Source organism: Tenrec ecaudatus, chromosome X (assembly GCF_050624435.1).
Source record: "Tenrec ecaudatus isolate mTenEca1 chromosome X, mTenEca1.hap1, whole genome shotgun sequence".
Classification (NCBI taxonomy): Eukaryota; Metazoa; Chordata; class Mammalia; order Afrosoricida; family Tenrecidae; genus Tenrec; species Tenrec ecaudatus.
In genome coordinates, this window is record NC_134548.1 from 130,883,359 (window position 1) to 131,027,537 (window position 144,179).

The 144,179-nt window shown below is 45.3% G+C and overlaps 2 long non-coding RNA genes, 2 other non-coding genes and 1 pseudogene across 24 annotated transcripts; 4 read left to right on the plus strand and 1 right to left on the minus strand.

The window, feature by feature from the left end:
- The first annotated feature begins 15,025 nt into the window (after positions 1 to 15,025).
- On the plus strand, positions 15,026 to 62,948 carry LOC142434066 (uncharacterized). 13 transcript variants are annotated; one of them, XR_012781113.1, is made up of 8 exons: positions 15,026 to 15,525; positions 24,384 to 24,554; positions 25,829 to 25,999; positions 31,617 to 31,789; positions 44,814 to 44,985; positions 48,008 to 48,149; positions 60,555 to 61,662; positions 62,453 to 62,948. It is a non-coding gene; the product is annotated as an uncharacterized LOC142434066 (long non-coding RNA). The 13 variants fall into 13 exon arrangements; XR_012781116.1 differs by lacking the exon at positions 62,453 to 62,948 and adding an exon at positions 61,816 to 62,386; XR_012781115.1 differs by lacking the exon at positions 62,453 to 62,948 and adding an exon at positions 61,819 to 62,386.
- Positions 52,070 to 52,225, plus strand: LOC142435123 (U1 spliceosomal RNA). The gene has a single exon (XR_012781262.1). It is a non-coding gene; the product is annotated as a U1 spliceosomal RNA (small nuclear RNA).
- On the plus strand, positions 60,659 to 60,788 carry LOC142435443 (small Cajal body-specific RNA 24). The gene has a single exon (XR_012781498.1).
- A 3,676-nt stretch (positions 62,949 to 66,624) lies between the features above and the next one.
- On the minus strand, positions 66,625 to 103,897 carry LOC142434068 (uncharacterized). 9 transcript variants are annotated; one of them, XR_012781125.1, is made up of 9 exons: positions 103,413 to 103,897; positions 93,764 to 93,934; positions 92,321 to 92,491; positions 86,362 to 86,534; positions 84,433 to 84,561; positions 75,254 to 75,421; positions 74,486 to 74,652; positions 72,291 to 72,429; positions 66,625 to 68,888 (listed from the first exon to the last, which is right to left on the minus strand). It is a non-coding gene; the product is annotated as an uncharacterized LOC142434068 (long non-coding RNA). The 9 variants fall into 9 exon arrangements; XR_012781124.1 differs by having other exon boundaries at positions 74,486 to 75,421; XR_012781130.1 differs by lacking the exons at positions 74,486 to 74,652; positions 75,254 to 75,421 and adding an exon at positions 92,736 to 93,264.
- LOC142434065 (mitochondrial glutathione transporter SLC25A39 pseudogene) lies at positions 69,455 to 73,802 on the plus strand (annotated as a pseudogene).
- Positions 103,898 to 144,179: the final 40,282 nt, after the last annotated feature.

Genomic DNA, 144,179 nt, shown 5'->3' on the forward strand with positions numbered 1-144,179 from the left:
AAAACAATACACAATTATATATTGGGAAATATTTATTTCTAATTACAAATAAAGGAAATTTTCAGTTGAAGCATGGCATAGCATGGGTAACAGGCTTGGTGCTGGATACTGATATGTGGACTTATCTGCGTGTGGACAGACACGCCTGGAGACAAATGGTGAGGCAGTTTCTCAGTTCCTAAGACCATTGGAAATATGTATTTTCCGTTGGTCTTGGGCGACCCCTGTGAAAGGGTCGTTCGACTCCCAAAAGTGAGGCAACCCAGAGGTTGGGAATCGCTGCCCGAGACTATGGCTCCTAGTCAGCATTCATGTCTAGAACTTAACTTTTACCTGTGGTAGAATAATCAACCATTTAAGGACAAAAGGACAGCATTCACCCAAATACAGAAGTTTAGAGAGTTAGGGAAGAGACACAAAGGGAAACAGAAACCACAGGAAGAAGGCAGATGAAGTGATGGCATGCTGAGGGCAGGGCAATGGTCAGGTTGAAGAAAATTGGTCATGGATGGTTGAATATAAGACTAATGATCTACTCGATCAACTCACGTAATTCAAATTCAAAGTTGAATGAAAAATATGTAAGAGGTCTGCCACGTTTGGGAATCATTGCCGCACAGGATGCGTATCTTCTGCAACAAATACTGTGTGTTATTGATTGGATTCTGTGCCCCAAAGCATTCTACCTTAACAATCTCTCCAATCATTCTGAAAGTTTTCTCAAAAATGGCTTCATTGTGTAATATAGTGTGTCACAAAACATTCAGGGTACATTCAGAAATCATGACTGGATCTCTTCTACATATAGAAATGATGTTTATCTTATTGCCTTGGTAAAGTAAATTTGTAGAGCTAATTAACTCAAACTCTGAAAGAACCACGAAAATCTGCACGTGGTCACACTCTCTTCCCGCCTGCCATGACAACGTTGTATTGTGAAAGACACCAGTCAGTGTCTACCTTCCACGTAACTTCCTTACCTGAGTCGTGGCGTGGTGCTGGTCTTCTCCACGAAATGCTTGCATTTTTTCGTCCTTTTCTTCCATGTAGGCTTGAGCTCTTCACTGGAGGGTGCATCATTTTTTGAACTAAGGTGAATAATAATGTACAATTACTTGTATGGCCTCAGGGCAGTTTTCACTGGCATTCGGATATGAAATGAGCACAATTTGGCTCATTGCGTCCTGACACTCTGACAGGCAGAGTTCTTGGTTCTTAGCAGCACAGCTAATATTTCTCTTAATCAGTGCGGAAGTTTACACCTCACTGCCATCAAACCGGTTCTGAGTCATAGTGACTCTATAGGTAAGACCCAACTGGCTCTATGTGTTCCTGAGAATGTCTTTATATAGATTTCCAAGGCCTTGTCTTTTCCCAGGGAATGCCTGGTGGTTTTGAACTGCTGAACTTGTGGCTAGCAGCCCACCATGTAACCCACTACACCATCAAGGATGGGGATTCTTTGTTATAGGAGGTGTAGATAATAGTTTAGAAATCAGCTTTGAAATTGGCATATTCATGGTGAATGGAAATGAGAAGAGACCAAGATTATTAATCAGATAGAGACGGGAGGGTCCCCTAGACCATGCATCTTAGTCACAATTCATGTCTAGAAGCCAGCAGAATAAGAGATGACATACTGGGGGCGTGGCAATGGACGGGTTGAGGGAAAATGGGCATGAATGGTTGAATGTAAGACTCATGATCTATTCTATAAACTCTCACCTAATTCAAATACAAAGTTAAATGGAAAATATTTAAGAAGTCTGCCGTGTTTGGGGAATCATTGCCTTGAGTGAAGCTTATCTTCTCAAACAAATACTGTGATTATTATTGACTAGATTGTGTGGCCCCAAACATACTGTGAAGTCATAACCCAGTACCTATGGCTGTGAATTATTCAGACATGGAGCCTTTGATAATGCTATCAATTAGGTTAACATAAGGTCAGTCTGGAATAGGATGAGTCTGATTCCCATATGACTGAGATCCTTGTAACAGGAAAGATACAAAAGCCTGTGGAGAGAAGGGAAGGGCAGCTATGTGATAGAGACAGTTGCCAGCCAAGGCGTGTCACTGCCCCCTATCAGTTGCCATAATCTATGCAAAAAGCATGGAAGAGTCTGTGTGTCCATGTTCCAAAACCTTCTGAAGGAGCCAACAAGGCCACTACTATGATTTGGACTCTACTTTGCACCACGATGACCTGCAATTCTTATTCTTCAAAGTCACCCACGTGTTGCTTTTCTGTTAAGGCAGCCCTAGGGAACCAACATGGTGGGCCTAATCTTTGCAATCACTCGGAAACGTTCTCCAACAATGGTTTTCATTGTGCAATTCGGTGTGTCTCAAAACTTTCAAGGTACATTCAGAAAATAGCTGGGTTTCCTGAGGTTTATTGTCTCGGTAAATACAGATGACGTTTATTACCTCAGGAAAGCAAATTAGCAGAGCTAATGAAACGAAAACCTGAAGGAATCTGGAAAATCTGCTTGTGGTGACATTGTCTTTCAAGCTGCCAAGGCGTCTGTCTACTGTGGGACCCATTGAATGCAAAAGTCAGTGTGTATCCACAAAGTTATCTCGTTACCTGGGTTGAGGGGTGCTGGTGTTCTCCTCTAAATGCTTACGTTTTTCCTTCCTTTTTCTGCATGTAGGCTTGAGCTCATCGCTGGACTCTGCTTTAGTCTCTGACTGCCGTGAATTACAATAAACATGTATTTACTAATATGGTCAGGAGAGCATTCAATAACATTCGGATATAAAGGAAGCATCATTTTGCTTATTGAATTCCCAGACCTAGATAAGCAAACTTCTTGATGATTGCCATGAAAACTAAGAAACCAGGTGGGGACGGAACTAAGAAATGTGCGCTCATTCAGGGACACATAAGCCGAAGTCACTTTCTAAAAAGACAAATGAACACAGGAGATGTGAGTGTCGATGGAACTGTTAACTTGACTGTGACTACGGCTTCGTATGCACACACACACACATATGTCAATATATCAATGTAGGGACAGCTAGATCTGCAAAAAACAACAACATTGATGGCTGGAACAGACCAACTAATGGCAAGGGTGGCAAGGACAAAAGAGCCAGATCTCAATCAGTCCTGGCCGGGAAGACAAAGTATTGTGATTTTGAGCATACACAAAAAAATATTGGTAGTTTTGCAATGATCCAATATGACTTGATATGGGAGATAAAGAATCACACGCCAATGCAATTTTTAAAAGTCATGGAGCCCCCTTATACCAGGTGTTCTAAAGAGATTTTGCCATAAATAGCCTCGAAGATCCTATGTGTTCAGATTTTATTACTAGTGTTTGCTAATAAAATTTTCCGATGAACTGGCTTTGCAGAAAGTTCCTTGACCATAAACCACTAAGAACCACCACTTCAGTTGTCTCTACGACCTCTCAAGTGGAGGACAGTGAACCTTGGAAAAGTTACATGACTTGTTCAAACATGACGCTGGTAAGCAGATGGCATTATAGTTGTTTGTATTGGCGGCTTCCCTCTGTGAGCTGACCACTTGTGTCTCCCTGCCCCAAAAATCTTTATTCCCTTGACACACTTATGAGTCCGCAGGAACAGTGTCTATTGAACACGGAACCAGCTAACACAACAGGACGGTGTGTGCGCCAACGAACATTATCTAAGTGAGTGCCAATATTTGGGAATGGTCTCTTAGGATTTTTTCACCATAACATGACATAAATGCCTGAGCTTATTAGTCCCAACCCATTTATTGTTCTATCTCATGATTCACAAAATGAAAAGGATAGAAACAACCTAGGTGCCCATTAGGGGAAGAAAGGATAAATGAGCTTTGGTACATACACACAATGGAATACTCCATAGTTAAGGAATAACGATGAAATTGTGAAGCACCGTATGTCGTGGATGGGCACAGACGATCTTATGATGGGTCCAGTTAGATGAAAAAGAAGGAGAAATCTTGTATCCGACTGTTATTTGAAAAGAATCAAGAGATTTTCATTAAAGAAAAAGAAACAAGATAGGGAGTGGAAGCAAAGGCTAAGGGGTAGAGAAGTGTTAACTATGGTTCAGGCAAAGATAATATTTTAGAAGAGGGAGATGGGGGGGTGGGCAGAAAGAGCAAGCCATTGGGTAACTTGATAGATTGATTAAAATATTGAATGGCCGCACAGTTATCTGACATGTAAACCTCCATTTAATTGTCTTTTAACATAATTGCAAAGAAAATGTACGGAGCATGAGTTCATACTTGATCTTTCCCAAGAATTACCTCAATTAAATTATACCTGTTGAGTTGCTAGCTGCAAGGACAGCAATTCAGAACCAACAGCAGCTCCTTAAGGGAAAGATGGGGCTTTCGACTTCTGCAAAGAGTTAGTCTCAGAAGCCTACGGGCACAGTTGTACTCTAGCTTATGGGTGGCTATTAGTCCAAATGGACTCCAAGGCAGTGAATTTACATTTTCATGTTTTAGCTCTAGGGTCACATACAAAAACAAAACAAAGTCCCAACGTGATAGGTAAGTTTATTGTGCCAAACAGGCCAATACGAAGATGTGGGATTAATAGGGTCTCTGTTTGATTGGAGGGCAAAGAGGTAAATGTCTCCTTGAGCCCCACCTTCCTCTCTCTCCTTGCTCTCTGGTGATCGGACCAGTGTATGGCTTCCTTATCTAGTTTCCTGCTTCAACTTTTCAGCTACACCACCTATGGGACACCCAACCCATAGATCGTGTTGCTAGAGCTAGACGTTCTTTCAAGTCCTGCTTCGCCACGCTGCTGGTGAACACCTATCTTGAGATTGCCACTGTTATATCCTGGCATCTGGCTGACTGTTGATGACCCGCCCTGCTGTTGCTGACTCTGGCCAAACTCCCTTCATTGCTCTACGGAGGCTCAGCAGTCTGCTTCCTTGACCTGGGTTTGAGCAGCCCTCGTGAGCTGAAGGACTTCCAGGATATTAACTGTCCAAGGAAGTGAGCTGAAATGAGCCCTCTGTACCGCTGTGTGGACAAATTAACTGTTATATTCCTTCATGCTATATGTTTGTGTGTGTATATATATATAATGATTATATAAATATATGTAATCATAAGTGTCCTGGTTTTGTTTCTCTAGAGAAATTTATCTTTTAGGAAAATAAAATAATAAAAGCACATAAAATGATATCAAATGCAGGAAAATCACAGGCCCGTGGGTGCAAAATCTTATGGATACAGTGACAGTTAGAAACGCCTCAATGCTGCCAGGGTCTCCGGGGGGCTCCTCCAGTTCCCAGGGCACGGGGACTTTCTGCATATGCCATGTGTCTTGTCAGTAGAGTGTCTCTCAGGAAGTGAGTCCTGAGTCTTTTCAGTAGAGAGAATCCAAGGGAGAGAGCAGAGAGAAAGAGTGAGTGTATGTCTCCCGCCTCCAAGGAGGAAAAACAGGAATACCCAGAATCCTCAGGGGAAAGCCATGCCCACACAGAGGACTGAATGGCTATACTCCAATTGATAGACTAGCCTCCACCCCTCCACTCTTAATCCTCTCAAGTCCCAAATTGACACCAGATAATGTAACTAACACACCCAACAACATCTGCCAAGGACTCAAATCCAACTCCTAGCGACCCAGTACAGGATTTCTGAGACTACAGAAGTCTTTGCAGGTGAGCCCACAAAATTTAAAAAACAACAAAAAAACCCTCACTGCCAGCAAGGCATTGCCGATTCACTGTGATGCAATGGATGAGGTACACGTTCCTCGGTGAGTTTCCATGTGTCTAACTCTTTGTGGGAATATAGAGTTCCATTGTTCACACACAGAGCATCCAGTGGTTTTCAACTGATGAGTTTATGTTAGCTGCCCAATTTGTAAACACTATACCATCAAGACCCCTTACATGAATGCATAGCAGAGTATCATTGCTAAGTGAGGTTCCATATCATCCTTCAGAGATGTTTCTAGAAAGTATAACCAACTAGCAGTGTAGGAGTAGAGAAGGTCATTTTACAAGCAGTCGGTGGAGGTCAGTTTCTCTCATAGCTCTAAGGTCTATGAAAATATAATCTGATCTCCTTTATCGGTCCTGTATTTTTGAAAGAGGTTGGTAGCAGTTGTTTGGTTTGAGTATTAAGAACATAGCGGTAATGGTAGCTGAAATTTAATGATTTCTGCAAAACCTACAAGGCACTAGTACACGATAGACTAAGCTTTCAGAAAGTCGAGGCATTCAGCTTTATAAGGAGATGTTCTTTGATGGAGCTTTTGTTCAAACCGGGTTCAGGGGTGGTGAAACTAAGCAGATAGGAAAACGTTTCCAGTTACACTGCAGAACCTTCATGATCATCCTAATTCAAAAACCACACCTAGTATTTAGCGTAGGAGACATTATCTTAGCTGATGTTACCAGAGGAAGTTCTGCGGGTAACCTGTCCAAAAAATGAGCCTTTCAGAGAGAGACAATCCTAACGGAAAGGAAAGTGCTGTCACGTTCCTCTCAGACAGGTGAATCCAATGTCTAACCTTCTCTGCGTTTGATGTCTCGGCACACATGACGGCAGTGCTGCGCGGGCTACAAATGACGCTCATCGATCTTCTTCCAGAAACCTCAAAAGAAAATATTGTTGAACCCCTTTGCCACGGATACAAGCCAAGTCTAAAAAGAAAGACGGGAACAGGATAAAAGAAGCCTTATCCTTTTCTATCTGTGTAAAAGGCCAACACAGACACAGAAACCCCTGTAGGGAGCCTTAGGCTAAGTTGCAAGGGACTTCCTACCGCAGTGGTTCTCAACCTGTGGGTCACGACCCCTTTGCGGGTTGAAGGACCATTTCACAGGCGTCACCCCTTTCATAAGTGTAGCAAAATAATCTTTTGTTTCAGTGCAAATATTTGTATGGTCGGGGGGTCACCACAGCATGAAGAACTGTATTAAAGGGTCGCAGCATTACGGAGGTTGAGAATCACTGTTCTAGAAGGAAAGCATCTTGACGTCATCAACTGTGACACCTGCATGATGCCATGCCTCAGTTTCCTGGGAGGTGGGCTTGTGGTTTAAGAAAAATAAACAGGTATTCCCGTTTACCAAACTGACAGGCCCTCAAGCAATGAAATATCTCCACATTAATGGAAACAGCAACGTACTCAAAACTGAAGAGTTCTCAACAGGAAAAGCATCCTGGCATGAACTGGCAGACGAGAACTTTGAGTTTGTTCGGCAACTTGATTCCAAGTAGCATAAAGAGCTTACACATCTGGACTGAGATATCTTTGTACGTAATAGAAATGGGAACTATTTCCTAAAACTACATAAAAATATCCAGGTTGAATATCCCTGACTGCCCTAAACATGCGTTTTGAATTAAATGTTGCTCTTACTAGGATAAAAACAACTGTCCTACATCTCGATAGTGGAAACCATTTTATTGCAGCAGTTTTAATGACATATAATTCACACATTATACAGTTCCATAGTTTAAATTATTAAAAGAGTTGGGTCACTGTTATTATAATTGCATTTTAGAATATTTTCTTCCTTCTTATCCTCATTCTTGGCTCCCCCTTTTCCCCCGACCTCTCCTGCAGTAACTCCAAGGCGCACTGATCCAGGTACCATCGCTATGGGTGTATATATCCTGGATTTCATGTAGAGAAAAATATACAAAAGTAGAAAGCAAAAAATATGTATCACAAAATAATTTAGTTGACGCACAACTCACACGGTTGTTTGTTTTAAGACAAGCGTTTAACCGCCCCAGGTGCTATTGTGTCTGCTAGCTAGGAACCATCTGATTTCTTCACCGCATTTTGCTATAGCACCTATATCTTTCATCGGGGCAAATATCGCATAGGGCCATATTATAAGAACTAAATGTTCTTGGATTAGGCCTACCACTGAGTGTGAGCTCAAATTGCATTCATGTCTTTTTCCACTTTAGAGACATTATTGTCCCCTTCCAGGGGAACAACATAAATCATTGCCACAGGGCACATGGAAATTCTACGGATAGTATTAATGTAGCCAATGGTATAGAATTAAAAAGGCTGATTAGGATAGTAAAGTATACATGTATAGGACAGCATTGGGGACCAAAATATATGAGTTGTTGGCCTGCACTGATGAAAAATTCATGTACAGGACACTGTTTCCACTATGAGGGTTAGAAATAGGAAAAATATTCAATAATGCTAACTCACAAAGGCAGAACCATGCCTGTGAGATTAAGACATGTCTTTTCAAAATGTAAAGCGAGCATGAAAACAGAAAATGCATGCTAGTCCTGGGCCGCTATTCACTGAGTGGGCTCAAAACAAGAGGTCTGAACCAAAGTTCAATGTTTTTTTGGGACAGCGGTCATCTGGTTCTGCTCACACTAAGGTGGTTCAACTGTAGAGCCAAGGGAGTATTTCAGTTCCTTCACTCTGCCACAGGTGAGTGTTGAAACATCTCTCCATCCTCTTTTCATCTGTAAGAGTCCCTCCTTCACTTGCTTTGACACTCCTTTAGTAAACTCACTGACTACCCTCCACTCAGTTCTGTGTCGTGGCCACCCTCTAGAGTTACACGTGATGCATCAGTTATGCTGTTCAATTATACACATTCTTGTTTTCACTCTGTGTACTTGGGACTAAAACTGTTTCTTTATAGTCAGTATTTCCTACAGTTATTTCTAGGGACTTGCTCAGAATTAGGTTTAATTATGTGGAGAATATTTCCCTGTTGGTGCTGGGCATTGCCACTACATTCTATCAGACACAAGGGGACATTGGTTGGTACAACTTTACTGATGTAAAGGCCAATCAGTGCCTTGCCCATAATAGCACCTGGATCCAGCTACATTACAAAATTTCCCAACAATCTTTTACCTAAATTTTTTAGAAAACATATTCTGGTTTACTTTTCAGTTTTCATACTGACATACCATGAGTTATCAAATTTAAAAGTTCACTTCTATTTTATTGATTAATTTTTAGTACATTGATCAATTTTATAGCCACCAACAGAATTCAATTTAGAACACTTTCATTACCCCCAAATAAGTCTTGTACCTATGAGCATCACTTTCCCATTTCTGCACCACGACCTAGTCCCTGGTATCCACGAATCCACGTTCTTTCTCTAGGGATTTATTTATTCTGGGCATTGCATACAAATGGATCAGATAACCTTTTGCGTCTGGTTAATCAGAAAATGCCTTAAAATGTTTTAGGAACCCAAATAAGAACTGTAATTCAAGGAGAACATTCATTAAATCTTAAAGAGTACAAGGCCAAAAAGACATCATCCGAATGAGGAAGACCACTGGCATGAGGACATAATGGGGCCTAACGTCTTCCAGAGATTCAGCGATTTTCAAAGGACATGAGAGGGCAAAGAAAACTGTCACAAAAGCATAACTGGAAGCAGATCAATACATCACAGTTACAGATGGGACTGTAGAAATGGAGTGGGGGGAGATATGGGAAGGAGACCATGATTGGGAAACGTACATTATGTTACACAAAAGAGCTGACAAGATTGGTCCAGGGCTTTTCAACCACGTCAATCAAGGCGTGACTCTTGGCCATGACTCCTGCTTATGGGACCTCAGTATGGTAGTTTACATCACAGACACACGCAGTTGAACCCTGAAGACTGGGCGACTAGGGGAAGTGCAGGCAATGTGCTTTCCAAAGAACTTTCCCAATGGATGGACTGCTTGCATCTCTGGATAATGCTCATAAAGAACTCAGTGGAGACTTAATCCACGTTCTCTGTAATTGGACTTTGGACTTTCTTTCTCTTTGTACTCATGCTGTTATTAGGTGCTTTGGAGTCATTTCCAACACACGGCACAGGACCGAACAAAACACTGCCCGGTTCTTTGCCATCTTCAAAATTGTTCTCGTTTGAGCCTACTCTTGCAGCCACTGTATAAATTCCTCTTGTGGAGGATGTAGCTCTTTTCCATTGTCCCTCCACTCTACAAGCTAATGTCCTTCTGCAGGGACTGTTCTCTCCTAATAACATGTCCTGATACATGAGACAAAGTCTCACCATCCAGGCTTCTAAGGAGCATTCTGGCTGTGTTTCTCTTAAGACACATTTTTATGTACTTTTGGCACGCTGTGGTAATTTCAACATACTCCTCCAGCACCATAATTCAAACACATCAGTTCTTCTTCGGTCTTCCTAATTCAGTGTCCAACTTTCACAGGCATAGCCATAGCCTTATGCAAACCCAGGGCTCAGAATTTAAGCTTCAATACAGATGGTTATCCAAATGTAGAAATGTGACATCCCTGACTGCTTTTACGGTCAACGGAGAATATGGCTATGATACATGTGACCTATCCAGGGCACGGTTGATATCCATTGGGCCCATTTATCCTTTTTGTTTTGGGGGATAATGTAGTTATAACATTCCCATACAATTTTTAGTGTGAGCATACATATAGAGCTTAATTACATTAGGGTATTCGACAAAGGTTCAGTTGTTTGTCTATGTTTTGCATTTTTCTGGAACTGCTTTCCCTAGTAATCAATGAAGTTTCTGATTTCTTCACACTTATGAAAGTTTACCTGACTTTGTGATCATAGACATGGTAGTGATATGGAACATACGGTATCTCACTGTGGACTTCAGTGGCATTTCCCTGAAGTCTAAGGTAGTGGGCATCCTTTCCCATGTACTGTATATACGCAAGTACACGTCGACGCAAATATCAGCCTATCAGCCGAGGCACCTAATTTTACCACAAAAATTGCATTTTAAATGTGCTGGAAAATTGGGTTTATACACGATTATGTACGTATATTAGTCATTTTCATGGGGCAACCAAAGGGGCACCAATCTGTGATCCCTGAGTCTGTGATTCCATCCTGGGCCAACTGCTTCACCTTGGCAAAGCCTTTATCACGAGTACATCCTCATTGTGTCTGTCCAGGGAATACAGAGAGGTAAGAAAAACCGGAAGGGCCACAACCTCCGTGAAGTGGATTAGGAGAAGAACACGGAGGCATTCTGCTGGGGTAGCTGAGGAACAGAGAAAGGGGCTTTACTATGGAAGCCCCCCTGGAGGGGGACCTAACCTCACTCGACTGTCCATAAGGTGGGAGAGACATGGCAGATGATGTACCCATCAGCGGCCAGCAGCTGAAGGACAATAGATTTTGTGAGATTTCCCATAGTGCAGCGAAATTCGAAGCAACAAAAAGCCCCTGCTACGACCATGGGGTTAAGGCAACCCCCCCCCTCCCGGGCCCCAACCCCGACTGCGGGCCACCTAGAGATTCCTACCCACCTTGAACTAACAAAGGGCCGTCCTTAACGGCAGATTTTTAGCGCATATGAGGTTTAAAGTCCTCGCGTTGAGTTCCCACGTTGATGTCCACATGCGCCCACGTGCTGTCACTCTGCGCATGCCCAGCTTTCGCTTGTCCCCATAGGTGTCTCTTGTGTGCCGGATTCCTTTCAAATCCCTTTATTGTGCTTGGATCGCTAATTTTCATTTAGAGTAGGCATTCGGTGGAGACAACCGCCCTTATCCCTAATTTTCCTTCTGTCGTACGGACACCAGGATGAAACCTTTCCCTGTCCTCGGTCATCCCCACAATTGTTAGCTTTGAGGCTGTGGTGGCAGCTACGGTGTCAATCCATGTTGACGAGGACCTTCCTCGTTTTCACTGCCCCGCCACTGTAGCACACAGGGTGTCACTGTCCAGAGACTAGTCTCTCCTGAGACCTGTCCAAAGTGAAGCTCTTAGGAAGCTTAAGCTTCATGAAACGTATGGAACCCCGTATTTCAAGGCTTCGGCTGGCCAGGAAGCTTAGGGGGAGAGGGTTGTCTACTCATAATACCGGCGCTCCTGTGAAAGGAAATCAGGCACACGTTAGGAGCCTCTGCGAGGAGACGCGTGCAAGGAAAGACCCAAGGCCAGGACCCAACGCTTGCACATGCGCACATTCACCTTGTCTGCGCTTGCGCACTAGAACCCCAGAACACTTCCTCATACACACTGCAGCGCACCCACTGAAAGTCTGCGGAGACCCTCAACCATGCGCTCCCAATGGTTCCTGGTGGTGGTTGGGCCGGGCGGGCAGGGCGCAGGGAGAATGAGGAGGTTTGCCAGCCGGGAAGGGATAAACCAGGAAGCTGGGACTCAGTGCTTCCTTTTCAATTTCAATGACCCTCCTTTCCAGGCATCTTCACGTGGCTCTCCACCTGGCACTCCACGTGGATCCATGCTCACTGGAAGCATCGATTTTCTTGGCCACTGCCACGTGGGAGTCTCCCTGTGCTCCCCTGCAAGCTCTCCAGAGATGGTGTGTAGTGTCTGAACCTCCACTATCCAAAACTTCCTTTTCGCTCCTTAGAGTTTACTTGGACTTACAATTGTGCGCGCGTCATTTAAATTCTGTCAGACAAGTGAGAACGGGGAGAATCTGTCCCCAAACCGAACACTAATATACGCGGAAGATTGTGACGCGAGTGCCCCCAGCTCTGTGAAGGGTGGTCGCACGGAGGCGTGAGTGAAGGTCAGTTCCCGGGCTGTCGTCCACAGAACTAATCAGCTCCCAACCTGTGTGGTTGTTTGGGTCCAGAGATAAGCTGAGCTCACACACACTTACACAGCAGCAGACAGGTAAGCCACCACTGTATAAAAGCATGGAGTCATTCCAGAAGACTCTCACAGTTGGGGTAAAGCGGGGCCCATCTCAGGAGTGTAGATGAGGATACTCTCAGGAAATGATTCTGGTTTTTATACAGCACTTTAAAGGGCGGGTGGTTCTGCTCTGCTGAGGGTCAAGCAACTCTCTAATTAGTTACTCAGTTGGTCCTTGGGTTTTAGTTTTTTCTGAGCTGCTGCTTTGGATCAGTATATCTCAGAATTACCTACACGTACAGTCCTGTGTTACTGGGGCCTGACCTTTGTTCCTCTCTTGTTTCAGATGGTCCTTTGTGTGTCCTTTTATCAGACAAGGGAACAGTATAAGCTGAGGTCCCTTATTATCACCTGGGAAACCAGAAAAACTTATTGACTGAGTATAAGCCTAGGGTTGGAAATGCAGGATGTGAATTCGCACAGAGACCAGAGGCCAGAGACAGAGCACAACCACAGACACATCCTTACCAGTTCAGCTGCCGACGTAAGTGAATCACTACGGATGCTTCTGCGAAATCGAGCCATCAAAGCCCTGCAGTGGCTTCAGGGCTTTGAACAGCAATCACCCGCGAGATGTTACACCTCGATGTGGGTACCACTGACCCGTGTATAAGCCGAACCCTAGTTTTTCAGCATGGCTTATATAGGAGTATCCACGGTAGTTCTTGAGTGGACTGACTCATGGCAACCCCTGGCCCCTCAGAGCAGAACTGTTTTTGTTCCATAGGGTTGTCAATTACTGTTTTTGTTTGATTTTCAAAAGAAAATCTCAGAAGGTTGGTCTGCTGACTAACTGCAAGGTTAGCAGTTCAAAATCACCAGCTTCAATTGGAATAGTGTCGTACAGGCTTATATTGAAACTAACAGCCATGTAAGTGAGGCGGTCACAAAATAGACATGGAAGAAGCACACCACTCTGGGTGATTCAAACATGAAAAAGACCAAAGTCCAAATATGTTGGAAGGAAGGGTATTAGAGCTCAAATTGTGAACACCCAATTTTTAGAAGGCTATGGGGGCGGGGGTAGTGGGGCCCCAGAAAGGCACCTGCAGAGTGCCTATTTGGACTACGCCTGTGGCAGATGCCCTCTGACAACAGTTGAGGAAGGAGAACAGCCCTGCTATCATATAGTTTATTATAAATGATGGATGGAACGATAGTAAAAATGAAGGCTGGTCAACTGACCTCCATTTTGACCCAACCTGATTTTGCTCTAGGTTTCAATATTTCTCAGTTGTTCCTGGACAGAAAGTTTCTCTTTGTCATATTTGAATGTTGGTGGTGGTCTTATCTTCCTTCCTTCTTTTCTGTTTGGTTGTGCTTTTGCTTTGTGGTGTTTCTGTTATGCCTTCCAGTTGGCACCAAAGGAGGGGATGCATGGAGACAATCACTGATGTAATAGCTTATGAAGGAGGGAACGTTAAGGAGGAATTGGGGAGCAAATAAGATGTGGGGGCGTGCTTTAGTACTTACTGTGATGATGTATATATAGTTCTTTTTTAAAATCGACAACTGCGGAAGTGAATGATATGTGAATTTTATATCAATCCATCTACTGGGAAAACAAAACATAAACCGCCAGCCTTTCTACTTCCGTAAAGATTTAGTCTCTGAAACGCACAGGAGTGGTTCTACTGTCCGATATAGGGCTAGTAAGAGTCAGAATCACTTGAGGAAAGTGAATTTGGAGTTGGCAGATGTCAAGGTCTTCCTCCTTGGAGGTGCCTTAGAGTGGGTGGGAGGGAACCTAACCCCACCCCACAAGCATTCCTCAAGCCCCTCCCGCCAACCACCTCATAGGTACTTGGTAGCTCACCAACCATTGGCTCACCCCTGGTACCGCCCAGTTCCCATGGCTCCTCTGCTGGTAGGTGGCACATTGAGGTCTGGTCCTTAATTCCAGGTGCCTCCTACCTGAGAATCTAGGAAGATCTTGGGACTGAGCAGAGGTGGCCGGGCACTCAGGACTGCGGGCTCCTGGGATCCGGCTTCGCCCCAGGAAGGGACCATTCTAAGCGCTCCTTATGTGAATGTCAGAAGCGTACCAACCACTCCAAAGTAGGCTCCTTTTGCCCCAGTCACTGCTTGCAGTCTCTCCAGTTCCAGGGGCCAGATTAAGTCTCTGAGGACTAGAGGAGAGAGGAAGTGGTCCATCCCCCTCTCCCAAGTTTCCTAGACCCCTCCTCCAGGATCCCAGAGCTTGGGCCCAGCTTAGACCTGCTCCCTCCCACTTCGCTGTCCTGGCGCCACACCCCCCGTCTGCTCCTGGATCCCCAGAAGGCTTTCTGGGCTGTCGTGCATGCGCGGGACAGGGGTCTCCCAGGAGAACATCTGGGCGCACTAGGACCCCGAGGGGCGGCGCAGCGTTTCTGGGCGTGGCCACAGCACGTGGTTCCCAGGCTCCCCTTCCCTTTCCTGAAAGCGGGGATCAGGCCCTTCCGGCTGCCGGCCAGCCAGGCCTCCAAGGGCGGCGGCCCAGGGCGCGGGCGTCCTGGCTTCCCAGGGGCGGGAGGGCGCGCGGGTGGCACCCCGCCGCCATTGGGGGCCGGCGGCTCTGCGGCGTGGTGGAGGCCGTGCTCCAGGCCGCCACCACCTGCGAAGCGGGCCTCAGAGCCCGCGCGCGCCTGGAAAGGCGCTGCCATCCACAGGCCCTGCAGGAGAGGTGAGCCCCGGGGCGCGCTTGCACTGAACGCCCTTCTCGAAGTTGCTGGAAAGCTGCAGGCAGCGCAGTCAGTGCCCAGGAGCAGCCGGAGCAGGCTTCACTCTGCGCATTCCCTCCGAGTATTTCCATGCAACCCTGGGAGTCAGTGTGGTGCTGGGCGTTCCTGTCCATGGGCGGATGGAGCCTGCCTGCCTGGGGCCAGCTGTCTTCCTCCGCTCGTGCTCCTGGTGAGTGGACACTTAGCGCCGAGGGTGAGGCCTCTACTTCATTATTGTTATTTTAAATACTTTTATTGGGGCCTCTTACATCTCTCTTCACAATCCAGACAATCATCCATTGTGTCAAGCACATTTGTACATATGCTGCCATCTTCATTTTCAAAGCATTTTCTTTCTACTTGAACACTTGATATGAAATCCTCATTTCTCTCCCTCATTTTCCAGCCCTACGTCCCTCATGAACCCTTGATAAGTTATACATTATTATTTTCATATCTTACATACTCCTCTGCTGCCCTCCAGCACATTTCTGTTCTGCGAGTGGGTTATATGCTGAACCTTGCGATCTACTCTCCTGTCCTCCCCACCACCACCACCTTCCCCTCATCCTCCTGGTATCTCTACTGTCATTGTTGGTCCTGAGGGGTTTATATGTCTTGGATTCCCTGTGTTGCGGGCTTTTATCTGTAGCGGTGTGCATGCTCTGGTCTAATCCTATTTGTGAGGTAGAATTGAGGTCCTGATAGTGGGGGGAAGGAACCACTAAGGAACTAGAGGAAAGTTGTGTGTCTCATAGGTGCTAGACCACATCCTGACTGGCTCATCTCTTCTTTGTGACCCTGCTGTGATGGAAGTTCAGTCTACAGATGGGCTTTGGGTCTCCACGATCCCCCTTCCCATTCACATTGTGTATGATTTTGATCTTGGTTTTAGATGCCGGATACCTGATCCCATCGACACCTCATGATCACAGAGTGGTGTGCTTCCTCCATGTAGGCTTCATTGTTTCTCTGCTAGATGACTGCTTGTTTATCTTCAAGGCTTTAAGGCCTCAGCGCTGTATCTTTCGATAGCCGGGCACTATCAACTTTCTTCACCATATTTGCTTATGTACCCATATTGTTTTCAGTGATCTTGTCGGGACGGCGAGCATCACAGGATGCCAGATTGTTAGAACAAGGTATGCTTGTTTTGACGGACTACTTGAGTCAAGGCCCAATCTCTATCTGCAACCTTAATTCTTAACATGTTAAGTTACATAGATCCATTCCCCCATGGTTATATATAAATATATTTACATATGCACATGCCTCTATTTAGACCTGCATAAATGTCCTTTGCCTCCCGGATCTTTCCTCTGTATCCTTTTACTTTCCTCTTGTCCCACCATCCTGTTCGGCCTTCTTTCGGGCTTAGTTATTCCGCAGTGCCATATTGCCTTTGATGAACCCCCACTAGGTATCCTACGCCCTACCCTCCATTGATGTTAATTCACTAATTTCATGTCCCTGGGTTGGTCGCCCCCACCTTCCTTTCTCCCACCTCCCGTTCTCCCATATGCCCCTGGAACCTCGAGTCTTCTTATGGACTCCCAATCATTTTTCCTGCCTATCTTATCTCGATAGACATGCAGAGACATTAATAAACACAAAATCCCGGCAAAGCCTAATAAAACAATGAAGGAAGTCAAAACCAACAAAACAAAGAAAACTACAACAACAAGCTATAAAACAAAATAACAACAACTAAAAGGAAGTCACTGACAACCATTGAAACATCTATAATCCAGCGTTTCTCTACCTGTGGGTCACCACCTCCACAGTAGCAAAACTATAGTTAGGAAGTAGCAATGGAAATAATTTTATGGTTGGGGGTCTCCACCAGTCATGAGGAACTGAATTAAAGGGACTTGGCATTAGGAAGCTTGAGAATCACTGCTATAAATAGTTCAAGGTCTGTTTGTTGGCTTTTAGGAGTGCTTTCCAGTCGAGTCTGATGGGGTGTCACACCCTGTCTCCAAAGTCTATTTTTGGCATTCCCTAGGGATTTCATCCCTTTACTCCCCTTGCTGCTCTGTTGTGTTCCCTTAGTGTTTTGCCACGGTGCGATGGGGTCACATTGGGCACAGTTCCCACTGTGTCTGAACCATAGCCCAGTGGTTCAGTCAGTGAGTGGTTCATTCAGTCTTTGGTGGGAGCGAGACGTATTGGCCTTTCTGTGCATTGCCTGCTCTGAGCAAGCATATCGTCCTCGGGACTTGGTGGGCCAGGATGTGTTCCCCTCCCTCTTCATTTCTCTTGTGTGTTCTAATCAGACATGCCCCTCTCCCCCTTCACTGTTGTCCTCTGAAGTGCATTTTTCTGGGGGTGTTTAGGGGGGCACAGTCCTCACCTAAGGAGCATTGTGGCCAAACCTCCAATAGGACAGTTTTGTTCAAAAATTCTGTCCTTGAGTCTCTATTCTTTCACCAAGGTCATATTGTCCAAAGACCCATCCTTCCTCTTTAATTTCACCTTTTGCATACTTGATTGTTTGATCAATTTCATACTGAAGAAATTGGTAGCACCCTTTACTATTGTCAACACTGCCTTCAGTGGTTGGTATGTACTTTTTAGTAATGGACTAATTACTGATCTTTTTAGCGAAATAGATATCATCTTGTCACAGACCAATATCTCCAAATGTGCTGTTTGATGATGAATTCATGTGACTCCGTTCCACTTCAATTTGTCATCCCTGGTGTAGCAAACCACACGATTGCCCAATTAAAATTGGTCAACACCCATCTCTGTCATTTCACTGAAGCGTACCGTATCAGTCTTAGTGTGTTCTATTTCATTTGTCTTGACTTTCCTAGGGTCATATTGTGTACATTTTGTGTTCCAATGCTCATTGCCTGTCTGTAGCTGTTTCTCACTTTGAGCTGTCCCTCCTCAGTGCCTGAAGGTCCGGAAAGCGTTGCTTCATCCAAACGTCGACTCCACTTTGGGGAGGCAGCTCTTCTGCAGCCGTCCGTCCCTTGAGTGTCTTCCAGCCTGAGGGGCTCATCTTCACAAGACCAGACTGTGTTCTGCTGCTAGGTGCTCAGTGGCTAACCTTGCAGGAGTGGCCCGTCTCTACATGCGCCTGCTCTTAGTCTGGAAGCGCTGCTGAAACACATCTACCATGGGTACCCCTGCTGGTATTTGACATTTGAAAAGCCGGTGTCATTGTGTCTAGCGTTGCATGCTACTGTGTAAACGTCAAAATTAGAATTGTGCAGTGGGGGATCTCTATATTTTTAGAAGGCAATATACCTTGTCCTCTCAACTCCTATTGCCCCCAAATGTTAGGACGCCGGTCAGTCCCGCCCTGACCCCCACTGCCATTTGTATTCATTTCACTTGCAGGGTTAGTGTGAGTGAGTAAATAAGGTCAGAAACAGTGAGGTGATGCCCTTGCCCCCTCAGGGCTCCTAGGTAAGTATTCCCCTTTATAGCACCTGAATGGAGGGCTGTGTGTCCGAAGGAGACACAGTGGCTTTACACAGGCTGCCAACCTCTGAAATGTCTATTTATTTCACTGTCCCTTCGGTAAAGCTCGACCTGAAGTTGCGACTGCATCCTGCACCCACAGCCTCTTATATTCTCTCTCTCTCTCTCTCTCTCTCTCTCTCTCTCTCTCTTTCTCTCTCTCTCTCCCTCTCCCTCTCCCTCTCCCTCTCCCTCTCCCTCTCCCTCTCCCTCTCCCTCTCCTCTCTCTCTCTTTCCTGTCTCCTCTCTCTCTCTTTCTCTCACTTTCACCCACTACGTTTGTGTTTAACTCCCATGAAGGTTCCTCTGTGGATTGAGACTCATCACATTCAAAGTAAACTCCCATTAGTGTTTTACTAGCCGACCCTTGACCTGCTCCTCTCCCTCCTGTCCCTCCTCTCAACCCTCCTATATTATGAGAGCCAGACTGCATTTTTCTCTGGGAACGCTTGCAGACTATTGCAAATGAGAGCAAACACAGACTTCGGTTCCATTTCTCCTTTCTGTGACTCCAAAAGGCAGCCAGAGCAATGTGTTCCGCGTTTTGCGGCATTCCCTAAGTAAGGAGCCTGGCCTCTGCACACCTCTGCAGAGAAAAGGTATGGTTGCATGTTGACCTGTTCTTTGTGATCACTGCTCAGTATTCCCCCGTGTGGGGTGAGCTGGGCATAAGTTCTTTATCCTGGGCATCTCCTTTACTTCCAGGTTTCAGATGCCCTTGCTTCCTACCATCCTTCCCTCTGGTCCTCTCATTTGTGTTCTCTCTCTCTTTCTCTCTCACTCTCTCTCTCTCCCTCCACCCACCTCCGGCTCCATCTCCGTCTTTCTCTCAATCACTTTCCACCTCTATCTCTTTCCACCATAGTTTCAGTTTGTGTATTACCTCATTCAAGGTGTCTGTGCAGATACATTTTATGATACAGGTCAACCTAGAAATTTGATAGTTGATAAAAGACAATGGGGTTGGTATCCTTGGGACCAAAAAAGAAGAGCCCCAGTTTTCTTTTTTTTAATCATTTTATTGGGGGCCCATACAACTCTTATCACTATCCATACAAATATCAATTGTGTCAAGCACATTTGTACATTCACTTCCCTCATCATTCTAAAAAAATTTGTTCTTTGCTTAAGCCCTTGGTATCGCCTCCTCCATTTCCCCTTCCCCGCTCCCTTCTCCCTCATGAAACCTTGATAATTTATAAATTATTATTTTGTCATGTCCTACACTGTCTAATGTCTCCCTTCACCCACTTTTCTGTTTTCTGTCCCCAAGGGAGGAGGTTATATGTAGATCCTTATAGTCGGTTCCTCCTTTCTACCCTACTTTCCCTCCACCCTCACGTATCGCCATTCTCACCAATGGTCCTGAAGGGATCATCTGCCCTGGATTCTCTGTGTTTCCGGTTCCTCTCTGAGCCAGTATACATCCTCTAGTCTAGTCTGATTTGTGTGGTAGAATTGGAATCATGATAGTGGTGGTGAGGAAGCATTTAAGAACTAGAGAAAAATTGTGTGTTTCATCATTGCTACACTGCACACTGACTGGTTCCTATCCGTGACTCTTCTTAAGGGGGTGTCTCTTTACCTACAGATGGGCTTTGGGTTCCCACTCTGTACTCCTCCTCATTTACAATGATATAATTTTTGTTCGTTGATGCCTGATACCTGATCCCTTCAACACCTCGTGGTCACACAGGCTGGTGTGCTTCCTCCATTTGGGCTTTGTTACTTCTGAGCTACATGGCTGCTTGTTCACCTTCAAGCATTTAAGACCCCAAATGCTGTATCATTTGATGCCCGGGCACCATCAGCTTTCGTCACCACATTTGCTTATGCACACATTTGTCTTCAGCGACCTTGTCGGGAAGGTGAGCATCATGGAATGCCAGTTTAATAGAACAAAGTGTTCTTGCATTGAGGAAGTACTTGATAGGGTTAGGGGTAGTGGGGGGGGGAGGAAGTACTTGAGTGGAGTTCCAATGTCCATCTCTTGCCTTAATTCTAAACCTATAAATATATGCACATAGATCTATTTCCCCATCACCCTATATAAATATACTTATGTATGCACATGCCTATATTTAGATCTCTATAAATGCCCTGTGCCTTCTAGTTCTTTCCTCTATTTCCTTTGACTTTCCTCTTGTCCCACTATCATGCTCAGTTTTCATTTGGGTTTCAGTAATTCATCTTGGTTACATTACCCTTGATCAAGCCGTACCAGACCTCTCACAACTACTTTGCCACTGATTTTGGATCACTCGTTGTTCCCTTGTCACTGGGTTGGTCAATACCACCTCCTTTTCCCCGCCTACCCTCTCCCATGTCCCCCGGCACCATCAATCACAGTGTTTTCTCTTCCAGACAGTTCATCCAGCCTATGTTTTCTAGATAGACCTGCAGAGATAATTATATACACAAAACAAAGGTGAACACAATAATGACGACAAAGAAAACCAATGACCAAATAAATAAGAAAAAACTATAAATAGTTCAAGGTCTGTTGGTTGACCTCTAGGAGTGTTCTCCAATCGAGTCCGATGAGGTGTTATGCTCTGGCCACAAGGTCTATCCTTTGCACTCCCTGGGGCCACCGTGCTCTGCTCCCCCAATGCTCTGCCCCATGCCTTTCATGTTTTGCCTCAGTGTGGTGGAGTCAGACCACAGTGTGCTGGGGTCAGACCAGGACAATGCAACACTCAGTCTTGAGTGTGTTCCCCCATAGGGCCGTGAGTCACCAAGGGAAGTCGTGTCTCATAGTGGACCCAGCCATGTGGTCCACTCTGTGCGTTGGCTGTTCTGATTGGGGATATTGTCCTCCAGACTTGGTGGGCCAGAATGTGCTCCGCTCTTCCTCCCCCTTCATTTGCTCCCGTGTGTTCTGATCAGACACGCCCCTCTCCTGCAGCTGCAGCTTCATTGCGGTCCTCTAAAGTTGATTTTCTGGAGGAAGGGGCAGTTGTTTATGTAGCTGGCATTGGGGCCAGGCCCCCAGACTCTTCCAGTGGCGTCCCTCTCCATGCTAGCACGCTGCATTCGCATCCAGGAGCACCATGTTGAAGCCTGGTCCCTCTTACCCTGTGGAGATAAAAACAATACTCTCCCCTTGGGTGGTTTAGCGCCCAGTTCCCCTACCACCCATTTCTTTTTATTCCCCCTTTTCTTTTATCCCCCTTATTGTTAGTTGACTACCATCCACATCCCTGGATTTGGTCTGGAGCCTGCCATACTACTTGGACCTCACCCCAGGAATGTTCATACACAGTAACTTTTTCCATGTGCCCCTTGTGCATTTTTTAACTTACTTCAGGGGACTCATGTTGTACATGTCCTTTGGAGATTGGCTTACTTAGCTTGATTCCTCCAGTTCTGCCCGTGTGGTAATATGCTTCATGCATCCATCGCTGCTTTTAGGCGATGCATAGTACTACATTGTATGTGTGTACACGTTTTTTAATCCTTTGGTTTGTTGGTGGAAATTTGGGTTGCAATTGTGAACTGTGCCGTGGTGAAGACTGGAGCACAGAAGTCTGGCTGTGGTTTCTTTCTTGGCTCTTTGCGATGTAAGCTCGGTAGCGCGGTTGCTGGATTGTATGGTAGTCCAATTTCAATCTGCTTTAGAGATCGCCACATCAATTTCCATAGTGGCTGTACATACCTACAGGTCCACCAGCAGTGGATGAGAGTTTCTATCTCTCCACTTGCCCCCCAACACTTGCTACTCTCTGGTTTCTTGAATTGGGCTAACTTTGAGGAGGTTAGGTGGAATCTCCTAGTTGTTTTAATTTGCATTTCCCTTATGGCTAATGATCGGGAACATTGTCTCATGTTTACTCGTCATTCAGATTTCTGCTCCTGTGAAACTTCTGTTTAGGTCTTTTGCCCACCTCCACAGTGGGAAGTTACTTAGTTTCTTAGTTAAGCTTCAAAATTATTGTAGATTTTAGTAATAAGGCCTTTGTCTGGTGTGTCATTGCTAAAGATGTTTTACCAGGCTGTGGGCTCTCTTCTTGCTCTGTTGGTGAATTCTTTCGATGTACACAGGTGATTTATCTTCAGTATATCCCAGTTCTCAATCTGTGCCTCCTCTGTGTTTGTGTCCTTCCCCCTTTCTGATAGCCTATTCCAAGGTTCTCCGGCTTGTCCAAATTCCCTCCTTAATGGCCCTAATTGTTTGGGGTTTTACCTCCAGGTCTGTGATCCACCTGGAGTTTATTCTTGTGCATGGGCTGAGTGAAGGGTCTTGCTTCATTTTTCTGCAGGTAGGTAATCCATTGTTTCCACGAACGTTTATTCAAGCAGGAGTCTGCTTCCCACTTGGTATGTTGGGGGCCCTTATCAAAGAGGAGTTGCCTGGATGCTAATGGTTTCATTTCTGTGTCTTCAGCTCTTTTCCATTGGTGTGAATATCTGTCGTTATATCAGTACCACGCTGTTTGGGCTACTGTGGCCCTATAGTACGTGCAAAAGTCAGGTAGAGCAAGCCCTGCCGCTTTGTCCTTTTACTCGAGGAGTTCTCTGCTAGTTTTGGGTTTCTTCCCCTCACCATATGAAGTAGGTAGTCAGTTTTTCCAGATCTCTGAGGAAGCATGGTCGTATTCATACCGGGATAGCATTGAACTCATGTAGTGGCTTGGGCAGAACTTAAATCTTTGGTATGTTGAGTCTTGCAATCCACGAGCATTGGATGTTCTTCTGTTTGTTGAGTCCATTCTTGGTTTCTGGTCATTGTGTTCTATAATTTTCCTCATGCAGATCTTTCGTTTTGTCAGTCAGGTGTATCCCTAGATGTTTACATTTTGCTTGGCTGTTGTAAAGGGTACTACCTCTTTACTTGTCTCTTCTGTGATCTTGTCCGGTGTGTATAGCAGACTGATGGACTTGTGTTTGTTGATCTTGTATCCTGCCATTCTGCCATATTCCTCTATTGCTTCCTACGCTCCACTTGTGGGTTTCCGGGATTTTGGATGTACAGAATCATATGGTCTGTGAATAATGATAGTTCTGCCTCTTCCTTTCCTAGATGAATACCTTTGATGCCTTTGTCTTATGTTGTTAGCTAGGCCCTCCAATATGATGTTGCTTAGCACTGGTGACAAGGGGCATCCTTGTCTGGTCCCCTTTTTCAGAGGAATTGTTCTCATCTTTTCTCCATTGACTACCTTGTTGGCTGTTGGTTCTTCAGAGAGCCCTGGTTTTCATTGATCAGTGAGTCCCAGGAGTGATCCATCCCGTCCCAAGTCTGGTATTCCATTGGGAGTAGATGAAACCAGTCTGGGAATATACTCACATTAGTCCCAGTATATTTGCAGATGCCCAGAGATAGGAAGCAATGATTTTGAACTATAAAGGTCATGGTGAACATTGTACATGACACACGAAAAGTAGTTTTGCGATCTGTACCTACAGATTTCATAGGCCCTGGTTTGGTGGGAGCCAGATTATTGCAACACCTTTGCAACAGCGGAGCAGAGTTGAGATTCATGGCACGAAGTATGTTGAAGTTAGTATTCTTTGAGTTGATGTAGTAACATTGAGGAGCAATAACAGTAACACAGTGAATCTCTCTTTCAGCGGAGTGAATGATAGCTTCGTCAATTGGCTTGGGTGTACGTGGCCACCTGTCACCCTCACTCTGGCAAAGAAAATGGAATCCTGGGGCTGCCCGCCACTCTGTACTGAGGAAACTAGGCTGCAAAGACACACAGAGAGGATCCGGCTTCTCTCCAGGCCTTCGAGTTAAAGGTGCGTGCTTTCGTTCTGTGCATTCCCCTTTCAGAAGCAGGTTTCACGGGACTGGTCATTTTGCTCCAGATTGACAGTTCTTTCTGGTGCTAGATCAAAACGCAGGGAAGCCTCTGTGCCTGCTGCACACAGCGAGGATGGGAGGCTTCCCAAAAGGTTCTCTTGCGCGATAGACGGCGATCTTGAGAGACGCCTTGTTTCCTAATGCGGCATTAGACACGTATGGAGGAGCATGCGTACTCTGTCCACCTTGGGGTGGGGTGCAGGGAATGAGGAGGGGTCAGCGGCCTGGAGTGCATGAGTAACTGATTACACTTGCGTCTCTTTTGCTGGGTCAGGCTCTCGTCCAGGTGAGTCAGGAAGTGTTACAAGCTCTCCCAAATAGTTGGGCTCTCAGCCAAGATGTCTGGCTTCTCCAGGAGGCAGGTCTTCCAGATGATGATGAAACTATTAGATCACTAGTGTCAGACGATCCCTGCGAAAATGTGTCATTTTTCAGCAAGAACCTTGGGATCTGTCCCTGATCACCTCACAGAGAACACAAGGAGATCACTTGCTAGAAAAATGAGAAAGTAGGAAAACATGAAGGACTGAAGGCCACACTGAAATCCAGGGACATGGAAATTGAGTAAGGTCAGCTGTGTTTTCCCTAGGGTTTACAAGGTGGTGGTCCCTAACGTAGATTATGCGTCTGGACTCTACTTCTCACAGCGCCTCCTTCTCTGCGGCGTGTAAAGTGCTCACGGGGGCTCAGGAGGGTGGTAGGAAGAAAGGTGGGCCCAGGATATGGAAGCCTCCCTTGGCTGCCGGAAGCCCTGAAATCAGACTGTGCTGTGCACCTCGGCCTGGTTCACGGACATTGACAGCTTTGAAGGCTGCACCCAAGACTTGCCTCCAGACTGCTCAGGGATGAGACGTAAAGCTGTCTAGCCTGTCCCTGGACGGACCGGGGAGGACAGGGAGTGCACCGCAGAGTCCAGAAGTCAGGGTCCATCGCCTGCAAGAGCCCGCGTTGCTCCAAGTCACAAGGTACTCCTTCCCCTGAAAACAAACAACAGATTTTCAAAACCACATTGCAGGAAGTAGAAAATGACGTAGCAGAACTGCCACAGTTTGGGGGTTTCATCTTTCGTCCTGTTCTTCTTTTCGAACCCTTTTCGTTATTGGAAATGCGGGTTTCCTATGAAAGCACGTTGCATGAAATAAACGTGTTCTTGGTAGAATGAAGGAAATTGATTATAAAAGTTTGCTCCCTTTCATGTTTCCTTATGGAGCCCTGGTGGTGTCGTGGGTTACACGTGGGACTGCTAACAGCAAGGTCAGCAAGGGGAAACGGGCTGCGGTTCCAAGGGAGACAGAGGAGCTGAGTGCGTGCCAACAACCGCCTTCAAGTTCATAGCTGCGAACAAAGTATTTCTGCCACCAAGAGGAGATACAGCACACAGGTACACACGCACAGGCACGCACGTACGTATTACTGTGAGTGTATGGATACGTGCATATGTATTTATATGACTGCATAGATAAGACTTCTCTGTCAGAATTCCGTGTTAACAGATACCCCAATTTTTCTTCATGTAGCAGATAATATTGGTCTTAGGAGTTTAGCCTTCACAAGAAATTTACCCTTGGTTTCAGTAGAGATGTGTAACTTGATTTCCTGTATCATTGTCTTCTTTGCTTTTCGAACTTGGAGGCCAACTCATGCCATATATTGACTCAGGAACCCAGCCCCAGAGCGAGTAGGCCTTGGTGGCAGTGGCAGGAATCCTCCTCAGTGGCCATGGCACTTCTGAAGACAGTAAGAGCCCCTTTCAGGATCCTACTTAGTGCCCCATATTTGAGGTCCATTTTGGTAAATGGCATCTGGCTGTATCTCACCTCCTCCTCTCTCATCCCCATTGCCGCGAGAGAGGAGTGTGACACCCCGCCCCCTAGCTCCATCCTTCTTTGCCCTATTCTGACACCAGCTGTTCTTCCCAGGACACATGTGTCTGTGGTGACTGTGATCATTGGTTGCCTTGGGCACCCAGCACTCAGACAAGACTCACAGTCGGGGTTTTTAGGGAAGTTCATAGGTTGCCACACGTCATGATCAGCAAACAGTAAGGAGATAATCAGTGGTCCACAGCAACACCTCTCCTCATCCAGCAACTGAGTCTCTCTGGTGCTCAGCCTGCCAGCCCCGTGGTCCCTCGGTATCTGTGTTGTGGGCCAGGAATCTAGACCTCCTGTACTCTGTCTCACAGTTTCACAGTCTTGGACCAGATGGGGAAAGGTACTCCATAGTCTTGGCGCTGCTCCTCGGCGCCCCTGTGCCGTAGATTCTCTTGCATCTGGTCTCCGTGGCTGCCTCCACTTCACATCCATCTTGAATGTGATCTTCCAAATGGTCCTGAGATTTTCCTGTGTCCCAGATGGCTCTTACATATGTTGGGAGGCATGGCTTTGATGGAGATGTGGCCATCTTTTAGCAGACCCTACCCCTGGGGAAAAATATGGCGGTATCTTTAGTTAGGGACTCGAGTAAAGTAGATTTTCAAGCTGCCTCTAAGGGAAGACATGGTTCATCCCCTCTATTAAGGTCAGCAGACCATGGAGGCATAGTGGTTGCGAGTTGGGCTGTATTCTGTTAGGTTAGCCGCAGCAGAGAGAGGATTCATCCTGCCGAACATTACATTAGTCACCAAGTACGTGCCCAGAAACTATTGGTAAGTATAAGAGGGGGCTTGGGCCACATGGAAGAAGCACACCGGCCAGTGCGATCACGAGGTGCCAACGGACCAGATATAAGGCATCATGCAAAAAAAGATATAAGTGTGTGTATGTATGTGTATATGTGTGTATATGTATATATGTAGATATATACCATATTAAATGAAGGGGGAAGTGCAGAGTGGAGACCCAAGGCCCAAGTGTCGGCCAATGGAGATCCCCTCATAGAGGGGTTTAGGAGAGGAGATAGGTTAATTAGGATGCGAGGTAGTACCAATGAAGAACACAGCTTTCCCCCATATTCTTCATGCTTCCTCCCCCCAACTACCATGATCTGAATTCTACCTTGCAGGGCTGGATAGGGCAGAGGCACAGGGAATCCAGGGTGGATGATACCTTCAGGACCAAGGATGTGAGGGGCGATGCTGGGAGAGTGGAGGGTGAGTGGGTTGGAAAGGAGGAACTGATTACAAGGATCCACATGTGACCTCTTCCCTGGGAGAGGGACAGCAGAGAAGGGGGGGAAGGGAGACTCCGGATAGGGCAAGATATGACAAAATAACTATGTATAAATTACCAGGGACACATGAGGGAGGCGGGAGAGGGGAGGAAGGGGAAAAAAAAAAGAGGACCTGATGCAAGGGGCGTAAGTGGAGAGCAAATGCTTTGAGAATGATTGGGCAGGGAATGTATGGATGTGCTTTATACAATTGATGTATGTATATGTATGGATTGTGATAAGAGTTGTATGAGTCCCTAATAAAATGTAAAAAAAGAAAAGAGGAGAAAAAAATGATTAGGGCAAAGACTGTACAGATGTGCTTTATACAATTGATGTATGTATATGTATGAACTGTGATAAGAATTGTATGAGCCCCAATAAATTGTTAAAAAAAAGAGGGGGCTTGGGATTCATGGAAAAATGGGAATAAAAGAAATGGATTTTTGTCCCCTGGCTTTTTGAAGCCCCCTCACATCAGTACCGGCGTGAGTGCGTGATCCCAGAAAATCCAGACTCGTCACGTCTGAGTCCACTTGGACTGTAGTTTCCCGATGGGATAGAGTAGAATTGCCTCATAGTATTTGCAAGGCCATGGTCTTTCTCTCTGTCAGGGATCAGGCGCAATTCCCACACTATGTCTCCAGTGCTGGAAAAACGAATTTTCAATGATCAAGTCATTGGTCTTAACCAAATTCTATCTTGTGATCTCTAGCTTTGTTTCTGTCACCAAGACGATATTGTCTATGTACTGTTCCTGCCTCTTGTTTCCCACGTTTACATTCCAATGGCAATAATTACCAATGCATCTTGATTGCATGTTTGATCTTTTTCTATTTTTTTATTGATCTATGTCAAAGTGAAGATGATGGTAGAATTCTTTGATATCTTCATCATTAGCTTTTGTGGTGGGTACATAAGATTGAATAATTTATCCATTGGATTTTGAGGAAGGCAGACATATATAATCCCATCCCAGACCTCGTGGAATTTCTAGATAGAATTTGAAATGTCCTTGCTGATGATGAAAGCAACCACATGACTCTTGGTTGTGTCATTGCTGGCACAGGAGTCCGCATGATTTTCTGATTCAAAATTACCAATGCCAGTCCGTTCCAGGTCCTTGATCTGTGTGCATTCATTTAGTGTTTGATGATGATTTCCGCTCTTCCTAGATTCATGCTGTGCACATTGCATGTTCCTATTTTGGTAGCTGTTTCTTTTCATTTTGGGCTGTGTCCCATCAGAAAATGAAGATCCTGGTGGCTTTAGTCCATCCATGTCACAGTGGTCAACTAATTTCATAAGTAGAAAAACCTAGTCTTTCCCCTTGGAGACAATGGTGGCCTCGACGTGCTCAACTGGGGTCAGCACTCCAAAGGGAACCCACTAAGCACCAGGGCTCCTTCCAGTACAAGAAAGCTTCGGAAAGGGTGAAAATTTCCCATTATATTTTAATTCTATTTTCTTGATATTCTATAATCCTCCACACCCCCCACCCACACACCTATGTATCTAAGTCACTAAGAATAATGCCCGTGGCCCATTTGAAAGCTAAGCTGGCTACTAGGTCTGGCTTGGCTTTTTTCATCAAATGGCAGAGGAAGCAGCCTGGTGATTTGTGGTTTTGACCATGGTCTCATGCACACTTAGCTGTCTCTTCAGGATTAGGCCTGAGACATTCGAATGGGTAGTTGGAGGGCCCCTCAGAGGGTTATGAAGGTTCTCTGCCACCTCCAGAGCGGATGGGAAAATCACAACAACTGGTTCCCTGACACAGACACCCTGTGCTGTGAGGTTACTAGGCTCTCGGCTGTTTGGGGCATGACCTCAGTGCCTGCCATGTTTGGGAAAATTGGAAATGTGTTTATTTCTCCCTTGCACACTGAATATAAAGTAAATTATTTTAGATAAAATTCTTGCATATTTTTGAGTAGGCAAAGCCCTGCAATAAACCTTCTCCCATAATCTCCACCTACGTTTGACTACCTGAATTCATTTCTCTACAAGTGGATGTAAGGGAGAACGAGGTTGCTGGTTTCTTTTTGAATGCGTCCAGGTGCAGCTGCTCCGCCAGGATGCCTGCTTTCCAAAGTCTAGGTTTCTAGCAGGTTCTTAAACCAGTAGCCACCTTCTCCTTTTCTAGAGAACATATGCTCCATCCATTGGGTGTCGTGTGTGCCTGCAGACATAGTGTGACAATACTTGTGTCCCTCACGCACTGCTGTCCAGTTGGTTCCGACACTGCGAACCTATAGGACGGAGTAAATCTGCTTCTCGACATTTCTGAGACGGCAACTCTCTCTGGGAGTAGAAAGCTGCCTCCTCTTTCCTAGTGAACATCTCCAGCAGAATAAAGACTGGGCTAGTCATAAGAGGAGCCCCTCCCCCACTCAGAAAGAGGCTTACAAGCTTCTCTCCCCTCTGCTCCGCCGCCTGTGCAAGTGTGCCATTTTCCCTTGCTTAGGGCTTTTATCACTGTGAGCCCGCTTGAAAGCATGTGGGCAAAGTGAGTCCTGGTTCCCACTCCTAAGTTCTGGACCAGTGTGTAGAAGGTAGAAGAAGGGGCTGGCAAAAGGTCCGATAGCAATGCATGCTTGCTCTGCTTGGGATGAAGCTGTGTCCTTAGTAAAACATGAGAGTCTGTTGTAACAGAACAAAACTCGGTGCCTGTATTTGTGTGTGCGTGTGTGTGTGTTCGTGCATGCTTGTCTGGGAGTCTGGGAGGTGATGTGTAAAGTGACAGTAGTGCCAAGCAGAGCTTTTTTTTTTTAATTTTATTAGGGGCTCATCCAACTCACAATCCATACCTATACATACATCACTTGTATAAAGCACATCCTTACATTCTTTGCCCTAATCATTCTCAAAGCATTTGCTCTCCACTTTAGCCCTTTGCATCAGGTCCTCTTTTTTCCCCCCTCCCTCCCCGCTCCCCCCTCCCTCATGTGCCCTTGGTAATTTATACATTGTTATTTTGTCATATCTTTCCCTATCTGAAGTCTCCCTTCCCCCACTTCTCTGCCGTCCATCTCCCAGGGAGGAGGTCACATGTGGATCCTTGTAATCAGTTCCCCCTTTCCAACCCACTCACCCTCCACTCTCCCAGCCTTGCCCCTCACACCTCTGGTCCTGAAGGTATCGTCCACCGTGGGATCCCTGTGCCTCCAGCTCCCATATGCACCAGTGAACAACCTCTGCCCTGTCCAGTCCTGCATGGTAGAATTCGGATCATGGTAGTTGGAGGGACGAAGCATCCAGGATCTGGGGGAAAGCTGTGTTCTTCATCAGTACTACCTTGCACCCTGACTGACCCATCTCCTCTCCTAAACCCCTCTATGAGGGGATCTCCAGTGGACAACACTTGGGCCTTGGGTCTCCACTCTGCACTTCCCACTTCATTCAATATGGTATATATTTTTATAGACAAACTGTAAATTTAATAGCTCTCATTGGAGTCACCTGCCTTTATGGCATTTTGAGTTTTCTTTATTTGGGATGTTCTCTGGTTTTTGGAGTCTTCTGACCGGCGGGTCTCTATCTGATGGATCACTACCTGTAACTTCCAGCGTCCTCTGAAGTGAACCAAGCCATCTACCACAACCTTCTAACATTATTGTACTTGTCACAACTAAATTATTGGGGGTCAGACACCATCAGATTACTCAGGAGCTTTTTGTTCAGATACCATTTCATGAAACACCTGAAATTACATTTGTACATCATCCAAAAGATGAATAGTTGAAAATCGTATCAAAATTTGTTTAGTTTTTTGAAAATATTTTTGCTATTATAACTTATCTAGTTGCAATAAAACGGTGGGAGAGCAACAAATTTTTGTCTTGCAGGAGCGTAAACAACATTCCTTTTGGCTGTATTGCGTGTACATGACTAGGCGTCCCCATCACTCGGCTTCACTACCCTAGATCCCTGGGTGTCGGGGCATCTTGGTACTGATGACACTGGACTGGAAAAGACGAGGACGGCAAACACTGCTCATACCTCTACAGTATAGTCTCAGGTGCGTGCTCCTTTTTTTCTGTAACCCTGCTTTCTTCATGCTCGCTTCAAAACCAGGGGACGCAGGATTGGATTACCGTATGTTCTTCAGTATACGCCAAGATTTTCAGCACACGTTTTAAGCATTTCTTGTCCTAAAATTGGGTGCCTCGGCAGATATTCTGGTCGGTTTATATTGAAATATATACAGTAAGATACTATAGCAATTTCTTGTATCAAACTTCAGGAAGGGTTGTCTCCCAACTTTGCTTCATGCAGCACAGGAACATTGAGGGGACTAGGAATTGGGCTTCCAGCTCATGACAAGGACCTTGAGTGACGTCTTGCCTGTGTAGCTCCCCACTAGAAACTCATAGAGGAGTGGGGAGCTGATCTGAGTATATACCCTGTCTTGCAGATGATCAGAATCCCCCTGAGGTAAGAGGGGAGAGAGTTAGAAGTTTGTGTAGGTGGAAGCGCTTTGAGGCTCCCCCGGAGAGAAGAGCTTTTCCTCTGGGAAGGAGCATTCCCAGCTGCTCGGCCAGTGGGGAGAGGCAATTGGAAGCCCTTAAGGAGATCCATGTTTTGAAGGCCTAGGTCTTCTCTGGACTGAGGCCTCCTAGGTGATCCACTCAGGCTTTCTCCTGATGTCTCTTGAATTGGGCACACTGGGCCATGATTCTCAGCAGGACCAGTAATGACATGTTAACAAGCGGTGACTAGAAACTGGGGTCCAAGGCAATTTGGAAGGGGCTAAGGGTCAAGCGATATGTCTGTGCACTCTCTAAGTCACAAGATAAGCAGTTCAAAATCACCACCCGCTCCCTGGGAGAACGACGTGGCTTTCTACTCCCGTAAAGAGTGACAGTCTGAGGAATTGAGAGGGGCTGGTCTACCTTATGATGCAGGATTGCCGTGAGCTTGCACCAGCTCAGTGCCACAGAGTTCAAGTGTTAGCTCCTTAGAAACCTACCTGAAAACACAATGACTGGAGGCCATGTGATTCTTCAACATGGGTGTGTGTTCTGGGAGCAGGAGAGATCTGGGAGGGTCCTGGTCAAGTTGACGACTGTGTTTCCCAAAGGAAAGAGATGATCAGGAACTTCTCTACCTCTGAGGACATGGTTTTCTAAAATCTCACTCTTGCCAGCTTGTTTTGGTAGCCTGGACTTAACTAGAAGGGGAACGAAGTGGACATTCACATGAAACTGGCTTGTCAGGTGTTACGGAAGTGCCTGGTGAAATGGGATGGGCCACAATCCCAGGATCACATACATGACACTTGACGGGTTGTAAAACAAACAAGTCTGTATGCCTGTCAGTCTGTGGGCCATAGCATGTTTTCGTCGGGCTTACATCCTTGTAGACGTCCCCCTAGAGATGAAGCAGAGGGCACCTGCCGCCGCAGTGGCAGCACGCGTGACAGGAAATCCCCATATGCACATGTATGTAATTTTCACAAGGGAGTATTCTCCCGTGATCCTCACTTACCGCCGGGCACTTACATGCACTTGTCGACGTGTGCCTTTCACAGGAGGAGGAGATTGCTGGTTTCTGCCTGACTGTGTGCCCATTCAGCTGCTCCACCGCACGCGGGCTTTCCGCAGTGCCACCTTCTCCATTGCTCTCCTTTTTCACAACTCAGTTCACTCAGGGTTCTTGCAGCTCTTATAGCAGTCTATACATCCATTGTGCCAGCTCATGTGTACACATGTTGCCGTCATCTTTTTCTAAACATTTCCTTTCTACTGGAGCCCTTGGTATCAGTGTCTCTTCACGGACCACCCCCCCCCCCTTCTCCATTTCTATGGCACCTACTCTCACCCCTATTGGCTTCTACTCTCAGCCCTATTGGCTTCATGTTGTGTCTGCAAACATCAAGTGACAACACCATTCACGGTCATTGTCCTGAGTCTTGAATTATCATCACCCTGGAGAACAGAGTCAAGGCCCACTGAGCAGTAAGTAAAGCACTTTCTGCATCCAGGTGGAGGGTTGCATGAGCTTGTCTCCCAGGGCCTGCTCAGCCTCCCAGGAAAGGGAGCACTGCTTGCATTGGGCCCTGTGCTCCTTCATTGGGGTGCAATGTCACTGTGGAAACCCTGTGGAAAGCATGCAGGTGAAATGGAACCTCGTCCCCACTTTAAGACAGGCCAGGTCAAGGTGTAGAAGGCAGAGGAACAGGCTTGCAAGGGATCTTTTCTCAGATTCCAAGCCTAGATGGCTCCTAGGCCTGGCTTGTTGTTTTTTTAATGCTCAAAGGGCGGAGGGAGCTGCCAGGAGCACTGGGATGCTGGCCTTTGTGAGGCAACCCTGCCATCAAGCGGAAATATATTTACTGTGGCTTCCTTTCCATGAGAGTTGTATTCAGGGTCAAGGCTATGGCATTAGGAAGAAGGGTTGTGGGTTACTCTGAGGACCTTGATAGCCAACCTGGCCACTCCCAGAGCTATTGTGAGAACTGCAGAGCCAGGCTCCCTGAGACATGGGCCCCAGAATGCTCGGACCTGGAAACCTCAGACTACCAGTCTCTGGAAACCCTTTGGCCTTTTGTGGCCTTGGTGCCCAATTGTTCTGGAACTGTGCTTTCATCCCACCAACACGGAGTGCCAAATCCCACATTTTGGAAAGACAATGTTGAAGAGGTGAAGAGCTGAAATTGCATTTCTCCAATAATCTCCACCGAAGTTCGGTCCCTTCAAGCTACCTGCCTTTTTGTGGGTGTCAAAGAGCAGGAGCTTGCTGGTATCTGGACTGCATGCAAGATCAGCCCTCCATCAGCCTGCCTTCTTGCAACAACCAAGGACTTCTCAGAGCTGTACAGAAACTGTGTCCCCCTTTCTCCAGATCCACAGCGAATACTCTGCCCAGCAGGTTTCACTTTGCCTTACACACAGCTGGTAACAATCCTAGTCCAGTGAAGGCAAACAGAGCGCCCTCCCAATTCAAGACACATTCAAGTTTCTCTCCTCTCTGACCACCCTCCCTCGAAAGGGCCTACTTCAGTCTACCCCATGCTGTCTCCTTGGGTTCTGTAGCACAGTGCAATCGCTGTTGAAAAGAAGTGGGCACTTGTTGGTTGGGGAAATGGTGTGTTTCTTTTTATTTATTTCGGATATTCTTCTGATTTGGGGGGTTTGTCTCTGAACTATAGCACCTCTACGTGGGGCAGCAAATGGGCTGTAGCTACGTAAGTCCACCGAGCTAAACCATGTTAGTAAGTGCACTCTTCTGACATTACTATTCAGAAGGAAAACCGCCCTAGAGGTCGTCAATTAAATAGTTTTAAGTCTTACACAGTCATACGTCACAGGACCTGATTGATTGAGATCTCCCTTATTGAAACTGCTAGAACTGAATTCATAAAATGTTGAAGATGATTCATAAAATTTCCCAAGATGAGCAGTATAAATTAATTTCAAAAAAAAAATAAATAAAATTAATTTCAAAATGAAATTGTTTTAGAAAATTATGGTTGTTCTCATTTCTAATCTCAAACACAAATTCACTGTGCATTGAGTAGAGATTGACTCCTAGTGACCATTCTGGACAGAATAGAATTGTCTGTGTGTGTGGGTTCCTAAAACTCTTAAAATATTTGGAAATCACTTTTTAGTGGATCTTACAGCTCTTACAACATCCCCACTATCAATTTTATCAAGCATATTTATACAAATGTTACCATCATAATTTTCTTTTTTTTTTTTTTTTTTTTTTTTTTTTTTTTTTAAAACATTTTATTAGGGGCTCATACAACACTTATCACAATCCATACATAGACATACATCAATTGTATAAAGCACATCTGTACATATTTTGCCCTAATCATTTTCTTTTTTTTTCTTTTACATTTTATTAGGGACTCCAACAACTCTTACCACAATCCATACATATACATACATCAATTGTACAAAGCACACCCATACACTCCCTGTCCCAATCACTCTCAAGGCATTTGCTCTTCACCTAAGCCCCTTGCATCAGGTCCTCCTTTTTTCCCCCCCTCCCTCCCTTTTCCCCCCTCCCACATATGCCCTTGGTAATTTATACCTCGTTATTTTGTCATATCTTGCCCTATTCGGGGTCTCCCTTCCCCCCTTCTCTGCTGTCCCTCTCCCAGGGAAGAGGTCACATGTGGCTCCTTGTAATCAGTTTCCCCTTTCCAACCCACTCGCCCTCCACTCTCCCAGCATCGTCCCTCACTCCCTTGGTCCTGGAGGTATCATCCACCCTGGATTCCCTGTATCTCCAACCCTCCTATGTACCAGTGTACAGCCTCTGTCCTATCCAGCCCTGCAAGGTAGAATTCGGATCATGGTAGTTGGGGGGAGGAAGCATCCAGGATCTGGGGGAAAGCTGTGTTCTTCATCGATACTACCTCACACCCTAATTAACCCATCTCCTCTCCTAAGCCCCTCTATGAGGGGATCTCCATTGGCTGACACTTGGGCCTTGGGTCTCCACTCTGCACTTCCCCCTTCATTTAATATAATATATATATACACATACATATATACATATACACATAAATACACATACATACACACACTTATATATTTTTTTTTTTGCATGATGCCTTATATCTGGTCCCTTGGGCACCTCGTGATCGCACTGGCCGGTGTGCTTCTTCCATGTGGGCTTATTTGTTTCTGAGCGAGATGGCCGCTTGTTCACCTTCAAGCCTTTAAGACCCCAGACACTATCTCTTTTGATAGCCGGGCACCATCAGCTTTCTTCACCACATTTGCTTATGCACCCATTTGTCTTCAGCGATCCTATCATGGAGGTGTGCAGTCAATGATATGATTTTTTGTTCTTTGATGCCTGGTAACTGATCCCTTTGGGACCACTCGATCACACAGGCTGGTGTGTTCTTCCATGTGGACTTTGTTGCTTCTGAGCTAGATGGCCGCTTGTTTATCTTCAAGCCTTTAAGACCCCAGTCACTATCTCTTTTGATAGCCGGGCACCATCAGCTTTCTTCACCACATTTACTTGTTCACCCATGTAGGCTCCAGCTGTTGTGTCGGGAGAGTGAGCATCATAGAGTTCCAATTTAATAAAAGAAGGTATTCATGCATAGAGGGAGTGTTTGAGTAGAGGCCCAAGGTCCTTCCGCCACCTTAATACTTGATCTATAAATATAGACACAAAGATCTATTTCCCCAACCTCCTATATATATTTGCATGTACATGTCTTTGTCTAGACCTCCATGAATGCCCTTTGACTCCTAGCTCTTTCCTCCATCTCCCTTGACCTTCCTCCTGCCCTACTACCATGCTTCATTGCCACCTGGGCTAGAGTATACCTCTTCTCTAATCAACCTTACCCTTGATCATTTCCCACCAGGCCTGCCACTCCCCCTTCTCTACCCTTTGGGGTCCCATGTTTTTCCCTTGTCCCTGGGTTTGTTAACACCACTTCCTTACCCCCCTACCCCCCACCCCAAGTCCCCCCGGAGCTGTCGGTCCCGTTGTTTTTCCTCCCGATAGTTCATCCAGCCTGTCCTATTCAGACAGACCTGTGGAGTCACTAACATGCACGAAAACTAGACAGAGGAACACAAAGCAACAGTATATAACCGGACAACAAAACAACCAAAACAAACCACTGAAAAAGAACAGAACAAAACAGTTCACAAGAGAAAAGCTTGTAGTTAGTTCAGGGATCTTTGCTGGCCCTTAGGAGCGTTTTCCAGTCCAGTCTGTTGGGGCACCACGCCCTGGCCCCAAAGTCCACTTTCAGCATTCCCTGGGGACCTTGCCACTCCATTCCCTTGCTGTTCCGCTGCACTCCCCCAGTGCATTGCCTCGGTGTGGTGGGATCAGGTCAGGTGCAATTCCCACACTGTGTCTCCGGTGCTGTCCCCTGTATCGCCCTTAGTCACTGAGGGGCATCATGTCTCATAGTAGGGCCAGCCATGTTGTTCTCTCTGTGGACTGGCTGCTCTACTCAGGAACATCATCATCACGGCCTGGTGGGCCAGGCTGTGCTCCACTCTCTCCTCCTGCCCCTTCATCTGCTCCCGTGTGCTCTGGTCAAATATGACCATCTCCCATAGCTGCAGGGTCAATGTCGTCCTTTGGAACAAGTTCTTTTCGGGGGAGGGGCAGGAATCCACTTAATTTATGGTGCTGGGGCCTGCCTCCCAGACCTCTCCACCGGTTCCGTCCTCCACGCCGGGATAATGCATTCACACCTTGCGACACTGGGTTGAAGTCTGGTCCCACTTTCCCTGTGGAGATATAAACAATACCCTCCCCTTGGGTGGATTAATGCCCCATTTCTGTCATGCTGATTGTACTTACCTCAGGGGACTCATGTTGTACCTGTCCCTTTGGGACTGGCTTACCTCGCTTAGCATAATTCCTTCCAGCTCTTCCCATGAAATAACGTGTTTCATGTGCTCATCGGTGCTTTTCAATGCTGCATAATACTCCATTGTGTGTATGTGCCAAAGTTTGCTAATCCACTCGTCTATCGATGGAAACTTAGGCTGTTTCCAAGTCTTTGCTATTGTGAATTGTGCCGCAATAAACATTGGAGCGCATATGACTGGTCGTGTTTTATTTGCTGCTTCAACCGGGTATATGCCCAGTAGAGGGATGGCTGGGTCGTAAGGTAGATCGATTTCCATTTTCTTTAGGTATCGCCAGATTGCTTTCCACAGTGTCTGTACAAATCTGCACGACCACCAGCAGTGGAGGAGGGTTCCTATTTCACCACAGCCCCTCCAACACTTGTTGCTCGCTGATTTACTGATCTGGGCTAGCCTCAGGGGTGTTAGGTGGTATCTCATGGTTGTTTTGATTTGCATTTCTCTTATGGCAAGGGACTTGGAGCACTTTCTCATATATTTATTGGCCATATTGATCTCCTCTCTAGTGAAAGTTCTTCTCATTTCTTTTGCCCACTTCCTTAGGGGGTTAACTGTTTTCCTCTTTTTGCAGGTCATGATGGTGTTGTAGATTTTAGTAATGAGCCCTTTGTCTGACGTGTCATTACTAAAAATCTTCTCCCAGTCTGTGGGTTGCCTTGTCACCCTCTTGGCAAAGTCTTTCGAGGTGCACAGGTGTTTTATTCTTATTAGATCCCATTTGTCGATTTCCAGATCACCTGTGTGTGTCCCCTTCCCTGTTGCAGTGAGCCTATGTGCTCCCTGGGCCAGTGCTCTGAGATTAGTCCCAATTCCTTCCTTAATGGTCCTGATGGTTTGGGGTTTGACTTCTAGATCTGTGATCCACCTTGAGTGTATTCTTGTGCATGGGGTGAGGTAGACGTCTTGTTTCAACTTTCTACATGTGGATATCCATTGTTTCCAGCACCACTTATTAAAGAGGGCATCTGCTTCCCACTTGACGTTTTTGGGGCCCTTGTCGAAGATCAGTTGTCTATATGCTGATGATTTTACTCCTGGGCTTTCTATTCTTTTCCACTGGTCTGAGTGTCTATCATTGTGCCAGTACCATGCTGTTTTGACCACTGTAGCTGTGTAGTAGGCATTAAAATCAGGTAGGGCGAGTCCTCCAATTGTGTCCTTCTTCTTGAGGAGTTCTCTGCTAATTCTGGGTTTCTTCCCTCTCCATATGAAGTTGGTGGTCAGTTTTTCCAATTCTTTGAAGAAGGTTGATGGTAATTGGATTGGTATAGCATTGAACTTGTAGAGTGCTTTAGGAAGAACTGTCATCTTTACTATGTTCAGCCTACCTAACCATGAGCAGGGGAGCTTCATCCATTTGTGAAGGTCACTTTTGGTTTCCTGTAATAGGGTTTTATAATTATGCTTATATAGGTCTTTAGTATTTTTTGTTAAGTATATTCCTAGGTATTTCAGTTTATTCTTGGCTACTGTGAAGGGTACTTCCCTCTTAATCGCCTCTTCCATGGCCCTGTCCGATGTGTATAGAAACCCTACCGACTTCTGTTTATTGATCTTGTATCCTGCTACTCTTCCGTATTCCTCTATTGCTGTAAGTATTCCAACTGTGGAGTTTTGGGGGTCTTCAATGTATAGGATCATGTCATCTGCAAATAACGATAGTTTCACCTCCTCCTCTCCCAACTGGATCCCTTTGATGTCCTTCCGCTGTCTTATGTTGTTAGCCAGAACCTCCAAAACGATATTGAATAGAAGAGGGGACAGGGGGCATCCTTGTCTTGTACCCTTTTTCAGTGGTATTGTTCTTGTCTTTTCTCCATTGACTATGATGTTGGCTGTTGGTCTTTCATAGATAGCTTGTATGAGCTTGAGGAACTTACCTTCCAATCCTATCTTCATGAGTGTTTTGATTAGGAATGGATGCTGGATGTTGTCAAATGCTTTTTCTGCATCTATGGATATTATCATATGGTTTTTATCCTTTTTCTTCTCGATGTGGTGAATGATATTGATGGATTTTCGGATGTTAAACCATCCCTGCATCGCTGGGATGAATCCTACTTGGTCGTGGTGAATGATATGCTTGATGTTCCTTTGTATTCTATTGGCCAATATTTTGTTAAGGATTTTTGCATCTATGTTCATTAGAGATATTGGTCTATAATTCTCTACGCTTGTGGGGTCTTTTCCCTGTTTGGGTATCAAAGTAATGCTGGCTTCGTAAAATGAGTTTGGGAGCTTGCCGTTCTTTTCTATGTTATGGAATACTTTGTGGAGGATCGGTGTCAGCTCTTCCCTGAATGTTTGGTAAAATTCTGCTGTGTAGCCATCTGGCCCTGGGGCCTTTTTCCTTGGTAGGTTTTTGATGACACTCTCTATTTCTTCCTTCGCTATGGGTTTGTTGAGGTTCTTGATCTCTGTCTCAGATAATCTAGGGATAGATTGTTTTTCTAAATATTTATCCATGTCTTCCAGGTTTCTGAATTCATTAGAATACAAACCTTCATAGTACTTTGTGATTATCCTTTTTATCTCATTGGGGTCTGTTGTTATTGCCCCCGATTCATCCCTCATCCTGGCTATTGATGATTGTTCCTTTCTATCTTTGGTAAGCTTTGCCAGGGGAGTGTCAATTTTATTAATTCGTTCATAAAACCAGCTTCTAGTTGCGTTAATCCTTTGCATTGTTCTTTTGTCTTCCCACTGGTTTAACTCCGCCCTGATTTTTATTATTTCTTTTCTCTTGCTATTGGAGGGGTAGTTCTGTTGACTCTGTTCTAGTTGTTGGAGGTTTTGTGTTAACATATCTGTCATACGCCTTTCTTCTTTTTTCATGTATGCATTCAGTGATATCAAGCTACCTCTGATAACTGCCTTTGCAGTGTCCCATAAGTTTTGATATGTTGTATGCTCGTTCTCATTAGTTTCTAGAAATTTCCTGATATCCTCTCTGATCTGGACCTTAACCCATTCATGTCGCAGGAGATCGTTGTTTATTCTCCAATTGGTGGCCCTTGCTTTTCTGGGTGCCCTTCTATTAATCTCCAGCTTTATGGCATGGTGGTCTGAGAAAGACGTCTGGATAATATCTATGTGTTTGAATTTACTCAGGCTGGCCTTGTGCCCCAGCATGTGATCTATTCTTGAGAAAGATCCGTGTGGATTGGAGAAGAATGTGAAACCTTTTGCTTTTGGATGAAAGGCTCTATAGATGTCTATCAGGCCCTGTTGCCTAATTACATTGTTTAGCTCTCTGGCCTCTTTGCTGAGCTTCTTTCCCTGTGACCTGTCTTTCTCTGATAGTGGAGTGTTGAAGTCCCCCACTATTATTGTTGTTTCCGTGATTTCTTCTGTCATTTTTTTAATAGTTTGTTTGACGAAATTTGCCGCACCATTATTAGGTGCGTAAATATTCAGTATGCTTATTGCTTCCTGGTTTACTGAGCCTTTGAGCATTATGTAATGTCCCTCTTTGTCTCTTTTTATGTTTTGGATCTTGAGATCCATTTTGTCGGAGATTAAGATAGCCACTCCTGCCTTCTTGGAGTTACCATTTGCTTGGTAAACTTTCTGCCAGCCCTTTATTCTCAGCATATGCTTGTCTGCTTGCTTAAGGTGTGTCTCTTGCAGGCAGCAGATTGATGGGTTATGTTTTCTAATCCAATCCTCCAGCCTCTTTCTTTTAACATATGAATTGAGCCCATTTGTATTCAAAGTGATTATTACAATCTCTGGCTTCATGGTTGCCATATTCTGTTTTGTGTTTTGGGTCTTTGCCTATCTTCCTTCATATCAGTGTACTGCGTTTGAGTGGAGGGTTTCTATCCTGTCCTCTTTTCCATCTGAGACCGTGTTGTCCTGGTACGTGTTGCTGGCATGTTGGCTTCTAGATGGAGATGGGATATATGGTGGTCTCCTGGAGGTTCTAGTTGGAGCTTGATCTTCTGGCCATAGTGAGTCAGCCAGTATGTTCTGCAGGGTCGGGTGACTTGCAGTATATTTTTTGAGTTCTTCCTTGTCCTGGAAGACCCTTATCTTACCCTCTATCTTAATGGATAACTTGGCAGGGTATAGGATTCTGGGGGAGGCATTTTTATCTTTCAGAATTTGGAAGATGCTGCTCCATTCTCTCCTCCTCTTCATGGTTTCAGCTGATAAGTCTGAGCATACCCTTACCTGCGCTCCTTTGTATGTGACTGTCTTCCTTTCTCTTGATGCTCGTAGAATTTTCTCTTTTTCCTCTAAGTTGGATAATTTTACAATTATATGCCTTGGTGTGTTCTTCTTGGTGTTTAGCTTAGCCGGCGTCCTCTCTGCTTCCTGTATGAGAGTCGGATTCTCCTTTGTTAGGTTGGGGAAATTTTCTTCCAGGAATTCCTTTGCTATCTTGGCGGTCGATTTGTGTGTTATGTTGTGTTCCGGTAGACCAATTATTCGAATATTATTCCTCTTCATAGCATCTGTCATTGATCTCAGGCTGTCTTCTGTTTCTTTAATTTTCCTATCTGATTGTTTTTCTCGCTTGCTTCGTTTGTTTTGAGCGTCCTCGAGTTCACTGATACGGTTCTCAGCCTCCTCAAGCCTAGATATAGCTTCTGTGACCTTTTGTGTGGCCTCTGCTACCTCCTCTGTTAGTTTCTGCAGTTCCTTTTGGTGGATAGTATTCATCCCCTCTATTGTGGACTTCATCCCCTCTATTGTGCATTTCATCCCTTCTATCGTTGCATCCTTATTTTGGTTTTCTTCTCTTAGCTCCTGTATTACTGCAAGCAGAGTTCTGAAGATTTCCTTTTGTGGCTGATCTATATCTGTTTCTTCTATGAGTGACGTTAGGTCTGTTAAAGTGCCTCGTTTTTCTGATTTTTTTGTTGGGAGTGATGTGGTCTGTTGATTTTTCCTTGATCCTTTAATAGGCCCCATGCTTCTGGGAGACAGGAGTAACCTTATTGTGTGGAGGCTCAGGCCACTGTGCCGTCTCCTGGGGTGGCTGGGGCGGGCTGCGGCAGGCTTAGGGCTGGCACTGGGGACCCAACAGGGCCCCAGGTGGTGAGAGCTGGCTGGAGCTCACTGAGGGCTCCTCAGGGACTGCAAAGCCTAGACTGCAGGTGGAGTGTTTGATCTGCCCGGGCTGGACACTGCAGGGAACAATGGTGTTCGCTCTCCGCCCTTTTGGCGCGAAACCGCAGGGGGTAATGGCGCCGGCAAAGGAGGCTTGGCGCGAAACCGCAGGGGGCAATGGCGCCCTTCCTCTGCTCAGGCTCAGAGTCGCGGCCGCCGGGGTCCCCGCAGCACCCTGGGGAGGGCACCTACTCTTGTGCCTTGCGCAGGGGGGGGCCCTTGGTGGGCAGACTCAGCAGCGCGGGGCGCGGCGCTCCGCGGAAGCTCAGGGTCCGGGACAGGCGCGGGTTGGGCTATGGCTCCTGTTGGCGGGAAGTGCTCAGCGCAGGGTCCCGGCCAGGAGTGGAGCTGGCACTAGGCTGCCAGGGGCTGGCGGGGGCGGGCGGGGGTAGGAGGCCAGCGCACGGAGGGCAGGTGGAGAGGTCCGCGGCAGCGGTGCGGGTGGATGGTCCCCCGTGGGGGTCGCCAGACAACCCGCGGGTCCGCTCCCCTGAGCTTGGATGAATGGAGGGAGGGACGTGGGCCCGAGGGCAGATCGCTGCCCTGCGGGGAGAGGGGAACTGCGGGAGAGGAAAGCTTCTCTCCCAGTGGAGATCCGCGTATGGGGAGTGGGGAGTGGGCCGCTGGAGTAGGCAGGGCAGGCAAGTGGCTCTGGGCTGGCGTCCGTTTGGGGATGGAGCCTAAGCCGGTCGCCAGTGAGGTCACGGCAGCTTAGTGGCCAGAGATGTCCCACTAGTCCGGTCCTCTTTCACCTAGACCCCTGCTCCGGACAAATACGTGGGGTAGGACTGGGGTGCTGTCCCAGGGGGATATTTCACTCACCAGACTCTTACTATTCGGCTACCTGGTCGCCAATCCCGCTTTGTTTGGAGGAGCTCTCAGAGTATGCGGGTGTCCCTGTCGGCCATCTTCCCCCTCCACCATCATAATTTTCTAAACATTCACTTTCTATTTGGGTCCTTGGTATCAGTTCCCCCACCCCTAGTGACCTTTCATAAATTGGAAATTAATATTATTATAGCTCACATCTACTACTATCTTCCTTCACCCACGTGTCTGTTATTCATCCCCCAGGGGGTAAGGAGGGCTATGTGTGGATCATTACAGTTGTTTCCTCCTTCCTCCCCTCCTCTTTCCACGTTCCCCCTAGCTCCTGGGATCACTTTCTTCCCCTCATTTGCCTGTGCACTCATTTTATCTTCAGCCATCTTGTCAGGAGCATGAGCATCACAGAATGTCAGGTTATTAGAACAAAGTGTCGTTGCATTGACGGAGGGCTTGAACTGAGGCCCACAATCTGTTCATTTCCTCAGTGTATTGCCTTAGAAATATATGTACATAGATAGGCCAATACCTCTATTTTTATTTACTGATAGATAACTTTTTTAGGTAGGAGAGAGCCTCATCTTTCTCGCACGGAGCAGCTGGTGGTTTGAATCAGTGATCTTACTGTTTATAAGGGAACGCTTAGTCACCACATCACCAGGCAACCTTAGCTAATGTAGTAACATTAAAAAAAGGACAAGCCAACCCATTTGTATCTTTCAGCAGCGAAGAATATCCCTGTTGGCTGGATGGAGTGTACCTGGCCTCCAGGCCACAGCGCTCGGGTTCACTGCAGTGGAGTCCCGGGGCTCTGGGCATCTGGGTGCTGATGACACTGGCTGGACAGAAAGGGAGCAGAGAGAACCCTGCTCATCTCTCCATGGTCTAGTCACAGGTCAGTGCTCTTTTGTGTTCTGATCTGTTCTCCTTTCAAGTCCAGGTTGCATGGGATGGTTGAAGTACTTGAGTAATTTCTGGGTTTTGATGCAGGCTCAGGAAGGCAAGTCTCACAACATTGATTCACAGAGCTCAGGGTGGACACAGGGGGCTTATGAAAAATCTTGATTTAGGAGGCAAACAAAAGCTGAACTTAGAGCCTTGAAGTCTCCTGCATCTACAGGTGTGCGCCTGAGTACCAAATAACAAGCAGTTGTGACTCAGTGGTCTTCAGGAGCTAAAAGGAATCATGTGTAAGAGCAGTTTGCAAAAGAGAAGACTTTAAAAAGTTTACAGGAAAATTCCATTTCACTTCCCCATAAATGTGTAGAAGCCCCCTCCAGGCTACATATGCACATCAATCTATTTACTTATAAAAAGCCAATAGAAAGCAAGGAATACCCCAGTGCAGTCAAACCCCAAGAAAGAAGTTCAGCTGGCTTCTGCACCTTCTGTTTTTTTCATTCTACAAAGGGCGGAGGGAGCAACAAGGAGAACAGTGGGCTTTGCATTTGTGAGGCCGCAGTGCCACCAAGCGGAAGAATTTTCAGCCTGCTCTGACTACCGCAAGAAGGTACAATTATCAGGATACAGATTGCGATATAAGGAAGGCACTTTGGGGAACACACCTTCAATCTTGAGCCAGTATGAAAGCCACCAACTCAAACTCCCAAGCAAATAATCCCCAGGCCGCCCCGTTGGCAGGATCTCTGAGCTGTGTGGGCGTGGCGTCAGTGGCCGCCATGTTTGGGAGAAATGGGTGAATGTCTGTTTTCTTCCGCCATTAAATGGAAAGGGAAGTGTTTTGAAGGAGAATGATACAAGTATATACGGGGTTATGGTTTAGATCGAGGGTGGTCGGATCAGAGACACATAGCCCACCTGTAGCCATTGGCACATCCCCCACAGATGTGTCACAGGAAAGGGAGGAGGCAACCAGGGCTAAGTAAAGCACTGAGTAAATACACAGTATTCCTGTGGTTTCTTGAGGCTCCTCAACCCGCATTACCATAACCTCAGTGATTCCTTTCACTTTGGACTAGACGTGAGCTTATGACACAGGCAACCCAGGAGCAGGAATGGGAATAGCAATAACAGATGCACAGGGACAAAGGGGGGAGGGGAAGCAGGGGAGGAACAGGTCTTAATGATTTACAAATGCACCCCCTCCAGTGGAAGAACAGTGGAAACCATGGGGGAAGGGAGACAGTGGTCTGTGTGAGATATGAAAATCATAATAATTTATAATCTCTCAGGGGTCATGAGGGGTTAGAGGAGGGAGGGGGGGAAAGAGGAGCTGATACCAAGGGCGCAATAGAAAGTAATTGTTTAGTAAAGAATGATGGCAACATGTACAATATGCCTGATACAATTGATGTTTGGATTGTAATTAGAATTTAAGAGCCCTCAGTAAAACACTAATAATAAAAGGATATACGATGTGAGTTGGGCGGAAGAAGGCCTGTAGCACTGCCCGCAAGGATCCACCTGAGAGCAGCCATTGCACTGTGTGCTGATGACATGGTGAGGAGGGGCTAGCAGTTTCTTCCTGTTTCCTTGGCTCAACAGAGCAAAGAGCCCAGAATTCTACGGAGCTCCTAAAGCACCTCTAGCCACAGTGCCCGTTCTGCAGCAGATGCTCCCTCTGAATGGTGTCCCTCTGGGCATGCAGAGAACCAAGGATACCCCAAGGGCAGTGCTCATGGACCTGAGGCCTCACCCGTCACTCACTGTCCATAACTGTCTCATGATCCTGGGGCCGCAGTGACCCATGCTGTCTGGGTCCCGGCTCCTGCGCCATGGTCCTCACGTGTACTCCAACCAAGAGTCCATTTCTGAGAAAGTTAAAATCTTCCCCGAGAAGAATGCATGGAAATGTTTCCTATGAACATGGAATTCTGACAAATCTTGTGGAAATGCTGCAGTAAAAGATAAACATACACGTACAAATCCCTGAGTAATTCATAAAATTGCCAAAAGTATATGTACGCACACTCATATCATCTTTAATAACCTTTGAAAACACTGCACATACACAACTAGTGATATTCAAATGTCCCGGAGGGAGCACTGACTCTGCTCTCAGGTAAATAGTTCAAACCTGTTCGGTGTTACTCAGGAGAAAGTTGAGGATGTCAGCTCCCAAACTGCGTGTGTGTGTGTGTGTGTATGTGTGTGTTTGTTGCCCCAAAGAAGTGACTTTGTGAAGTGTGTGTGTGTGTGACAGAGAGAGAGATGCCCCAAGGAAGTTACTTTGTAAAATGTGTGTGTGTGTGTGTGTGTGTGTGATTCCCCCAAGGAAGTGACTTTATAAAGTGGTAATATTTTCATGTAGAACATAGATTCCTAAATTACTTGGCCTGGTCACCAGAATAGGAAAAAGAAATTACTCAGCATCCCACCTCTCCATGGCAATTAAAAACTTTTTGTACTAGAACCCATAATTCAGGATAAAGTCCATGTGTCTGCTTTTGCAACACCCTCCCCCCCAGACTCCAACCCCCTGCCCACTAATCAATCCCTGACTCCCAGGAGGTGGTTTTTTCTACTTTGGGAAACAGTGATCTAGAGCTTTTCAAATAAAGAGCCTCCCAGAGGTCACCAGTTTGTGTGGCTCATGGTGAGCTTTTTACACTTCCTTTGGGGTGCTTTTCTTTTGATCAGAGGTCCTCTACCTGGAAAAGCAAGTGTGCACAAACTGTCCATTCCTGAAGGTCAGCCAAGGACGGGATCAAGTAACCCCACATCATTGGAATTGTCACAAATAAAATATTTGAGGGTCATACACCATCAGGTTTCATAGCTGGTTATGCTTGAGCCCATTCATGGAAATATTTGATATGACATTTGTTTCATTTCCGTAAGAGGGAGGGTTGAAATTCAGATAACAATTTAAGTTGGGCGGAAAAGAACTATTGTTCTAGCCGATCTAGTAGCATTACAAAGAGAGAGAAAAGCTACAAATCTTAATTTTTCCACAGCGTGTACCTGGCTGCCCGGCTGCAGCGCTCAGGTTCACTGCAGTGGAGTTCCGGGGCTCTGGGCATATGGGTGCTGATGACACTGACTGGACAGAAAGGGAGCAGAGAGAACCCTGCTCATCTCTAGATGGTGTAGTCACAGGTGAGTGTTCTTTTGTGTTCAGATGTGTTCTCCTTTCAAGACCAGGTTGCAGGGGATGGTTGAAGGACTTGAGTAATTTCTGTGTTTTGATGAAGGCTCAGGAAGGCAAGTCTCACAACATTGAATCACAGAGCTCAGGGTGGACACTGGGGGCTTATGAAAAATCTTGATTTAGGAGGCAAACAATAGCTGAACTTGTAGCCCTGAAGTCTCCTGCATCTACAGGTGTGAGCCTGAGGACCAAATAACAAGCAGTTGTGACTCAGGGGTCTTCAGGAGCTAAATGGAATCATGTGTAAGAGCAGTTTGCATCAGAGAAGACTTTATAAAGTTTTCAGGAAAATTCCATTATCTTTCCATTCTGTTTTACTTCCCCATAAATGTGTAGAAGCCCCCTCCAGGCTACATGTGCACATCAGTCTATTTCCTTATAAAAAGCCAATGGAAAGCAAAGGAATGCCCCAGTGCAGTCAAACCCCAGGAAGGAAGCTCAGCTGCCTTCTGCACCTTCTGGTTTTTTCATTCTACAAAGGCGGAGGGAGCAGCAAGAACACTGGGCTTTGCATTTGTGAGGCCGCAGTGCCACCAAGCGGAGAACTTTCAGCCCGCTCTTGTCACCGCAAGAAGGTGCAATTATCAGGATACAGATTGAATTATTAGGAAGGGTACTTTGGGGGCCACACTGTCAATCTTGAGCTAGTATGAAAGCCACCAACTCAAACTCCCAGACAAATAATCCCCAGGCTGCCCAGTTGGCAGGATCTCTGAGCTGTGTGAGCGTGGCGTCAGTGGCCGCCATGTTTGGGAGAAATGGGTGAATGTGTTGTTTTCTCCCGCCATTAAATGGCCAAGGTAAGCGTTTTGATGAAGAATAATCCAAGTATATATCCGGTTCTCGTTGAGATCGAGGGTGGTCGGATCAGATACCCATGTCTCACCTGTAGGCAATGGCACATCCCCCAGAGAGGTGTCACAGGAAAGGGAGGAGGCAACCAGGGCTCAGTAAAGCACTGAGTAAATACACAGTATTCTTGTTGGTTCTTGAGGCTCCTCAGCTCGCATTACCATGACCCCATTGATGCCTCTCACTTCGGACTAGACCTGAGCTCATGACACAGGCAACCCAGGAGCAGGAATGGGAATAGCAATAACAGATGGGCAGGGAGAAAGGGGAGAGGGGATGCAGGGGAGGAACAGGGAACAGGTTATAATGACTGACACTCACATCCTCTCCAGGGTGAAGACCAGTGGAAACTATGGGGGAAGGGAGACTGTGGTCTGTGTGAGATATGAAAATAATAATAGTTTATAATCTCTCAGGGGTCATGAGGAGGTAGAGGAGGGAGGGGGGAAAAAGAGGAGCTGATACCAAGGGCTCAATAGAAAGTAATTGTTTAGTACAGAATGATGGCAAAATGTACAATATGCTGATATAATTGATGTTTGGATTATAATAAGAATTGTAAGAGCCCTCCATAAAACACTAATAAAATAAGGTTATCTGGTGTGAATTGGGCGGAAGAAGGCCTGTAGCACTCCCCGCAAGGATCCAGCTGAGAGCACCCATTGCTCTGTGTGCTGATGACATGGTGAGGAGGGGCTAGCAGTTTCTTCCAGTTTCCTTGGCTCAACAGAGCAAAGAGCCCAGAATTCTACGGAGCTCCTGAAGCACCTCAGCCACAGTGCCCGTTCTGCAGCAGATGCTCTGTCTGAATGGTGTCCCTCTGGGCATGCAGAGAACCAAGGATACTCCAAGGGCAGTGCTCATGGACCTGAGGCCTCACCGGTCACTCACTGTCCTTAGCTGTCTCATGGCCCCCTGTCATGTTCCTGAGGCCGCAGTGCCGGCTCCTGCGTCCTGGTCCTCATGAGTACTCAAAGCAAGAGTCCATTTCTTAGAAAGGTAAAATCTTCCCCGAGAAGAATGCATGGAAATGTTGTTGCATATGAACATGGAATTCTGACAAATCTTGTGGAAATGCTGCAGTTAAAGATACATACACATACAAATCCCTGTCTAAGTCACAAAATGGCCAAAAGTATATATACACACACTCATAGAATCTTTAATAACCTTTCAAAACACTGCACTTACACAACTAGTGATAATCAAATGTCCCGGAGGGAGCCCTGACTCTGCTGTCAGGTAAACAGTTCAAACCTGTTCGGTGTTACTCAGGAGAAAGTTGAGGCTGTCAGCTCCCAAGCAGCTTTACAGCCCCACAGGCCCGGTTCAATACTCTTACAGCTAATGGCAAGGTCAGCTGTTTGAAACCACTAGCTGCTCCTCAGCAGAAAGATTAGGCTTTCTGATCCCATCCAGAGATACAGTCTCAGAAATGCACTGGGGCAGTTGTACCCTGTCCTGTAGAGTCGCCCTGAGTCACCATCGACCCAGTGGCAATGAGTCTGGCTCGGGTTTGAGGGAGCCTCTCTGTGTCAGATGTGACTTGAGGGCCTTTGTTGTTCCTGTTATTAATCCTCTGGATCATACAGTAGGATGTTGTCATGCCCAGACAAGGAGGACCAATGCTGCTCTCTTCTCCCCCAGAAAGTGTGCAGTTTCTTTTTTTTTTTTTATGATTAAAAAATTATTTATTCAAATACTGTATAAATATACACATTATACAATTATATCTTGTATATATACACTTACATAGAAATTTTGCAGACATATTATAATTTTGCATGTACATTATAATTACAAATACAATTATATACATATATAGATAGATAAAATATACACGTATATCTTGTGTGTATATATATTTATACAAGATATAATAATAAATGATTATTTACTATTATAATAAGTGATTAACAAGTCAATGATAGTTAGCAAGCCTTATGGAGAAAATGCTCATGCCCAAACTGAGAATGGTAAAAGTTTGAGTTCACACAATTTCAACACCCTCTTAATGCTTTATTTGGGTGAGTACCTTCGTCTTTGCTTTGCTTGGCTAATCACATTGAATTTTTCTTTTTTTTTTTAATTTTAACAATTTATTGGGGCTCAAACAATTCTTTTCACAGTTCATATATATACATACATCAATTGTATAAAGCACATCTGTAGAGTCTTTGCCCTAAGCATTTTTTTCTCTTTTCTTCTTTTACATTTTATTAGGGAGTGTGCAGTTTCTGTTGGATCCTGTGTTCTGCACTTGGGGTTTTCAACTGGTTGAATCTTCAAAGCTAACATGAACACAGCAATCATGAAGTGTTAGTGACATAGATGTAGCGATAGTTATGATAAGTGTGCATGTGTAAATGCATCCTCAGGTATACACCTACAGTAAGCTTCAAAATGTTTTCGGAGAAATTCCATTGTATTTGAATTCATTCGGCAGGTAACACTTGAGAGAAAGATAAAGTTGTCTACGTTAAAATTAAGCAATGTTGGAAATTCTGTGTGGGCATTTCTGCTTTGTCTTATAGGGTCTCTTTCAGTGTGAATCTATTGATTGCCAGTGGGCTTGGATTGGTTTGATTGCTGTCATGTTGATTCATATTTCTGCCCACACAGGTAGATAATAGAACCGTCTTGGGTCAGATTTGAGCTTTCACAGGAATTTGATGTTTGGTTTGAAGTGAGATGAGTGTCTTGGTTTTATTTTCTTTTTCCTTTTATCATGGTCTCCTTGCCTTTTCCGAACTCTCGTGCCGGCTCATCAGGTCCTTGAGAGAGAGAGGGGGGGTGGGGGACATCAGTGTAACATTAGGAGTCACGAGCAGTGGCCATGGCAGGGCTCCAGAGAGTAAGTGACATGCACGGCCACATCTTCCGTAATCCTCACCAGACTGGTGATGTCATCTGATCGTGCCTGTACACACGACGGAAAATTTCTCAGGTTGAGAAAGTTGAGAATTTTACGTGTGATTGGAGAGTATGGTGCAGTGTCTTTAGAAGCTGGGTAGACATACTTACTTGGCAGGGGAGATCACGAAGGTGGTTTTCCCCGGGCGAGGCTTCTCCATTGCATCCCCCATGTGCTGATCCCTGCGATCTCCCCAAATGTAGGAAACTCGACTGCGTAGTTTGGGGTAGTGGGGCACTGTATTCACCCTGTCCCATGATTAAAAAAGATAAAAAAGGTGAAAAAAATAGAAGTTGGGTAGAAAGCTTTACTTTTTGAAATAAGGATTGCTGGTGAGTCTGCTTCACCTGGAAACACCTTGGAACAAACCAACTCCTTCTCACAGGTATTGTCTGCACAGAAAGGAATGGATTTCAGTTGTGGGTCTGAGAAGAAAACTTTTTAATATATGTTTGACATTACCGTGGACAGTTTTCATTAGAATTTATTGTTAATGACAAATGGCTCATCTCTCCTTCCCCCCCATATTGCAACCACTGAGGCCACGCCCCACTGCGTCCAGTTCCTGGAAAGCGGGCAAGCTGTGGCTTATTTGTCAGGGAGCCTTGTTCACTGGCTTCTACACAAGCTCTGGAGGTCGTGTACTGAGGCCCCGCCTCCCCTGAGTGTCTCTGTCCAACACTCAAATATTACAGGCCTTCTACTTCAGTTACAGGAGTCCAGGTTGCTGGTGGGCTACAAGTTAAGCTACAGGTTCAGCAGTTCGACTCTACCTGTCACTTCCAGGTAATAAGATGAGGCTTTCTTTGCCTGCCTACTGAAACCCCAAAATTTACCACCTCAGAAACCCTAGGGAACCATTCTACTTTGTCATATAGGGTTGATATGAATCAGAATTGACTTAATGGAAGTTGGTTGTATTCGGTAAGAGAGATTGGGACCATAATCAGAAAGCCTCTGCTGGCTGGCCCTGTGGCCTCACAAATACCAGCCATTGCATACCCTTGCTGCTCCCGCCGCCGTTTTCCTGTGAAAGCTAAAAATCCTCCCCAAGATTACCGGTGTATCTACACATGTGGGGAATGCAAAACAAAACAAAACATCCTCTGGGTACTGTTGACCCCAGATTCTGATTGAGAAGTGTTACGTAAGTAGACGTAATAAAGATGAACGTGAAGTCCCAGCCTCTAGGGAGTGAGATTGTTGTTGAGCCTGGCGAAGAGCCTGGGCATGAAGGTTTCTGTCTTCTGATCTGAGCTGTGACCTCCTTCCTTTTCCTCCCGTGGTTCCTCCTGATCTCTCTTGGGTTGAGCCCCCCGGACCACGGGCTTCAGCGAGGCCAGTAAGGAAATAGCAGAAAGACTTGCTGGACTGTAGTGAGGACCAAGGGGGTGGGGAAGGGTTAAGGGGCAGAGTGACACTAGTGCCTCTGTGTTCTGTCTCTTCACAAAGAAATCTAGAAATGCGCTGATTTAAGACAGTGAGATTCCTCAGGAGCTGGAAAGTTCTGTCAGTATACACTTCCAGTTGACAGTGGGCTTCCCATAGGAAATCGATGATCACGAGGGTATCTGAATATTTCAGAGGCTCTGGCTCTCTAGGATCAGATTCTCGTGAAACCCAAGCCAAACCCACTGCCAGTGAGGGGATTCCACCTTCTGGCTGCCGTGTGTAGCGGTGCTGAACTGCTCAGAGGGTTTTCAGGACTCTAAACCTTTTTTATTTTTTTTAGTTCTTTCCTCCAAGCGTTTTCACTGTGAATTAGGAGGAGGTTTAGAGTACAGATCATGGTTTCACATTCAACAAATCATGTACATTTTGCTCTGTCTCCTCCATTGCAATCCATTCTCCTGTGAAACAAGGCTTCTTTTGGAAGGAGAGAAACCTGTTGCCTCTGCAGAGGCTAGGGCTTGAAAGAGACATTCCTTACAAGATGTGGCAGTTCCAGCCCCGAAAATCAACACGATGGATGGCAAAGAGTCTGCAGTTAGACAGGAAACTGCTTGCTTCTTTTCTCCCAATTGCAAAGGGCAGAGGGTGAGCTTATAGGGGGGGCAGTTGGCGTTTCTGATGTCATGCTGCCATCCTGCGGTAGTTATTTCCAAAGTCCATGGACCCACTTCTCTTTTCTGGGGAAGCATGGGGTTACAAGAGGGCATGGTCATGCTTGTCCGCACCCCTTGAGATACTGGGCAAGGCCAGATGACAGGGAAGGTCTGCTCAGGAAGTGAGGGAGACCGTTCTGGACAGAGTGGACGGACAGCCAGGGAAGCAGTCAGGCCACCCTTCCAAAGTCGAGGCAGGACTCTTGGTGACTGGAGTCACTGGAGGACACTAGCACCAGGTTCTCCAAGGGGGACTCAGCGTAGTTTTCCTGTGCTTGAACTCCTTTCCAGTGCAGTTGTCATTTACCCTTAGGACAGAATACATGTTCCTTTGACTTTCCCAACAGGGCTGCCACTGAGGCCACCTTTCGAGCTTAGAGAACCTGGTCCCAGAGCTACTGGGACTAAATCAGCTGTGGCCTGGGCTACAGAGAATCTCGGTTTCCGCTCTTGCCCCTTTGCCTTCTCTGGACTCTGGAGCTCCCTCATCCAGAGCACGGGCTGAGCAGCTTGGCCTCAGAAAGAGAGAGACGGGGAGAGTGCAGTCCACTGTGTCCTGGCCAGGCCCATCTTCAAGAACCCCAGAAGGACACTGGCCCATTCAGTGCCCCACGCTGGAGGCCCAGACATCAGAACGAGGGATCCAGGGCTCTGCCAGCCAGTGCCAGCCGGGAGGCTCATTTACTTTAGGATCTTCACAACCCTTCATAAAGAGTCGCTGTGTGACACAGAACTCTGAACGCACACCATGTGCGTGCACACATACACACACTCACACACACACTCACACACTCAAGCACACGTCCATTGTCTCCTTCTGTTTGTCTTCAGCTGTCCTGTGCACCACATTGTGGTTAGGGGCTCACCCCATTGAAAGAAACCCTCCCTTCCCACTGATGAGACCCCTTCACTGCTGTTCGCTCTCCCACCCTTGGTTCCAACCACGCTTGGCAGAACCAGGATGAATGTTTCTGGCTACGCGGTTCTGCTTGTACAAGCTGATGAAGGTACCCCAGAGTCAGGCTTTTAGTTCACCTTGTCCCCAAAAGCAGCTTGCAGGGATCTAGCCTAGTACTCAGTGGCCTCCAGGACCAAGCTGGAGCAAGGGGGTGCTAGGTGTGGGTGTATTCAACTCCCCCCACCCCCACCCCCCATCAGGAAGGAAGGAAATCTAATATCTTCCTTCAGGGACAAGGGCTTAAAAGATTCAGTGGGAGCTGGAACCCCAAATGTGGACAAGATGGGGAGGTTCTAGGCTTAAAAAGGGACCAGACTCTGGATGGTTATTATTTTTTTTAATGACAAAGGGCGGAGGGAGTAGTTCTGGGGAAGAGCATAGGGTCATTTCTGATACAATACTGCCATCCAGTGGTAGGTGTTTGGCGGCCTGGAGACCCGCCATGTTGCATCTGTTGAGCATATGAGAACACAGCAAGTTGGGACCACCCTCTTAGGTCCCCCAGAATAATTGAACACAGGGTCTTGCAGATGCAGTGCATCCTGCGCCATGGAGGAAGTGTGACTGGAATGTGTGACAGGGTAAACAGCGGTGGGTAAGAAGGAGCCAGGCAGCCATGTTGGCTGACAGGTCATCACAGAAAGCCAAGGCTCAGGCTTTGGTGGCGGCCATGTTTGCAAGAGAGTACTGCAAGGTCTGGTAGAGAATGATCAAGGGTAAGGTTAAGTAAAGAAGAGGTATAGCTGTAACCCAGGTGGGAACGGTAAATGGTAGTGGGGCAGGAGGAAAGTCAAGGGAGATGGAGGAAAGAGCTAGGAGGCAAAGGGCATTTATAGAGGTCTAGACAAAGACATGTACATGCAAATATATATATGAGGATGGGGAAATAGATCTATGTGTCTAGATTTATAGGGTTAGTATTAAGGTGGCGGAAGGACTTTGGGCCTCTATTCAAGCACTCCCTCAATGCATGAAACTTTCATTTATTAAATTGGCACTCTATGATGCTCACCCTCCCGACACAACTGTTGAAGCCAAAGCGGGTGAACAAGTAAATGTGGTGAAGCAAGCTGATGGTGCCCGGCTATCAAAAGAGATAGTGTCTGGGGTCTTAAAGGCTTGAAGGTAAACAAGCGGCCATCTAGCTCAGAAGCAATAAAACCCACATGGAAGAACACACCAGCCTGTGTGATCACGAGGTCCCGATGGGATCAGTTATCACGCATCAAAGAACAAAAAATCGTATCATTGCCTGCACACCTCCATGATACGATCGCCGAAGACAAACGGGTGCATAAGCAAATGTGTTCAAGAAAGCTGATGGTGCCTGGCTATCAAAAGAGATAATTTCTGGGGTCTTAAAGGCTTGAAGGTGAACAAGTGGCCATATAGTTCAGAAGCAACAAAGCCCAGATGGAAGAAGCACACCAGCCTGTGTGATCATGAGGTGCTAAAGGGACCAGGTATAAGGCATCATGATATATATATATATATATATATATATATATACCATAGTGAATGAAGAGGGAAGTACAGAGTGGAGACCCAAAGCCCATTGTCGGCCACTGGAGATCCTAACACAGAGGGGTTTAGTTGAAGAGATGGGTCTGTCAGGGTGCGATGAACTGATGAAGAACACAGATTTCCCCCAGATCCTGGATGCTTCCTCCCCCCAGCTACCATGATCCGAATTCTACCTTGCAGGACTGGATAGGGCAGAGGTTGTACACTGGTGCATATGGGAGCTGGAGGCACAGGGAATCCAAGGTGGATGATACCTTCGGGATCAGGGGTGTGAGGGGTGATACTGCGAGAGTGTAGGGTGAGTGGGTTGGAAAGGGGGAACCGATTACAAGGATCCACATGTAACCTCCTCCCTGGGAGACGGACGGCAGAGAAGGGGGGGAAGGGAGTCTCCGGATAGGGCAAGCAAGATATGACAAAATAATAATCTATATATAATCAAGGGCTCCTGAGGGAGGGGGGAGCGGGGAGGGAGGGGGCGAAAAAAGGACCTGATGCAAAGGGCTTAAGTGGAGAACAAATGCTTTGAAAATGATTAGGGCAAAGAATGTACAGATGTGCTTTATATAATTGATGCATGTATATGTATGGATTGTGATGAGTTGTATGAGCCCCTAATAAAATGTAAACAGAACACAAAAATAAAAAAAAATAATTTAAATAAAAAGAGAGTACTGCAAGCCAGAGCAGTCCCCTCAGCTCTGGATTGTGGGCAGTTTGCGCATTCAGCTGGCGTCCCCAGAGCAGGAGTTGGGTAGCACTCCTTGGACCTTAGAGAACCTTGGTTAAAGACCAGGCGAAGCACCAGAAGACAGATGGCCATTCTTGGTGGCTGTGGAGGCAGACCTCGGATATTCCTCTGTTTGCCTCAAGGATGAGTTCGGGAGCATGTCCAACCAGCTACCAAGGAAGATGGGAGAACCCGAGACAGAGTCCAGACCTCCGTGGCCCTGACCAGAACGAACCAATGTTGAAGGCACCCAGAACGTGAGCCCAAGATGTGTCAGCTGCAGTGTCCTGGTCCAGGTTCCATGGGTCTTGGCAGGGGCCTGTCCTGAGTGCTCCTGGACCCACCGTAAGCAGGACAGGTGGCCAGGAAGCTCCATTGACAGATCTCCCCACTGAGGCTACTGTCCCCGAGTGGCCATGGGACCTTGGGGTGCAATCTGGAGGAAGGCTGAGTTTTGAGAAACGTTACAGTTTTTGGGAAAGAACATGGACCCACAATGTCTTGAGCCCCCAATACCAAGTGGTGGGGCCTGAACATGAAATACTGCGACAAAGCAGTCAGGATGAAGTTGATCTTGGAGGTGGCAAGTGGCTGGGGAACAAGGCGCTTAGGCTCAGCTCAGCTGCTGCCATTTGTGTGCACAAGTATCATAATCTGCACTGGAGTGAGCTTCGTGGTATTGTTTGTGCCCTTGAGGATCTTCCTTTACCATTTAGAGTTAAGAATACTCATTTCTATATAACTTATGTAGTAATTCCTAGGTAACACCAAATTAAAAGAAGAAGGTTCCTGGTTCTCAGATAAAATAGCATCTTATTGGGTCTTAAAAGCTTGTCTCCAAACAGTGAGAAGTCAACTCAGTTCATATGGAAGAAGCACACCATCGTCAGTCACCAAAGGAGTGGAACCTGCATAATCTGAAGTTGCTTGAGAGATGAATCTCAGATGCGAAACTGTGAGACCCCAGTGTGCAGAAGGTGCTGGATGACAGTGGGAGCCAAGCTTCCTTTGTGAGACCACATAGGAAATAAGCCTCCAGAGAACCCGCCTGTCTACAACTGAGGGACAGGAGGGAGGCAGTCCCTGAAGAGAGTGCTTGGCAGAGAGGAGAAGAGGAGACCAAAGGCACAAACCTGACTTGCACCTTGTCAGGAGATCCCCCCCTATGATGCAGGCTGGACCTGAGCTGGTTTCCAAAATTTCCTGTATTTTTTGTTTGATTTGGGTCTGTTCAGATTTGAGTGTATCTCAGAGGTGTTCATGTGACTGAGGGTCACACTATGCTGTAAGTTGTGTAATATGCTTCTCCATTTTAAGCTGTGTGAAACCTAGGATTGATGAATCAGTAGGGACAACAAGTAGAATCAGGGTTTCGGGGGAGGAAGGTCCAGTGGAGGTGGTTGGGTAATGACTTCAAGGAGTCCATGGAGAAATAGAATGAGTCTGTTTGTGGTAACAATTGTCCATTTCTACTGGATCTGATTCAACTATGGAATGATAGGATCTATGCATTAAGCCCCAATTAATCCCAAGTGTTTAAAAAGGAGAAAAAAGAACCCTAATTCGCCTGCTCCCTTCATGCTTCTGGGAGCCTGGTAGGCAAAGTGCTCCCGGTTTCCTGTTCTGTCTTCTCCGGCCCTGAGTTCTCGCATCCACTCAGCCTTCTTTGAGTGCCTCCAACGCATTTTTGCTCCTGTCCCAGGCCTTCACCACAAGGTACAGCAAAATCTCCACATTTGGGATTCTTATTCCAGGAGACCCCAGAGCTACAGAGCTGTGTGCCGCAGACACACGATTGTGAGGCGATAGACCACCTCAAAGCATGCTATCAAGCAAAGCTTTGGAGAGGGAAAGAAGGAGAATGAGCAGAGCTTGGGGCGTGGTTGTGAGAGGAAGGCAAGGAAGGGTGCGGAGGCAGCGAATTACTGAATGGGCTCCACTCGCCAAAGTCTCTGTGCCTCCTAGAGAATGGCCTTTTCTGCTTGAGTCTGTGTCGGAAGGTGGGAAGCCACGGATAAGATTCACCTGTGAATGGCTGTGACTAGGCTTCACTTTGATAGCCTCCCTGCTAGTAACAGATTGGCTTTCTGAGAAGCAGGAGGAGGGAATCTCGTTTCCAGCAAGAGCTGGGAATAGAGCATGTTATTTGGACCACGAAATCCCTACACAGTGAACCTCCTTGATCCAGAAGACACCTGTGGCATCTGAGGAGCACCGGCCATGTAACCAGAAGCCAGAGGATCAGTGCTGGACTTCCAGGCCACAGAGCAGGTCAATCTGCTGACTGCTTCTGGGCGAGGGGCGGCCTTGGGAAGTGGGTGGAATGCAGCTGGGCACCTACCTGGAGGAGCTGGGTTTAGGGGCGCCTGGAGGACACGCTGAGTGCCTTCCGGTTGAGGCTTGCTAGAGTGGCGTGTTTCTGGGTCATTAATTGTAGGAGCTGGACGCCTTCCGGTAAGGCTTCCAGTGTGGAACGGTGAACTCCTTTTGGACATTTATTAGCAGCTCTGAAAGAACGTTGTGTACTAATGTCCTTGCGGAACATCCGTACCTTGAGCGTTTCTCACATGCGTTGTGATGTGTTCACTCCCACAATAAATGCTATAATTCATTGCAGTGAATTTTGGAAACAGAGTGTGCGCAGGAGACTGGACCACAAAGGGACACGGGAGGGAAAAGGTAGGGAGGGAGGAAGGACACGGTAAGCCTGATGTCACCAGAGAAGCCCAAGAAAAAGAAGTGTCTGCTCACCAACTGCGACCTGTGAGGAAAGGGAAGCAGTGGTCAGAGAGGAGCATGTCTGTTCTCTGCAGTTGTAGCGAGGCCAGGACATGCACTGTGTCAAAGCAGCACAAACGGAAGAATCTTTACCTCCCGCGACCATCTGGGTGAAATGAAAGATGAAAGGCAATCGTGAATATGTACTTGTTTTCATGTGCAGTGAAGGGTAAACGGAGAGCCAGGGAAACATTACATCTGGTCCCCGCGCTAAGGAGTGGCAGGCTGAAGGATGAAGGAGGACCAAGCTGGGAAGGGCACTCGTACCGCTCCCAGAAGGCAGAGCACACTTGGTCCAGCACCTCGGGAGTTTGCCAGATAGTCCGCAACTGTCTTCTCTCGAGAAATCGGATTCGTCTTTCTCTGAGAGTTCTGGACGATTTTATAAAGATGAAGCCCAGGAGAATGGTGATATGTCATAGTAGTTACATTTCTCTAAGCGAGAATAACACGATTTGTAACCGTTTATAATTCAATGCTTTTACAAAACAGATATGAACAAGGAAATTGACCTACCGCAGTCTACATATGCCAAGATCTAAAGGCAAGTGCTTATGTTTTCCTGAATCTCCAAGTATTCTTAGAAGTTTTCTGTGGGGACATTCCTTTGAGTTGCGTTTCTTCTCCAGTGAAGATAACACTTTGTGAATGTCCTAGAGCATCCGAGTAGTTCTGTGCCCCACCTTTTGAAAGCTAAAATGGTGGCTCATGCCACAACTGACATTTCTGGGTGAAAAAAAAATAGTTTTCTTCTGGAAACGGTATAATAGGAAGTTTAGATTAATGGCTAAAAACCTATTCAGTAACTGAAAATAATCTTTTTATTCTGTCTCCATTTCTAAAAATAGATTAGTCATTTTAATTCCATTAAATTAACCCTAACGTCCAAAAATGCAAACTTTCCCACTAAATGTCTTTTGCTTTCCTGTTTCCAGAAGTAAAACTGGGCTTGGATATATATCTTCATCTCTAATTGGATGACATTTTTCATTAAATTTTAAGTAAAAATGTACTTGAGACAAATGTAATTTGCCTGAAATTAATGGTAAGAGCAATTTTGGTGGTAAATAAATATTTACTTCGTATCTTTATATAGATATATTTGAAAGTAGCGTGTAAATATTTAGTTCATCTGTGACCATTTGTCTTATAAGGCCATTTTATAAACTACTAGGCAGTTAGTGTATTTGAATAGTAGTTCGTGTGACTGTATAGTTGTTAAGTGCATGTATATATAACCAAACTGTATGTAATATTAAAATAGTTTAATATTAGAGGTATAATATATGATATGGTTTAATGTTAGCGCTATAATGTGTACGATATGTTTTCTGTGGTGTGAGACCTGTTATACAGTCAGAAATAGTTGTGAGATTAAATTAATGTTTCCTGGAGTGACTAAATTAATGATAACTTTTTGTGCATAAAACCCTATCAGTAAATGATGATGTATTTGGACTCTATAACTCTTACACAAAGCATCTCCCTCCATTAGTGAGAGATAGCAGAAGATTCACCTTTCATCGAGGAGACAGGGACTCTTCAAAGAAGCCAATACTGTTGAAAACTTTCTAATACAAAGGAGAGAATCCTTAAAGAGGTTTGTAGTGATTGCAAACACATCGCACCGTTAAATTTTGCATTTAAAATAAGCCAAGAATGCAAGCTTTGAATGCCATTATTACTGTAGTAAAAATGACCTTTATGCTCTGAAAGCTCTCCAGTTTTTAAGGAAAACATATACTTTGCACAGCAGGAGACACACCTTGAATTTCTACATTTAAGGCGGCTTTCAACTGGACATCGATATAAAGAATGCTGTTTTCTTTTGAGGGTCGGATTTGTGACACCTGTTGGAAAAGTGTGAATTAAAGCTTACTTGGATTCCTTTTTTCTCTTCAGCCTTCTGGATTTTCCTTAAACTTGTAATGAGGAATCAGTCAGATAAGTTGTTGATGCTTACTATAATATGTATGTTTCCATCTATGATACATTTTGAACTAGCAGATGGCTTTGCAGATCATTAAATTGTTTAATGTTTGCTACTAAAAATTAAAACCTGAAAGGTAATTTGCTGGTTTTCTCAACATGTAATGACACGACTGTATCCTGTATAATATAATCATTTGCCTATTTTTTTAAATTTGTTTAAAATTATTTTTTGTGGTATAAGTACTTTAAAAATAAAGGCCAGAAATATTCATCAGAAAAAAATCCAGTTTTGTATGTGTCCATAAGAACTTTGAATCTTCTTTCTTCCTGTTAGCTTGTTCCCTAGACGCATCTAAAAACATTAATTCAAAAGTCAAGGATTTATTTATTTTTTCAAAATCCAGGATTTCTCCGAGGCCACTGAAGAAATTACATTGCCACCTTCTCTATTTCTATAGACGGCTCAGTCCAACACGTGTTACGTTGCGCCTGGGAAGGCAGAGTCACTTCAAGAGAAATGAAGCCCATCCCCCTTGTAAGGTGAGAAGGGCCACCTTAAACATATAGATAAGGTACATTTCAGGTGGGGTGCTAAGGTGGTCCCCTACTCATGAGTGCAGGTGAGGATATTGTCTAGAACAGTGGTTCTCAACCTTCCTAATGCCGTGACCCTTTAATACAGTTCCTCATGTTGTAGTGACCCCCCCAAGCATAAACTTATTTTCATTGCTACTTCATCACTGTCATTTTGCTACTGTTATGAATTGGGTGACCCTTGTGAAAGGGTCATTTGATTCCCCAGAGGGGTCGCAACCCACATGTTGAGAACCGCGGGTCTGGGGCAGGGCTTCTAGTTTATATGACACTTTCAAAGAGGAGGGTATAGCTGCTCTGCTGATGGTCAAGCAACTTTGTCATCAGTTGCTGCCTAGTTGGTCCATGGGTTTCTGTTTCATCTGGGCTACTGCGTTGGTCAGCATGTCTCAGAATTATCAGGAATAGTCCTGTGCCAGAATGTGACTGGGGCCTGGCACCTTCCAGGTGAAGGTGTTGACCAAGCCAGTTCCCACCGAGTCCTTTTTTGTTCATCTCCTTAGCAAATGGGCTGAAGTCCTCATTCTGTCCCTGTCAGTCCCCAGGGGGAGGTTTCCTGCTATCAGTTATGTCAGGTCTTCCCTCTGTCAAATTCCCGAAGGCATTTTTATTTATGTCCAAACATTTCTCAGTAATCGGACGTAGCAGGCCTGTATATCTTATTTCTCCTTAAAAAGAAAAGTGACGATCAAGGGCATGCCTCCAGGGCTCCCTGGGACAGGCAGGCTCGGCAGCCTGGGGTTTGTTTGTAGGGGACGGAGGGTAAGTATGGCTTTTGTGGGCCGTTGGGACGTTTTCCACTCAGAATCCAGTCTGTTGAGTATCACAAGCATTCACATTCTCATCACAGACCCTACTCAGTACTTCTTTGGGCTATGCATTGGGCTGCTAACATCAAGGTCAGCAGTTCAAAACTACCAGCCTCTCCATGGGAGAAAGATGTGGCTTTCCTACAGAGTGACAGTCGCAGACACTCACAGGGGCAGCTCTCCCCTGTCCTATGGGCCCCTGTAGCTCCTTGTAAACTCAAGGCCAGTGAGTTGAGTAGTGCGGCCTCAGATCATTGGAGAAAAGCTGCTTGGTGGTGAGGTGCTTCCACAAGCACCACCCACAGTGGCCTCAAGGGGTCGCCTTTTGTTGTTTGTGTGACTAAGAAAACCCTAGAATCACAGAGGCATTCCAAATATGGTGTCCCGGATTGGGGTTTTTAAATTCTCAGGGGACTGCTTTTTCATCCTTCCTACTTCTTTCCTTTATGTAACTCTAAGACTCAGGGAGGGACCCCATGTATTGATCGTCAGAATTTCTGTAGTTCTAAACTGTTTTGTTTTTTTTATTGCTACTTCATACAATTCAGTAGTTTGGTCATAACAGGAAGAGTTGTGAAGTCATTACCACAATAATTTTAGAACACTTTCTTCTAGCCTGTACACATTGTTAGTCATGTAATTATTTTTTAATTGTGGCAAAAATATACACAAGAAAACATTCTCGTTTGACAACTTGTACCTGTGTAGTTCAGTGCCATTGATTCACGGACTCTTCGTGTTGAACAGCCATTATTGAAATCCTTTTCCAGTTGTTCTACCCTCATTAACATCAACTCAGTGCCCCGTAACAAAAGCTCATCCACCTATGGTAACCATAGGTCGTTGTTTTTTACCTTTCTAGATAACATATTCCCAGATCACACTCTTCCATGGTTTAATCGCTGTTTAGAAGGGTGTATATACATCACCATCAGGTCTAATTCTTCACTCCTGTGTTGATTGGTTGCTCCCCAATTCCTCTCACCCTTTGTACCCCCATTCCTAATAAACGATTGCATCAGTTATTGTCTCTATGCATTCAGTCCTTCTGTGCTTCATAAAGTGGGAAACTTTACAGACAATAAGAAACAGAAGAAAATGAAATAATATAAATATAAAAATATAGAGTAGGAAAGGAAAGACCAACAATATTTAAAAGCCAGAGAAAACATTTCTGCTAATAGAACAAGCAAGAAATCCTCAAGCCCAGAGCAAATTCAGGTTGGGTCCAGAGGAAAGTCAATTGACCAATCATACCAAGGTTCTGCCCATCATGATCAAGTTTATAATAAGCTCTGTCGGATACTGAAGGTGTTCAAGTCCCTCTCTGTGGTTAGAGAGGATCTGCTAGAAGGTTAATCTGACTGGATAGTCTGCAAACTTGGGTGGCAGCTGGTATCTCATTGTGGTTTTAATTTGCATCACACAGATGGCTAGTAATCGTGAGCATTTTTCATGTGTTTGTTACCCTTATATACATTTTTGGTGAACTGTCTGTCCATGTCTTTTCCCCACATCCTAGTGTGGTCGTTTGTTTTCTTAGTGAACTCTTATAAAGGTCTACATATCTTGTCTGATGCGTGGTTTGCTAACACTTTTTCACAGTTGGTGGACTCTCATTTAACTCTCCTGATGAATTTTCAAAAATAAAAATACTATTTAATTTCTGACTTTCAAATCACAAGAAAACTTAAATAGCAACCAATCATAATAAAGAGGAAGAAAAGGATTATGACCAGAAGTAGTGTTCCATTTTTTTAAAACATTTTATTAGGAGCTCTTACATTATTTACAATCCATAGTTCCATTAGATCAAGCATTATTGGACAATTACCACACTCAGCATTTTCCCTATATTTTCTTTTCTTCAATTCCTTGATATCACTCCCTTTTATCCCCTCCCTCCCACCCCCTGAACCCTCTTTGTATTAAATGTAAATAGAAGTTTTTGCCCTAACTTAAGCCATCCCGTGAATCCATTCTCCTTAAATTCTGATGTCCGTTCCCTTTGAGTGGGGTTATCCAGTCATCATAGCTTTCTTTTCCCCCCACCCCCACCTCTTCCTGAGGATACCCAATGAAGTCTTTCGATGTGTATAAGTTATGTAATTTTAGCATGTCCCAATCATCTATCTTCCGCTGTGTGGCCCTCCTTCGTTACATTTGGTAGTCTGTGTGTGCCCTGCAATAAGGCCCTTAAATTTGTTTGAACTTGGTCATTGATGATCCTGATCCTTCTGTGGTTTTACATTTAGGTCTTTGATTCATCTTGAGTTCATTTTTTTGCATAGGGCGTGATATGGGTCTTGTTTCATTCCTCTGCCCAACAAAATTTGTTGAAGAGGCTGTCTTTGTCCTATGGATATTTTAGGTCCTTTGTCGAAGATTATTGCCTGTAGGCTGATGCATTTATGCGTGGCTATTCTGTTCAGATCCATTGGCCTGTATCTCTCATTGTTCTAGTACCAGTCTGTTTTAAGTAGTGTAGCTATGTAGGGGCTTTTGGAAAAAGCTACTTTATACATACATTCCTGGGGCAAGGTCCATGTAATATGGCACAGACAAGTCTAAACTCAGGGATATCGATGGTAGCCAACTAAAAAAGGTGGGCAGAGGGGGGGGGAAGACACGGATTGTGGGGGAACAGGGCACTAATCCACCCAAGGGGTGGGTGTTATTTATATCTGCACAGGGAAGAGGGACCAGACTTCAACTTGGTGTTCCAAGATGAGAATGCAACACACTGGAATGAAGAAGGGAACCGATAGGGAGAACTGAGGGGCCAGCCCCATTACCAACTAAGTGGACAGCTTCCCCCCCACCCCCAAGACAGCTCAGGGAAAGGGACATCCCTGATCAAAGCACACAGAAGCAAACGAATGGGAAGGGAAAAAGAATGAAGCACATCCTGGCCCACCAAGCCCATAGGACCATACTTTTTCTCAGAGCAGTCAGTGCACACAGAGGGCCGTCCCCACCTTGAGACACAATGTCCCTCACTGACCCACAGCACTAGAGGAGATGCACTGCGGGGATTGTGCCCTATCTGACCCCACCACACTCAGGCGAAACACTAAGGGGGTACAATAGAACAGCAAGGGGAGCAGAGAAATGAAGTTCCCCAGGAAACACCCAAAATAGACTGTGGGGCCAGGGTGTGGTGCCCCATCAGATTCAACTGGAAAACACTCATAAATGTCAATAAATAGACCTTGAACTAGTTATAGGCTTTTCTTTCGGTTTTTTTTTTTTTTTTTGGTCGTTGGCTTCTTTGTTGTCATTGTTGGAGTCATTGTTTTATATTTTATTGTTGCTTTGTTTTGCCCGGTCTTGTGTTTGTGCATTTTATTATCGCTGCATGTCTAACTAGGTAAGACGGGCGGGATAAACAAGCCACAGGAGAAAACAATGGGACGACAGTTCTGTGGGGTGGGGGGACATGGGACATGGGGAGGCAGGGGGGTGGAAGTGGGTGTTAAACACAGGGACAAGGGAAAAACAAGTGACCAAAAATCGATGACGAGGAGGGTGTAGGATGTCTGGTAGGGCTTGATCAAGGGCAATATAACCGAGAGGAATTGCTAAAACCCAAATGAAGGCTGAACATAATAGTGGGATAAGAGGAGAATTAAAGGAAATAGAGGAAAGATCTAGGAGGCAAAGGGCATTTATAGAGGTTTAGACAAAGACGTACATATGCAAATATATATATGAGGTTGGGGAAATAGATCTATATGCCTATATATGTAGGTTTAGTATTAAGGTGGCAAAAGGACCTTCGGCCTCTACTCAAGCACTCCCTCAATGCATGAATACTTTCTTCTATTAAATTGGCATTGTATGATGCTCACCCTCCCGACACAACCGCTGAAGCCAAAGCAGGTGAACAAGCAAATGTGAAGAAAGCTGATGGTGCCCAGCTATCAAAAGAGATAGTGTCTGGGGTCTTAAAGGCTTGAAGATAAACAAGCGGCCGTCTAGCTCAGAATCAACAAAGCCCACATGGAAGAACATACCAGCCTGTGTGATCTCGTGGTTCCGAAGGGATCAGGTATCAGGCATCATTTAAAAAAAAAATCTTACCATAGTGAATGAAGTGGAAAGTGCAGAGTGGAGACCCAAAGCCCATTTGTTGGCCACTGGAGATCCCCTCGCAGAGGGGTCTAGGGGAGGAGATGAGTCAGTCAAGGTGCGATGTCGCACCAATGAAGAATACTGCTTTCCTCCAGTTCCTAAATGCTTCCCCCCACCTCCACCATGATCTGAATTCTACCTTGCAAGTCTGGATAGAGCAGAGGTTGTACACTGGTGCAGATAGGAGCGGGAGGCACAGGGAATCCAGGGTGGATGATACCTTCAGGGTCAGGGGTGTGAGAGGCAATATTGGGAGGGTAGAGGGTGAGTGGGTTGGAAAGAGGGACCGATGAAAAGAATCTACATGTGACCTCCTCCCTGGGGGACGGACAACAGAAAGGGGTGAAGGGAGACGCCGGACAGGGCAAGATATGACAAAATAATTTATAAATGATCAAGGGCTCATGAGGGAAGAGGGGAAAAGGAGGACTTGATGCAAAGGGCTTAAGTGCAGAGGAAATGCTTTGAAAATGAGGGCAAAGAATGTACAGATGTGCTTTACACAATTGATGTATGTATGGATTGTGATAAGAGTTGTATGAGTCCCCAACAAAATGATTTTAAAAATGTTTCCAATAATGGAATAGCAGATTTGATATATGTATTAAGTGTAATGGAGAGTGCCCTTAAGGTGATAAGGCTGTTTGGTAAAAAAAAAAAATTACATAGCTTTGAAAAAATTTCTGAGTTTGGGGGGGTAACCCCTCATCGATCTACGTATCTATCAATTTAACAATTATTGACATGCCTTTTTACATTTAAGAGCTACTTCACAAAAGTTTTTCTCAAGACTTTCTTCTATCCTTTACATATATCACTGTCTATATGTCCATGCATAGCACTGATCGTCTTTATAAACTTGATGTAATCAGAAGTTCTGAAAGAATATGCTTGTTTTTGAGCAAATCAGCTAGATAATGGACACATTCTCTAATAAAATGACATTAGTTAATAATGTGTCCTTTGAACCTTGCAAAAATATTGACTGGACTTTACAGTGTTATTTTACATGTTGTTTTTAAAAGACAGTAATCTGAGAAAAATTTCATGTGAGACTTCTACAACTATATGCACTTCTAAAAGTCACCTACAAATAAAACCAATGTTAAAATTGAAGGGGAAAAAAGCCGACCGTCACATCTTCCTTTCAGAAAGACGACTGCCACATCTTCAAGAAAGAGGACTCCCACATCTTCCTGTAAGAAAGCAGACGACCACATCTTTCTTTAAGAAAGCAGACGGTGACATCTTCCTTTAAGAAAGCAGACTGTCACAGCTTTCTTTAAGACGACTGCCCTGTCTTTCTGTAAAAAAGCAGGCCACATCTTCCTTTAAGAAAGCAGACTTCCACATCTTCCTGTAAGAAAGCAGACGACCACATCTTTAAGAAAACAGACTGCCCTATTTTTCTGTAAGAAAGCAGAAAGCCACATCTTTAAGACAGTAGACTCTCACGTCTTTCTGTAAGAAAGCAGAAAGCAACATCTTTCTTTAAGAAAGCAAACTGCCACGTCTTCCTTTAAGAAAGCAGACGGCGACATCTTCCTTTAAGAAAGCGGACTGCCACATCTTTAAGAAAGACGACTGCCCCGTCTTTCTGTAAGACAGCAGAAGGCCACATCTTTAAGACAGTACACTGCCATGTCTTTCTTTAAGAAAGCAAACTGCCACATCTTCCTTTAAGAAAGCAGACGGCCACATCTTTAAGAAAGCAGACTGCCACATCTTTCTTTACGAAAGCAGACTGCCATGTCTTTCTGTAAGAAAGCAGAAAGCAACATCTTTCTTTAAGAAAGCAGACGCCGACATCTTCCTTTAAGAAAGCGGACTGCCACATCTTTCTTTAAGAAAGACGACTGCCCCGTCTTTCTGTAAGACAGCAGAAGGCCACATCTTTAAGACAGTACACTGCCACGTCTTTAAGAAAGCAAACTGCCACATCTTCCTTTAAGAAAGCAGACGGCCACATCTTTCTTTAAGAAAGCAGACTGCAGGCGGCAGCGGAGCCGCTATGGGCCCGCCAGGTTCCAGGTGCCGGGCCAGCACGAGCACTGGCCTAGAGTCAGGATTGAGACCACAAGATGGCTGTCCAGGAACCGGGGGGGCATTAGCCCCCTCCAACAAATAGTGGCCTCGGGCCCTGGAGCAGTGGCCACCTGTCTTCTTCATGACGCCCCTGGACGTAGTGAAGGTGCGTCTGCAGTCCCAGCGCCCCTCGGTGGCCACCGAACTGAAGCCGCCCTTTAGACTCTGGAGCGTCTCCTACACCAATGGAAGTGCCTGCTGTACGGCAACGGTGTCCTGGAGCCCCTCTACCTGTGCCCACACAGCACGCGCTGCGCCACCTGGTTTCATGACCCCACCCGTTCACCGGCACCACGGATGCCTTTGTGAAGATTGTGCGGCACGAGGGCGCCAGGACCCTGTGGAGTGGCCTCCCTGGTGAGGACTGTGCCTGCCACTGCCATCTACTTCACCTCTTATGAACAACTCAAGACCTTCCTGTGCGACCGAGCCTTGACCTCTATGCCCCCATGGTGGCTGGCACTCTGGCCCACTTGGGCACTGTGACTGTGGTCAGCCCCTTGGAGCTGGTGAGGACGAAGTTACAGGCTCAGCATATGTCCTCGGGAGCTGGGCGCCTCTGTGCAGGTCACAGTGGCTAGGGGCGGCTGGCGCTCCCTGTGGCTGGGCTGGGGCCCACTGCCCTGCAGGATGTGCCCTTCTCAGCCCTGTGTTGGTTCAACTAAGAGCTGGTGAAGAGCTGGCTGAGTGGGCCCAGGCCAAAGGACCAGACATCCGTGGGCATCAGCTTTGTGGCTGGCGGAATCTCAGGGACGGTGGCAGCCATCCAGACTCTACCCTTCGATGTGGTGAAGACTCAGCGCCAAGTCGCGCTGGGCACAGTGGAGGCTCTGAGAGTGAGGCCACCACTCTCAGGGTTGACTCCACCTGGGTGCTGCTGAGGTGGATCCAGGGCGAGTCAGGCACCAAGGGGCTCTTTGCAGGCTTCCTGCCCGGATCATCAAGGCCGCCCCTTCCTGTGTCATTATGATCAGCACTTACGAGTTCAGCAAAAGCTTCTTCCAGAAGCTCAGTCAGCAGCGGCTGCCAGGCCCTTGAAAGGGGCTCAGGGACTCCCATCTCCTCGGGTGGGCTGTGGGCTAAAGGAGACTGAGCCAAGTGCCTTTTCCTCAGCACCGAGGGGCAGGCCCTGTGGCTTCCCCCCACCGGACCATCCTCAGGCCCTCCTCAGACCGGGCCTTCTTCCTGCTGTACCCCACACCCAGACTCAAGGATCCTCACTTTCTTACGCCCTCAAGTTCAAGACCAAATTTGCTACCTTCTCCCCACCTCCCTGCCCCTGTATGTTTGTGTAACTAGGCCTGCCTCAGTCTCCCCTACCTCTATTAATTCCTTACATCTGAAAATGATTTAAAAAAAAGCAGACTGCCACATTTCTGTAAGAAAAACGACTGCCACATCTTCCTTTAAGACAGTAGACCTTCCTGTAAGATCTTCCTGTAAGATCTTCCTGTAAGAAAGCAGACTGCAACATCTTCAAGAAAGCAGACTGCCACACCTTTCTCCTGACGAGGGGCTGGTGGGTGCACACGTGTCAATTGGCAACTGTGCCCCCAGGGCTGCTGCTTACATCAGCTGCTGTGCACAAGTGAAGGCCCAGTCCCAAACACCTCTGGGACCAGCTGCCCCCATGGAACCGTTTTACTCTGTCCCATAGGGTTCCTATGGGTGTGAATCCCCTCGAGGACACATAACCACAAGGGCCCCAAAGCACTTAGTGCATATAACTGCCTACAGTTACGTCTTGGCACCTCCATGGCCAGAAGACTTCTATGTCAGTAGTCCGGGTCACAGGCATCCAGAGCGCAGTCCACGCTTGTTCATTTCCTATCTTCTGGGGTAGGATTTGAGCTTTCACAGGAAACTGTTTCTCAGTTTCAGGCTAGTTGGGCCCAACCTCAGAGAACAGAGGACACTGGGTAGCTAGAGTCGTGAGCAGTGGCCACGGGAGGTGTGAAGACAGGGCGCGATGTGTGAGTCCTCATCTGCCATAATCATCAGGAGATTAGATTTGTCATTAGATGTGGTTTGTATGCACACAGGAAAACTATTCAGATGGAGTCTTTGCTGCAGAACGAGAGACCGTTTCTTTAGGGGCCAGGTAACAATCTTTGCTTCTTGTAAGGCTTGTCGGTGGTTTGGCTGAACATGGAAACCCTAGCAAACTACCCCCTTCTCGCACATTCCCTCCACACACCTCACTGCCACAAGTGGAGCCCACCTGGCAGCGATCCCACAGGAGAGAAAAGAACTGCTCTTCAGGACTGGGGAGGTGGGAAATCTTTAAGGAGCCAGAAAGCCTCAGTTTTCTCCTAAGGGGCAGCTAAGCAAACAGTTGGCAGTTCACAGCCACCAGGTTGTGGCCATCTGCACGGAGAAACATTGAGATAAGTTGCCAATTTCAGGTAGAGATTGGCTGTTTGTTTTAACAAGCATCTACTCAATGTTTTTCTCTCTCCGTCAAAACATTTTCATTAGGCATTCAGTGTTAGAGAAAATACAGTTCCCATTTGTCCCAAACATGGCAGCCACTGAGCCCCGCCCCCACACTCCCGGAGCCCCGCAGGCTGATGGAGCTGGGGTTTGTCAGGGAGCCTGGTTCTGGTTTCCACACTAACGCTGGAAGTGACAATGTTAGCCACCGAGAACCTCTGGATAACGCACCCAGACTTACCTTTCCTAGTACTACAGGGCTTTCCCAGAAGCCACCAGTAATAGGACTGGAGTCTTTGCTCAAAAATCATCCGCTTGATGGCACTGTTGATTCACAAATACCAGCAACCCTGGCCTCCTCTTGGCTCCCTCCGCCCTTTCTTGTGTAAAAAAAAAAAAACACAGTGAGGCCCAGAAGTCATTACACTTGCAATTGGAATTTACTTAATTTATTGTTTGGGGTCTAAATTCTTCTTTTCTGTTTTGTTTTATTTTATTGGTTTGGAGTTTCCTTTGGACACTTGGAGGGGAATAGAAACATACCTGTGAGGACGCAAAAAAGCTTGCTGGAAAACGACTTTCCTTCCAGAACCTCTAGAAGTGTCCTCCTATGTGTCCATGTATGGAAACCACTCTGACTGCTTTTACAAGTAGGCTTCTTTCACTCTGCCAAAGCTGTCAGCACAGTAAATCTGAATTCTCTGTGACTGGGTACTGAGATTTACACATGTAGACACCCTGGTCTTCTTAGGTAAGGTTTTAGCTTTCACTTCTTGAGGCAGACATCTCTAGCTGAAGTCTTGATTTCCATCTGGTCAGTACTTCCTGGGCTTTTCCGGATTCACTGAGCGATGTCATACAGGGCAAGGCCTGGAGCCCTGGCCCAGTTGGGAACTGTGGCAGCAGAGCTACTCTCCTAAGTCCTGGCAGGTCAGAAGGGCATGTAGGAGTTATCCTGGTGTTCCTGTAGGCATGCCAGGTACTTGTTGCCCATTTGCTGTCCCAAATTGGAGGTCATTGTTCAGAAGACAGGTTAGGGGGCCACACAGGCAGGCACCCTGTGCAGAGACCATTTGTTTTGGTATCCATCATGAAGCGTTAGCTCCACAGACATTCATACTGACACGAACGCAGGGTTTTCTCTTTCTTTAAATGCCATTTCGGTGCTAGGGTTGATTCAGCCACATCCAATTCAAAGAAAACACCCAAGGCCACTGTCCTATGGCCACTTCCAAGCCTGCTATTCTCTCTTCCAGCTTTTGTCCCAAACTTCCTTAGAATTTTGGCAAAACAGATTTCATTGTTTCGAAGGTATGTTTTAGTATATAATGCACATATATGTGTGGTAGGGCTGGGCAGCTAAGGTGGAGATTTGGACTCAGCAAGGGCAGCACCCAAACAGTACCTTGGGACTACATTTCCCAGAAACCTTTGCATCCGCCAGCGGAAGTCCTCAACAGTCTCCTCCTGGAAAACTAAAAAGGGCTGTTCAAGGGAGGGCCCACAGAGAAGTCCCAAAGAGAGCCCTCAGGCTGCTGGTGGGCTGGCTTCTCTCTTTCAGGAGCCTCTCAATAAAACTTTCAGTGTGAAAAACCCACTCTGTGCCTCTCAAAGCAAATCTTTATTTTGCGAAGGGAAGGACCCAGCAAACACCAATTCAGGTTTAAAGTTCACCTTTTCACTTGACCCAGAGGGAAGCAGGAGCCATATATGCTTGGCTGTTTTGTCTCTTCCACACAAAACCTGCCCTGGATTTTACACAAATGAAATGGTCCTGCTGGGCACTTTAAAAATGTCTTTCTAAGCCCTGCTTAGTTTCCCATTCTTGAAGGTGGGTGGACAGGTACTTATCCTGGGCATCCTTGGAACTGGGATTACCATGTCCTACATTCCGACTGTCTTTTCGCCCTTCAATGTCCGCTTCTTTCCTTCCTTCTCCTATTATCACTTGCCAATTTCTCTGTATCCAACCCTCCTGTCCTCACCCTCTCTCTCTCTCTCTCTCTCTCTCTCTCTGTCTTTAATAACATGCACTTCATTGAATGGGAGAAACACTGGGCTTCCTAGTCCCCTAAAGAGGTTCACTGCGGGAAACTCACAGGACAGTTCTATCCTGTCCTATACGGTAGTTTCAACTTGATGGCACCAAGTTTGTGTGTGTGTGTGTTTGAATTTACAGTAGAACCCCAATCCTGGACACTAATCCATTCTAGAAGGAGCACTGAGGTGCCATGCAGTTGAGTTCTGAATCAATTTTTCCCATAAGAAAGAACTGAAAATCGATTAATCTGTTGGCGACCACCAAGTTTTTACCCTAACCTTGACTTTTTATACAATTTATTACACAGAAATGTTCAAAGCAAGTAAGAGCAGAGTTTAATAATACAACTAAGAAACACACTCACAATTTTTTAATACTTATAATATGGCCCATACCTTGAGATTGATGCGGATCTGGATTTGTGGACACAGGTGTGGAGAGGAGGGATGGAGAGAGAGTCATCGTTTGGAAAGGGAATCCCATAAAATCAGCTGGTAGCTGCTTTTCAGGAGTTTTTTTTCCCCATCGTTACCTTTTTTCAATAGGACCTGGCTAGTTTACTCTTAAAAAAAAAAAACAACACAAAACCTGTCTAAGATGGTCAGCTGTTTTCTGAAAGGGTTTACTAACTTATCATCAACAGTATCGATAACACAGTTAACCAGTTCCTTATCATGAATCCTTCAAATAAACTCTTTCTTAGGACCCATGTTTTTTAATCTAAAAAGAGTACAAAAAGCCACCCAAACTAAGGGAATCATAGAAAAAGTCTTGGAACACAGCTGCCAAAGGTTTAAACGATGTGTACTAACACCACCAACTAACGCCGTGTGAATGAAACCGGAACTGCTTTTGTTGACAAAAATGACGTGTGTCGGGTCAGATTTTGATATCTTGTTTGAGCACCAGGCACAATTTTCTTGATATTTTGCGTCAAAATCCGATTATGTCGGGTCCTGATGCAGTCGATTACCGGGGTTCTACTCTAGTTGACTAACGTGTATTACTTCAAGTTACAGTGTTAGTGCATGCGCACTTTATAAATATGTCATATGCAAAGACATGCCCTAAGCTGTCAGTGATCAGAATCCCATATCCTTGCCCCGCATGAGCTAGCTCAAGAATGCTCCAAGGTCACTGTGGCTAAGCTCAAGGAAACTCACTGCGTAGCGTCGATTCAGGCAATGGCCACCCTACAGGACGCTGCCCTGTGGGCTTCTGGGGCTGTGACTTGTTGCGGAAGTCAAATGCCTCGTCTTGCTCCCCCAGAGCAGCTGGCGGCTTCAACCTGCTGCCCGTGAGGAGAACAGTCCACCCTCAGGGCTCTTCCACTGTGGTCAGGGCGAGAAAAGGAATTCAAGAAGTGAGCCTGCTTCGATCCACGAGTCCATTTCCTGGAAAAGCTACAACCTTGTCCCAGAAGACTTAGATATTGAAACGTGTGGATGCAAATCGGGGCACTGGTTCTCATGGAAGTTGACCTTGCACATCTTATACACATACACGTAGTGGGAAAGAGAGACGTGCCATCCTATTGGCTAAACGCATATCTATCTGTGGTGGGTGATGTCAACTGCACACGCTGCGCTATCAACCTAAAGTAGGCAGTTGAAACTCACCTACTGGGAGTCCCAAGCCCATCCACAGGTACTTGGACATTCCCTCATGGTCCCATTACAGGGAAAGAGCGAGACAGGGCAGCACATACTGAAGGAGCACACACATTCCTCCAGTTCTTTCACGCGTCTTCCCCCACTACCGTGATCGCAGTTCCACCTTACAAGCCAGCGACACTGAAGCAGGTCCACTGGTACAGACAAGAGCTCTGGACACAAGGACACGGACAACCCCCTCAGGAACAGCTTTGGGAGTAGCAACAACATGAGGGTGGGGGAAGGTGGGGAGAGAAGGGGAACAGAAAACAATGGACAACATATAATTATCCCGCTCCCGGGGGGCGAGGGGAGGGAACAGCAGCAACATGGGCAGAGGGAGGCGGTATAAAATATGAAAATAATAATCTAGAAGCGGGCGGTGTAATATACTAAAATAATGATAATCTATATTTTATCAGGGGTCTATGAGGGTGGAATGATGGAGGAGGCAGGGAATAAAGAGGAGCTCACACAGAAAGAAAGTATTTTGAAAATTATGATGGCAACATATGTACAAATGTGCTTGATATGGTTGGTGTATGGATTGTTATAAGATGTAAGAGTCCCCAGTAAAATGATTTGTTAAAAAACCAAAAACTCACCTAGTGGCTCTTCTACAGTTAGTTCAGGCCTCTGCTTCCATACATATTTTCATCAGGAACCCTCTTTGGGACATTTTTACCTTACAGACATGGGGTCACCATGAGTCACAACGGACGCCATGCCAATGTGTTTCTATTGTAGTACAAATGTGGGAAAGCGCACTGTGTCCTAAAAGGCATGCACACAGAGGGTGGGGGAGTGGGAAGGGGGCCCAGAGGATTCTGGGAATATAAAAGCCACCTGCGGGTGATAAGGGAACATAGAAAAATGGATTCTAAATAATTATACATGGTAACTGAAAATAACCTCAACAATGCTCACTTCCTGCTGTGCAGTCGATTCTGAATCAAAAGGACTGAGTACATGGCCCTGGTCAGCTAGGAGACTGAAAATCTGTACAAAATCCACACGCCTCCTCTTGGCTGAGTTGCTGCCCAAGGTTAGCAGCCCTACTTGCAAAAACTAAACTGAACAGCCCAAGGCATGGTTGGGCTAGTCACACCCAACATGGCCACCACTGATGCTTGAACTTTGACCTCCAGTCTGTGACCTGTCTGGTAAGCTGGAGCTGGCGGTCAACCTGTCTGACACCATTCTCCTCAGCTCCCTGGGGTATTCTTAACCTTGGCCATCAATGTGTACACACTGCCTTCTGTTGAAATGAAAACATAGGGACCTAGTTGTCCTCAGGCCTCAGGACGCACCAGGAAATAGCCAAGGAGGAAGAGCCACAGGATCTGGAAAGCATGTCCACACGATGGCAGCACTGCACCAGAAATACCAGTACAGTAGAGCCTGGCACCCCATAGCATCAGGACTAGTTAGAATCAGATTGGCCTGCAAAGTGTCAAGAAAGTTTTACATGGAGCTCCAACAAAACTATGGATTCCCACCCAAAGCAGTTCGTGTTTCGGTCCCTGGGCCTTAGTTGTTGTTACTACGTGTTAAACCATTGGAAGCTGTGTTCCAAGCGTTTTCCTGCAATTTCCTTACTTTTCGTGACTTTCGGTACTATTCTGACATACAAAGGAAACATTTTTTTGAAACGAATCTTCATGATAAGCAGTTGGTTAACTGCGTTATCGATATTGTTGAAGGTAAGTTAGTAAACCCTTTCAGAAACAGCTAAGGAAACTTCAACAGCGGACCACATCAGAAAGATTTTGTGAAAGAGCCAGGTCCCAGTGACAACAGGCAAGGACTGGGAAAGAATTCCTGCAAAGCCGCTACTAGGTGATTTTCCGGAATCACAATCCTAATGACTCTCTCCATCCCTCCTCTCCACATCTGTGTCCACAAGTTCAGATCCTCTTCAGTCTCAAAGGATGTGCCAACCTGTACTTGGTAAATACTTTTTAAGGCTCTGTTTCTTATTGCACTTATATTATTTAACTTTGAACTCACTGACTTGGAAATTTCTGAGGAATGTTTTCTGAAAAATAAGGCAAGATTAGGGTAAAAACTTGGTGGCCAAGGACAGATTAATCCATTTCCAGTTATTTCTAATTTGAAAAATTGATTTGGAAGTCAACTGCATGGCATCTCAGTGCTCCTTCTAGAAGGGATCAGAGGTATGGGGTTCCACTGTATGTTTCCCCTGGAAATTCAACCTCTCCCCTTTGTCACAGGAATAGAATCACCTAGGTCCACCCTCCAAAACTAGAAAATGCTCATTGTCTTGTCCATTTTGGGTTCTCCAAATCCTTCCTAAGGAGCCCTAGTGATGTGGTGGTTACACTCACTCCCTGCTCCTCTCCCGAACATGGACGCATCTATCGCGATCATCTGCACGATGTGATATCATACTCAGAGATCAGCTCCCCACTCCTCCATGGGTTTCTAATGCGGAGTTACACAGCCAAGGTGTCACTCAAGGTCTTGCTCTCCTAGGCTGCCAGGCCACTCCAAAGTCTCCCAGTGTCCTGAGCTCTAGGAGCCCATGCTGGGCGGTTTCCTTCCTGAAGTTAAATCAAACCCCAGAGAACTAACTGCAGTGCTTTAAATAAATAATACTGGGCCATGCAAGTGCATTCAGTGCAATCTGAAAAGATAGTACTTACTCTGCTGAAAAGTCAAGATTTGTTGTTTTTACTTTGTTTCTTTTAAAGCTACTCCTTCACTTCTGAGAAAAATTCAACAAATTTAGTTGTTATGTGAATTTCAACTGTCCATCTTTTGGATATTATGCACATGTCGTTCAGGGTGTTCAATCAGTGGGATGGGATCTTAATAGAACTGGCACATCTGTTGGTATCTGTCCCCCCCCCACCCCTGCCTGGGCAAGCACTTCCTCTTTCTCTCAAACATGGCTGCCACAAAGGCCACGCCTCTAGGAAGCCTAGAGCTGGCAATCTTGTCCCCTGAGCTAAATTTCTTAGGGAACTCGGTTCTGAGACTTGTACACTAACTTTGGAGGTGGCATGATCAGTGAATAATCTTCCAAGTGGCCCCCAAACCAAACTACCCTTCAAATACCACAGGGCTTATCCTTACACCTTGTGGAAGATTTTCAAAATGCTCAAATATCTGCCGCTTTATGGCAGTGTTGAATCACAAGAAGCAACCACACCACTCCTCCTGGTTTCTCCCTCAGCCCTCCTGTACTTAAAAAACAAAGCTTAAGGTCTTAGCCAGTATGTCTTTAAAGTGAGGCTTACCATATTGGAGTGTAAGAGGAAGTGTTTTGTTTTGGTGATAGGCAGGTGCAGATGTGTGTACCTATAGGAAGGAGGAAGTTTCAAAAAGTTCTAGGAAAAATGGAATTCAAATATAATGGAATTTCGCCACAACTTTTTGAAGCCTACGTGTACATGTATACCTGAGGATGCCTTTACACATGCACACTTATCATATCTATCGCTAGCTACATCTATGTCACTAACACTTCATGATTGCTGTGTTTCGTGTCAGCTTTGAAGAATCAACCAGGTGAAAACACCAAGTGCAGAACACAGGATCCAACAGAAACTGCACACTTTCCGGGGGAAAAGAGAAGAGAGCAGCATTGGTCCTCCTTGTCTGGGCATGACAACATCCTACTGTATGATCCAGAGGATTAATAACAGAACAACAAAGGCCCTCAAGTCACATCTGACACAGAGAGGCTCCCTCAAACCCGAGCCAGACTCATTGCCACTGGGTCGATGGTGACCCAGGGCGACCCTACAGGACAGGGTACAACTGCCCCAGTGCGTTTCTGAGACTGTATTTCTGGATGGGATCAGAAAGCCTCATCTTTCTGCAGAGGAGCAGCTATTGGTTTCAAACAGCTGACCTTGCCATTAGCTGTAAGATTAATGAACCGGGCCTGGGGGGCTGTAAAGCTGCTTGGGAGCTGACAGCCTCAACTTTCTCCTGAGTAACACCGAACAGGTTTGAACTGTTTGCCTGACAGCAGAGTCCGGGCTCCCTCCGGGACATTTGAATATCACTAGTTGTGTAACTGCAGTGTTTTAAAAGGTTATTAAAGATGATATGAATGTGTATATATACTTTTGGCCATTTTTTAAATTAGACATGGATTTGTACGAGTATGTTTCTCTTTTACGGCAGCATTTCCACAAGATTTGTCAGAATTCCACGTTCATAAGCAACAACATTTCCATGCATTCTTCTTGGGGAAGATTTTAACTTTCTCAGAAATGGACTCTTGGTTTGAGTACACATGAGGACCAGGGAGCAGGAGCCGGGACCCAGAGAGCATGGGTCACTGCGGTCCCAGGATCATAATGAGGGGATATGAGACAGGTAAGGACAGTGAGTGACCAGTGAGGCATCAGGTCCATGAGCACTGCCCTCGGTGTATCCTTGGTCATCTGCATGCCCAGAGGGACACCGTTCAGACAGAACATCTGCTGCAGAACGGGCACTGTGGCTAGAGGTGCTTCAGGAGCTCCGTAGAATTCTGGGCTCTTTGCTCTGTTGATCCAAGGAAACTGGAAGAAAGTACTAGCCCCTGCTCACCATGTCATCAGCACATAGAGCAATGGCTGCTCTCAGCTGGATACTTGCGGGGAGTGCTACAGGCCTTCTTCCGCCCAAATCACACCGTATAACCTTTCTATTATTATTGTTTTATACGAAGGGCCCTTACAATTCTTATTACAATCCAAACATAAATTGTATCAGGCATATTGTACGTGTTGCCATCATTCTTTACTAAACAATTACTTTCTATTGAGCCCTTGGTATCAGCTCCTCTTTCCCCCCCTCCCTCCTCTAACACCTCGTGACCCCTGAGAGATTATAAATTATTATTATTTTCATATCTCACACAGACCACTGTCTCCTTTCTCCCATGGTTTCCTCTGTTCTTCCCCTGGAGGGGGTGTGTGGGTGTCAATCATTATAACCTGTTCCCTGGTCCTCCCCTGATTCCCCTCCCCCTTTCTCCCTGCCAATCTTGTTATTGCTATTCCCATTCCTGCTCCTGGGTTGCCTGTGTCATGATCTCAGGTCCTTTCCGAAGTGAGAGGCATCACTGGGGTCATGGTAATGCGGGCTGAGGAGCCTCAAGAACCCACAGGAATACTGTGTATTTACTCAGTGCTTTACTGAGCCCTGGTTGCCTCCTCCCTTTCCTGTGACACCTCTCTGGGGGATGTGCCAATGGCTACAGGTGGGCTATGGGTCTCTGATCCGACCACCCTCGACCAACGTCAACCAGAACCCCATATACACTTGGATTATTCTCCTTCAAATCACTTCCCTTTGCCATTTAATGGCGGGAGAAAACAACACATTCACCCATTTTTCCCAAACATGGCGGCCACTGACGCCAAGCCCACTCAGCTCAGAGATCATGCCAACTGGGCGGCCTAGGGATTATTTTTGTGGGAGTTTGAGTTGGTGGCTTTCATACTAGCTCAAGATTGACAGTGTGACCCCCAAAGTACCCTTCCTAATATCGCAATCTGTATCCTGATAATTGCACCTTCTTGCGGTGGTCAGAGCAGGCTGAAAATTCTTCCGCTTGGTGGCACTGAGGCCTCACAAATGCAAAGCCCACTGTTCTCCTTGCTGCTCCCTCCGCCCTTTGTAGAATGAAAAAACCAGAAGGTGCAGAAGGCAGCTGAGCTTCCTTCCTGGGGTTTGACTGCACTGGAGCCTTCCTTTGCTTTCCATTGGCTTTTTATAAGTAAATAGACTGATGTGCACATGGAGCCTGGAGGGGGCTTCTACACATTTATGGGGAAGTGAGATACAATGGAAAGATAATGGAATTTTCCAGAAAACCTTTTAAAGTCTTCTCTGATGCAAACTGCTCTTACACATGATTCCATTTAGCTCCTGAAGACCACTGAGTCACAACTGCTTGTTATTTGGTCCTCAGGCTCACACCTGTAGATGCAGGAGACTTCAGGGCTACAAGTTCAGCTTTTGTTTGCCTCTGAGTCAAGATTCTTCACAACCCCCCAGTGTCCACCTGGTGCTCTGACTCAATGTTGAGAGACTAGCCTTCCGGAGCCTTCATCAAAACCCAGAAATTACTCAAGTTCTTCAACCATCCCCTGCAACCTGGACTTGAAAGGAGAACAGATCAGAACACAAAAGAGCTCACGAGATACTACACCATGGAGAGATGAGCAGGGTTCTCTCTGCTCCCTTTCTGTCCAGCCAGTGTCATCAGCACCCAGATACCTAGAGCCCCGGGACTCCACTGCAGTGAACCTGAGCGCTGCGGCCTGGAGGCCAGGTACACTCCAACCAGCCAACAGGGATATTCTTCGCTGCTGAAAGATACAAATGGGTTGGCTTGTCCTTTTTTTAAATGTTACTAGATTAGCTAAGGATACCTGGTGATGTGGTGACTAAGCGTTCCATTATGAACGGTAAGATCACTGATTCAAACCACCAGCTGCTCCGTACGAGAAAGATGAGGCTTTCTACTACCTGAAAAAGTTATCTATCAGTAAGTAAATTAATTCATAAAAATAGAGTTATTGGCCTATCTATGTACATATATTTCTAAGGCAATATATTGAGGAAATGAACAGACTCTGGGCCTCAGTTCAAGCCCTCCGTCAATGCAACAACACTTTGTTCTAATAACCTGACATTCTGTGATGCTCATCCTCCTGACAAGATGGCTGAAGATAAAATGAGTGCACAGGCAAATGAGGGGAAGAAAGTGATCCCAGGAGCTAGGGGGAAAGTGGAAAGAGGAGGGGAGGAAGGAGGAAACAACTGTAATGATCCACACATAGCCCTCCTTACCCCCTGGGGGATGAACAACAGACACGTGCGTGAAGGAAGATAGTACTAGAGGAGAGCTATAATAATAATAATTTCCAATTTATGAAAGGTCACGAGGGGTGGGGGATCTGATACCAAGGACCGAAATAGAAAGTGAATGTTTAGAAAATTATGATGGTAACATTTGTATAAATATGCTTGATAAAATTGATAGTGGGGATGTTGTAAGAGCTGTAAGATCCACTAAAAAGTGATTTCCAAATATGTTAAGAGTTTTTGGAACCCACACACACAGACAATTCTATTCTGTCCAGAATGGTCACTAGGAGTCAATCTCTACTCAATGCACTGTGAATTTGTGTTTGAGATTAGAAATGAGAACAACCATAATTTTCTAAAACAATTTCATTTTGAAATTAATTTATACTGCTCATCTTGGGAAAAATTATGAATCATCTTCAACATTTTATGAATTCAGTTCTAGCAGTTTCAATAAGGGAGATCTCAATCAAACAGCTCCTGTGACATATGACTGTGTAAGACTTAAAACTATTTAATTCATGACGCCTAGGGCGGTTTTCCTTCTGAAAAGTAATGTGAGAAGACTGCAGTTACTAACATGGTTTAGCTCGGTGGACTTACGTAGCTAAGGCCCATTTGCTGCCCCATGTAGAGGTGCTTAGTTCAGAGACAAACCCCCCAAATCAGAAGAATATCCCAAATAAATAAAAAGAAACACACAATTTCCCACACCAACAAGTGCCCACTTCTTTTCAACCGGGATTCCACTGTGCTACAGAACCTAAGGAGACAGCATGGGGTAGACTGAAGTAGGGCCTTTCGAGGGAGGGTGGTCAGAGAGGAGAGAAACTTGAATGTGTCTCGAATTGGGAGGGCGCTCTGTTTGCCTTCACTGGACTAGGATTGTTACCAGCTGTGTGTAAGGCAGAGTGAAACCTGCTGGGCAGAGTATGCGCTGCGGATCTGGAGAAAGGGGGACACAGTTTCTGTACAGCTCTGAGAAGTCCTTGGTTGTTGCAAGAAGGCAGGCTGATGGAGGGCTGATCCTGCATGCAGTCCAGATACCAGCAAGCTCCTGCTCTTTGACACCCACAAAAAGGCAGGTAGCTTGAAGGGACCGAACTTCGGAGGAGATCATTGGAGAAACGCTATTTCAGCTCTTCACCTCTTCAACATTGTCTTTTCAAAATGCGGGATTTGGCACTCCGTGTTGGTGGGATGAAAGCACAGATCCAGAACAATTGGGCACCAAGGCCACATAAGGCCACAGGGCTTCCAGAGACTGGTAGTCTGAGGTTTCCAGGTCCGGACAGTCGGGGGCCCATGTCTCAGGGAGCCTGGCTCTGCAGTTCTCACAATAGCTCTGGGAGTGGCCAGGTTGGCTACCAAGGTCCTCAGAGTAACCCACAACCCGTCTTCCTAATGCCATAGCCCTTGACCTTGAATACAACTGTCATGGAAAGGAAGCCACAGTAAATATTTCCGCTTGATGGCAGGGTTGCCTCACAAAGGCCAGCATCCCAGTGCTCCTGGCAGCTCCCTCCGCCCTTTGAGCATTAAAAGTCAACAAGCCAGGCCTAGGAGCCATCTAGGCTTGGAATCTGAGAAAAGATCCCTTACTGCTGAAGTAAGGTCACTGGCAAGCCTGTTCCTCTGCCTTCTACACCTTGACCTGGCCTGTCTTGAAGTGGGGACGAGGTTCCATTTCACCTGCATGCTTTCCATAGGGTTTCCACAGTGACATTGCACCCCAATGAAGGAGCACAGGGCCCAATGCAAGCAGCGCTCCCTTTCCTGGGAGGCGGAGCAGGCCCTGGGAGACAAGCTCATGCAGCCCTCCACCTGGATGCAGAAGGTGCTTTACTTACTGCTCAGCGGGCCTTGACTCTGTCCTCCAGGGTGATGATAATTCAAGACTCCAGAACAATGACCGTGAATGGTGTTGTCACTTGATGTTTGCAGACACAACATGAAGCCAATAGGGCTGAGAGTATGTTCTATAGAAATGGAGAAGGGGGGGGGGTGGTCCGTGAAGAGACACTGATACCAAGGGCTCCAGTAGAAAGGAAATGTTTTGAAAAAGATGACGGCAACATGTGTACACATGTGCTTTGCACAATGGATGTATGGACTGCTATAAGAGCTGCAAGAACCCTGAATAAACTGAGTTGTGAAAAAGGAGAGCAGTGGAGAAGGTGGCACTGTTGAAAGCCTGCGTGTGGGGGAGCATCTGATTGGGCACACAGTCAGGCAGAAAGCAGCTATCTCCTCCTCCTGTAAAAGGCACACGTTGACAAGTGCATGTAAGTGCCCGGCGGTAAGTGAGGATCACGGGAGAATGCTCCCTTGGGAAAATTACATACATGTGCATATGGGGATTTCCTGTCAAGCGTGCTGCCACGGCGGCGGCAGGTGCCCTCTGGTTCACCTCTAGGGGGACGTCTACAGGGATGTAAGCCCGACGAAAACACGCTATGCCCCTCAGACTGACAGGCACACAGACTTGTTTGTTTTACAACCCCTCAAGTGCCATGTACGTGATCCTGGGAGTGAGGCCCATCCCCTTTCACCAGGCACTTCCGTAACACCTGACAAGCCAGTTTCATGTGAATGTCCACTTCGTTCCCCTTCTAGTTAAGTCCAGGCTTCCAGAACAAACTGGCAAGTGTGAGATTGTAGAAAACCAGGTCCTCTGAGATACAGAAGTTCCTGATCATCTCTTTCCTTTGGGAAACACAGTCGTCAACTTGACCAGGACCCTCCCAGATCTCTCCTGCTCCCGGAACACACACACACACGGCTCAAGAATCACATGGCCTGTAGCCATTGTGTTTTCAGGTAGGTTTCTAAGGAGCTAAGACATGAACTCTATCCCACTGAGCTGATGCAAGCTCACGGGAAAACCCTGCATCATAAGGTAGACCTGCCCCTCTCCATTCCTGAGACTGTCACTCTTTACGGGAGTAGAAAGCCACGTCGTTCTCCCAGGGAGCGGTTGGTGATTTTGAACTGCTGATCTTGTGACTAGGAGAGTGCGCAGACATATCGCTTGACCCCTAGCCCCTTCCAAATTGCCTTGGACCCCAGTTTCTAGTCACCGCTTGTTAACATATCATTACTGGTCCTGCTGAGAATCATGGCCCAGTGTGCCCAATTCAAGCGACATCAGGAGAAAGCCTGAGTGGATCACCTAGGAGGGCTGAGTCCAGAGAAGACCTAGGCCTTCAAAACATGGATCTCCTTAAGGGCTTCCAATTGCCTCGCCCCACTGGCCGTGCAGCTGGGAATGCTCCGTCCCAGAGGAAAAGGTCTTCTCTCCGGGAGAGCCTCAAAGCGCTTCCACCTACACAAACTTCTAACTCTCTCCCCTTCTATCTCAGGGGGATTCTGATCATCTGCAAGACAGGGTATATACTCAGATCAGCTCCCCACTCCACCATGGGTTTCTAATGTGGAGCTACACAGTCAAGACGTCACTCAAGGTCCTTGTCATGAGCTGGAAGCCCAATTCCTAGTCCCCCCCAATGTTCCTCTGCTACATGAAGCAAGGTTGGGAGACAACCCTTCCTGAAGTTTGATACAATACAAGAAATTGCTATAGTTACTGACTGTATATATTGCAATATAAATCGACCCGAATATCAGCCGAGGCACCCAATTTTAGGACAAGAAATGCTTAAAACATGTGCTGAAAATCTTGGCGTATACTGAAGAATATATGGTAATCCAATCCTGCATCCCCTGGTTTTGAAGCGAGCATGAAGAAAGCAGGGTTACAGAAAAAAAGGAGCACTCACCTGATACTATACTGTAGAGGTATGAGCAGTGTTTGCCGTCCTCGTCTTTTCCAGTCCAGTGTCATCAGGACCAAGATGCCCCGACACCCAGGGATCTAGGGTAGTGAAGCCGAGTGATGGGGACGCCTAGTCATGTACACGCAATCCAGCCAACAGGGACGTTGTTTACTCTCCTGCAAGACAAAAATTTGTTGCTCTCCCACCGTTTTATTGCAACTAGATCAGTTATAATAGCAAAAATATTTTCAAAAAACTAAACAAATTTTGATACGATTTTCAACTATTCATCTTTTGGATGATGTACAAATGTAATTTCAGGTGTTTCATGAAATGGTATCTGAACAAAAAGCTCCTGAGTAATCTGATGGTGTCTGACCCCCAATAATTTAGTTGTGACAAGTACAATAATGTTAGAAGGTTGTGGTAGATGGCTTGGTTCACCTCAGAGGACGCAGGAAGTTACAGGTAGTGATCCATCAGATAGAGACCCGCCGGTCAGAAGATTCCAAAAACCAGAGAAGAACATCCCAAATAAAGATAACTCAAAATTCCATAAAAGCAGGTGACTCTTTTGAGAACTATTAAATTTACCGTTTGTATATATATATATATATATATATATATATATATATATATATATATATATATATATATATATACCATATTGAATGAAGGGGAAAGTGCAGAGTGGAGACCCAAGGCCCAAGTGTCGGCCACAGTAGATCCCCTCATAGAGGGGTTTAGGAGAGGAGATGGGTCAGTCAGGGTGCGAGGTAGTACTGATGAAGAACACAGCTTTCCCCCAGATCCTGGATGCTTCCTCCCCCCAACTACCATGATCCGAATTCTACCTGGCAGGGCTGGATAGGGGAGTGATTGTACACTGGTGCATATGGGAGCTGGAGGCTCAGGGAATCCAGGGTGGATGATACCTTCAGGACCAGGGATGTGAGCGGCGATGCTGGGAGAGTGGAGGGTGAGTGGGTTGGAAAGGCGGAACTGATTACAAGTATCCACATGTGACCTCCTCCCTGGGAGATGGACGGCAGAGAAGTTGGGGGAAGGGAGACAACGGATAGGGCAAGATATGACAAAATAACAATGTATAAATTACCAAGGGCACATGAGGGAGGGGGGAGCGGGGAGGGAGGGGAAAAAAATGAGGACCTGATGCGAAGGGCTTAAGTGGAGAGCAAATGCTTTGAGAATGATTGGGGCAGGGAATGTATGGATGTCCTTTATACAACTGATGTATGTATATGTATGGATTGTGATAAGAGTTGGATGAGTCCCTAATAAAATGTAAAAAAAGAAATGATTAGGGCAAAGAATGTACGAATGTGCTTTATACAATTGATGTATGTAAATGTATGGATTGTGAGAAGAGTTGGATGAGCCCCTAATAAAATGTTTAAAAAAAAAAGCTCTGCTTGGCACTACTGCCACTTTACACACCACCTCCCAGACACCCAGACAATCATGCACGCACACACACACACGCACACACGCATACACAAATACACGCACCGAGTTTTGTTCTGTTATAACAGACTCTCATGTTTTACTAAGGACACAGCTTCATCCCAAGCAGAGCAAGCATGCATTGCTATCGGACCTTTTGCCAGCCCCTTCTTCTACCTTCTACACACTGGTCCAGAACTTAGGAGTGGGAACCAGGACTCACTTTGCCCACATGCTTTCAAGCGGGCTCACAGTGATAAAAGCCCTAAGCAAGGGAAAATGGCACACTTGCACAGGCGGCGGAGCAGAGGGGAAAGAAGCTTCTAAGCCTCTTTCTGAGTGGGGGAGGGGCTCCTCTTATGACTAGCCCAGTCTTTATTCTGCTGGAGATGTTCACTAGGAAAGAGGAGGCTGCTTTCTACTCCCAGAGAGAGTTGCCGTCTCAGAAATGTCGAGAAGCAGATTTACTCCGTCCTATAGGTTCGCAGTGTCGGAACCAACTGGACAGCAGTGCGTGAGGGACACAAGTATTGTCACACTATGTCTGCAGGCACACACGACACCCAATGGATGGAGCATATGTTCTCTAGAAAAGGAGAAGGTGGCTACTGGTTTAAGAACCTGCTAGAAACCTAGACTTTGGAAAGCAGGCATCCTGGCGGAGCAGCTGCACGTGGACGCATTCAAAAAGAAACCAGCAACCTCGTTCTCACTTACATCCACTTGTAGAGAAATGAATTCAGGTGGTCAAACGTAGGTGGAGATTATGGGAGAAGGTTTATTGCAGGGCTTTGCCTACTCAAAAATATGCAAGAATTTTATCTAAAATAATTTACTTTATATTCAGTGTGCAAGGGAGAAATAAACACATTTCCAATTTTCCCAAACATGGCAGGCACTGAGGTCATGCCCCAAACAGCCGAGAGCCTAGTAACCTCACAGCACAGGGTGTCTGTGTCAGGGAACCAGTTGTTGTGATTTTCCCATCCGCTCTGGAGGTGGCAGAGAACCTTCATAACCCTCTGAGGGGCCCTCCAACTACCCATTCGAATGTCTCAGGCCTAATCCTGAAGAGACAGCTAAGTGTGCATGAGACCATGGTCAAAACCACAAATCACCAGGCTGCTTCCTCTGCCATTTGATGAAAAAAGCCAAGCCAGACCTAGTAGCCAGCTTAGCTTTCAAATGGGCCACGGGCATTATTCTTAGTGACTTAGATACATAGGTGTGTGGGTGGGGGGTGTGGAGGATTATAGAATATCAAGAAAATAGAATTAAAATATAATGGGAAATTTTCACCCTTTCCGAAGCTTTCTTGTACTGGAAGGAGCCCTGGTGCTTAGTGGGTTCCCTTTGGAGTGCTGACCCCAGTTGAGCACGTCGAGGCCACCATTGTCTCCAAGGGGAAAGACTAGGTTTTTCTACTTATGAAATTAGAGTCGACCACTGTGACATGGATGGACTAAAGCCAACAGGATCTTCATTTTCTGATGGGACACAGCTCAAAATGAAAAGAAACAGCTACCAAAATAGGAACATGCAATGTGCACAGCATGAATCTAGGAAGAGCGGAAATCATCATCAAACACTAAATGAATGCACACAGATCAAGGACCTGGAACGGACTGGCATTGGTAATTTTGAATCAGAAAATCATGCGGACTCCTGTGCCAGCAATGACACAACCAAGAGTCATGTGGTTGCTTTCATCATCAGCAAGGACATTTCAAATTCTATCTAGAAATTCCACGAGGTCTGGGATGGGATTATATATGTCTGCCTTCCTCAAAATCCAATGGATAAATTATTCAATCTTATGTACCCACCACAAAAGCTAATGATGAAGATATCAAAGAATTCTACCATCATCTTCACTTTGACATAGATCAATAAAAAAATAGAAAAAGATCAAACATGCAATCAAGATGCATGGGTAATTATTGCCATTGGAATGTAAACGTTGGAAACAAGAGGCAGGAACAGTACATAGAAAATATGGTCTTGGTGACAGAAACAAAGCTAGAGATCACAAGATAGAATTTGGTTAAGACCAATGACTTGATCATTGAAAATTCGTTTTTCCAGCACTGGAGACATAGTGTGGGAATTGCGCATGATCCCTGACAGAGAGAAAGACCATGGCCTTGCAAATCCTATGAGGCAATTCTACTCTGTCCCATCGGGAAACTACAGTCCAAGTGGACTCAGACGTGATGAGTCTGGATTTTCTGGTATCACGCACTCACGCCGGTACTGATGTGAGGGGGCTTCAAAAAGCCAGGGGACAAAAATCCATTTATTTTATTCCCATTTTTCCATGAATCCCAAGCCCCCTCTTTTTTTAACAATTTATTGGGGCTCATACAATTCTTATCACAGTTCATACATATACATACATCAATTGTATAAAGCACATCTGTAGTCTTTGCCCTAATCATTTTTTTTTCTCCTCTTTTCTTTTTTTACATTTTATTAGGGACTCATACAACTCTTATCACCATCCATACATATACATACATCAATTGTATAAAGCACATCCATACATTCCCTGCCCAATCATTCTCAAAGCATTTGCTCTCCACTTAAGCCCTTTGCATCAGGTCCTCTTTTTTTTTTCGCCCTCCCTCCCCTCTCCCGCCTCCCTCATGTGTCCCTGGTAATTTATACATAGTTATTTTGTCATATCTTGCCCTATCCGGAGTCTCCCTTCCCCCCCTTCTCTGCTGTCCCTCTCCCAGGGAAGAGGTCACATGTGGATCCTTGTAATCAGTTCCTCCTTTCCAACCCACTCACCCTCCACTCTCCCAGCATCACCCCTCACATCCTTGGTCCTGAAGGTATCATCCACCCTGGATTCCCTGTGCCTCTGCCCTATCCAGCCCTGCAAGGTAGAATTCAGATCATGGTAGTTGGGGGGAGGAAGCATGAAGAATATGGGGGAAAGCTGTGTTCTTCATCGGTACTACCTCGCATCCTAATTAACCCATCTCCTCTCCTAAACCCCTCTATGAGGGGATCTCCATTGGCCGACACTTGGGCCTTGGGTCTCCACTCTGCACTTCCCCCTTCATTTAATATGGTATATATCTACATATATACATATACACACATATACATATACAGACACACACTTATCTTTTTTTGCATGATGCCTTATACCTGGTCCGTTGGCACCTCGTGATCGCACTGGCCGGTGTGCTTCTTCCATGTGGCCCAAGCCCCCTCTTATACTTACCAATAGTTTCTGGGCACGTACTTGGTGACTAATGTAATGTTCGGCAGGTTGAATCCTCTCTCTGCTGCGGCTAACCTAACAGAATACAGCCCAACTCGCAACCACTATGCCTCCATGGTCTGCTGACCTTAATAGAGGGGATGAACCATGTCTTCCCTTAGAGGCAGCTTGAAAATCTACTTTACTCGAGTCCCTAACTAAAGATACCGCCCTTATTTTTCCTCAGGGGTAGGGTCTGCTAAAAGATGGCCACATCTCCATCAAAGCCATGCCTCCCAACATATGTAAGAGCCATCTGGGACACAGGAAAATCTCAGGACCATTTGGAAGATCACATTCAAGAAGTATGTGAAGTGGGGGCAGCCACAGCGACCAGATGCAAGAGAATCTACGGCACAGGGGCGCCGAGGAGCAGAGCCAAGACTATGGAGTACCTTTCCCCATCTGGTCCAAGACTGTGAAACTGTGAGACAAAGTACAGGAGGTCTAGTTTCCTGGCCCACAACACAGATACCGAGGGACCACGGGGCTGGCAGGCTGAGCACCAGAGAGACTCACTTGCTGGATGAGGAGAGGTGTTGCTGTGGACTAATGACTATCTCCTTGCTGTTTGCTGATCATGACGTGTGGCAACCTATGAACTTCCCTAAAATCTCCAACTGTGAGTCTTGTCTGAGTGCTGGGTGCCCAAGGCAACCAATGATCACACTCACCTAAGACACATGTGTCCTGGGAAGGACAGCTGGTGTCAGAATAGGGCAAAGAAGGATGGAGCATGGGGGCGGGTTGTCAAACTCCTGTCTCACGGCAATGGGGATGAGAGAGGAGGAGGTGAGATATAGCCAGATGCCATTTACCAAAATGGACCTCAAATATGGGGCACTAAGTAGGATCCTGAAAGGGGCTCTTACTGTCTTCTGTAGTGCCATGGCCACTGAGGATTGCTGCCACTGCCACCAAGGCCTACTCGCTCTGGGGCTGGGTTCCTGAGTCAATATATGGCATGAGTTGGCCTCCAAGTTCGAAAAGCAAAGAAGACAATGATACAGGAAATCAAGTTACACATCTCTACTGAAACCAAGGGTAAATTTCTTGTGAAGGCTAAACTCCTAAGACCAATATATCTGCTACATGAAGAAAAATTGGGGTATCTGTTAACACGGAATTCTGACAGAGAAGTCTTATCTATGCAGTCATCTAAATACATATGCACGTATCCATACACTCACAGTAATACGTACGTGCGTGCCTGTGCGTGTATACCTGTGTGCTGGATCTCCTCTTGGTGGCAGAAATACTTTGTTCGCAGCTATGAACTTGAAGTCGGTTGTTGGCACGCACTCAGCTCCTCTGTCTCCCTTGGAACCGCAGCCCGTTTCCCCTTGCTGACCTTGCTGTTAGCAGTCCCACGTGTAACCCACGACACCACCAGGGCTCCATAAGAAAACATGAAAGGGAGCAAACTTTTATAATCAATTTGCTTCATTCTACCAAGCACACGTTTCTTTCATACAACGTGCTTTCATAGGAAACCAGTATTTCCAATAACGAAAAGCGTGCGTAAAGAAGAACAGAACGAAAGATGAAACCCCCAAACTGTGGCAGTTGTGCTATGCATTTTCTACTTCCTGCAATGTGGTTTTGAAAATCTGTTGTTTGTTTTCAGGGGAAGGAGTACCTTGTGACTTGGAGCAACGCGGGCTCTTGCAGGCGATGGACCCTGACTTCTGGACTCTGCGGTGCACTCCCTGTCCTCCCCGGTCCGTCCAGGGACAGGCTAGACAGCTTTATGTCTCATCCCTGAGCAGTCTGGAGGCAAGTCTTGGGTGCAGCCTTCAAAGCTGTCAGTGTCCGTGAAGCAGGCCGAGGTGCACAGCACAGTCTGATTTCAGGGCTTCCGACAGCAAGGGAGGCTTCCATATCCTGGGCCCACCTTTCTTCCTACCACCCTCCTGAGCCCCCGTGAGCACTTTACACGCCGCAGAGAAGGAGGCGCTGTGAGAAGTAGAGTCCAGACGCATAATCTAGGCTTGGGACCACCACCTTGTAAACCCTAGGGAAAACACAGCTGACCTTACTCAATTTCCATGTCCCTGGATTTCAGTGTGGCCTTCAGTCCTTCATGTTTTCTTACTTTCTCATTCTTCTAGCAAGTGATCTCCTTGTGTTCTCTGTGAGGTGATCAGGGACAGATCCCAAGGTTCTTGCTGAAAAATGACACATTTTCGCAGGGATCGTCTGACACTAGTGATCTAATAGTTTCATCATCATCTGGAAGACCTGCCTCCTGGAGAAGCCAGACATCTTGGCTGAGAGCCCAACTATTTGGGAGAGCTTGTAACACTTCCTGACTCACCTGGACGAGAGCCTGACCCAGCAAAAGAGACGCAAGTGTAATCAGTTACTCATGCACTCCAGGCCACTGACCCCTCCTCATTCCCTGCACCCGACCCCAAGGTGGACAGAGTACCCATGTTCCTCCATACGTGTCTAATGCCGCATTAGGAAACAAGGCGTCACTCAAGATCGCCGTCTATCGCGCAAGAGAACCTTTTGGGAAGCCTCCCATCCTCGCTGTGTGCATCAGGCACAGAGGTTTCCCTGCATTTTGATCTAGCACCAGAAAGAACTGTCAACCTGGAGCAAAATGACCAGTCCCGTGAAACCTGCTTCTGAAAGGGGAATGCACAGAACGAAAGCACGCACCTTTAACTCTAAGGCCTGGAGAGAAGCCGGATCCTCTCTGTGTGTCTTTGCAGCCTAGTTTCCTCAGTACAGAGTGGCGGGCAGCCCCAGGATTCCATTTTCTTTGCCAGAGTGAGGGTGACAGGTGGCCACGTACACCCAAGCCAATTGACGAATCTATCATTCACTCTGCTGAAAGAGAGATTCACTGTGTTGCTGTTATTGCTCCTCAATGTTACTACATCAGCTCAAAGAATACTAACTTCAACATACTTCGTGCCATGAATCTCAACTCTGCTCCGCTGTTGCAAAGGTGTTGCAATAATCTGGCTCCCACCAAACCAGGGCCTATGAAATCTGTAGGTACAGATCGCAAAACTACTTTTCGTGTGTCATGTACAATGTTCACCATGACCTTTATAGTTCAAAATCATTGCTTCCTATCTCTGGGCATCTGCAAATATACTGGGACTAATGTGAGTATATTCCCAGACTGGTTTCATCTACTCCCAATGGAATACCAGACTTGGGACGGGATGGATCACTCCTGGGACTCACTGATCAATGAAAACCAGGGCTCTCTGAAGAACCAACAGCCAACAAGGTAGTCAATGGAGAAAAGATGAGAACAATTCCTCTGAAAAAGGGGACCAGACAAGGATGCCCCTTGTCACCAGTGCTAAGCAACATCATATTGGAGGGCCTAGCTAACAACATAAGACAAAGGCATCAAAGGTATTCATCTAGGAGAGGAAGAGGCAGAACTATCATTATTCACAGACCATATGATTCTGTACATCCAAAATCCCGGAAACCCACAAGTGGAGCGTAGGAAGCAATAGAGGAACATGGCAGAGTGGCAGGATACAAGATCAACAAACACAAGTCCATCAGTCTGCTATACACACCGGACAAGATCACAGAAGAGACAAGTAAAGAGGTAGTACCCTTTACAACAGCCAAGCAAAATGTAAACATCTAGGGATACACCTGACTGACAAAACGAAAGATCTGCATGAGGAAAATTATAGAACACAATGACCAGAAACCAAGAATGGACTCAACAAACAGAAGAACATCCAATGCTCGTGGATTGCAAGACTCAACATACCAAAGATTTAAGTTCTGCCCAAGCCACTACATGAGTTCAATGCTATCCCGGTATGAATACGACCATGCTTCCTCAGAGAACTGGAAAAACTGACTACCTACTTCATATGGTGAGGGAAGAAACCCAAAACTAGCAGAGAACTCCTCGAGTAAAAGGACAAAGCGGCAGGGCTTGCTCTACCTGACTTTTGCACGTACTATAGGGCCACAGTAGCCCAAACAGCGTGGTACTGATATAACGACAGATATTCAGACCAATGGAAAAGAGCTGAAGACACAGAAATGAAACCATTAGCATCCAGGCAACTCCTCTTTGATAAGGGCCCCCAACATACCAAGTGGGAAGCAGACTCCTGCTTGAATAAACGTTCCTGGAAACAATGGATTACCTACCTGCAGAAAAATGAAGCAAGACCCTTCACTCAGCCCATGCACAAGAATAAACTCCAGGTGGATCACAGACCTGGAGGTAAAACCCCAAACAATTAGGGCCATTAAGGAGGGAATTTGGACAAGCCGGAGAACCTTGGAATAGGCTATCAGAAAGGGGGAAGGACACAAACACAGAGGAGGCACAGATTGAGAACTGGGATATACTGAAGATAAATCACCTGTGTACATCGAAAGAATTCACCAAGAGAGCAAGAAGAGAGCCCACAGCCTGGGAAAACATCTTTAGCAATGACACATCAGACAAAGGCCTTATTACTAAAATCTACAATAATTTTGAAGCTTAACTAAGAAACTAAGTAACTTCCCCCTGTGGAGGTGGGCAAAAGACCTAAACAGAAGTTTCACAGGAGCAGAAATCTGAATGACGAGTAAACATGAGACAATGTTCCCGATCATTAGCCATAAGGGAAATGCAAATTAAAACAACTGGGAGATTGCACCTAACACCCTCAAAGTTAGCCCAATTCAAGAAACCAGAGAGTAGCAAGTGTTGGAGAGCAAGCGGAGAGATAGAAACTCTCATCCACTGCTGGTGGACCAGTAGGTATGTACAGCCACTATGGAAATTGATGTGGCGATCTCTAAAGCAGATTGAAATTGGACTACCATACAATCCAGCAACCGTGCTACCGAGCTTACATCGCAAAGAGCCAAGAAAGAAACCACAGCCAGACTTCTGTGCTCCAGTCTTCACCACGGCACAGTTCACAATTGCAACCCAAATTTCCACCAACAAACCAAAGGATTAAAAAACGTGTACACACATACAATGTAGTACTATGCATCGCCTAAAAGCAGCGATGGATGCATGAAGCATATTACCACACGGGCAGAACTGGAGGAATCAAGCTAAGTAAGCCAATCTCCAAAGGACATGTACAACATGAGTCCCCTGAAGTAAGTTAAAAAATGCACAAGGGGCACATGGAAAAAGTTACTGTGTATGAACATTCCTGGGGTGAGGTCCAAGTAGTATGGCAGGCTCCAGACCAAATCCAGGGATGTGGATGGTAGTCAACTAACAATAAGGGGGATAAAAGAAAAGGGGGAATAAAAAGAAATGGGTGGTAGGGGAACTGGGCGCTAAACCACCCAAGGGGAGAGTATTGTTTTTATCTCCACAGGGTAAGAGGGACCAGGCTTCAACATGGTGCTCCTGGATGCGAATGCAGCGTGCTAGCATGGAGAGGGAAGCCACTGGAGGAGTCTGGGGGCCTGGCCCCAATGCCAGCTACATAAACAACTGCCCCTTCCTCCAGAAAATCAACTTTAGAGGACCGCAATGAAGCTGCAGCTCCAGGAGAGGGGCGTGTCTGATCAGAACACACGGGAGCAAATGAAGGGGGAGGAAGAGCAGAGCACATTCTGGCCCACCAAGTCTGGAGGACAATATCCCCAATCAGAACAGCCAACGCACAAAGTGGACCACATGGCTGGGTCCACTATGAGACACGACTTCCCTTGGTGACTCACGGCCCTATGGGGGAACAACACTCAAGACTGAGTGTTGCATTGTCCTGGTCTGACCCCAGCACACTGTGGTCTGACTCCACCACACTGAGGCAAAACATGAAAGGCATGGGGCAGAGCATTGGGGGAGCAGAGCACGGTGGCCCCAGGGAGTGCAAAGGATAGACCTTGTGGCCAGAGCATAACACCTCATCGGACTCGATTGGAGAACACTCCTAGAGGTCAACCAACAGACCTTGAACAATGTATAGTTTTTTCTTATTTATTTGGTCATTGGTTTTCTTCGTCGTCATTATTGTGTTCACCTTTGTTTTGTGTATATAATTATCTCTGCAGGTCTATCTAGAAAACATAGGCTGGATGAACTGTCTGGAAGAGAAAACACTGTGATTGATGGTGCCGGGGGACATGGGAGAGGGTAGGCGGGGAAAAGGAGGTGGTATTGACCAACCCAGTGACAAGGGAACAACGAGTGATCCAAAATCAGTGGCAAAGAAGTTGTGAGAGGTCTGGTACGGCTTGATCAAGGGTAATGTAACCAAGATGAATTACTGAAACCCAAATGAAAACTGAGCATGATAATGGGACAAGAGGAAAGTCAAAGAAATAGAGGAAAGAAGTAGAAGGCAAAGGGCATTTATAGAGGTCTAAATATAGGCATGTGCATACATAATTATATTTATATAGGGTGATGGGGAAATAGATCTATGTGCATATATTTATAGGTTTAGAATTAAGGCAAGAGATGGACATTGGGCCTCCACTCAAGTACTTCCTCTCCCACCCCCACTAACCCTAACCCTATCAAGTACTTCCTCAATGCAAGAACACTTTGTTCTATTAAACTGGCATTCCATGATGCACACCTTCCCGACACGGTCACTGAAGACAAATGTGTGCATAAGCAAATGTGGTGACAAAAGCTGATGGTGCCCGGCCATCAAATGATACAGCATCTGGGGTCTTAAAGGCTTGAAGGTGAACAAGCAGCCATGTAGCTCAGAAGCAACAAAGCCCAAATGGAGGAAGCACAGCAGCCTGTGTGACCACGAGGTGTTGAAGGGATCAGGTATCAGGCATCAACAAACAAAAATTATATCATTGTAAATGAGGAGGAGTACAGAGTGGGAACCCAAAGCCCATCTGTAGGTAAAGGGACATCCCCTTAAGAAGAGTCACGGATAGGAACCAGTCAGTGTGCAGTGTAGCAATGATGAAACACTCAATTTTTCTCTAGTTCTTAAATGCTTCCTCACCACCACTATCATGATTCCAATTCTACCATACAAATCAGGCTAGACCAGAGGATGTATACTGGCTCAGAGAGGAACCGGAAACGCAGAGAATCCAGGGCAGATGATCCCTTCAGGACCATTGGTGAGAATGGCGATACCTGAGGGTGGAGGGAAAGTAGGGTAGAAAGGAGGAACCTACTATAAGGATCTACATATAACCTCCTCCCTTGGGGACAGACAACAGAAAAGTGGGTGAAGGGAGACATTAGACAGTGTAAGATATGACAAAATAATTTATAAATTATCAAGGTTTCATGAGGGAGAAGGGAGCGGGGAGGAAGGGGGGGATTGGAGGAGGCGATACCAAGGGCTTAAGCAAAGAACAAATTTTTTTAGAATGATGAGGGAAGTGAATGTACAAATGTGCTTGACACAATTGATATTTGTATGGATTGTGATAAGAGTTGTATGGGCCCCCAATAAAATGATTAAAAAAAGAAAACTGGGGCACTTCTTTTTTGGTCCCAAGGATACCAGCCCCATTGTCTTTTATCAACTATCAAATTTCTAGGTTGCCCTGTATCATAAAATGTATCTGCACAGACACCTTGTATGAGGTAATACACAAACTGAAATTATGCTGGAAAGAGATAGAGGTGGAAAGTGATTGAGAGAAAGACGGAGACAGAGCCGGAGGTGGGTGGAGGGAGAGAGAGAAAGTGAGAGAGAAAGAGAGAGAGAACACAAATGAGAGGACCAGAGGGAAGGATGGTAGGAAGCAAGGGCATCTGAAACCTGGAAGTAAAGGAGATGCCCAGGATAAAGAACTTTTGCCCAGCTCACCCCACATGGGGGAATTCTGAGCAGTGATCACAATGAACAGGTCAACATGCAACCATACCTTTTCTCTGCAGAGGTGTGCAGAGGCCAGGCTCCTTACTTAGCGAATGCCGCAAAACGCGGAACACATTGCTCTGGCTGCCTTTTGGAGTCACAGAAAGGAGAAATGGAACCGCAGTCTGTGTTTGCTCTCATTTGCAATAAAGTCTGCAAGCGTTCCCAGAGAAAAATGCAGTCTGGCTCTCATGATATAGGAGGGTTGAGAGGAGGGGCAGGAGGGAAGGAGCAGGTCAAGGGTCGGCTAGTAAAACACTAATGGGAGTTTACTTTGAATGTGATGAGTCTCAATCCAGAGGAACCTTCATGGGAGTTAAACACAAACGTAGTGGGTGAAAGTGAGAGAAAGAGAGAGAGGAGACAGGAAAGAGAGAGAGAGGAGAGGGAGAGGGAGAGGGAGAGGGAGAGAGAGAGAGAGAGGGGGGGGGAGAGAATATATGAGGCTGTGCGTGCAGGATGCAGTCGCAACTTCAGGTCGAGCTTTACCGAAGGGACAGTGAAATAAATAGACATTTCAGAGGTTGGCAGCCTGTGTAAAGCCACTGTGTCTCCTTCGGACACACAGCCCTCCATTCAGGTGCTATAAAGGGGAATACTTACCTAGGAGCCCTGAGGGGGCAAGGGCATCACCTCACTGTTTCTGACCTTATTTACTCACTCACACTAACCCTGCAAGTGAAATGAATACAAATGGCAGTGGGGGTCAGGGCGGGACTGACCGGCGTCCTAACATTTGGGGGCAATAGGAGTTGAGAGGACAAGGTATATTGCCTTCTAAAAATATAGAGATCCCCCACTGCACAATTCTAATTTTGACGTTTACACAGTAGCATGCAACGCTAGACACGATGACACCGGCTTTTCAAATGTCAAATACCAGCAGGGGTACCCATGGTAGATGTGTTTCAGCAGCGCTTCCAGACTAAGAGCAGGCGCATGTAGAGACGGGCCACTCCTGCAAGGTTAGCCACTGAGCACCTAGCAGCAGAACACAGTCTGGTCTTGTGAAGATGAGCCCCTCAGGCTGGAAGACACTCAAGGGACGGACGGCTGCAGAAGAGCTGCCTCCTCAAAGTGGAGTCGACCTTTGGATGAAGCAACGCTTTCCGGACCTTCAGGCACTGAGGAGGGACGACTCAAAGTGAGAAACAGCTACAGACAGGCAATGAGCATTGGAAAACAAAATGTACACAATATGACCCTAGGAAAGTCATGACAAATGAAATAGAACACACTAAGACTGATACGGTACGCTTCAGTGAAATGACAGAGATGGGTGTTGACCAATTTTAATTGTGCAATCGTGTGGTTTGCTACACCAGGGATGACAAATTGAAGTGGAACGGAGTCACATGAATTCATCATCAAACAGCACATTTGGAGATATTGGTCTGTGACAAGATGATATCTATTTGGCTAAAAAGACCAGTAATTAGGCCATTAAAAAGTACGAGGGCTGGAGCTACAGGGAATCCAGGGTGGACGATACCTTCAGGACCAAGGGTGTGAGGGGCGATGCTGGGAGAGTGGAGGGTGAGTGGGTTGGAAAGGGGGAACTGATTACAAGGATCCACATGTGACCTCTTCCCTGGGAGAAGGACAGCAGAGAAGGGGGGAAGGGAGACTCCGGATAGGGCAAGATACGACAAAATAACGAGGTATAAATTACCAAGGGCACATGAGGGAGGGGGGAAAGGGGAGGGAGGGGAAAAAAAAAGAGGACCTGATGCAAGGGGCTTAAGTGGAGACCAAATGCTTTGAGAATGATTGGGGCAGGGAATGTATGGATGTGCTTTATACAATTGATGTATGTATATGTATGGATGGTGATAAGAGTTGTATGGGTCCCTAATAAAATGTAAAAAAAGAAAAGAGGAGAAAAATATTATTAGGGCAGGGACTGTACAGATGTGCTTTATACAATTGATGTATGTATATGTATGAACTGTGATAAGAATTGTATGAGCCCCTAATAAAATGTTTAAAAAAAAAATTTAAAAAAAAGAAAATGATTAGGGCAAAGAATGTACAGATGTGTTTTATACAATCGATGTATGTATAAGTATGGATTGTGATAAGAGTTGTATGAGCCCCTAATAAAATGTTTTTTAATTAAAAAAAAAGGACATACCAACCACTGAAGGCAGTGTTGACAATAGTAAAGGGTGCTACCAATTTCTTCAGTATGAAATTGATCAATCAAGTATGCAAAAGGTGAAATTAAAGAGGAAGGATGGGTCTTTGGACAATATGACCTTGGTGAAAGAATAGAGACTCAAGGACAGAATTTTTGAACAAAACTGTCCTATTGGAGGTGTGGCCACAATGCTCCTTAGGTGAGGACTGTGCCCCCCTAAACACCCCCAGAAAAATGCACTTCAGAGGACAGCAGTGAAGCTACAGTTGGGGAGAGGGGCATGTCTAATTAGAACACACAAGAGAAATGAAGAGGGAGGGGAACACATCCTGGCCCACCAAGTCCTGAGGACGATATGCTTGCTCAGAGCAGGCAATGCACAGAGAGGCCAATACGTCCGGCTCCCACCAAAGACTAAATGAACCACTCACTGACTGAACCACTGGGCTATGGTTCAGACAGTGGGAACTGTGCCCAATATGACTCCATCGCACCGGGGCGAAACACTAAGGGAACACAACAGAGCAGCAAGGGGAGTAAAGGGATGAAATCCCTAGGGAATACCAAAAATAGACTTTGGAGACAGGGTGTGACACCCCATCAGACTCGACTGGAAAGCACTCCTAAAAGCCAACAAACAGACCTTGAACTGTTTACAGCAGTGATTCTCAAGCTTCCTAATGCCAAGTCCCTTTAATTCAGTTCCTCATGATTGGTGGTGACCCCCAACCATAAAATTATTTCCATTGCTACTTCCTAACTATAGTTTTGCTACTGTGGGGGTGGTGACCCACAGGTAGAGAAACGCTGGATTATAGATGTTTCAATGGTTGTCAGTGACTTCCTTTTAGTTGTTGTTATTTTGTTTTATAGCTTGTTGTTGTAGTTTTCTTTGTTTTGTTGGTTTTGACTTCCTTCATTGTTTTATTAGGCTTTGCCGGGATTTTGTGTTTATTAATGTCTCTGCATGTCTATCGAGATAAGATAGGCAGGAAAAATGATTGGGAGTCCATAAGAAGACTCGTGGTTCCAGGGGCATATGGGAGAACGGAAGGTGGGAGAAAGGAAGGTGGGGGCGACCAACCCAGGGACATGAAATTAGTGAATTAACATCAATGGAGGGTAGGGCGTAGGATACCTAGTGGGGCTTCATCAAAGGCAATATGGCACTTCGGAATAACTAAGCCCGAAAGAAGGCCGAACAGGATGGTGGGACAAGAGGAAAGTAAAAGGAAACAGAGGAAAGATCCGGGAGGCAAAGGACATTTATGCAGGTCTAAATGGAGGCATGTGCATATGTAAATATATTTATATATAACCATGGGGGAATGGATCTATGTAACTTAACATGTTAAGAATTAAGGTTGCAGATGGACATTGGGCCTCGACTCAAGTAGTCCGTCAAAACAAGCATACCTTGTTTTAACAATCTGGCATTCTGTGATGCTCGCCGTCCCGACAAGATCACTGAAAACAATATGGGTACATAAGCAAATATGGTGAAGAAAGTTGATAGTGCCCGGCTATCGAAAGATACAGCGCTGAGGCCTTAAAGCCTTGAAGATAAACAAGCAGTCATCTAGCAGAGAAACAATGAAGCCTACATGGAGGAAGCACACCACTCTGTGATCATGAGGTGTCGATGGGATCAGGTATCCGGCATCTAAAACCAAGGACAAAATCATACACAATGTGAATGGGAAGGGGGATCGTGGAGACCCAAAGCCCATCTGTAGACTGAACTTCCATCACAGCAGGGTCACAAAGAAGAGATGAGCCAGTCAGGATGTGGTCTAGCACCTATGAGACACACAACTTTCCTCTAGTTCCTTAGTGGTTCCTTCCCCCCACTATCAGGACCTCAATTCTACCTCACAAATAGGATTAGACCAGAGCATGCACACCGCTACAGATAAAAGCCCGCAACACAGGGAATCCAAGACATATAAACCCCTCAGGACCAACAATGACAGTAGAGATACCAGGAGGATGAGGGGAAGGTGGTGGTGGTGGGGAGAACAGGAGAGTAGATCGCAAGGTTCAGCATATAACCCACTCTCAGAACAGAAATGTGCTGAAGGGCAACAGAGGAGCATGTAAGATATGAAAATAATAATGTATAACTTATCAAGGGTTCATGAGGGACGTAGGGCTGGAAAATGAGGGAGAGAAATGAGGATTTCATATCAAGTGTTCAAGTAGAAAGAAAATGCTTTGAAAATGAAGATGGCAGCATACGTACAAATGTGCTTGACACAATGGATGATTGTCTGGATTGTGAAGAGAGATGTAAGAGGCCCCAATAAAAGTATTTAAAATAACAATAATGAAGTAGAGGCCTCACCCTCGGCGCTAAGTGTCCACTCACCAGGAGCACGAGCGGAGGAAGGCAGCTGGCCCCAGGCAGGCAGGCTCCATCCGCCCATGGACAGGAACGCCCAGCACCACACTGACTCCCAGGGTTGCATGGAAATACTCGGAGGGAATGCGCAGAGTGAAGCCTGCTCCGGCTGCTCCTGGGCACTGACTGCGCTGCCTGCAGCTTTCCAGCAACTTCGAGAAGGGCGTTCAGTGCAAGCGCGCCCCGGGGCTCACCTCTCCTGCAGGGCCTGTGGATGGCAGCGCCTTTCCAGGCGCGCGCGGGCTCTGAGGCCCGCTTCGCAGGTGGTGGTGGCCTGGAGCGCGGCCTCCGCCACACGGCAAAGCCGCCGAACCCCAATGGCGGCGGGGTGCCACCCGCGCGCCCTCCCGCCCCTGGGAAGCCAGGACGCCCGCGCCCTGGGCGGCCGCCCTTGGAGGCCTGGCTGGCCGGCAGCCGGAAGGGCCTGATCCCCGCTTTCAGGAAAGGGAAGGGGCTCCTGGGAACCACGTGCTGTGGCCACGCCCAGAAACGCTGCGCCGCCCCTCGGGGTCCTAGTGCGCCCAGATGTTCTCCTGGGAGACCCATGTCCCGCGCATGTGCAACAGCCCGAAAAGCCTTCTGGGGTACCAGCAGCGGATGGGGGGTGGGGCGCCAGGACAGCGAAGTGGGCGGGAGCAGGTCTAGGCTGGGCCCAAGCTCTGGGATCCCGGAGGAGGGGTCCAGGAAACTTGGGAGAGGGGGATGGACCACTTCCTCTCTCCTCTAGTCCTCAGGGACTTAATCTGGCCCCTGGAACTGGAGAGACTGCACGCAGTGACTGGGGCAAAAGGAGCCTACTTTGGAGTGGTTGGTACGCTTCTGACATTCACATTAGGAGCGTTTAGAATGGTCCCTTCCTGGGGCGAAGCCAGATCCCATGACCCCGCAGTCCTGAGTGCCCTGCCACCTCTGCTCAGTCCCATGCTCTTCCTAGATTCTCAGGTAGGAGGCACCTGGAATTAAGGACCAGACCTCAATGTGCCACCTACCAGCAGAGGAGCCATGGGAACTGGGCGGTACCAGGGGTGAGCCAATGGTTGGTGAGCTACCAAGTACCTATGGGGTGGCTGGCGGGAGGGGCTTGGGGAATGTGTGTGGGGTGGGGTTAGGTTCCCTCCCACCCACTCTAAGGCACCTCCAAGGAGGGAGACCTTGACATCTGCCAACTCCAAATTCACTTTCCTCAAGTGATTCTGACTCTTACTAGCCCTATATCGGACAGTAGAACCACTCCTGTGCGTTTCATAGACTAAATCTTTACGGAAGTAGAAAGGCTGGCGGTTTATGTTTTGTTTTCCCAGTAGATGGATTGATATAAAATTCACATATCATACACTTCCAGTTGTCAATTTTTAAAAAGTATATATACATCATCACAATAAATACTAAAGCACGTCCCTTCATCTTATTTGCTCCCCTTAACGTCCCCTCCTTCATAAGTGATTTTCTCAATGCATCCCCTCCTTTGGTGCCAACTGGAAGGCATAACAGAAACACTACAAAGCAAAAGCAAAATCAAACAGAAAAGAAGGAAGGAAGAAAAGACCACCACCAACATTCAAATATGTCAAAGAGAAATTTTCTGTCCAGGAACAACTGAGAAATATTGAAACCTAGATCAAATGCAGGTTGGGTCAAAAGGGAGGTCAATTGACCAGCCTTCATTTTTACTATCGTTCCATCCATCATTTATAATAAACTATATGATAGCAGGGCTGTTCTCCTTCCTCAACTGTTGTCAGAGGGCATCTGCCACAGGCTTAGTCCAAATAGGCACTCTGCAGGTGCCTTTCTGGGGCCCCACTCCCCCCGCCCCCATAGCCTTCTAAAAATTGGGTGTTCACAATTTGAGCTCTAATACCCTTCCTTCCAACATATTTGGACTTTGGTCTTTTTCATGTTTGAATCACGCAGAGTGGTGTGCTTCTTCCATGTCTATTTTGTGACCGCCTCACTTACATGGCTGTTAGTTTCAATATAAGCCTGTACGACACTATTCCAATTGAAGCTGGTGATTTTGAACTGCTAACCTTGCAGTTAGTCAGCAGACCAACCTTCTGAGATTTTCTTTTGAAAATCAAACAAAAACAGTAATTGACAACCCTATGGAACAAAAACAGTTCTGCTCTGAGGGGCCAGGGGTTGCCATGAGTCAGTCCACTCAAGAACTACCGTGGATACTCCTATATAAGCCATGCTGAAAAACTAGGGTTCGGCTTATACACGGGTCAGTGGTACCCACATCGAGGTGTAACATCTCGCGGGTGATTGCTGTTCAAAGCCCTGAAGCCACTGCAGGGCTTTGATGGCTCGATTTCGCAGAAGCATCCGTAGTGATTCACTTACGTCGGCAGCTGAACTGGTAAGGATGTGTCTGTGGTTGTGCTCTGTCTCTGGCCTCTGGTCTCTGTGCGAATTCACATCCTGCATTTCCAACCCTAGGCTTATACTCAGTCAATAAGTTTTTCTGGTTTCCCAGGTGATAATTAGGGACCTCAGCTTATACTGTTCCCTTGTCTGATAAAAGGACACACACAGGACCATCTGAAACAAGAGAGGAACAAAGGTCAGGCCCCAGTAACACAGGACTGTACGTGTAGGTAATTCTGAGATATACTGATCCAAAGCAGCAGCTCAGAAAAAACTAAAACCCAAGGACCAACTGAGTAACTAATTAGAAAGTTGCTTGACCCTCAGCAGAGCAGAAACACCCGCCCTTTAAAGTGCTGTATAAAAACCAGAATCATTTCCTGAGAGTATCCTCATCTTCACTCCTGAGATGGGCCCCGCTTTACCCCAACTGTGAGAGTCTTCTGGAATGACTCCATGCTTTTATACAGTGGTGGCTTACCTGTCTGCTGCTGTGTAAGTGTGTGTGAGCTCAGCTTATCTCTGGACCCAAACAACCACACAGGTTGGGAGCTGGTTAGTTCTGTGGACGACAGCCCGGGAACTGACCTTCACGCACGCCTCCGTGCGACCACCCTTCACAGAGCTGGGGGCACTCGCGTCACAATCTTCCGCGTATATTAGTGTTCGGTTTGGGGACAGATTCTCCCCGTTCTCACTTGTCTGACAGAATTTAAATGACGGGCGCACAATTGTAAGTCCAAGTAAACTCTAAGGAGCGAAAAGGAAGTTTTGGATAGTGGAGGTTCAGACACTGCACACCATCTCTGGAGAGCTTGCAGGGGAGCACAGGGAGACTCCCACGTGGCAGTGGCCAAGAAAATCGATGCTTCCAGTGAGCATGGATCCACGTGGAGTGCCAGGTGGAGAGCCACGTGACGATGCCTGGAAAGGAGGGTCATTGAAATCGAAAAGGAAGCACTGAGTCCCAGCTTCCTGGTTTATCCCTTCCCGGCTGGCAAACCTCCTCATTCTCCCTGCGCCCTGCCCGCCCGGCCCAACCACCACCAGGAACCATTGGGAGCGCATGGTTGAGGGTCTCCGCATACTTTCAGTGGGTGCGCTGCAGTGTGTATGAGGAAGTGTTCTGGGGTTCTAGTGCGCAAGCGCAGACAAGGTGAATGTGCGCATGTGCAAGCGTTGGGTCCTGGCCTTGGGTCTTTCCTTGCACGCGTCTCCTCGCAGAGGCTCCTAACGTGTGCCTGATTTCCTTTCACAGGAGCGCCGGTATTATGAGTAGACAACCCTCTCCCCCTAAGCTTCCTGGCCAGCCGAAGCCTTGAAATACGGGGTTCCATACGTTTCATGAAGCTTAAGCTTCCTAAGAGCTTCACTTTGGACAGGTCTCAGGAGAGACTAGTCTCTGGACAGTGACACCCTGTGTGCTACAGTGGCGGGGCAGTGAAAACGAGGAAGGTCCTCGTCAACATGGATTGATACCGTAGCTGCCACCACAGCCTCAAAGCTAACAATTGTGGGGATGACCGAGGACAGGGAAAGGTTTCATCCTGGTGTCCGTACGACAGAAGGAAAATTAGGGATAAGGGCGGTTGTCTCCACCGAATGCCTACTCTAAATGAAAATTAGCGATCCAAGCCACAATAAAGGGATTTGAAAGGAATCCGGCACACATGAGACACCTATGGGGACAAGCGAAAGCTGGGCATGCGCAGAGTGACAGCACGTGGGCGCATGTGGACATCAACGTGGGAACTCAACGCGAGGACTTTAAACCTCATATGCGCCAAAAATCTGCCGTTAAGGACGGCCCTTTGTTAGTTCAAGGTGGGTAGGAATCTCTAGGTGGCCCGCAGTCGGGGTTGGGGCCCGGGAGGGGGGGGGTTGCCTTAACCCCATGGTCGTAGCAGGGGCTTTTTGTTGCTTCGAATTTCGCTGCACTATGGGAAATCTCACAAAATCTATTGTCCTTCAGCTGCTGGCCGCTGATGGGTACATCATCTGCCATGTCTCTCCCACCTTATGGACAGTCGAGTGAGGTTAGGTCCCCCTCCAGGGGGGCTTCCATAGTAAAGCCCCTTTCTCTGTTCCTCAGCTACCCCAGCAGAATGCCTCCGTGTTCTTCTCCTAATCCACTTCACGGAGGTTGTGGCCCTTCCGGTTTTTCTTACCTCTCTGTATTCCCTGGACAGACACAATGAGGATGTACTCGTGATAAAGGCTTTGCCAAGGTGAAGCAGTTGGCCCAGGATGGAATCACAGACTCAGGGATCACAGATTGGTGCCCCTTTGGTTGCCCCATGAAAATGACTAATATACGTACATAATCGTGTATAAACCCAATTTTCCAGCACATTTAAAATGCAATTTTTGTGGTAAAATTAGGTGCCTCGGCTGATAGGCTGATATTTGCGTCGACGTGTACTTGCGTATATACAGTACATGGGAAAGGATGCCCACTACCTTAGACTTCAGGGAAATGCCACTGAAGTCCACAGTGAGATACCATATGTTCCATATCACTACCATGTCTATGATCACAAAGTCAGGTAAACTTTCATAAGTGTGAAGAAATCAGAAACTTCATTGATTACTAGGGAAAGCAGTTCCAGAAAAATGCAAAACATAGACAAACAACTGAACCTTTGTCGAATACCCTAATGTAATTAAGCTCTATATGTATGCTCACACAAAAAATTGTATGGGAATGTTATAACTACATTATCCCCCAAAACAAAAAGGATAAATGGGCCCAATGGATATCAACTGTGCCCTGGATAGGTCACATGTATCATAGCCATATTCTCCGTTGACCGTAAAAGCAGTCAGGGATGTCACATTTCTACATTTGGATAACCATCTGTATTGAAGCTTAAATTCTGAGCCCTGGGTTTGCATAAGGCTATGGCTATGCCTGTGAAAGTTGGACACTGAATTAGGAAGACCGAAGAAGAACTGATGTGTTTGAATTATGGTGCTGGAGGAGTATGTTGAAATTACCACAGCGTGCCAAAAGTACATAAAAATGTGTCTTAAGAGAAACACAGCCAGAATGCTCCTTAGAAGCCTGGATGGTGAGACTTTGTCTCATGTATCAGGACATGTTGTTAGGAGAGAACAGTCCCTGCAGAAGGACATTAGCTTGTAGAGTGGAGGGACAATGGAAAAGAGCTACATCCTCCACAAGAGGAATTTATACAGTGGCTGCAAGAGTAGGCTCAAACGAGAACAATTTTGAAGATGGCAAAGAACCGGGCAGTGTTTTGTTCGGTCCTGTGCCGTGTGTTGGAAATGACTCCAAAGCACCTAATAACAGCATGAGTACAAAGAGAAAGAAAGTCCAAAGTCCAATTACAGAGAACGTGGATTAAGTCTCCACTGAGTTCTTTATGAGCATTATCCAGAGATGCAAGCAGTCCATCCATTGGGAAAGTTCCTTGGAAAGCACATTGCCTGCACTTCCCCTAGTCGCCCAGTCTTCAGGGTTCAACTGGGTGTGTCTGTGATGTAAACTACCATACTGAGGTCCCATAAGCAGGAGTCATGGCCAAGAGTCACGCCTTGATTGACGTGGTTGAAAAGCCCTGGACCAATCTTGTCAGCTCTTTTGTGTAACATAATGTACGTTTCCCAATCATGGTCTCCTTCCCATATCTCCCCCCACTCCATTTCTACAGTCCCATCTGTAACTGTGATGTATTGATCTGCTTCCAATTATGCTTTTGTGACAGTTTTCTTTGCCCTCTCACGTCCTTTGAAAATCGCTGAATCTCTGGAAGACGTTAGGCCCCATTATGTCCTCATGCCAGTGGTCTTCCTCATTCGGATGATGTCTTTTTGGCCTTGTACTCTTTAAGATTTAATGAATGTTCTCCTTGAATTACAGTTCTTATTTGGGTTCCTAAAACATTTTAAGGCATTTTCTGATTAACCAGACGCAAAAGGTTATCTGATCCATTTGTATGCAATGCCCAGAATAAATAAATCCCTAGAGAAAGAACGTGGATTCGTGGATACCAGGGACTAGGTCGTGGTGCAGAAATGGGAAAGTGATGCTCATAGGTACAAGACTTATTTGGGGGTAATGAAAGTGTTCTAAATTGAATTCTGTTGGTGGCTATAAAATTGATCAATGTACTAAAAATTAATCAATAAAATAGAAGTGAACTTTTAAATTTGATAACTCATGGTATGTCAGTATGAAAACTGAAAAGTAAACCAGAATATGTTTTCTAAAAAATTTAGGTAAAAGATTGTTGGGAAATTTTGTAATGTAGCTGGATCCAGGTGCTATTATGGGCAAGGCACTGATTGGCCTTTACATCAGTAAAGTTGTACCAACCAATGTCCCCTTGTGTCTGATAGAATGTAGTGGCAATGCCCAGCACCAACAGGGAAATATTCTCCACATAATTAAACCTAATTCTGAGCAAGTCCCTAGAAATAACTGTAGGAAATACTGACTATAAAGAAACAGTTTTAGTCCCAAGTACACAGAGTGAAAACAAGAATGTGTATAATTGAACAGCATAACTGATGCATCACGTGTAACTCTAGAGGGTGGCCACGACACAGAACTGAGTGGAGGGTAGTCAGTGAGTTTACTAAAGGAGTGTCAAAGCAAGTGAAGGAGGGACTCTTACAGATGAAAAGAGGATGGAGAGATGTTTCAACACTCACCTGTGGCAGAGTGAAGGAACTGAAATACTCCCTTGGCTCTACAGTTGAACCACCTTAGTGTGAGCAGAACCAGATGACCGCTGTCCCAAAAAAACATTGAACTTTGGTTCAGACCTCTTGTTTTGAGCCCACTCAGTGAATAGCGGCCCAGGACTAGCATGCATTTTCTGTTTTCATGCTCGCTTTACATTTTGAAAAGACATGTCTTAATCTCACAGGCATGGTTCTGCCTTTGTGAGTTAGCATTATTGAATATTTTCCCTATTTCTAACCCTCATTGTGGAAACAGTGTCCTGTACATGAATTTTTCATCAGTGCAGGCCAACAACTCATATATTTTGGTCCCCAATGCTGTCCTATACATGTATACTTTACTATCCTAATCAGCCTTTTTAATTCTATACCATTGGCTACATTAATACTATCCGTAGAATTTCCATGTGCCCTGTGGCAATGATTTATGTTGTTCCCCTGGAAGGGGACAATAATGTCTCTAAAGTGGAAAAAGACATGAATGCAATTTGAGCTCACACTCAGTGGTAGGCCTAATCCAAGAACATTTAGTTCTTATAATATGGCCCTATGCGATATTTGCCCCGATGAAAGATATAGGTGCTATAGCAAAATGCGGTGAAGAAATCAGATGGTGCCTAGCTAGTAGACATAATAGCACCTGGGGCGGTTAAACGCTTGTCTTAAAACAAACAACCGTGTGAGTTGTGCGTCAACTAAATTATTTTGTGATACATATTTTTTGCTTTCTACTTTTGTATATTTTTCTCTACATGAAATCCAGGATATATACACCCATAGCGATGGTAACTGGATCAGTGGGCCTTGGAGTTACTGCAGGAGAGGTCGGGGGAAAAGGGGGAGCCAAGAATGAGGATAAGAAGGAAGAAAATATTCTAAAATGCAATTATAATAACAGTGACCCAACTCTTTTAATAATTTAAACTATGGAACTGTATAATGTGTGAATTATATGTCATTAAAACTGCTGCAATAAAATGGTTTCCACTATCGAGATGTAGGACAGTTGTTTTTATCCTAGTAAGAGCAACATTTAATTCAAAACGCATGTTGAGGGCAGTCAGGGATATTCAACCTGGATATTTTTATGTAGTTTTAGGAAATAGTTCCCATTTCTATTACGTACAAAGATATCTCAGTCCAGATGTGTAAGCTCTTTATGCTACTTGGAATCAAGTTGCCGAACAAACTCAAAGTTCTCGTCTGCCAGTTCATGCCAGGATGCTTTTCCTGTTGAGAACTCTTCAGTTTTGAGTACGTTGCTGTTTCCATTAATGTGGAGATATTTCATTGCTTGAGGGCCTGTCAGTTTGGTAAACGGGAATACCTGTTTATTTTTCTTAAACCACAAGCCCGCCTCCCAGGAAACTGAGGCATGGCATCATGCAGGTGTCACAGTTGATGACGTCAAGATGCTTTCCTTCTAGAACAGTGATTCTCAACCTCCGTAATGCTGCGACCCTTTAATACAGTTCTTCATGCTGTGGTGACCCCCCGACCATACAAATATTTGCACTGAAACAAAAGATTATTTTGCTACACTTATGAAAGGGGTGACCCCTGTGAAATGGTCCTTCAACCCGCAAAGGGGTCGTGACCCACAGGTTGAGAACCACTGCGGTAGGAAGTCCCTTGCAACTTAGCCTAAGGCTCCCTACAGGGGTTTCTGTGTCTGTGTTGGCCTTTTACACAGATAGAAAAGGATAAGGCTTCTTTTATCCTGTTCCCGTCTTTCTTTTTAGACTTGGCTTGTATCCGTGGCAAAGGGGTTCAACAATATTTTCTTTTGAGGTTACTGGAAGAAGATCGATGAGCGTCATTTGTAGCCCGTGCAGCACTGCCGTCATGTGTGCCGAGACATCAAACGCAGAGAAGGTTAGACATTGGATTCACCTGTCTGAGAGGAACGTGACAGCACTTTCCTTTCCGTTAGGATTGTCTCTCTCTGAAAGGCTCATTTTTTGGACAGGTTACCCGCAGAACTTCCTCTGGTAACATCAGCTAAGATAATGTCTCCTACGCTAAATACTAGGTGTGGTTTTTTAATTAGGATGATCATGAAGGTTCTGCAGTGTAACTGGAAACGTTATCCTATCTGCTTAGTTTCACCACCCCTGAACCCGGTTTGAACAAAAGCTCCATCAAAGAACATCTCCTTATAAAGCTGAATGCCTCGACTTTCTGAAAGCTTAGTCTATCGTGTACTAGTGCCTTGTAGGTTTTGCAGAAATCATTAAATTTCAGCTACCATTACCGCTATGTTCTTAATACTCAAACCAAACAACTGCTACCAACCTCTTTCAGAAATACAGGACCGATAAAGGAGATCAGATTATATTTTCATAGACCTTAGAGCTATGAGAGAAACTGACCTCCACCGACTGCTTGTAAAATGACCTTCTCTACTCCTACACTGCTAGTTGGTTATACTTTCTAGAAACATCTCTGAAGGATGATATGGAACCTCACTTAGCAATGATACTCTGCTATGCATTCATGTAAGGGGTCTTGATGGTATAGTGTTTACAAATTGGGCAGCTAACATAAACTCATCAGTTGAAAACCACTGGATGCTCTGTGTGTGAACAATGGAACTCTATATTCCCACAAAGAGTTAGACACATGGAAACTCACCGAGGAACGTGTACCTCATCCATTGCATCACAGTGAATCGGCAATGCCTTGCTGGCAGTGAGGGTTTTTTTGTTGTTTTTTAAATTTTGTGGGCTCACCTGCAAAGACTTCTGTAGTCTCAGAAATCCTGTACTGGGTCGCTAGGAGTTGGATTTGAGTCCTTGGCAGATGTTGTTGGGTGTGTTAGTTACATTATCTGGTGTCAATTTGGGACTTGAGAGGATTAAGAGTGGAGGGGTGGAGGCTAGTCTATCAATTGGAGTATAGCCATTCAGTCCTCTGTGTGGGCATGGCTTTCCCCTGAGGATTCTGGGTATTCCTGTTTTTCCTCCTTGGAGGCGGGAGACATACACTCACTCTTTCTCTCTGCTCTCTCCCTTGGATTCTCTCTACTGACAAGACTCAGGACTCACTTCCTGAGAGACACTCTACTGACAAGACACATGGCATATGCAGAAAGTCCCCGTGCCCTGGGAACTGGAGGAGCCCCCCGGAGACCCTGGCAGCATTGAGGCGTTTCTAACTGTCACTGTATCCATAAGATTTTGCACCCACGGGCCTGTGATTTTCCTGCATTTGATATCATTTTATGTGCTTTTATTATTTTATTTTCCTAAAAGATAAATTTCTCTAGAGAAACAAAACCAGGACACTTATGATTACATATATTTATATAATCATTATATATATATACACACACAAACATATAGCATGAAGGAATATAACAGTTAATTTGTCCACACAGCGGTACAGAGGGCTCATTTCAGCTCACTTCCTTGGACAGTTAATATCCTGGAAGTCCTTCAGCTCACGAGGGCTGCTCAAACCCAGGTCAAGGAAGCAGACTGCTGAGCCTCCGTAGAGCAATGAAGGGAGTTTGGCCAGAGTCAGCAACAGCAGGGCGGGTCATCAACAGTCAGCCAGATGCCAGGATATAACAGTGGCAATCTCAAGATAGGTGTTCACCAGCAGCGTGGCGAAGCAGGACTTGAAAGAACGTCTAGCTCTAGCAACACGATCTATGGGTTGGGTGTCCCATAGGTGGTGTAGCTGAAAAGTTGAAGCAGGAAACTAGATAAGGAAGCCATACACTGGTCCGATCACCAGAGAGCAAGGAGAGAGAGGAAGGTGGGGCTCAAGGAGACATTTACCTCTTTGCCCTCCAATCAAACAGAGACCCTATTAATCCCACATCTTCGTATTGGCCTGTTTGGCACAATAAACTTACCTATCACGTTGGGACTTTGTTTTGTTTTTGTATGTGACCCTAGAGCTAAAACATGAAAATGTAAATTCACTGCCTTGGAGTCCATTTGGACTAATAGCCACCCATAAGCTAGAGTACAACTGTGCCCGTAGGCTTCTGAGACTAACTCTTTGCAGAAGTCGAAAGCCCCATCTTTCCCTTAAGGAGCTGCTGTTGGTTCTGAATTGCTGTCCTTGCAGCTAGCAACTCAACAGGTATAATTTAATTGAGGTAATTCTTGGGAAAGATCAAGTATGAACTCATGCTCCGTACATTTTCTTTGCAATTATGTTAAAAGACAATTAAATGGAGGTTTACATGTCAGATAACTGTGCGGCCATTCAATATTTTAATCAATCTATCAAGTTACCCAATGGCTTGCTCTTTCTGCCCACCCCCCCATCTCCCTCTTCTAAAATATTATCTTTGCCTGAACCATAGTTAACACTTCTCTACCCCTTAGCCTTTGCTTCCACTCCCTATCTTGTTTCTTTTTCTTTAATGAAAATCTCTTGATTCTTTTCAAATAACAGTCGGATACAAGATTTCTCCTTCTTTTTCATCTAACTGGACCCATCATAAGATCGTCTGTGCCCATCCACGACATACGGTGCTTCACAATTTCATCGTTATTCCTTAACTATGGAGTATTCCATTGTGTGTATGTACCAAAGCTCATTTATCCTTTCTTCCCCTAATGGGCACCTAGGTTGTTTCTATCCTTTTCATTTTGTGAATCATGAGATAGAACAATAAATGGGTTGGGACTAATAAGCTCAGGCATTTATGTCATGTTATGGTGAAAAAATCCTAAGAGACCATTCCCAAATATTGGCACTCACTTAGATAATGTTCGTTGGCGCACACACCGTCCTGTTGTGTTAGCTGGTTCCGTGTTCAATAGACACTGTTCCTGCGGACTCATAAGTGTGTCAAGGGAATAAAGATTATTGGGGCAGGGAGACACAAGTGGTCAGCTCACAGAGGGAAGCCGCCAATACAAACAACTATAATGCCATCTGCTTACCAGCGTCATGTTTGAACAAGTCATGTAACTTTTCCAAGGTTCACTGTCCTCCACTTGAGAGGTCGTAGAGACAACTGAAGTGGTGGTTCTTAGTGGTTTATGGTCAAGGAACTTTCTGCAAAGCCAGTTCATCGGAAAATTTTATTAGCAAACACTAGTAATAAAATCTGAACACATAGGATCTTCGAGGCTATTTATGGCAAAATCTCTTTAGAACACCTGGTATAAGGGGGCTCCATGACTTTTAAAAATTGCATTGGCGTGTGATTCTTTATCTCCCATATCAAGTCATATTGGATCATTGCAAAACTACCAATATTTTTTTGTGTATGCTCAAAATCACAATACTTTGTCTTCCCGGCCAGGACTGATTGAGATCTGGCTCTTTTGTCCTTGCCACCCTTGCCATTAGTTGGTCTGTTCCAGCCATCAATGTTGTTGTTTTTTGCAGATCTAGCTGTCCCTACATTGATATATTGACATATGTGTGTGTGTGTGCATACGAAGCCGTAGTCACAGTCAAGTTAACAGTTCCATCGACACTCACATCTCCTGTGTTCATTTGTCTTTTTAGAAAGTGACTTCGGCTTATGTGTCCCTGAATGAGCGCACATTTCTTAGTTCCGTCCCCACCTGGTTTCTTAGTTTTCATGGCAATCATCAAGAAGTTTGCTTATCTAGGTCTGGGAATTCAATAAGCAAAATGATGCTTCCTTTATATCCGAATGTTATTGAATGCTCTCCTGACCATATTAGTAAATACATGTTTATTGTAATTCACGGCAGTCAGAGACTAAAGCAGAGTCCAGCGATGAGCTCAAGCCTACATGCAGAAAAAGGAAGGAAAAACGTAAGCATTTAGAGGAGAACACCAGCACCCCTCAACCCAGGTAACGAGATAACTTTGTGGATACACACTGACTTTTGCATTCAATGGGTCCCACAGTAGACAGACGCCTTGGCAGCTTGAAAGACAATGTCACCACAAGCAGATTTTCCAGATTCCTTCAGGTTTTCGTTTCATTAGCTCTGCTAATTTGCTTTCCTGAGGTAATAAACGTCATCTGTATTTACCGAGACAATAAACCTCAGGAAACCCAGCTATTTTCTGAATGTACCTTGAAAGTTTTGAGACACACCGAATTGCACAATGAAAACCATTGTTGGAGAACGTTTCCGAGTGATTGCAAAGATTAGGCCCACCATGTTGGTTCCCTAGGGCTGCCTTAACAGAAAAGCAACACGTGGGTGACTTTGAAGAATAAGAATTGCAGGTCATCGTGGTGCAAAGTAGAGTCCAAATCATAGTAGTGGCCTTGTTGGCTCCTTCAGAAGGTTTTGGAACATGGACACACAGACTCTTCCATGCTTTTTGCATAGATTATGGCAACTGATAGGGGGCAGTGACACGCCTTGGCTGGCAACTGTCTCTATCACATAGCTGCCCTTCCCTTCTCTCCACAGGCTTTTGTATCTTTCCTGTTACAAGGATCTCAGTCATATGGGAATCAGACTCATCCTATTCCAGACTGACCTTATGTTAACCTAATTGATAGCATTATCAAAGGCTCCATGTCTGAATAATTCACAGCCATAGGTACTGGGTTATGACTTCACAGTATGTTTGGGGCCACACAATCTAGTCAATAATAATCACAGTATTTGTTTGAGAAGATAAGCTTCACTCAAGGCAATGATTCCCCAAACACGGCAGACTTCTTAAATATTTTCCATTTAACTTTGTATTTGAATTAGGTGAGAGTTTATAGAATAGATCATGAGTCTTACATTCAACCATTCATGCCCATTTTCCCTCAACCCGTCCATTGCCACGCCCCCAGTATGTCATCTCTTATTCTGCTGGCTTCTAGACATGAATTGTGACTAAGATGCATGGTCTAGGGGACCCTCCCGTCTCTATCTGATTAATAATCTTGGTCTCTTCTCATTTCCATTCACCATGAATATGCCAATTTCAAAGCTGATTTCTAAACTATTATCTACACCTCCTATAACAAAGAATCCCCATCCTTGATGGTGTAGTGGGTTACATGGTGGGCTGCTAGCCACAAGTTCAGCAGTTCAAAACCACCAGGCATTCCCTGGGAAAAGACAAGGCCTTGGAAATCTATATAAAGACATTCTCAGGAACACATAGAGCCAGTTGGGTCTTACCTATAGAGTCACTATGACTCAGAACCGGTTTGATGGCAGTGAGGTGTAAACTTCCGCACTGATTAAGAGAAATATTAGCTGTGCTGCTAAGAACCAAGAACTCTGCCTGTCAGAGTGTCAGGACGCAATGAGCCAAATTGTGCTCATTTCATATCCGAATGCCAGTGAAAACTGCCCTGAGGCCATACAAGTAATTGTACATTATTATTCACCTTAGTTCAAAAAATGATGCACCCTCCAGTGAAGAGCTCAAGCCTACATGGAAGAAAAGGACGAAAAAATGCAAGCATTTCGTGGAGAAGACCAGCACCACGCCACGACTCAGGTAAGGAAGTTACGTGGAAGGTAGACACTGACTGGTGTCTTTCACAATACAACGTTGTCATGGCAGGCGGGAAGAGAGTGTGACCACGTGCAGATTTTCGTGGTTCTTTCAGAGTTTGAGTTAATTAGCTCTACAAATTTACTTTACCAAGGCAATAAGATAAACATCATTTCTATATGTAGAAGAGATCCAGTCATGATTTCTGAATGTACCCTGAATGTTTTGTGACACACTATATTACACAATGAAGCCATTTTTGAGAAAACTTTCAGAATGATTGGAGAGATTGTTAAGGTAGAATGCTTTGGGGCACAGAATCCAATCAATAACACACAGTATTTGTTGCAGAAGATACGCATCCTGTGCGGCAATGATTCCCAAACGTGGCAGACCTCTTACATATTTTTCATTCAACTTTGAATTTGAATTACGTGAGTTGATCGAGTAGATCATTAGTCTTATATTCAACCATCCATGACCAATTTTCTTCAACCTGACCATTGCCCTGCCCTCAGCATGCCATCACTTCATCTGCCTTCTTCCTGTGGTTTCTGTTTCCCTTTGTGTCTCTTCCCTAACTCTCTAAACTTCTGTATTTGGGTGAATGCTGTCCTTTTGTCCTTAAATGGTTGATTATTCTACCACAGGTAAAAGTTAAGTTCTAGACATGAATGCTGACTAGGAGCCATAGTCTCGGGCAGCGATTCCCAACCTCTGGGTTGCCTCACTTTTGGGAGTCGAACGACCCTTTCACAGGGGTCGCCCAAGACCAACGGAAAATACATATTTCCAATGGTCTTAGGAACTGAGAAACTGCCTCACCATTTGTCTCCAGGCGTGTGTGTCCACACGCAGATAAGTCCACATATTAGTATCCAGCACCAAGCCTGTTACCCATGCTATGCCATGCTTCAACTGAAAATTTCCTTTATTTGTAATTAGAAATAAATATTTCCCAATATATAATTGTGTATTGTTTTGTGATTACTCATCATGCTTTAACTATGTTCAATTTTTTACAATGAAAATACATCCTGACTAGCAGATATTCATGTTACGATTCATAGCAGTAGCAAATTTAGAGTTATAAAGTAGTAACGAAAATAACTTTATGGTTGGGGTCAGCACAACGTGAGGAACTGTACATTAAAGGGTCGCAACATTACTGAGGTTGAGAACCACTGATCTAGGGGACCCTCCTGTCTCTATCTGACCAGTAAACCTGATCTCTTATGATTTCCATGCACCTTGACCACGCTAACTACAAAACCTGCAGTCTAAACTATTATCTACACATCCTATAACAAGGCCTCCCCATCCTTGATGGTATAGTGGGTTCCATGGAGAGTTACAGTGGGTTACCTAGGGAATTGCATGGTAGCCACAAGTCCAGCAGTTTAAAACCACCAGGCATTCCTTGGGAAATAAGCCATTGTAAATTTGTATAAAGACTTACAGTCTCAGGAACACACATAGGCAATTCAACCTTACCTATAGGGTCACTCTGACTCAGAACCGCATTGATGGCAATGAGATATAAACTCAGAACTGATTAAGTGAATTATTAGCTGTCCTGATAAGAATTAAGAACACTGCCTGTCAGTCTCAGAATGCAATGGGCCAAATTGTGCTCAATTTCTGTCCTACAGCTATTTAAAACTCTCTTGAAGGCATATAAATAACTGTACATTTATTATTAGTCACTGCAGTTCATTAAATGATGCACAGTCCAGCGATAAGCTGAGAAACAGCAAAGCCCACATGGAAGAAACACACCAGCCTTTGAGATCAGGAGGCAGTGAAGGGATCAGGTATCAGGTATTCAAAGACCAAAAAAATCACAGCGTTATGAATGAAGGAGAGTGAAGAGTGGGGATTCAGGGCCCATCTGGGGTCAACTGGACATCCCCTTGCAGAAGGGTCATAGGTAGGACATGAGCCAGTCAGGGTGCCGTGTGACAATGATGAAACCTACACTTTCCTCTAGATCTTGAATACTTACCACCACCACCCCACTATAATCCCAAATCTACCTTACAAATCCGGCTGTACTGGAGAATGTGCACTGGTACAGCTAGGAACTGGAGAGTCAGGGAATCCAGGACAGATGAACCCCTCAGCAACAGTGGTGAGAATGGGGATAACAAGGGGGTGGAAGTTGGGTGAGGGAGAAAGGGGAAACAGATTACAAGAATGTGCATATAACTTCCTCGCTGGGGGACAGACAGCGGATGAGCAGGTGATGGGAGATGTCGGATGGTGTAAGGTATGACAAAATAATGATAATTAATAAATTATCAAGGGTTCATGGGGAGGGGGAGCGGGGAGGGAGGGGAAAAAGGAGTGAATACCAGGGGCTCAAGTAGAAAACAAGTGTTTAGAGAATGATGAGGGAAACAAATGTACAAAAGTGCTTGACACAATGGGTGTATGTTTGTTATAAGAGTTTTACCAGCCCCAAATAAAATGATTAAATTTTAACAAAAGAAAAAAAAAGAAAAGGAAGAAGAAATGCAAGCATTTAGAGGAGAACTGCAGAACACCGCAGCAACCGAGGTAACTAAGTACCTCAGAAGGTAGGTACTGACGTGTGTCTGTCATCTTGCAAAGTTGTCCTGGCAGGGGGAAAGAGAAAGTATGTGACCACAAGCAGATTTTCCAGGTTCCTTAAGATATTACTTTAATTAGGTTTACAAATTTGCTTAGTCAAGAAAATAAATATCATTTGTATATGTAGAAGAGGCCCAGGCATTAGTTTCTGAACGAACCTTGAATGTTTTGGGACGCAGTGTATTGCCCAATGAAAACCATTGTTGGAGAAACCGTTCAGAATGATTGGAAAGATTGGGGCAACCGTGCTGGCTCGGTCGAGCTGCCATAACAGAAGAGCAGGAAGTGGGTGACTTTGAAGGGTAAGGATTGCAGGTCACCTTGGTGGAAAGTAGAGTCCAAATTGTAGTAGTGGGCATGTTGACTCCTTCAGAAGGTTCAGGAACAGGGACACATGCAGACTCTTCCATGCCTTTTGCATCGATTATGGCAGCTGCTAGGGGGCAGTGGCACGCCTTGGCTGGCAGTTGCCTCCCTATCACATAGCTGCGCTTCCCTTCTCTCCACAGGCTCGTGTATCTTTCCTGTTACAAGGATACTAGTCGTATGGGATTCAGACTCATCCTATTCCAGTCTGACCTTATGTTAACCTAATTGATAGCATTATCAAAGGCTCTATGTCTGAATAAGTTCACAGCCATAGGTACTGGGTTATCACTTCACAGCATCTTTGGGGGCACACAATAACACTCACAATAGTTGTTTCAGGAGATAAGCTTCATTTAAGGGAAAGATTACCCAAACACGGTACACATCTTAAATATTTTTTATTTAACTTTGTATTTGAATTAGGGGACCATTTATAGAGTAGATCATTACTCTTCTATTCAACCATCCATACCCATTTTTCTTCAACCCGTCCACTGCCATGCCCTCAGTATGCCATCACGTAATCTGCTTTCTTCCAGTGTTTCTGTTTCTCTTTGACTCCCTCTCCTAACTCTATAAGCTTCTGGATTTGGGTGAATGCTGCCCAGTTGGTCTTAAATGGTTGATTATTCTACCACATGTGTGATTTAAGTTGTAGACATGAATGGTGACTAGGGGCCCTGGTCTAGGGGACCCTCCTGTCTTTATATGACCACTAAAGCTGGTCTCTTATGACTTGTATGCACCTTGACTATGCTAATTGCACAGCCTACATTTTAAAGTACAGTCGACACATACTAAACCAAAGAATTGATGGTGGCGTGGGTTACCTGGTGTGATGCTAGCAACAAGTTCATCAGTTCAAAACGACCAGGCATTTCTTGGGACAAGATAAGGCATTGTAAATCTATATAAAGACTTTCAGACTTAGGAACACACAGAGGCAGTTGGACCTTACCTATAGCGTCACTATGACTCAGAACCGGTTTACTGGCAATGAGATGTATATTTAAGAACTGATTACATGGATTATTAGCTGCGCTGCTAAGAATCAAGAACTCTGCCTGTCAGAGTCTCAGAATGCAATGAGCCAAATTGTGCTCCTTTCGCATCCTAATGCCATTGAAAGTTTCCTGAAACCATTAAAGTAAGTGTGCATTCATTATGATTCACTGCAGCTCAATAAATGAAGCAGAGTCCAGCGATGAGCTCAAGCCTGCACGTAAGAAAAGGAAGAGAAAACGCAAGCATTTAGTGGTGAGCCTCAGCACCAAGACACAAGCCAGGTAAGGAAGTAACTCAGAAGGAAGATACTGACTGGTGTCCGTCACAGTACACAATTGTCATGGCAGGCAGAAAGAGAATGTGACCACAAGGAGATGTTCCATATTCCTTCAGAGTTTAGTTTAATTGGCTCTATCAATTTGCTTCACCAGGACAATTAACATCGTTCCTATATGTAGAAGAGACCCAGGTATTAGTTTCCGAATGTACCCTGACAGTTTTGAGATGCACTACATGACACAATGCAACCATGGTTGGAGAAACTTTTCAGAACGATTATGAAGATTAAGCCCACCATAACGCTTCCCTAGGACTGCCATAACTGAAGAGCACAAAGTGGGTTACTTTAAACAATAAGAATTGAAGGTCATCATTGTGGAAGTAGAGACCAAACCAGAGTAGTGGTCATGTTGACTCCTTTAGAAGGTTCTGGAACACGGACACACACAGAGACCCTTCCTTTTTTTTCATAGATTATGGCAGCTTCTAGAGGGCAGTTGCATGCTTTGGCTGGCAGCTGCCTCTCTATTCACATAGCCGCCCTCCCTACTCTTCACTGGCTTATGTATCTTTTCTTTTACAAGGATACCAGTGATATGGGATTCCAACTCAACCTATTCCAGTATGACCTTATGTTAACCTACTTGATAGCATTATCAAAGGCTCTATTTCTGAATAATTTACAGCCTTAGGTATTGGGTTATGACTTCGCAGCATCTTTTGGGTCACACAATCCAATCAAAAACACTCACAATAGTTGTTTCAGGAGATAAGTTTCATTTAAGGCAATAATCCCCAAATTCCCTTGGTAGACTTCTTAAATGTTGTTCATTTAACTTTGTATTTGATTTAGGTGAGAGTTTACAGAGTAGATCGTTCTATAACCAACCATCCATTCCCGTTCATTTTTTTTCAACCCGTCCATTGCCATGCCCTCAATCTGCCCTCTCTTAACCTGCTTTCTTCCTGTGTTTTCAGTTTCCCTTTGTCTCTCTTTCTGAACTCTCTAAACTTCTGTATTTTGGTGAATGCTGCCCTTTTGCTCTTAAATGGTTGCGTATTCTACCACAGGTGTGAGTTAAGTTCTACACATGAATGGTGGCTAGGAGCCAGAGTCTAGGGGACCCTCCTGTCTCTATCTGACCAGTAAACCTGGTGTCTTGTGACTTCCATGCACCTTGACTATGTTAATTTCAAAGCCTATATTATAAAATATCACCTACACTGGTCCTGAAGGAGTCATCTGGGTTTCCTGGGTTTCCAGTTGCTATCTGTAGCTATGTACATCCTCTGGTCTAGCCAGATTTGTAAGGAAGGGTTCATGAGGTAGGGGGGAGTGGGGAGGGAGGGGGAAAATGAGCAACAGATATTAAGGGCTCAAGTAGAAGGCAAATGTATTGAGAATGATGATGGCAACAAATGTACACATGTTCTTGACACAATGTATATATGTATGGATTGTGATAAGAATTCTACGAGCCCCCAATAAAATGATTAAAGTATATATATCACCTGTACATCCTGTAACAAAGCCTCTCCATCACTGATGCTGTATTGGGTTCCATGATGTGCTGCTAGCCGCAAGTTCAGCAGTTCCAATCCAGTAGGCAGTCCTTGGAGAAAGATAAGACTTTGTAAATCTCTATAAAGACTTACCGTCTCAGGAACACCCAGAGGCAGTTTGCCCTTACCTATAGGGTCACTACGACTCAGAACAGGTTTGATTGCAGTGAGATGTAAACTTCAGAACCAATTATGTGAAGTACTCGCTGTGCTGCTAAGAACTCTGCCTGTCAGAGTCTCAGAATGCAATGAGCCAAATTGTGCTCCTTTCGCATCCTAATGCCATTGAAAGTTTCCTGAAACCGTTCAAGTAAGTGTGCATTCATTATGATTCACTGCAGCTCAATAAATGAAGCAGAGTCCAGCGATGAGCTGAAGCCTACACGTAAGAAAAGGAAGAGAAAACGCAAGCATTTAGGGAAAAACAAGAGCAAGCTGCAACCCAGGTAACGATGTAACTCTGAAGGACATATGGACTTGTGTCCATCACAGTACACGTTTGTCATGGCAGCCGGACGAGAATGTACGTGAGCGCAAGCAGGTTTTCTAGGTTGCTTTTTATTTTCGCTTAATTAGTTCTACAAATTTGTTTACCAAGAGAAAGACAATAAATATCATTTGCATATGAAAAAGAGACCCAGGTATTCATTTCTGAATGTGCCCAGAATGCTCCATGACACATTGCATTAACTGATGGAGGCCATTTTTAGAGGAAATTTTCACAATGAGTGGACATATTAGGCCCACTGTATTTATTCCCTAGGGCTGCCCCAACAGAAGAGCACCAAGTGGGTGACTTTAAGGAATCAGAATTAAAGTTCATCGTGGAGGAAAGCAGTGTCGAAATCAGAGGAGTGGCCCCGCTGATTCCTTCAGAAGGATCTGTGACACATTTACGCAGACTCTTGCATGTTTTTTTCATAGTTTATGACAGCTTCTCGGGGCAGTGACACACCTTGGCTGGCTGGTGCCTCCTTAGACACATAACTGCCCTTCCCTTCTCTCCATAGCCTTGTGTGTCTTCTCTGTTACAAGGATACCATTCATACAGGATCAGGACTCACCCTATTCCAGCGTGACCTCGTGTTAACCTAATTGATAGCATTATCAAAGGCTCTATTTATGAATAAGTTCACGTTCACAGGCACTGTATAATGACTTCACAGTATCTCTGGGAGCAGTTTGAGTGTATGGATATGGACACTATGTGTCAGACTGACCTGGTGGCGGCGAGAGCTAAGCTTTAGAACAGATTAAGTACTCTCCTCAAGACACCTTGCGTGGTGCATCATGAAGAAAGAGAACATTGCCTAGTAACCTTGTGAATGCTTACCAAGTCTGCTGCTTTAAGTGGTCTGTTTTCACCATCCTACTGAAAACTGGGTCAAAAGTCAAAGGACAACTGTCCCAATCTGTCACCATTTCCTTACTTCACTCGGCTTCCTGTGGCTCTATTTGATCATGTCTTTGCAGTCATCACTTGTAGCTCATTTTTGTTTACTCCCTTGATAATTTAGATGACTATTTTCATATCTTACATCATCCTACGTTGCCCCTCACCCGCTTTTCCGTTGCTCAGTCCTCTGGGAGGGGGTTATAGCTTGGTCCTGGTGATGGATTCCTCCTTTCTCCCCCCATCCTGCCCTTATCCTCCTGGTAACTCTATTCTCATTGTTGGCCCAGAGGGGTTTATCTATCCTGGAGTCCCTTGTGTTGCGGGCTCTTTCCTGTAGCAGTGTGCATACTCTGCTTTAATCCTATTTTTGAGGTAGAATTGGGGTCATGATACTTGTAGGAAGGAAGCACCAAAGAAGTAGAGGAATGTTGTGTGTTTCCTTGGTCCTACCCTGCACCCTGACTGGCTCATCTCTTCCTTGTAGCCATTCTGTGAGAGGATGTCCAATTGTCTAGAGATGGACATTGGGTCTCCACTCCATAACCCTCACCCCATTCACATTATGTGTGATTTTGTTCTGGCTCTTATGTGCTCCAAATCTGATCCCATCAACACCTCAAGAACACACAGGCTGGTATGCTTCTTCCATGTGGGCTTTGTTGCTTCTCAGCTAGATGGCCGCTTGTTTATCTTCAGATCTTTAAGACTCCAGACTCCATATCTTTTGATAGCCAGGCAGCACCAGTTTTCTTCACCCCATTTGCTTATGCACCCATTTTGTCTTCACTGATTGTGTCAGAAGGTGAGCATCATGGATTGCCGGATTATTAGAGCAAAGTGTTCTTGTGTTGAGGGAGTACTTGAGTCGTGGCCCAATGTCCATCGGCAACCCTAATTCTTAACATATAGCTTGAGTACATAGTTCTATTCCCCTCCCGTCATATATAAATATATTTACATATGTACATGCCTGTATTTGCACCTCTATAAATATCCTTTGCCTCCTGGTTCTTTCCTTTATTTGAAAAGGTATACTACTTATTATTCACTATAACTTGTAGAAGACACTGTTGCCAAGCAAAAGACTTTTGGGGGTTAATCTTCTTTGTCCGTAAGGGGATTAAAATATGACCTTGTATTGATTATCTGAGTTTCATCAACTCATCCAGTAGGCTCAATCTATATACAGCATTTCTTTTTAGAGTGTCTATCAGAGCCATAAATGAGGATGCCAATTTCCCTAACGTTGAAGTGTTTTAGAAGTGGTCTTTGAGCAGTGTGAAACGTTTAGCTAATAACAACACATATTTTTGACTCTTTCTAACTTAGTCAGCAGTATATTATCTTTGTGGGAAGAAAGTGCGGCAATCCTAACTAGGGTCTCTATTAATCACAATTGGCTTAATGATCATGACATTGGTTTTAAAATTTTTTCCTCCTTGTATTTACTCATATCTCATGCAATTGCTTGGTTTAAATATATTGAAAAGGCCTGTGCACTCATCACCACAATCAATGTGATGTTTAGGGTTTGTGTGTGTGTCTGTGTGTATACGCTTTAAACAAGCACAAAGGTAGACAGCTATGTATTCAGGATGGTTATATTTCATTGCAAATGCTGAATCATTGTTTTGTTTATATTGCAGCCCCATAGACCCTCATGTTGCTGATACTTCCAAGGATTCCCTCCAACAGTCGTTCGGGCAATTGGATGACCATCTTGAACATCACATGTATGAACCCTTTATAGATGCAGATGAGTTAGTTTTCCCCTTCCAGTTCCTCTCCCTGGACTAACTCCTGTGTCCTCACTACCTGAACCACCACCACCACCACCACCACCACCATCACCATCTCCACCTGTCTCAGAGGAACTTCTCCTGAAGAATCATTGCTTGATCTATCTTATATGATACGGCGGAAGTAAATATGCAAACTTGAATATTGTTTTATTGTTTTGTCTTAACTTTTATTGAGACTTGAATGAAGGGTTACTCATCCGTTTTACATTGAGCAACTCATGCATCTTTTGTTTCCTCTCATTGCACTCCCCACAATGTTACATTTCTAATACCATTTCTTCTCTGTATTTCCTGTTTTCATGGCTTCTTCTTTCCTATCCATTCTGAACTTTGTCCTTGGTAAATGCTGCCCTTCTGCTCTTAAATAGTTGATTATTCTAAAGAATGTACACCTCACTGGGGTTCTCGTTCTTCTGTACACCTGTTTGGGATTTGGATGCAAATTGAGCCATAGGCGTAAATTCAGATCCAGCCATGAAGGGTGACTAGCTGCCATGATCTTGAGGTTCGACTAGTGTCTATTCGATTAGCAAGTCCAGTCTCTTCTGGCTTTTGCTTTTGTTCTGTGTTTATCTTCTCCAGCAGAGTTGGTAGTTGTTGTGGGCCATCATCTATGGTCTTAGGGTTGTAGAGACTAAGGTTTTCAGGTACCTAATTCTTTAGGATTATTTTTTCCCTAAGTCTTTAAATTTTCATCTCTGTCTGTTTTCCTCTGGATGGGAGAGACCAATTGTTGCATCTTAGATGGCTCCTCACAGGCTTTAAGAGCCCAATCGCTACTCATCTCTATTGCCTGTTGTGTTAATTCAGGTAGACTAGAGAAGCAGATTCATAACGAGGCATAAAAGAGCTCTATATACAAGAGAAACTGATTATGGAGAAAACAACCCAGCCCTGTCCAAAGCAACCACGTAAGTCCGTTATTAGCCTATTTGTCCGAATCATCTCAGCACTGGCATGGGTCTCCACGTGTCTTTTCCAGCTCCAGGGCTCTGGTTGCATCTGTGTGACTCCATCACACTTGTCGTCAGTAATGTCTCACAGGTCATGACTGTCTCTGGCCTCCAGTGAGCGATTTATCTCCATGACACCTCCAAATGAGGTCATCAAACTTCAGTTCATTGACAGGCTAGACTCCACCCCTCGAAATGTTGAGACCAGATTATGTAACTACCACAGATGTAGAACACTCTTTGTGACCCAATTATGTCAATTAGTTTCTGTGTCCCTTGAGACTGTGTTGATTTTCTTAAGGTGTTGGTTATATCTAAGAAATTTCATACCATTGCCCACTGAATGGTCCACCACATTCATTAATATGCTTGCAACCACAATAGATGTACACGTATACATATGCTTTGTCAAACTTGCATGTATCCAGGGGTGTACACCCATTCTTCTTCCCACAACTGCTCAGCTTGCATGTTGATTTCTGTATCTACTTGCTATAGTTTATTGTGCCAGCGTGGCCGATAAACACAAGTAGGATTAACTGAAAGGAAGAGGGATAAATGGCTCGGGGAGCCTCACCTTGGTTGTTCTGTGCCTCAGTTTAAAGGGGTACACTACCTGTGGGATGCCTAGCCTGTGGACTGTGTCGCTGTAAGGTAAGGTCCCTTTAAGGCACATGATTGGAATGTTCATCTCTGGAGCTGGGGACTGACAGTTGATGACAGTTGGGGACCTGCCTTGCTGTTTGCTGCCTGGATATATATAGGCCAGCTCTCTCTACAGAAAGGGATTGGCAACTGGCAGCTCTCAAGCCTTAAAGGACTGCTAGTGTCTCACTGCTTTATAATTTAACTGTTAATTTCTTGTATTATCTATCTGTATATAATTTAACAGTTCATTTCTTGAATTATATATCTATCTTTATAAATATATCTATATATAATTACTAGCAATCTGGTTTGTCTCTCTAGAGAACCCTGCCCAATACACTAGTCAAAGCTCACAGTTATGAATTGATTCTTGTCCTGTTTTTCATGATGGTCCATGAAGAAAATCATTGGGTCACCAGAAAGTTTGAGTAGATTATTTGGCCTCTTCTACCCCTAGATATGATAATGTAGTGGGTTTTTCACTAGGCTGCAGTTGGGGTTCTCACTGGGGACTATGGAGGAGAAGAGCATCTTGAAAGACTCGGGACATTTGGGACATCTTTAACCTCCAACTCCTAGGGACTCAAAGGTCATGTTTTTGAGTCCATTCTGACTCATAGCGATTGTCTATGACAAATTAGAACTGCCCCTTTGTGTGTTTGAGAATTTTCATCTTGACAGGACTAGAAAGTCTTGTCTTTACATTAACTGCTCTTGTAATTCTTCTGAAATAATTAATTCTTCTAAAAGAAAACTACCACAAACCATTTCTTTCATAACTAAATCACTGGCTTTACTTTTCTAGAAAACCCAAAGTAACACACCGTCTTCAGCAATCACTTAATTCCGTGTCAGGTCTCAGAACCTGAAAACTCCACACGGAATATGAAATCAGTGCTGATAGCAGAGGGAAATCACTAGAGCAATGTTTGGTGAATTTATTGAAACGAAGGGCTGCTGGAACAAATCGCCACCAATTGAATGGCTTAAAGCTGAAACCGTTTTTGAGGCCAGAATCTGTAACTAAGGTGTGGTTAGCTCTCTAATCACTCTAGAGAATCCAGAAAAATAGCCGGTCCTTGTATCTTCAAATTGCTCTCTTTTGACCACGTCACCTCGTGTTAGGGCCACATGTATCTTTTATCCATCATCAAATGGTTTTCATCTGTTTGTGTCTATCTATAAAGTCTCATTGTCTGAAAGATGTTTGTGATTGCCTACAGGTCACACCTGAATATTCAGAATCAACACCTCATTTCACATTTTTTAATTTATTGTTTAATCATTTAATTGCGGCTCAAGCGACTCATAATTCATACATACATCTATTGTGTCAAGCACATTTGTACATTTGTTACCATAATCAATTTAAAAACGTTTTCTTTCTACTTGAGCCCTGGCTATCAGCTGTTCCCCCACCCACACACACTTCCCTTCACTTCACTCCGCTCCTCTCCCTCACACACGAACCCGTGATAATTTAACAATTGTTGTCGTTTTCTATGTCTTATACTGACCGATGTCTTCCTTCACCTGCTTTCCTTTTGTCTGTCCCCCAGGGAGGGGGTTATATTTCCATCAGTGGTTCTCAGCCTTCCTAATGCCACGATCCTTTATTATTATTCCTCAAGTTGTGGAAATCTGCCCTTGCCCCTTTCCTCCTAGTTCTTTCCTCTATTTACTTTTACTTTCCTCTGGCTCCAATATCATGTTCAGCCTTCATTTGGGTTTCAGTAATTCCTCACGGTTACATTGCTTTTGATCAAGCCCTACTAGAAATCCTACACCCTTTACCCGGTGTGCGCAGATGCCAACATACCAGCATGCAGCAGGTAACCAATAGAGAGGTCTGAGAGGGCAGCGCAACTCCCAGCTACATGGATAACCTCTTCCCCTAGAAGAAATCACTTCAGAGGACAGCAATGAAGCTACTGCTCAGGAAGAGGGACACATCTCTATAGAGCACAGCGGAGCAAACGAAAGGGAAGGGGGAGCGAGTGGAGTACATCCTGGCACACCAAGCCCCATAGATGATATTCCTGCTCAGAGCAGCCAATGCACAGAGAGGATCACAAGGCAAACCCCACCATGAGACACGACGTCCCTCACTGACCCATGGTGCTACACTGGAGACACCCTGCAGGAATTGTGCCTGATCTGACCGCACCACACCAAAGCAAAACACTAAGGATGTGCAAAAGAACACCAAGGGGAGCAAAGCAATGAAGTCCCTGGGGAATACCAAAAATAGACCATCGGTCAGGGCATGGCATCCCATCAGACACAACTGTAAAACACTCCTAAAGGTCAACAAACAGACCTTAAACTATTTATAGGCTTTTTTGTCGTTGGATTTTGTTGTTTTTTTATTCTTTGTTTTGCTCTGTCTTCTTTGTGTGCTTATTATTGTCTCTGCATGTCTACGTAGATAAGATAGATGGAATAAACAATCCGGAGCAGAAAAGAGCGGGACTGACTGTTTGAGGGAGACACAGGGGAAGGAAGGGAAAAGAAAGTGGATGTTAACAAACCCATGGACAAGGGAACAACAAGTGATCTGAAATTGACGATGAGGAGGGTGTAGGACTCATCATACAATTCATAGTCACATTGTTTTCCATGAAGGTGGGTCCTGTTAGAGTAGGTCCTCTAGAAAAACAAAACCACTGAATCTTGTGTATATACACACACACACACACAGAGAGAGAGAGAGACAGAGAGAGAGAGAGAGAGAGAGAGAGAGAGAGAGAGAGAGAGAGAGAGAGAGAGAGAGAGAGAGAGAATTATGCTACAATTTTAGAATTCGCAAAGTCCAGTTCCAGGTAGATTCCAATTCACCATGTTAGGGTTTAATGTGGAGGTAGTACCTAACTTGTATAGCTGTACAAGCTGATGAACCCAAGATTGGTGGGTAGATAACAGGCTGGTGGCTGCAGACATGTATGAATCCACGTCCAGCAGGTCAGACTTATGACTACAGATAAATGATCTAAGGTCATCAGCTAAGATCTATGACTACAGAGGTAAATGATCCAAAGTCATCAGGTCAAATCTATGACTACAGAGCAGCGGGTCTCATCCTATGGGTTGCGACCCCTTTGGAGATTTGAATGTCCCTTCCACAGGGGTCAACCCAATTCATAACAGTAGCAAAATAGCGATTATGAAGTGTCAATGAAAATAATTGAGGAACTGTATTAAAGGGTCACAGCATTAAGAACGTTGAGAACAAGTGCTACAGAGGTAAATGGTCCAAGGTCAGCAGGTCAGACTTTTGACAACAGAGATCAGTGAACCCAAATTTGCACGTCACATTCGGACTACTGATGACTCAAAATCACCAAGAAATATAGCAGGTCACTGTCTCAAGTCTAAAGAACTGGACGTTGATGAGCCCAATGCAGGACTCAGAACTTGCAAGCTTTTCTGTAGCATCCACTTATATTCGAAGCAGGCCACACACCTGAGGAACATTCTTTTTAGTTAATGGCATTAGGACTGGGACCTGAGTAACAGACTTATTTCCCAACCTGGACTGAGTGGAGCTTTCATAGTATGCATTTTGCCCGCTGGGTGAGCATCAAGAGACTTGCGCTGAGTTAGTGCACCCAGTGGCGTCACCTGGGAAGAGTCTCTTGGGTCACAGTGAGTTGTTTGTTTTTTTTTTTTTTCCATAAAAGCAGTCTGGCTCAAACTTGTGTTTTGTGATGGCTAATTTAAGACAACAGTATGTGGCTGTAAAATCTTGTTTCATTCTCTGGAAAAATACCACAGAAACTGCTGTAATGTTAAACACAGCAAGGATAGCACTCTGGGGAAAACACAAGTGCACATGTTTTTTTTTCTTGTTTCAAAAAAGGTGAAATGTCTATTGTTGACAAACCTCCTTGACATTTGTCCACTTCCCGCATGGACGAAAATGTTGACAAAATTTGTGCACTTGTCCTCAAAGACTCACGAGAAACCACTGAAGACATGCGGAAGTTATCTGGACTATATTGGAACTCTGTTCAGCAAAATTTAATGGAAGATTTGGGAACAAGGAGAGTCGCAGTGGAATTAGTGCCTCCGGTTCTGACTGACCAAGGAAAAGAGCATCGAGTGGAAACACGTTGTACTTTACAAGAACAGTTCTGAAGGGACCCAGAATTTTTTCAAGGTCATTAACGGTGATGAGACATAGTGCTCTCCTGAGTACCACGAAATCAAACTTCAGTCAAGTTAGTGACTGACCCCCATACTCACCTTGGCCAAAAATAGCTGGTCAAGTGAAATCATAGATCAAGAAGGTGCTCTATTGTTTGATGTTGTTGTTTTTGGTTTTATGTGAGGAGGATAGGGCATTTAGAGTACATTCCATCAGATCAGACTGTTAACCAAGCTTTCTAGTGAGAGATTTTGAAATGATTGGGTAACAGCGTGTGTCAGACAGAGGACTGCTTTTGCCACCATGGCAATGCTCCTGCCCACGCAGCCATCTCAGTGTGGCCAGTTTTTTGCAAAAAGCAGCATACTTGAGTCATGTCCCTGACTCATGCCCAGACTGACTTGGTCTGAAGGCACTTGACCAATCTTGTGAGCTCTTTTGTCTCACACAATGTATGTCCCGATCATGGTATCATGGTCTCTTTCCCACTCGTATCATCCCAATGGTAACTCATGTATCTACATGCCACCAATTATGCTTTTCTGAGATCCCTTTGCCCTGCGACAACCTTTCTCAATCTTGGAGTCCATTTTGAACGCATACTCATGGTCTTCCTCATCTGGGTGGTGTGTTTTTATCTTTGTCTTGCCTTGTCCTGCTTAAGACTTAATCAGTGTTCTCCACAAATTATTTTAGAGGTAACTAGCTAACTTTATAGGTAGATATAGTGGATCCTACAGTATAAAAGTCGTGTTGTTAGGTGGAAAGGAAATGTGACTCCAAGGAGATTTTCAGATATTGTTTATTTGGTGTTACAAATTTGGTTTACCAGGACAATAAATATGATATTTATATGGGGAAAAGTTTCAGGCATTAGTTTCTTCAACTGCATGGAGTATTTTTTATCTTTAGATAGTTATTCACTTTCTTCATTCATTCTTTTAAAAATTCGATTTAAAAATGTAAATGTTATTGATATATAATTTACATACCATACAACTAAATGGCTTAAAATTACTAGAAATTTGTAGGATTATCACCTAAATGGATTTTAGTGCATTTTTTTCTCTCATGATCTTTATTATTACCCCTTCACGTTCCCCATTGGGTGAGGGGAATGTTTTGTGACAGATTATATTAAACAGGCGAAAACATTTTAAAAATCATTTCTGGGAGGCTCATGCAACTCTTATCTCAATCCATATATCCATCCATTGTGTCAAGCACATTTGTACATTTGTTGCCCTCCTCGTTCTCAAAATATTTGCTTCCTACTTGAGACCTTGTTATCAGCTCCTCATTTCCACCCTCTGTCCCCGCTCTCCCTTTCATCATGAATTCTTGATAACTTATAAATTATTATTATTTTGTCATGTCTTCCTTTAAAAAAATCATTTTGTTAGGGGTCATTGAACTCCTATCTCAATCCATACATACATCATTTGTGTCCAGCACATTCATACATATGTTGCCCTTATCATTCTCTAAACACCTGCTGAAAAAACAAATGCTTATATGTATCAATGCATTTCATCCTTGCACCAACCCTATAGTTTCTGTTATAACCATTTTATAAATGAGAAAAATATGGCTGTCAGATATTAACTAACTCACCCAAGGTCACATAGTTTATGTACAGAAGATATTCTAGCCCATCTCTGGCTCTAATTTTTGTGCTCTCATTCATTGACCTATGTTGCCTCTATTTATTCATAGAAAGTTTAAGATATGTCAAGACTTGCATTTCATGCTACCTTTCCTGTTACCATAAATAAGAGGTGTGTGCTATCTGCAGGGGAGAACAATGGGACCTTCTACGCCTGTGAAGAGTTCCAGTCTCAGAAAATCATAGGGGCAGTTCGACCCTGTCCAGTAGGATTGCTATGAGTCAGCATCGCCTTGATGCCAATGAGACTATCTCACCCAATGCATGTTGGTTCTGTACATATGAATATTTTTTTCTTCAAACAAAAGTGGGAAGATGAAATATTTTGCCATTTGTTATTCACGCATTTAACTCAGTAGAATGGCCTTTTCAACTCATCCACATAATATGATGTTTTGGATATGTATCACTATTCTTTATACATTCATAGGATTCCATGGTTGGTATGAGCATGTAATATATTTTGTTAAGATATTTATGTGTTCATGGGCACATAAGTTCTTTCCATATCTTTCCTTTTGTGAATAGTGCTTCAAAGAACATGTTGTTAGGTGCCATCAAGTTGGTTCTGCCTCAGAAACCCTATGCACAACAGAACGAAGCGGTGCCCCGCCTTGTGTCATCTTCACAAATGGCATGTTGAAGACCGTTTTTGCAGCTACTGTGTCAGTCTATCTTGTTCAGGGTTTCCTCTTTGTGTTTCCCTCTCTACACAACCAAACATGATGTACTTCTGCAGGGACTGATCTCTCCTGATAACATGTCCAAAGCATGTGAGAATCATTCTTGCCAGCCTTTCTTCTAATCAGTGTGTCTTGGTGATATATCTTTCTTGCAAGGGAGATTTTTTCGTTCTTCTGGAAGTCCATGGTACATTATATATTCTTCACCAGCACCAAAAGTCAACTATATCGATTCATCTTCAGTCTTATATATTCAAAGTCCAACTTGCATGTGCATATGGGCCCATTTAAAACACCGTAGCTTATCTCAGGAGCATATTAGTCCTCAAAGAAACATCCTTGCTTCCCAATATCTCTCTGTCTATCTCTATATCTATTTATCTATCTATATAATTTTCTTGGGGGCTTTTACAGTTCTTATCACAATCCATGCCTACATGCATTGGGTCATGTACATTTGTGGATTTGTTGTGATCATCATTCTCAAAACATTTGCTTTCTATTTTAGTTCCTCAATTTTGCCCTCCCCCTCCGCTTCCCCCACACTCGTGGACCCTTGATAACTTATGATTATTTTGTCATATCTTACGCTGTTTGACGTCTCCCCTCACTCCCTTTTCTATTGTCCATCTCCCAGGGAGAAGGTTATATGTGCATCCATGTAATGGCTTTCCCCTTTCTACCCCACCTTCCATTTACCCTCCAGGTATCACCACTCTGAAGGGGTCGTCTGTCCTGGATTCCCTGTGTTTCCATTTCCTATCTGTACCAATGTACATCCTCTGGTCTAGTCAGATGTGTAAGGTAGAATTGTGAACATGATAGAGGGGGGAGGAAGCATTTAAGCGCTAGAAGAAATTTGTAAGTTTCATCATAGCTATCCTGAAACCTGAATGCCTCATCTCCTCCCCACGAACCTTCAGTAAGGGGGTGTCCAGTTGCCTACAGATGGGCTCTGGGTTTCCACTCTGCACTCACACTCATTTACAATTACATTATTTTTTGTTCTTTGATGCCTGATACCTGATCCCTTCGACACTTCATGGTTACACAGGCTGGTGTACTTCTACCATGTGGGCTTTTTTGCTTCTGAGCTAGATGGCCGATTGTTTTTCTTCAAGCCTTTAAGACCCCAGATGCTATATCTTTTGATAGCTGGGCACCCTCAGAATTCTTCACCACATTTGCTTATGCACACATTTTTCTTCAGTGATCATATTGGGGAGGTAGGCACCCACTGATACGATATTTTGTACTTTGGCGCTTAATAACTTGTCCCTTCTACACCTCTTGGTCCCATAGGCTGGTGTGCTTCTTCCATAAGAGCTTTGATGCTTCTGAGCTAGATGGCTGCTTGTTTACCTGCAAGCCTTTAAGACCCCAGATGCTATATCTTTTGATAGCCAGACATCATCAGCATTCTTGACCACATTTGCTTATGCACCCATTTGTTTTCAGCAATCGTGTAGGGAAGGTGTGCATCATGGAATGCCAATTTTTTTTTAAGTGTTTACCTGCTGTTTTCTTTTTTTTTTTCTTCTTTTACATTTTATTAGGGACTCCAACAACTCCTACCACAATCGGAATGCCAATTTAATAGAACAAAGTGTTCTTTCATTGAGTAAGTACTTGTGTGAGGTCCAGTGTCAATCTACTGCCTTCATACCAAGCCAATAAATATTTGCACATATATCTATTTTTCCCACAATCCTATATAAACCTATTTAGAATATATTTACCTATGTACTTGCCTGTATTTAGACCACTATAAATACCCTTTTCCCCCAAGTTCTTTCCTCTGTTTCCTTTTACTTTCCTGTTGTGCCACTATCATACTCAGCCTTCATTTGGGTTTCAGTAATCTCTCTCAGTCACATTGCCCTTGCTGAAACACTACCAGGCCTATCACACCCTCCTTGTCAGTAATTTTGCATCCCTAGTTGCACCCTTGTCCTTGAGTTGGACAACACCTCCTACGTACCCGTACCTCCCCTCTCCATGTCCCACCAGATCCATCAGTCCCATTATTTTCTCCTCCAGTCTGTACATCCAGTCTGTCTTATCCAGATAGAGCTTCAGAGATAATACTATACACCAAAAAACAAGGCATAGCAAGACAAAGCAACAACAGAGAAAACAATGATGACAAAAAAGAAAATGAATGACCCTTAAAAAATCAAATAAGTTTAAAAAAAAGGAAAGACAACCAAAAAATTTTAAAAAGAAAGAAGGCCCTGTAAAAAGATCAAGGTGTGATTTTTTTTTTACCTCTAGCTGTGTCCTCCAGTCAAGTCCGATTGGGTGGTACACTCTCTTGGCTGTGTGTGGGGTCGAGAAGGTGCACCTGGCAAATGTGATCTTGATTGAGGCATTCGTGCAGGAGGAGTGGAGGGCCATGCGAGTCCCTGCCTGATAACTGAAGCACTTTGATTGTGAGCAGAAAGACAAGCTCACCAACAGAGCCAGGAACCTGTATGGCCAGAGCGTGGAATAGAGCTGCTACATGGTGGACCACTACAGACGAACCGTGAGCTCTGTAGGATCTTGACGCTGATATCAGTTATCCGGTTCTCAAAGACATCCAGGACAGCGATCTGGATTGGAGTTTTCCAAGGGTAAATTCTGAGGACCTAGAGGAGTTTGAACAGATGCCTGGCCTGGGTGGAAAGAGGCCCTGCAAGAGGCTTCTCCCTGAATGCCTGAAGCCTGGCAGGAACGACAACCAGAAATTCCTGGACTGCATTGTGTAAACTAAGGGGATCAAAAGCCAGTTTTTAGGCATTGTCACTGGAAGGAAACCATCCACATTGCTGTACCCTTTCATGCAGGTCAAAAAGGGTCAGCTCTCCTGTGAGACATATCTGGAAGATGATGACTAGTTGAATGTCATGGCCACATATTTAGGAGTAATCTGTGGGCAGATGGACTATCCAATGCTGACAATCATGAGAAATGCAATTTCTGCTCCCGGAAGCAATCCGTTGCTCCATATCTGAACTGGAGAGGTAGATTACAAGGATGCGCAGCATGAGCGGAAGGATAGGCCACCTGTGCATGTCCCAGAGAAAGAAATCTTTTATCGAACAGTCTTGGAACAAAGGAGGCATGTTCTTTTTCCCACCGGTAAGCAAATTCAAACTACTTCAGTCGCCACACCAGACTGGAAGCCTCCTCCTTGACATGACTCAGCAATCAGTCTGTCTTGCGAAATGCCTAACCTGACTCTAAGCTTCTCTATGTATTTCTGAAGGGAGAGACATTGGATAACGTGACTGGTTCACTTTGGATCCATGACTGGAACCTGAAGGTGGAACATGCAGCACAATTCCCTGTTCCCACATTTGTCCAAAAAGAACTTGTTAAGACAGTGCAGACAGGAACGTTTCCACCTCATGTTTCACAATGTCTATCTCCCCAGACATTGATAAAGGACAACCCCATTGGTTGGCACAGAGCATCTATTGTGTAGACATGATGGAACACAGCAATCATTTTTTTAGATGGAAAACAGTGTTTTCAGATATCTTCATTCAAATGCTATTCCTTTTTTGGTTACTTTGACATCCATAAACTTTGTTTCTGATTACGATTCACCATGGTTATGCATATTTTTAATTCTTTTTTTTCTGAAGGAAAAAAATCTTTCAGTCATAAAAACCACAGGAGAGATGATTCCTCTACACAAACTCTCCCTTCAAATGCTTCTTCCAAAGCCACGTGGCATTCTCACATCAAGTTCATGGACCTCCTGCACTGTCTGCCAATGTGGCTGCCTGGGTCTCAGCTAGCACATAAATACGTTCAACCCTGAACCAGTCTATCGTTCCTCACGCTTCACGTGGGCCACAGCCTTGTCTTAGTGAAACACCATATATATATGATTCAGGGGCTCTGGCTAAGGGCTTGGCTGGATGGTCAGGGAATTTGCAGGAACGTGATTTGAAAATTGGGGACAAGGAGGAGTAGAGAAGAGGTATGTGCTAGACCTCTGTAAATGGGCTAGGAAAGTGTTTCATATGAATGCTCACCAAAGGGTTACTTCTGAAGAGGAGGACATTAACAATCAAGTGGATAAGATGACACGCACTGTAGAGACTAGTCCTCCCTTTTCCTCTGCCGCTCCTGTCATTGCCCAATTGGCACATAAACAAAGTGGGCATGGTGGTAGGGATGGAGGTTATGCAAGGGTGTAGCAACATGGACTTCTCCCCAATGCTGACTTGGCCACTGCCACTGCTAAGTGCCCCATCTTCCAGCAACAGACACCAACATTGAGTCCAAGTTATGGGACCATTCCTCCAGGAGATCAACCAGCAGCCTGGTTGCAGCTTGATTCCACAGGACAACTTATGTCATGGAGGGGGCAGCCTTTTGTTCTTACTGGAAGAGACACTTACCCTTCATATGGATTTGCCTTCTCTACATGCAATGCTCCTGCCAAAAACTCCCATTCGTGGACTTACTGAACACTTTATCGACCAGCATGGCATCCCACATAGCATTGCTTCAGATAAAAGAACGCACTTTACAGCAAATGAAGTGTGGCAATGGTCTCATGCCCATGGAATGCACTGGTTGTATCATGTTCCTCGTCGTCCTGAAGTAGATGTTTTCATAGAAGCATGTAATGGGTTCCTAAGGACACAGTTTTGGCCTCAGCTAGGTGGCAATGACTTGGGGGGCATAGGCATTGTTCTCCAGGAGGCTGTATACTCTCTAAAGCAATGGACAAGATATGATGCTATGTATCCAATATCCAGGATTAATGGGTCCAGGACCCAAGGGGTGGAAGCTGGAGTGGCACTATTACTCCTAGTGCTCCACTTGCAGCATTTGTGCTTCCTGTTCCAGAAACCCTATGCTCTTCAGGCCAGGAGGTCTTGGTCCCAAAGGAAGGAACTCTCCCACCCGGAAACGCAGCACAGATTCCACTGAACCCACAGATGAGAATGCCCCCTGGCCACTTTGGGCTTCTCGTGCCTTTGGATCAACCGGTCAGGAAGAGTGCCACTGTAGTCAGTGGGGTGACTGATCCTGATTACCAAGGAGAAATTAGACTGGTGTTACATAATGGAGCCAAAGAAGAGTGTTTGGCTTCCAGGGGTACCCGTAAGCTGTCTCTTACTACTATCATGCCCTGAGATTAAAGTAAATGGTAAATTACAGTAACCCACTTCTGACAGGACATCTAATGACCCAGACCCCTCAGGAATGAAGGCCTCGGCCACTCCACCAGGCAAACAACCATGGCCAGCAGAGGTTCTGGCCGAAGTCAATGGTAATACAGAATGGTTGGTAGAAGAAGGCAGTTCTACATAGGTCATGATTACATGACCAATTCCAAAAGGCAGGTTTGCCATAGTCAGTTTATGTTGTTTGCATGTTCTTATTGAATACCCCCCCCCTTGTTCGTGTATGATGCACCAGATACAACTAGATTCAGTGTTCTCATTTATATGTATGATGTTAGGTGTAAGTGTGATTTCATTAATGTCTGGAAATTATGTATGGCTAAAGAATTGTGCACAGGTCCCAGTTGGCATGGAGTGGACTGTGATAGGTAGGTTTATTGTGCCAAAATGGCCAATAAGAACATGTGGGATTTATAAGGTCTCAGTTTGCCTTGAGGGCAAAGAGAGAAATTGCTCGGCAAAGCCCACCCCTTACCCTCTTGTCCTCTGGTGATCAGACCAGCTAGAGGTCTGTCTCAACTTGTGAGCTACACTACCTTTGGAACTGCCAGCCTGTGAATCGTATCACTAGAGTTTGAGGTTACTTGGAGACCTGCTTCGCCACGCTGTTGGTATATACACCACTTGAACTTGAAGTTGGAAGTTCCTATTGTCTTGCATTGCTTGAGTTTGATATTCCATCTGAGCCTGCTTCCCTAAGATCCTAAGCTGCTGACTTTTGGTGACCCACCCAGCTGCTTGCTGCCTATGGCTGGACTACCTGCCTTGGCCTAGGGCAGAACTCAACTGCTTCCTTTATCTTGGACCCACCAGCCCTCCTGTGTTGAAGGACATTCAGTATATTAACTATTCCACGGAAGGGAGTTGAATTGAGCCCTCTGTATGAGTGTGTGGACTAATTAGCTGTTATTTTTCTATTCATGTGCATACCTCTTCTGGGTATATGCACCGTGGAGGGACAGCTGGGTCATAAGGTAGATCAATTTCTATGTTGAGAAATGTATCACCAGATCGCTTTGCATATCGACTATACATACTTACAAGATCACCAGCAATGTAGGAGTGTTCCTATGTCATCACATCCCCTCCAACATTTGTTGCGCTTTCATTTTCTGACTTGGGCTCGTCTCAAAGGAGATAGATGGTATCTCACGGTTCTTTTGATTGCCATTTTTCTGATGGCGAATGGCATTTCCTCACGTGTATTGGCCATACGGATCTCCTCTCCAGTGAAACTTCTTTTCAGGTCTTTTGCTCACTCCTTCAAGGGGTTAACTGTTTTCCTCTTTTTTGCAGACAAGGAGAGTGTTGTAGATTTTTGCTATAAACCCTTTGTCTGTTGTTTCATTGCTCAACATCCTCTCCCAGTCTATGGTTTGCCTTGTAATCCTCTTGGTGAAGTCTGTTGATGCACACAGTTGTTTTATCCTTAGCAAATTCCACTTGCCAATTTCAGGTTCCCCTTTGTGTGTACCCTGCCCTATTGCAGTTAGCCTTTGTATTTCTTGTAGGTTTGTCCCGAGTCATTAGCTAATGGTCCTGATGGTTTGTGGTTTTACTTCTAGGTCCATAATCAACCTTGAGTGTGTTCTTGTGCATGGGGTGAGGTCGACATCTTGTTTCATTTTTCTACATGTGGATTTCCATTGTTTCCAGCACCACTTGTTGAATAGGGCATCGCTCTCCCACTAAATGCGTTTGGAGCCTTTGTCGAAGATCAGTTGTCTATATGCTGATGATTTTATTTCTGTGCTTTCTATTATTTTCCATTGGCCTTAGTTTCTGTCCTTATGCCAGGACCACGCTGTTTTGACCATTTTTGCTGTGTAGTAGGTGTTAAAGCCAGGTAAAGAAAGTCCTCCGACTTTGTCTTTCTTCTTAAGGAGTTCTCTGCTAATTCTGGACTTCTTCCCTCTCCATATGAAATTGGTGGTCAGTTTTTCCAATTCTTTGAAGAAGGTTAGGAATCTGGTTGGCATTAAACTTTCAAGTCCTCTGGGAAGGATAAATATCTTTACTATATTGAGTCTTCTGATCCATGAGCATGGGATACTCCTCCATTCATGGAGGTGGCATTTAGTTTCCTGCATTAGGGTCTTGTAATTTTCACTGTATAAGTCTTTTGTTTTTGTCGTTTCACATTTTCCTTATCCTGAAAGACCCTTATCTGCCCTTCTATATTGATAGATAATTTGGCAGAGTAGAGGATTCTTTAGGAGACTTGTTTTTCTGTTTAGCTTTTGGCTATGTTAATCCACTGTATCCTCCTCTTCATAGTTAATGTTGATATGTCTGAGCATATTCTTACCTGACAGCCATTGTATATGACTGTCTTCCTTCCTCTAGCTGTTCTTAGGATTTTCTGTTTTTCCTCAAAATTGGACAGCTTAACTATTATGTGCCTTGGTGAGTTCTTACTAGGGTTTAGTCTAATTGATGTTCTCTCTGCTTCCTGTATGAATGACTGATTCTCAATCATTAAGGTGGGGATGATTTTTCCAGAAATTGTGTTTTTAGATTACCTGTTGACTTCTTCCCTGTGTTTTGTTCTGGTAGGCCAATAATTTGGATGTTATTAATCTTCATAACAACCTTCATTGATCTCAGGTTTTCTTTCGGCTGTTTATTAGCTTGTTTGACTCTCTTTCTCATAAGATCTGCCTTATTGTCTTCCAGACCACCCATCCGGTTCTCAGCCTACTCTACTGTTTTTGAGATCTGCGAACTTGTGTGTAGCTTCTGCTACTTCATCCATTAGCTCCTGTATTTCCCTTTGGTGCATGGGTTTCATCCCCTCTATTGTGGACTTCATTTCCTCTATCAATGCATCCTTAGTCTGTGTAGCTTCCCTCATCTCCAAGCATCCTCTGAAATTTTCTTTTTGTGGCAAATGCCCATCAGATTTTCTGTGAACACTGTTAGCTCTGTTGTTGCAGTTTATCTTTCTGGTTTGTTTGTTGGGAGAGATGTGGTATACTGTTGTTTACATGATGACTTGTAAGAGCCAGGCAACATATTTCTGAGAGACAAAGAGACCCTGAATTCTCTTTTGTGTGACTGGCAATGGTGTTTTCAAGGGTTGTCTGTGGCCTACTGTAGAGGTGGCTCAGGCTACAGTGCAGGCAGGCACTGCCACGATTCACTGGTCAACAGCGTTGAGAGGTTGCAAGCACAGGTGGAGAAAGATGTGGGGAGCTCATTTTGACTGATGGATAGCTCCTGAAACAATGAAATGACTGTAGGGGACCTATGGGTGTTTGGTGACCCCGTTGGGATCTAAGGTAGTATGGCTGGCAGGTACGTGGTGGACCTGCAAGGATGTGCAGGCTGCGAGGAGAGCAGGTTGCTAGAAGATGCAGTGCTGGGTAAATGATTGGTGGGAAGTGCGGGCAGCACTCCGTGCAGATAGGTAGAGGCTGGGGCTGCGATGAGCTGAAGCACCTTGGAAGTGGCAGGTGCCATGACCTGTTTACATGGCAGATGGGACTGTGTGGGGGTGGAGGTGACCCAGTACTGGTGTTGGGTGCCCCTAGCCGCAGGTGATCAAACGTGCGGTGGGTTAGGTGCTGTGGCCCTGGGTGGCTAAGGGGAGGGACCAGAGCGTGTAGGCAGAATTGCTGCTCAGCCCCTAGGAGAGAGGCAAACCATAGGGGAAGGGTGCAGCTCCCTTGGGTGGAAGCCACGGGTGGATACTTGCTATCTGGTGGTCAAACCACAGCTTTGGGAAGCTCAACATGACAGTCATCCAGTTCCTGGTGTGGCGACCAAGCCATGGGTGAAGGGGGCACTGGCGGGTGGCAACCAAGGCACACAAAGAGCACACAGCCGGGGGTGGGGAATCCCTGGTTTATAGACATAGATGTATAGACCTTGGGACAAAACAGATATGGGGCAGGGCCACCTCCAAGACATGGAGGGCCCCTGCATCTTCCTG